Genomic DNA, 144,179 nt, shown 5'->3' on the forward strand with positions numbered 1-144,179 from the left:
GTCAGCATCTCTGCTTTACTGGAACAGCAGGAAAGTTAAGAACATAATAACACAAAGACATGTTGTCAGGTGTGGTGCAGAAATTTCTTGAACTGGAAACTTTTGTCTCATCCTCATGTGTCATGCTGATGTCACTGTGAGACATTTCATTGACACAATCTATCTTGGATATCAAACAAAGCAGAGATATGATCAGTTTAGACACAATTCAGAGGATGTTATGTGCAATCAATTTGAGGAGCAGTAGAAGGCCAGCTTTTGGTCCAGATTACGCACAAAGCCCCCCCCCCCCCCCCCCCCCCCCCCATTATGTGCTATTAAGGACATGACAATGTGATATTCTTCTTCTTCTCATCATTATTTATGGTACTACATTCATAAGCTCATATCAAAGATAATCTGACATGGATACATGGTTTCCTTCCATGTATGGTTTTCATGGGTTAAACAGATCATAAATAAACCCTCCCAGATAATGTTACACTGGCTGTTGCACAGTTAACAGACAGGTTTTTCCTCTTTTCTCAATTCTGAGAACAACCCAAACAATTCAGCTTTCCTAGAACCAAAAATAAACCCCACTAGTTGAATAGTAGCTCACCAATTCAACTTGCTCTATCGTTCACAGGCTCTCTGCCTGCTTTCTACTTCCTTTACTTTTGAAGGTAAGAGAAAATATATTACATTTAACACTATTAATTACTCATGACAAGCTTTATAGAACCTCTTAAAAAACCTTATTCAGATGTTGTTAAATATATACATTTAAAAAACATGTTAGCATTATAGTGTGACTCAATTGTGTCTCTCTGATTTTTTTTTTCTTTAGCATTCTCTTGTGTTCTGTACATAGATTTTTTTTAGTGATGAATAAGTTAGTTGTTTATTTTCTTTGTAAATAATGCATCTGGGAGGCCAGCAGAATAAAGTATACACACTGAACGTTTCCTGACGATGCCTGCATTTTTTCGGGCGAAGTCTAGGAGAGGACCCCACGAAACAAATAATTACAACTTTTAATTTTAATAATAGGGTACTTATTTAGAGTCCTCTTTATATTTATGAGACTTATATTTCTGGAGTCACTGTTGACTGTCTACTAAACCGCTGAATCACTCACACACTGAAATATGCATATTGTATGCTTTAGTCAGTAGTTAATAGCTATTATTGTGCAAGAAAAATTGCCTTAAACCGAAAAACCTTGTAACTAGCTGTTGGATCTGCACCTCAGCAGGCCCTTTAGTTCAGACTTTATTCCCGTGAAGAAAGCAAATGTTACGAAATCAGTTTCACCCTGGTTCTTTTTATTCCTCGGGCATCCAGGGACGTTTGGGGTGATCGTGGCTCAAGAGTTGGGAGTTTGCCTTGTAATCGGAAGGTTGCCAGTTCGAGCCCCAGCTTGGACAGTCTCGGTCGTTGTGTCCTTGGGCAAGACACTTCACCCATTGCCTACTGGTGGTGGTCAGAGGGCCCGGTGGCACCAGTGTCCGGCAGCCTCGCCTCTGTCAGTGCGCCCCAGGGTGGCTGTGGCTACAATATAGCTTGCCATCACCAGTGTGTGAATGTGTGCGTGAATGGGTGGATGACTGGTTGTGTAAAGCGCTTTGGGGTCCTTAGGGACTAAGTGAAGCGCTATACAAATACAGGCCATTTACCATTTACCATCCAGGGACGGCACCGGACTCAGGAGTCATTTTCACAAAACCTTTATTCATCTTTATTCATCTTCATTTAAGCATGCATCTTCTAGAAGAGGACACATGCAAGGCCGGTGTCCCTCTGCAAATCTTCCACTCCTTTGTTTGTTACAGTCAGCTTTATAGAAGCGACCCCATCAGAAAACCCCCATGGTGTGCTGCAAACTCTGTGTTTGTGTGTGTATGCGCGAGAACGTGAGTGCCTGTATGTGTGCGTACCCATATGCCTATGTGAGTGCACGTGAGTGACTGTATGCGCGTACCTGTGTGTATGTGTGAGTGCACGTGAGTGAGTGTTATTAAATCCCAGTTCTTTTGTATTCTTTACGGCCAAAAAAGACATGGCTCATAGTGGTCTTTTACTTTAAAAATGGAGACTGGGCACACACAGAAACACCTGCTCACATCAGCCAGTCTCAAGCAGAAAACAGGAAGCCAGGTTATTTATGTACTTCTCGACGTCACATACACTTTAAGTTTCGATCAAACACTCTGCTTAGTTTCTGCCTGCAAAAAGCATGTAATTTCCTGTCAGTCCCCTTTGGCACAGACTGTACTCAGAGTTAGGCCTCTCGTATCTAAAACAATATAATCAGCAAATATGCATTCAGATTATATATTCAAACCCCAACAGTTTCCCCTTTTCGTCTTCTTTAAAAGACGACATAAACCCTAATTTATTCCATTAAGTTTACTTCCATGTGAGAATAATAGCTAAAATATATCAAAAGAAATCATATCAAAAATGAAACCTTTCAATTTCATTTTTGAATCACCCAATCACCCAACCCTTTAGGTCCTCCGTCCCCTCAACGAGTTGTACACTTTCAATGTTCCCTTATTACTATAGCATAATTACTTGTATTCACAACAAATAAACCAAACAAATAAATCAAGCCCTTATACAGCACCTCGCGTTTATGCTGGGCTGTGAGCTATCATTGCTTCTCTTCCTACCATCCCCTTTTGACCCCAGAGTCACAATTTAACCCCACTTCTGACTTCCCTCACTGCTCCAATCCAATCATCTATAATTAACTTTATCCCCTAAAAGGCCCATATTACTCTTCATTACTTTTACGGCCACATTTAACTTTAACACGCCTTTAATCTCCTAAACAACAAATTTCCTTGAACTTTCGTGCTCTGTGCTTCTTTTGTGGTCCCGTTTGGTCCAGTGCTTCCAGGATTCTCGCCAACCTGCTCCTTCTCCTGTAATGGACAGAAAAGGAAAACGCCTCTCTCTGCTATGCCTCCATAACCTATTATGTTCATCAATTGTTCTCTTAATTCTTCAAACTTGGTTCAACCTATCATGTTCTAGGGTCTATCATTTATACATATATAATCTTAAATTTTATTCATTTGGGTTAGCTACACTATTAACAACCTTTGACACCCTTTTATAAAAAAAACTCTCTTCTTCTCTTATCTGATCATCTCAAGCACGTCCTGTACTCAACTTACCTCCTGTTTTTAGTCACACATACATTTACAAGCTCTACCACATTTGCCCTATATGGTTGTCTCAGTCTCCAGATGGTTCCAGTCGACCTATTCAGAGCAGGCCTATTTTCACACCTTCTGCATTACTTCTTGCTAAACAAAGACAAAGCAAACAGTTTTTCACCTCTACCCCAGAAACTAATCAAATGTCTGTGTCAGTAAGCGTGCAAACTGTAAAAAAAACTGTTGGTACAAGTGAACCTTCATGTTATCTGTGTCTAGAAGCATTTTGTTTTTACATTGACCCTTTACTTATTCTGCTAAAAAAATCAAAGAGAAAACAAAACAAGCATTTTCAATCAATTAAGTTTAAGCATAAAAGCAATTACTTATGAGTAAGTTTTATTATAGCTAAATTATCAAACACCCAGAAAATCATAACATGATCACAAAACCCCTTATTTCAAATTAAACCCAAAATCACCCCTTCTTGGCACACTTCGTGTGTCACTAAAGACCAGCTACTGAAACTCAAAATACTGAAAACACTTCACCACCTCTTATAAAATGAATAGAAAAAGCTTAGTCAAATTATTTCTCTAAAACCCTCAGCAATTCTCCCCTCGGGTACATTTGCTCTGGGCCTCCAAACCTGTGTTTAGGAATAAAATCAGTTTAATCATCATGTTAAATCTTTTAAACCCCTGGCTCCATTCAGAGCTGCCTAGAAACAACACATGTGTGTTAACACTAACTTCATTTTTTTTTAAACCCACATTTCCCACTTGTAATACCTGTGTTATAACAAAACTTAAGACAGAACAGTTTATCAGTCATGTTCTTCGTACAGCATATTTTGATTTCATTTTGCTCCTCTTAATGTAACGGTACATTTTAATTTTACTTTATCAGACTTAACCAAAATATATGTGCTTTCCTTACTTTGCTCCTGTTTTAAAGGAAAAAACCTTGGTCACTTGGTTGAATCACAGATTCTCCACCCTCAGCAACATGAGCTCATTCATTTGTTTTATTTTTTAGAAAAAAGTTCTTTATAATCTTTGACTGGATTGACTCGGTGCAATCATTTTAAACAGGAACCAGGTTCCCACAGATGGCTTCTCCTCAGCCCATTGTAATCTGGAAAAGCTCACCTTATATTGCTCTCCCAAAATTTTTTACAACGCTGTTAATTCAATTGTGCAGGCCTGCTTAGAACAAAAATGAGAAAAAGAGAGCTGATTATTAGCTGATCAAAGCACAAAACATAACCACCTGACAGGATTTCTCTAAGTGCACTGTTACAATTTAAAAGGGCCCAATTCTAGACATGTCCATGTTTAATAAAACTCCCACTATTAAAATAAGAAAACAACCCAAACCTAACTGACAGAATCCACCCATCACTAAAACAACAACCCCAAGAATCTTAAACACAGAAACGTTTTGCTTATTAATCTATCAATATGTTATGGGGATTAGAACTTCAGGGCCACAAAAGTTTTGCCCTACTCTCGGTTTAACTAATACTTACATAGTCTGAAATCAGACTTAAAGGTTTAAGTGTGTTAAATTCACACTATGTTAACACAGACTCTCATGCTCAAGATGCTGTCTAATCTTCATGAGCTCTCTTGTATTTATAAGGTTAATGCCTTTTCTGTGTGTGTTCGATTTTGTTGATTTTGTTTCTTTTTGCAGTGTTTCAGACTCCTTCACAATTTTCCCACTTAAGCAGTCAGTTTTCTCTTTCCCAAGTTTGCTAACCAAAGTTTTGATTTCCCACCTTAAATAACAGCATCCCTTGTCTTCAACCAGGAGTTAGAGCTCGCCTGTCAGGTTTAGTGACGCATGTCACTAGTCTGTTTGGCGCCCTGGGCGAACACACCCTCTGGCGCCCCCCCTCCCCCACCACACACACACACACACACACACGCACACACACACACACGCACACACACACACACACACACACACACACACACACACACACACACATATTAAGGATTGTCCATTGACATAAAACTGTTGTCGGAACCATACTGAATTTCACCAGAGAAACACACACACATGAAGAGAGAGAGAGTATGCATAGTATGCAAATGGCTACCAAACAGCCATCATAATTCATCATACAATGAGAACAGGACAAATCAACAATTGATAATGACTAATTAATATTAAAATCTGTAACATAATGTATTGTTTGGAGTTTATTCTGTTACTATTTTTACCATTTCTTCTTGGAGCAACTGTAATCCACGTTATTTCCTTAGGGATTAATAAAGTATTCTGATTCTGATTGTTTCAGGATACATGACCTGCCAATGACACATCTGCTTACCTGTATCTTTTGCTCGTTTCTCCTCCTCTTCTTTTCTCTTTTTTCTAAACTGAGCACCTGATGGCTTTGAACTTTTCTTGTCCATCTTCCATTGGTTTTAATTTTGCACTCCAGTATGAACAAAAATCCCCCAACCCGAGGATGACCACAACATAACCTAATAGACCTACACCTTAGTTCACAGATTCACTTTGTCTAAGGTGTATTTCTGGGATTTCACACAACCCAGGATTCAAATCATGAATACACAATGGGCTTGGATTTACAACATTATGAATGAAATGTGCTCTATTTGGAAGCAGCAGGACCCCCTCCCCTTTTGACGGGTTGTGTGTGAGACTTTAAATCATCAAACTGTAAAATATAAATTTTAAATTGTTATTGATCCCTTTTCCCCTGGTCCTAAAGTGTATATTTATTTTCTTACTCTTCTTATATATATTGTTTGTTTACTTGAACTGCTGTAACTGGAGCCTCATCGTCTCGTCTCTCTATATTCTGTACTGTATGTAGCAGAGATGACAATAAAGTTTTATTTTGACTTCAGCAGCAAGCAGGCGCACCGAGGGCTCTCGCGCTCACTTTTCGCGTACAGAATTTCAAAAAAACATTGGTGCAAATTATAAGTCTGTATCATAATGTCTGGTGTTTTCGTGTTTGTTGGTTTGTTTTTATTTTGCGAGTTGGTTAATTGATGCTGCTCCAGCCAGCCAGAGAATCCGCCACCGCCCTGCCCTCTCCTCCCTGTGCCGCAAGCAGCAGGCGCACCTCACAAACGGAGGGCGCCCTTACTCCTAGCAAATGGGCGATAGAAAACCGATCGGTGCCTATGCCATTCCCAGTATGCGCTGGCATGACGTCGGGGCAGCATGAATACGAGCAATTTTTTTTTCTTTGCCGATGCCCGTGATGCCGCCCACACCACGATGCCGCCCCGGGCAACCGCCTCCAAGCATGGCAAATATGAACTCAGTGTTCAGTGCTTTCACACAGTTATTTATCCCACTGTTCTCCACAGCCTGTAATTCACAGGGCATGTTCCATCACATGCTTTCTTACATGCTACTGCTGGAGTCTTCAGTGTTATAGTTTAGTTGCACTGTCTTTTGCTTGCTGTTAATTCTTCAAGTACATGGTGTTCTGTCTGTCTTCTGTCTTCATCAGGAGATTGACTGTCCTTTAAGCTTCTTCTCAGGATAAGGAGACAATGAGAGGTGAAGCTGTCAAATTTTAAGCCAAAGCCTGGCCTGTTTTCATCCCAATTCTGTTAATCTATGCTTTTGCCGCTGCACTCACGTTTTCAGGTTGAGAAGAGTGCACCTAAGTCTCTCTCTGGACCCACACTACGCGCATCAGCCAGTGTCCTTTTATGTGCATGCAAAGTTGTCACACACGCAGCCACAGAGACTCATGTTTTTCTGTTTCTCTCCTTCCTGTTTCTACAGGCTAATCGAACTCTTGTTTGTTTTTTGTTTTTGTTTTTTCGGGGGGGGGGGGGGGGGGGGGGGGTTGTATTTACAGTCTATAAACCCTCTGTAATTCTGCTAAGTCTTGATCTAAAAACAATGCACCCTTATTACATTGCCAGCATTCACATCAAAATCTTCAGCGTGCTCAGCAAAGCTCTTTCAGACATCAGGACAATTAACAATTTTCCACACATGTCACCATTCTTTCAGCTCAGTTTCGTAGCATCATCCACGCAATACTTTCATCATCGTCTCACACACACACACCGCCTTTTCTCTCAAAACAATGTGCACCTTTAATCATTCATCCAAATAACAATTTTACACTTCACTTATACATTCACACATTTATATATAACAAAAGACTGCCACTGACTGCCAAGATAAATTATTTCCATTACCATATCACATCTTCACTTCATCTTCAAAACCTTAGTACCGGTACACCTAACTTTTCGACTATTTTAAAAGCCTCTAAGCCCAGGTTCGCCCACCTTGCTGGTCAATTACAGCTGTTATCTGTCTGGGACAGCGGCCCGATTTCTAAGCCCTATATTAATTTATAAGCGCTTCCCGCAGCTCGTCAGGAAGCTCCACTTATCGGCGTATAAACTTACGCCTTAAAGCTTTACTTAAGGCTCACCTGTCAGCCACGTTGAAATGGTCACGCCCGAGGCCCCGCCCCTGTCGGTCATAAAGCGCAGTACGGAAGTGGTCAATGACCACTTGGTTTTTAACGGGTGCCCGAAGTTCCGCGGTTACCAACCGGGCTAACTGGATTCCGCCAGGGATGACCATGCGTCCACGATCAGCAGTCGCTGCCACACGCTGAGCAACCACACTCCTAGGAATCGCCGTTCCCGTCCTAAGTAATTTAAACCATTTTAAAAGCATCACTGTGGACTCTAACCGCCAGTTTATTATCTGATGCCCGAGTCCAACTCTGCTAATCAATACAGGGATAAATCCATCCCTTAACCAAATATCCTAACCTAAACTCTTTTTCTTGGTTGACGTAACAAACACACATATCCCACCAACTTCAAACATGCGTCACAACAATTAAAAATCGACCCCAATATTAACAACAATGTGCTTTCATCAAATAGCCCCCCTCACCATTCAACAAGCTGGGGAGGACAATATAATCTTGTCCAGGGTAACACCAAATTACCCTGGACTTTTTTTAGGACAATTAACAATTTTCCACGTATAAATATATAGATTATATATTTATACGTATGTATGTATATTTGCGTGTGTATGTTTTGTGGGTTTACATAAAACATTTAAATTCTGTGCAACAGTTGTGTGGCAATTCACAAGTCAGACACAACCCCAATAACTGTTTGCACATAGTCCATAACCCCTCCCTCCCCCCCCTTTTGAAAAGTTCCTCTTTTGTTGATAGCTACATAGATAGCTTGATAGATGTATCATACAGGTTCTTCTTGACTTAGGCTATGTCCACACGTACACGGGTATTTTTGAAAACTGAGATTTTCCGTTTTTGTTTTAAAAAATAATCCCGTCCACACGTAAAGGCGGAAATGAAGGAAAACGCTGCTAGGAACATGCCAAAGCAGCAGGTGGCGCTATATTCCTAACCGTGTAGAAATGTTGGCCAATCAGAAGTCTAGAAGCCTCGGTGGGAAATAGTAAACAAGGATGGGGCATAGAAGCAGAACCGAGTCCTATGTGTGGAGGGACAGTAACTGTGTGTGCATATGTAAGCATTTAAACACTGCAGAGAGTACAATTAACAGTAACAGAATTGTAGAAATTCTGTTTCCCAAATGTATTCTTCTCTCACTATATGTGTGTGTGTGTGTGTGTATATATGTGTATATATATATATACATATATGTGCTGAGTATAACCTGGAAATCCCGGGGTCAAAATGGGAGATGCCCCCAAGGGTGATGGAGAATGACCGAGCTAAGATCCCTAAGATCCTGTGGGACTTCCAGATACAGACGGACAAAATGGTGGTGGCCAACCAACCGGACATGGTGGTGGTAGACAAACATTAGAAGACGGCCGTAGTGATCGATGTAGCGGTTCCGAATGACAGCAACATCAGGAAGAAGGAACACAAGAAGCTCAAGAAATACCAAGGGCTCAGAGAAGAGCTCGAGAAGATGTGGAGGGTGAAGGTGACAGTGGTCCCCGTGGTAATCGGAGCACTAGGTGCAGTGACTCCCAAGCTAGGCGAGTGGCTCCAGCAGATCCCGGGAACAACATCAGAGATCTCTGTCCAGAAGAGCGCAGTCCTAGGAACAGCTAAGATACTGCGCAGGACCCTCAAGCTCCCAGGTCTCTGGTAGAGGACCCGAGCTTGAAGGATTGACCGCCCACAGGGGCGAGTGGGGAATTTTTAAAAATTATATATATATATATTAGACATGATATTTTAGGTTATTCATCAGCAATAGAGATAGGCTAATACAACAATGGCATAAGTAATTCATGCAAATACACCAACCGACAGACTCTGAAAGTATTTTAAGTTCTGTGTGTCCTTTCCGTTGGCTGTCATGCTATTTAATTCAACGTGATGTGCTCATAATGTAGCAGCTGGTTTATGCTGGTAAATGCTATCTGTGAAAATACCATAAATACAAGAGGACATTAAACCTTCTATGTTTATCTGATTTTTCTGCCTTCCAGTGCAGTGCTCTTAATATGTTGCAAACTATAAATAATTTTAATTAAAGAGTTATCATTTCTGTTACTGTTTTCTTAAAGGCTTAGTGCTAATTTTCACATTCACTCACATTGTATTTGTTCACAGATTGGAACTCCATCAAGATGTATTTCAAAAGGGGAAAATGCAGAGTGCACATTTCCTCACTACTGAATATCACAGCAATTGTTTTGGTCTCCATCCTTTTATGGAATTTATCTGGATATACCTTCTGTCATCAGGAGTCAAGACTTTGTGCCTGTCACAAATGTCTAACAGACAGTGATCCTTGGTTTAATTACATCATTAGTGAATCTCCTAAACCTTTTATGTCACAGAAACATAAACCCTCAGAGGAAGATTTCGACTGGTGGAAGGTAAATAATGAAAACATATTACAATAAACCTTTGTCCCACTGTGGCCATGTTAAAGTTATTTTAACTGCTCATCCCTTGTTTATTTTATGACACCTGTGTTTACTGGTACAGCAAAAGTAGTATATTCAAGTCTGTGCAACCACCACCCAAAAAACCAACACAAATATTCCTCCGTAGTTTAGCTACACTAATTAGATATGTTTAAAAAACCTTGTTTTACACTTATCTTTTTTTCTTTTATGTATACTCAACTCTTTATCCTTGCAACCCGTATTTCTAACTGGCTGAAGAATTGTAAAATACAATTACTTATATAGATATCTTTAAAATGACAAAAGAAAAAAAAAGAAGTTTCACCACTCATCTGAGAAGCTTCTTCAGTTCTAAGAGCAACTGGTGGAGAGTCCCAGATTTTAATCCTATTGGAAGTATCCAATTGGAGGGATAATAGGTACTTTGTATCAAACTAGTTATTTATGACCTGCCGTCAAATGATGTATGACAGAAGAAGTAATAAAGGAAGTAATAAAGGTTTACAACAGTCATAATTTTTATGAATATCATAAAATTATATAATAAACAATATAAATAATCACCACACTTCCATATAATCATGGAAGTATGGTGGAAGTATGGTGATGTAATAGGATGATGAATAGGATGTTTGGATGTTAAAGCCAAAAGGTTTACTTTTTTAACAAAAAAATTACATCCTTTTTAGACAACTGTTTTTGGGGACCTGTGCGTGTGTGTGTGCATGTGTGTATGTGTGTGTGTGTGTGTGTGTGTGTGTGTGTGTGTGTGTGTGCGCATGCGTGTGTGTGTGTAAAAAAGTGTTAAAAGGATCTCTTCACAGCCCCCCTCACCCTGTTTTCAATTGAGAAGAAATGTTACATGGAGATGCTCCATGTTTCAGCCATAACTGAAGAGTCCATTCCTGGAAATGGCTTGCATTACCTGGATTTAATTGACACACAACTGAGTTTAAGATTGAAAATAATGAACAGTGATGGCTCTGATCTGGCCCCTGATGCCCTGGTTGTTGTTATCAATTATCCTTTAAATACCATTTTCGCACAGTGTGAGGTTACTCTGGGTGACAGGTTGATATCCCAAGCCAGTTCAACTCATCCCTACAGGCAGTGGCGGTCCTAGCCTGTTTGGCGACTGGGTGAACACTCCCTATGGAGACTCCCCCCCCCTCCCGCGCTCTCACGGTTCGGATCACGGTTTTAAGTCACTGATCAGATCAATTTTCAGATCAGCAAAAAAGAAAAAAGACAAAAATTGAACATTTACTTATTTACTTATTGAAGTATTTTTTGCCTGTTAAAAACATTCAATTCAAGACTCATTCCACGCAATTATTAAAAAAAAAAAAAGATACAGTATAGGGCAGTATAGGGCTTTGTTTCTACCACTCAATTCAATTCAATTCTATTTTATTTATAAAGCGTCAAATCACAACAACAGTCGCCTCAATGCGCTTTATATTGTAAGGTAGACCCTACAATATTACACGCCACTCATTATATTGCACTCCGCTGTGATATAATGAGCTGTCACGGTCACGTAGCTTTCCGTTGCCCTGGAGGTCCACCCATTTGTAGTAGTTAGAGCAACAAAAGATGCCTGGGACAGTTCAGCCATAACTTAAATCTTTTCCTGCTCATACATGCTTGGAACGATCTTGCCACTAAAGTGGACGTGCAACGGGATATCACTGCGTGGCTCAAGCACGTTCATCATAGTTTAGACCCCTTGTTTTGCACAACGTCTGCAGCTATACACCCCAATAGCTTCTGTAATAGCTTTAGCCCGGTCGGACTGGGCAGATAAGGGTTGCTTAAATACCGCAAACTCCTCTGCTAGCACTGGCCATAACTATCGCTTGACAGACCCCCCACGCGCACCATACATTTTTTTTCTTCTTTTTCGAATCTTCGGATCGTGCGTACCGAACCGTGGAGTGGGATCAGTTCGGATTACGGATCAACCGTGATCCGTTGCACAACTAATGAACGCCCATTTCCCAACCAGAGAATCACTACAATACCACCTAATAAACCAGGCATGTCCAAAGTCCGTCAGATTTCAAGTGGCCCACAGTTTCAGTCTAATTATGTATAATTTATGGCTCACTTTCTGAATAAATAAAGTCTGAATAAATAAATCCTGACTTTAAAGGTGTAATTCCTTTTTTCACCACATGGTGGCAGCACATTTTTTTCCCCGCTACTTGCACCTGTGCTGCGAGCCCTTCTCTGCTCTTTACTGCCATGGCGACTGTACAAAAAAAGAGAAAAGTTGATGGTGAGAGCCGCCGCTTTCAGGAGTAGTGGGAATTGCAGGGTTTTTTTTACTGAAATTCGAGGCAATTGTGTAAACAGAAAAATTGTCCTTTTTACTCACCAAAGCCGGCTGATCTAAAATCCCGGGGTCCGACTGTGGTGAGGGGCATCAATGGTGTGAGCACCACTTCCCATTTGAAGGCTGGACTGATGGGCCGAGCAGCAAAGCGGTAGTGGCTGGGTGAGTGGTAGTGCCCGGGGAGCGAAGGTGAAGCTCATTCAGAATAAAATCCTGTGTGAGCGGATGAAGTGAGCTGAGCAATCAGGGGAGACCGGAAACTAATCGCTGTAGCCGATTAGCTATAGCTGATTAGCTATAGCTGTCCCCTTGTGCTAAAGGGACAGATTGATTAGCCGCTCCACGGAGTAGATGACGTCCCTCTGGAGCTCCTCGGATGGATTAAATGCAGCGGGGTCCACGGTGGCTGGTTCGTACTGTCATGGCAAGCCATGTGGATTTTAATGAAGGGCCCTAGATGCAGACAGCTTTCAGATGCAAGGGAGTTTCATTAGGGAAGTGAAATAAACAGAAATACAGTGCGCATGAAACAGAACCTGAGGATAACCTAAACTGGAGACAACTAATAACAACAGACCTAAAGGTGGTACCTAAAGTGTGTGAATGTGTGTGTGAATGGGTGGATGACTGGATGTATAAAGCACTTTGGGGTCCTTAGGGACTAGTAAAGCGCTATACAAATACAGGCCATTTAAAGGGGAGATGCAGGGAGACTTGAGAAAACCACACAGGAAAACTATGTCTACTATGAGCGACCATCTTTGAACAGAGGCGGTGGCTCACGACACCAACTGTCTACCATCTATAATCAAGTTTTGAGATCCCTTCCCAGACACCTTAACGCCCACTCAGGAATGCACATGATAGGGTGGGGTTAGGCTTCACAATGAGCTCTTGGCTGATTGTGACCTACACCCGTTTTCACACCTTGGCTCGTGTGATTAGGTAGAGGATCAATAGGGGGTCCATGTCCCTCTTGGGGGACACTCCAACGGGGCTTAAATCTGGGACTCTCCACCATTTGACCCTAGAAATGAAGAAGCTTCTCGGATGAGAAGTGAAATGTTTTCAAGCAACTCAAAGAAATCAAAGACGCTTTCCCCCCCCAAGCTCCTTAGACTACGATGACCTGGATGATTGAGAAACTTCACAGACATATCTTAATAATTAATAACACAAATGTGCATACGTTTGATCCTTGAAGACACTTAGAAATAGATGCTGGTGTTATCCATCAAATAACTGAAATTGAATCAAACTGAATTGATTTTATGATTTTTAGAATATTGTGTTTCTGTGACAAAAGTCAGAAAGTTTGTTTTTTAACAATATTGTATGATTGGAATACTTAGAATCAGAACACTTTATTAATCCCTAAGGGAATTACACTATTGCACACAGTTGCTCCAAGACAATGCAGATATTTTGTCATTAGCAGGGATAATGTTAAAGATGAAATGTGTTTTGAACAAGAGATGTGATCTGAGGTTGCTTTATTCTTTTTTCTCAGCCCTTACAGAGGGAAAAACAAAACTTCACTGTCTACAATAAAACACTAGAACGTGTGTTTCAGACAATAACACCCTTTGCAGATGTTGAAGAACCTCGCCCTGATCGCTGCAGGAGTTGTGCAGTGGTGGGGAATTCTGGAAATTTGAGAGGATCTCAGTATGGACCCCTGATTGATTTCCATGATATTGTGATAAGGTAATAATAACGAAGTGGGATGGACTCAAGCGCAGACAAGGCAGCTAGAATACAGTTTTGTTTATTACTATACAACACCAGGTGCAAATATATACAAGTGAGGGGGCGGGGGGAATCCAGGTCACAGGGAAATCTGGGAAAGGAGCTCTTCACACACAAGGGACTTCACAAAAAACACAGCACACCAGCAGCCTGCACACCAAGGGTTCCAGGGAAACGGAATTCCTGTTTACAGACAACAAGTGATTAATCCAAAGGGTCAGCGATACGAAAAGGCAACACGAGACTAGTACTCTGGAGCTTACTACCGAGGTTACTCAATAGTCCAGCAACGAGATGTTTCCAGCCACTGCCTTAAGTACTGGATGAGTTTAGGCGACGAGCCACAGGTGTGTGATTAACTTCAGGTGCGAGGGCGGGAGCTCGCATTGAGCTCCGCTCCGGCGAGACACAGCAAGCGTGAGAGAGGTAGATGTAAACAAGAAACATATGTAGCCCACCTGAGTCAGCCGGGCAGACACGGGGACCATGACACCTTCTCACGTTAGACAAAACATCACATGTATAGGTTATCATTAACGACAGTTCAACAAGTTTCCGTGTTTAACAGCATTTTTCCCTATATGGTTGTCTGGCTCCTCCAGATGCTTCCTGTAGATCCCGGACCACTAGTTGCCAAGCAGAGACAAAGCAAGATGTCTTTCACCTTTACCCTAAAAATTATACTTCATGTCTATGTGTATGTAAGCATGTTAGGCATTCATTCACAGCATTCAAGTCATTTCATCAATATATCAGTTCAGACATAACGCTGAACGACGCTTTTAACCTTCATTAGACTGTATGCTTAACTCTATCATGAGCACAAATGCAATGTGTGTTAATAACATGATTGAAACTGTATATTTAATACATGGAATAAATGTTTAATCAAATGTCATTGCTCAAAGCTTAATAAAAGATAGAAAAGAATCAACATGATATAAAATGATATAATCCCCACACATTATAACCATCATTACACAAAAACAAAACACTAAAGCTAATTTCAACAGCACTGTTCACTGACAAAACCTGAAAAGCCTAGATTCATGTCACAAAAAAATCTAAGTTTTGTTATGTTTTGTTATACATATAATGTGATGTAAATTACAATGTGTCTAAAATGCTAAATATGTAAACTTATATATCCTTCTGTACTATTTAGAGTCAACCGTGGGAGGACCAAAGGTTTTGAAAGAGATGTTGGAACTAAAACAACTTATCATGTCATGTATCCAGAAAGTTCTACTAGATTGGACAACACCACTCATCTTTTGTTTTTTCCATTCAAAACACCTGACTTTTTGTGGCTTCTGAAGTCATTAATTCCAGGGTAGGCCAAACATGGTTTCTGTCTTCACTTTAATTATATTTCAACTTCTTTTAAAACTTATGTTGCTAGAAACTGTACTGCAACTGTACTGGAATGGCATTATGAAATTTCAGATTTTAATAGCTTTGCAACGCAGTCTTAGCTAACTATAAGTAAAGGTGCAATCCAGGTTCGTCTGTTTGAACAAGCAAATTAAACAAGGTTCAAAATTTAGTTAAACCTTAAAGGTCTCAGATCGATGGTGTATATTTTGTTTGGCATTCAAATGACATATTTTAATGTTCTTTCCTGGCCCTTAAACTCATTTATACAGTGGCCCCGACAGGCCAAACGGACTGCAACTTAAGAAAACACCAGCAATGAGAAAAACACTGCAAAAGCAAACAAAACACAACGGAAACAGAAAAAACAAAAACAGAAATAGGAAAAAACAGATTTCCAAAAACACCAGGGAAGTGTTTCTGGGGAGACAATTTGCAGTAACCAAAATATGCTAAGTATTGCGCTGGGAGATACTTAAAAGAAGTGGAGGATCTATCGGTTTTGTGAGGAAAGAAAAGATGAAAGGCAAGTGTGTTAGCCTAACTATTAGCCTAAAAATCCATCATCAGTATTATATGAATCATGTTTTTTCCTATTTCTGTTTTTGTTTTTCGTATTTGTGATTTCTTTTTTCCTATTTCTGTTTTGTTTTTCCTATTTCCGTTGTGTTCTGTGTGCTTTTCCAGTGTTTTTATTGCTGGTGTTTCCTTAAGTTGCAGTCCGTTTGGACTCTCAGGGCCACCATACATTTAGCTGTAAAATGTATAGAATGTTATAAATCTTAAATGCTTCAAATAACTTAACTAAATGTTTAAAAAATGTCATTGTTTTGTTGGCTGACATAAAGGGGCAAAAGATTATTTGGGGTAGTATCTATCCACCTAATGCTGATGATCAGACTTTTAAGTGCTCTAAACCACAATATTGCCCTGGTGGTGATTTTACGGTGTCAGTGGATCCAGTTCTAGATCATAGTGCCACTGTAATTTGTAGGCTTGAAAACAAATGTACGCTGGAGAAGACATTTGAAGGTGGTAAACACACTGGACACAGTGAAATCATCTCCTACACAAATCCTTTGTTTACTCCAACACAGATGACTCAAGTTTATGAGCAATGCTGCAGCTATTAGGAGATATCAATATCAGGCCTATATCTCATTTCCCAGCCTAATGTATGGGTAACTGAACCCACAAAAAAGAAACCATATGTGGTTCTGTGTCTTTCCTGGGGTGTTCCCACAACTGTTTCATGGGGAAACTTGCTTTAAAGAGTGGAAACACAAACATGTTCTTCATCGATTCTTCTACCAGGCTCATCTTACTTCATTTTTTCTGCATACAAAAATGCCTTGATTTCCTGAGGGTCATGAATTGAACATCTTGCATTGTCCCATTGTATGTGTGGTCAAGCCTTTGACAGAATGTTAGCTTCAAACCATGTTTCCCTAAAACAGGCACTGCATCTCCCCATTAAATCTGCTCTCTAGTTGCCGTTGGGACCATTGGGAGTAATTTAACTTACAGCTGAAGCAGTAATACTATTACTTTAGCTGCATATCCACTTTCTTTAACAATTTTCACATTTTTTAGTGGGCTAATAAACAGGAAATATTAAAACACAATTTTGAGACACCCCACTCCCCAAGAGCTGTTTGATATTAAAATATATTCCTATGATATATTCTGGTTTTTCACATAGCTAGCAGCAACTCTTTTTACATGGAAAAAAGTTAAATAAATTGTTTTATGAACAACTGAACATCTTATTGTGATTCTTAAGTCTTAGATAATTATTAGCATTTGTTTGTTAAACAATTTCTTTAACAAATTCAACAATATATTTTCTTTTCAACAGGAAAAAAGGTGCTCCAAACTCTAAAGAGATAGCTAACAAAGATTTGGTGAGTATTTTAGGTTTACCTTAACAAAACTGGCAAATGTTGATACCCAAGAAGTCCAATAATAACTTTATGCTACCATTAATTCAGGCATGCATGCTTACATAGACACACGTAGTCACTGTCCCCCATTTAGAAAGACAGAGGCGTCAGACGGTCTCACAAACCAATCCCGACATCAACGTCGTCATGTTGAATAAATTTAATTTTTTAAAATAAGAATTATGTATGCTCCCACTAAAAATCAAGAATGCTGAATACTGTTTGTCGCCAATTTGGACAGCCCAGCGGGTGCTCCCAATGCCTTTGGAGTAGGTGAAGCCAAAGGCAAGATATGCTTCATCACATTTTCCAGTAATGCCCCCCTCCCTCGCAATGGCTCTCCCCACCCTCAGCCTTTACTTTGTTGCAGTATTTGTTGTTTACTCTGTTCTGCATCGGGTATTGTTATTGTTTTCCACAGTCGCTCATACTTGACAATTATGTGCTCAGAAGGTCATGCATGTCACTGAACAAAGCCATGCCACTAATAATGGCTTCTTTTAGCCACAGTGGTGCTCATTTAAAGTATTTTGTATATTAGTATATTGTGCATATACTTCATTAAAGAACAATTAATAAAACTCAGATTTAAAGATTTGTCTGATTCATAACAGGTGTCGATCCTTCATCCAGCTTTCATGAAATATGTTCATGATGTCTGGCTGAGAAAGAAGGCTGCTTATCCATCCACTGGCTTTCTTGCTGTGGTTCTCAGCTTTTTAATGTGTGATGAGGTATGTTCACCTTACACAATCTACTTCTACATCATGCATCTGACTGACACTCATGTAATGTAAATTATGAAAGTATATTTATGGTTAGTACTTTAAGTGCACCTTTGATTGTGTAGTTTTTAACACTTTAGACTGGCAAGTGAAAAGTTGCTGGTTTGATTCCAACTGGAGAAACATATTGTCGTTTGGGGTTGTGTCTGAAAGGGCATCCAACATAAGTTCTTCCCATTCAAACATACAGAACTACCCACTTGTGTCAAATAGGCAGCCAAAAATAATTTTATGCAACTCTCAGATAGCACAGTATACAAATGCCAAACTTACAAACTGATCTAATACCAAGTAAAGACAGGACCAATGTTGGAGTCAAGGAGACTCAACTGATACATTGCACTTATGAATGCAGTGTATTCATGGCCATGTAGGGCAGAATAGTGTCACGTGACCATTTGAACAGAACGTATCATAAACATATTACATTTGAACACATTCTAACGACACTTTATTTTGCTTTCTTCCCTGGAATATTTACCTATCTAGTTGGAACCCTAGCTTAAACCCTAGGTCAAAATAAGGCTGTAAATGTGAGAATCAGATGCTCTTGTAAAATAGAATTTATATTTTATCTTAGGTAATACAATTATTATTTGATTATAACTTTCCTTCCAATTTTATGTTATCCCTTCGCCTGTGTTTTCATGTTAACAGACTCACAGTACCTGTACTGCAGCAAGCCACTAGAGGGCAATTGTGGTATTTTAGGCTTCATATTTGTGAGGCTGTTAAACTATCCAGCACTGTCACATGCAGTGTTGTAGTTTATGGAGTACACTTGCAAGAGAAAGGACTTCTGAATATATTTCAAGCATGAAAAATAATACTCTTGAAGCTCCTTAAGTGGAAGGTTGATGCAGCTTTAATGAAGAATGCTCTTGTAAATATGTATTCATATTGCCAACTTATAGAAATACTGTTTCTATACTGCTGTAACTGCTATGAAGCTGTAACTTTCACGAAATAATATATTCTGATGTGCCAGCAAAGCATGCCGTCATATGTATTAATTTCTTTATATTTTGTAGAGTTCAAGTTCAACTTGTGATAGGAATACTGCCCACAGTATACTGGTGCATTTACAATCTGAGTCGATTAGAGATGATGCCAGTGGCAGTGATAAAACAAAAAGGAGGATGGGGATTATTTAATACTAACAGTTTTGTCAGTGGATCTCAGGATGTTAAAGGAGATGTGGATGTCAGCTAATTTTTCATGGAGTTACAAACATGTTCACTTGGCTGGTTAACCTAAGAAATATTCAATTCAATTCAATGTTATTTACATAGCGCCAAATCACAACAAAAGTCGCCTCAAGGCTCTTCATAGATAGAGAGAAAAACCCAACAATCATATGACCCCCTATGAGCAAGCACTTTGGCGACAGTGGGAAGGAAAAACTCCCTTTTAACAGGAAGAAACCTCCGGCAAAACCAGGTTCAGGGAGGGGCGGCCATCTGCTGCGAACGGTTGGGGTGAGAGAAGGAAGACATTATGTATTTAACAAACCAATAAGTAAAAAATGAGTTATCATTTATATAATATTTTAACATATTCTAATACTTTTCAAAGCAATTCAAAAATGTTGCATCTAGCTTTTGCCTGATTAATTCAGGGCTTGCTAGAAAAAAAAACCTCATAAAACTTAAATTTGACTGCAAGGAATTTTGGAAGAACGTCTAGGGAACAAACCAAAAATAATCTTTTCATTAGCTAGCAGGTGCTATGCATAGTCTTGCCATCAGATAACACGATGCTGCACGCATGCATACGAAAAACAACATATGTCTGCAGCCTGTGTCTGGATGTTTGTTAATCAGTTACTTGAAAAAAGTAATTAGTGACTAATTACTGATTATGTCTCCAAAAAGTAATCCAATTACTTTACTGATTACTTATTTTCAAAAGTAATTAGTTACTTACTTACTTTTTGAAAACATGATACACAACATGAATACATATTAAAGCAATAGCCCTTTCAGCCCAATTCAATTTTTTATGCATAATCCATCATATAAAATTGAATCAAATGGAAAGCCTCTTTTTAAGAATTGTTTTATTAGTTTTAATCTTTTAATTTTATGTACACTGCATTAAGCAAAAGTGAACTTATATACAACTGTCTTTGACTTAAAGAAATTGTTTAACATTTAAACCTACTTTCTGCATATTACAACATATAAAATAAAATAATGTTTTGTGTTTACATACTTTCAAATGGATGCAAGTAAAACACAGCAAAATATAAATAAAATCAAAGATTCAGCAGCACTGAGTCCTGACGCTCTTAAATCTATTGTCACTTGTTTAGCAGGAGTGGGGCGGGTGGAGGTTTGCCCGGTGCCGCAGCGGTCATGTCAGTGGGAGGATCCGGGGGTTTCTCTGTGAATTTAACATTCCTGTGGCAGCGTGCTAGGTGCTTTCTAAGATTCGAGGTTTAATTTTTCGCTGAAGAAAGAAGTTTTCTTCCCACGCAGAGTGTACAGCGGACACTAATGTTTTTGTCACTTTTTACAGAATAAAACTTAAAGTAATGTAAGTATGTCCACACCACACTGCAAGGTCATAGTCTCTCCCACACTCCATATGATCTATTGTTGATCTACACACGTCTATTGCTGCCACGTGCGTCGCACATGCTTACGTCATTGTCATGAGACACTTTCACAAACAAAATCATGACAGTTTAGTAACGCAGTAACGCAGCGTGCTTACAGGAAAGTAACAGTAATTTAATAACACTTTTGTAATAGTAATCCCTTACGTTACTCATTACTTGAAAAAAGTAGTCGGATAACGCGTTACTGCCCATCTCTGTTGTTAATGCAACATAGATTGGAAGTGGAGATAAGGGGTGTGATGATGTGAGAGGATGATAGCAAATCAGAGGGGTTAAAGAACATTTGTAACCTTCCTCTTCTTTATGTCAGACTAAAGACATAGGTCAACAAAAAAAATTTTTGTAATCATCAGAAAGCACAAAACACTTTTCTAAACCAGTTTTTCATGCTGATTTCAGTCACATGAACTTTTTGAATTATTAGTAATATTCATTTGCAATAGACTTGCATGCAGTTTTTTATTAAACGGCGGGCACCAATCAAGTAAATTTTCAGCGCAAAGTCAGATAGTCAAACACTGTGTCATAGATATAATGACCAGTGTCAGTCAGCTACCACTGTACTTCAAAAACGCTTTTAACTACAGACCGGCCCACCAGGTATTAAAGCCATAAAGCCTTTGAATGAAAACAAACACTGTTGTGACAGTGATATACACTGTCCTGTTGGTATATGTATGATTTCTATACATTTTACATCAGATAAAAACTTTGGTTGTAAGATTCAGATAATTATTTAATAAAAGCTAGACATTTTAAATGAGAATACGAAAGAAAAGTATTTCTTTGTGCCCCCCCCCCCCCCACCCCTTCTCTCGGTTCATGCGGTTCAACCAGAGGCAGAAACTTGACATAGGCATCTAGTGGCTGCCAGTTAGGCTCGATATAATGCTCCACAGTAGATTGACTGTCCACAGGCCCCGGAAACCGCAGTATTTGGTGAATCGCATTCCCAAAAGCTTGCATTCCCATCAACATACCAGTCACCTACAGATCACTACTGGTGAGTTTTATATGCAATTGACTCAAGCAGTGTCTTCATGTTGTCATAGGACTCCTTTAGATGAACAGAATGGGCAATCGGCACACTTGGTCTGGCATTTCCATTATAGAGTAGGACTGCCTTCAAGCTTTTTTGTGAAGAATCATTGCAGAGATGATTCAGCTCTTGTGTCTTGGAACATGCTCTTGTGACAAACTGCTGAAGAGTCTGTTGACGTCATGACAAAACCACACTGAGTCATCAGCGGTGAAGAATGCTGTCAAGTTATGACTTTGACCTCTTTACAGTAACATCCTTGGCAAGCAAATGCTTCAGCTTAAGCCTCAAAGGCAAGAAGTTCTGCTATGTCTTTCGACAGATTTAGATTATGAACGAGATTGTACAGCTCTGCTTGTGCAAAAGTCTCTGGTTCTAAATAGTCATCATAAAGATCTGATGACTCTGGATTGACCTGGAATACCGCTCCCTGGCTGAAGAAGCAGATTGCATCCTGCTGGCTTCCTGCACGTTCGGAGTGCATGGCCTGGCTGCGAACCCACCAGCAACAGCCCCACCTGTCTTCTCTGGAGCGGACGGGCTGGCACTGACGGCTACACAGCGGCACCGTGGGGAAAGACTTTGTTTCTACCGTCAGCGTTTTTGGCGTCATGCTTCTCTGTTGTATGTTAATTGCCCCTTCGGGATAAATAAAGTCTTTCTGATTCTGATTCTGAGAGCGCGTCGCTGCCTGCCACCCTGCACTTTTTACGGCTCAAGGAAACGGGACTGCCACGGTGCCATAGCAGCCGCGGTCACTGATGATATTGAAAGGCTGCTCTTCATTGAAGACTCATGCTACGGGCGCTGTTTTCTGGTGGAATCTGACTCCCAGAAGAACGTAATCCCGCCCACCACCGCGGACAGTTTAGCGGCAGGACACGGACCGCAGCTGATTGCGGATAATGGTTCTCCTATTGCAACTTATGGGGAAAGGTTAGTGACTGCTAGTTTCCACGGTCGGGAATTCGAGTGGAACTTTGTTGTTGATGCCAGCTCTGTGCCTATCTTAGGCACTGATTTTCTTGCTCACGGGCTGTTAGTCGATTTTGCTCACAGACGTTTGATTGACGCTCTGTCGTTCTTTTCGCTGCCCTGTTTTACCCGGGCCGCTAACCCCCTCATCTGGGCCAATTTGGTAGCCCCCGGGGACGTGTTTCAGCGTTTGCTGTGTTTCGGTCACTGTCAACTCCTAATTTCTGCAGCGCGGCAGCGAAACAAGGGGTTGAGCATTATATCCCATGGTCGGTCCCGGTGTTTGCGCACGTGCGTCGCCTCAACCCTGCGAAGCTGTTTGTTGCCCGGGAGGAGTTTGCGGCCATGGAGTGCCTGGGCATTGTGCAGCACTCGAACAGTGCCTGGGCCTCTCCCCTTCACATGGTGCCCAAGTCGGACAGGCAGTGGGGATTTTCGACGTTTAAATAACGTTACGGAGAACGACCGTTACCCGATTCCCCACATCCAGGATTTTTCCACCCATCTCGCTGGGACCTCAATTTTTTCCAAAATCGATTTGGTGCAGGGGTCAGTAATACCAAGTGCTGGTACGCGCTGAGGATGTTCCTAAAACCGCCGTTATCACTCCCTTTGGCTTGTTGGAGTTCCTGCGCATGCCATTTGGGTTGAGGTGCCGCTCAGACGTTTCAGTGCCTGATTGACTCTGTTTTGTGGGGCTGCCTTTTGTTTTCGTCTACCTGGATGATATATTGGTGGCCAGCAGGTCAGTGGGCCAGCACAAGGTTTTCCAGCATTTGGTGGCACATGGCCTGATCATCAACCCGTCCAAGTGCCGGTTTGGTTTGCCGGTCCTGGATTTCCTGGGGCACCGCATCTCCGCTGACGGTGTGGTCTCATTGCCGGACAAGGTTCAGGCTGTCACAGCTGTTCTGCGTCCCGCCTCAGTTAAGGTGTTGCAGGAGTTCCTGGGTATGGTCAATTTTTATAATCATTTCGTTCCCCGGGCCGCTCACCTGTTACAACCGCTCTACGCTGTTTTAAAAGGTAAAACGGCTAAAGACCCTGTTGACTGGTCTCCAGACCGCATCTGTGTGTTTTCTGTGGGGAAGTCAGCACTGGCCAATGCTGCTCTGCTGGCCCACCCGTCCCCATCAGCGGAGATCGCATTGACCATCAACCCGTCGGATGTAGCGTTGGGCGCTGTGTTGGAACAGCGGGTCTCTGGCATCTGGCAGCCCCTCGCCTTTTTCAGTCACACGCTCCGAGACGCTGAGCGCAAGTACAGTGTTTTCCTCAAGGGTTGCAGTTTTACCACGTACATTGACCATAAGCCTCTGACCTTCACCATGTCCAAGGTTTCCAGCAGTGTCAGTTGGCGGCCATATTGGAGTTTACTACGGACAATCAGAACGTGGCTGGCAAGTCCAACCTGGTCGCTGACTGTCTGTCCCGCGCGCTGGCCTCTGCAATTTATGTCGGTGACGACTACTCCGCCATGGCAACTGCTTAAGCCCTGGGTCCTGGACTAGTGGAATTTTTCTTTGGGATTTTGCAGTGGTGGGGGGTGGGGGGGGGCGGGGGGACGACATGTGTGGCGACCCACTAGAGGGCTTGACTCCCACCCAAGCTTGGAGGAGATGTTCTGTTGTGTTTGGGTGCGATATCCTCAGTTGATGTGGGGAGGTGAATAAAGTTGTAGTGGAAAACTAGAGCTCCTGTGTTGTGTGTCCCATGCCTCCATTATGCCTTTGTTTTGTTTGTTTTTTTAAAAAATATGTAGAAAATAGTAGTTTACTGTTCCAGAACTAGGTTCAACATTTTCGTCAGTGCTTTGACATACATATTTACATGTTTCTTTGAATTGTAACTCCATGAAAAAAATGGTTCATAAAGAAAATTTCAATTACATTGGGGGTTTTTTATGCCTAAAGAGGAATAAAAAAAAAAACTCTGGAAAGTTTTTTTTCCATGACTGAGGTTTTTATAATTCATGCATGAAAGGGCTAAGAGTGCAATTTGTGGCAACATTTATTTAAGTTCAATACTAAAGACTTAATGACTGTAAAAACTTTGTTTCTTTAGGTTAATGTCTTTGGGTTTGGAGCAGACAGCGAGGGAAACTGGAGCCATTACTTTGAAATCCTTAAAAACAAACGGATAAAAACAGGAGGCCACCCAGGAGAAGAAGAATATAAAATGCTTGTTAAATTACACATGAAGAAGAAAATAGTTTTTTTTAAAGGATGGTAATTTCCTTTACTTTTTCATTTGTCTCCTCATCATTTTCAAGTCATCGTCAGTGATAACCATAACTCCTTAAGAATATATAAATTTAGTTCTAAAAAAAAATCTGTGACCAGCAAAACCAAACAGCATAAAACACTATTACTGAAACTGACATGCATGGTTTGGGATTGTTAGTAATGAAGACTCAGACCTCAGGAGATAAACATCTGTTAATAGAATCATCTGTTAATCCAGTGGTTCCCAAACTTTTATTGGCAGATATAGACAAAATACTGTTACTGTTAATCTTACTATGTTGAGTTTTTATACGCTTACATATACACACCCTTTCTAAATGGAGTTACTGTCCCTCCATTTAGAAAGGCAGAGGCGTCATGGTGTAATTATTTCACGTGTAGTTGTTTTTTTTTCCTGTGTAATAATATTCAGCATTGCTATCAATAGATTTTTCAAAAAATGCCTCTCTGTGCAAAATGGGTTCAAGAACATAAACAGCTGTGGGATACTGTTTGTCCGTAATTTGAACCGTGGGAACAAATTGTGGTTCAGACTGATATTATTTGTATCCCACTGTAACTTTACTGTATAAAGAGCTAACATCTGGGCCCCACACTTTGGGAACCTCTGTGTTAATCTATGACAATTATTAAGCACTATGTAGCAGAGATGGCGACTTGCAATCGCAAGTTATACCTGACCAAAACAAAAACCAAACCAAAGTTTTGGGATTCGAGTCTTGAGACCTTGTCATGAATTGTTGTGTGAGGCAGGTAGGATGGGACCCAAAATTCTGTTTATTGCAACAACCCTGAGTGAGTATGCACTTATCATTTTAAATGCTGTTGTACATCAATAAAGCAAAGGCCATATGAGATAATTCATAACATTTTACAAGTGTTAGAGAGACTAGTTGGTTTTATCTAACAATAGAATATCAGTTTCCTCCATTAGACTCTTGAGACTTGACTTGGACTTGAAAAAAAATTGCTGGTGAATATTTCTGCTATGTAGTATGTCTACATTTTGTCTCCAAAATAAAATGAATACAAAATGCAATGCTGCTTTCAGTTTGTCACTTTTCACTCCATTACCTGATTAGACGTTGAAGACTTGATGAATGGATACAGTGCCATTTAGTATCAATCATGAATTCATGCCATTCACATTAAACTCCTGTAACTTGTCAAGAAACTATGTATAGATGTTTGTTGCTAAAAGGTTATTGAATATATTCTACACTCATACTGGATGGTCCCATCCAAATAGAAGGTTTGGAGATTTTCTACAACACTTCACAATCAGATTTATAATAATGAATGGATTATGTCATGGTGGCTATGTCCAACCTTTGCATGTATAAATATCTGCAGAAAACATGGTGCGGCGATGGTAGGAAGCTGAAGTACTTTGATACAGTCCAGATCAAAAGTGTAAGACTACTTGAAAAATGGTAAAAATGAATAAATAAATAAATCCTATTTTGCATGGTTGTATCTTAACAAGGTTCCAAGTAGAGCTTCAACATGCAACAAGAAGAAATGGGAGAGGGACTAAACACTTTTTTGAGATGCAATTTATTGAAAGCAATGCTTAAACTATGGTAGCAAATGGTCGCAAGCTTGGCTACCATTTGGGCCAGCGTCTCCTCTGGCTGGCTCACTCGTGTTTCCGCCATGCCCCAATCCTGATTTTCGGCACCACTGTCAACTGCATGATGGACCCGACCACGTTTCAACACTTTTCAGGATTTTCCTTTCTTCCCGGTTGTCATCTTCACTGACACCAATGGACGCAGATTTTCGGTGGGGTCCTGGACACAACAACAACGACAATTCAGAACCCAGTTAATTCTTCTCAAGCAGGTGAGGCACAATTGCTGATGCAGCTCCAGCGTGTCAGCCTCCCTGCAGCGTCCCCATGGATCATGCCCTTATATAAGACAGTCACTTGGAATTTTTTAAATGATCCCGGGTATTATGGAACAAAAAAGTCAAGTGGAAGACCCCAATTACACCAGCGCTGAGGCAGAAGATCCAATTGGCTGTCTGTCATGACACTGGGCAATCCTAGACGACACAAAACCGACTGTTTGGACTTTGCAAGAGAGCTTGGGGTAGTGAAAGGTGGAATAAAGTTTCCAACATTACTGGCATGACAAGAAAATCCCACCCAAGATGTTTTCTACGTGGACTGGTTAGACAATGAGTAATAGCAGTCACCTATTGAGGTGACTGCTATCACCTGCTGAAAGGACTTGTTAAAAAATTTGGAAAGGACTTGTTAAAAAATCACTACCATTCAGCAAATAACACTGTGCTTTGAGTTAACGTTATTGTGCTCCCAACTCAAAAAAGAAAGCTAACAAGGATTTGGTGAGTATTTTAGTTTTACCTTAACAAACAGGCATATTGATGTCAAAGAAATCCAGTAATAACTTTAATCTACCATTAATTCAGGCAGGCCACAAAGTCAGCTGATTTTACTCATTGAACTGGCAAATCTCATATACAGTTGGTTTTACTATTAACCTGCTTTAGCCGAACTACCGTTGCTATAAATGTGCAAGCCGTTTCACAAGCCACCTGCACCTAAACTTTTACTTTGGGCGTTGTCGGGTATTGTTATGGTTTTTCCCAGTCGCTCACACTTGACAGTTATGTGCTTGGAAGGTCGTGCAGGTCACTGAACAAAGCCATGCGACCAAAAATAGATAGTGGCTTCCTTTAGCCACCGTGGTGCTGATTTAAAGTATTTTATTGTGCATTCACTTCAAAAAAGATAAGAGAGGTTGTTGGTTTCCTATTGGCCAGTGGTGGGAAGTTGGGTGAGCGCCAAAAGTTCTTCTTATCTCCTATTCCTAACCTATTTTTCTTGACCTCAATGACATTTTCATTGAGTAGAAGATGGACTGCAAAACACCCATTAAGACTTAAGTAAGTCTGTCCAATAGCATATAACATTTCATAAATTGTATTTATTATATTTAGCTGCTGTATAACTCCTTCCCTACTCCCTGTTTTGGATTTTTGTGACTGCAGTAAAATACCCTCCATCCATTACTTATTCAAGCAGAACTTTACTGAAGTAAAAATTAATCCTAAGACTGCAATACAGCAAAGGACTTTACTAATGAACACTGATTATAAAGAAAGTTAATCACACTTTTATCAGTTAATAGAGATCATAATCTTGAGCTTATCTAGCATTCTGTTCCAGTGGTGTAATGCTCAAAATTCAGCTGTGAGTTTAGAAAACCGTTAAGAGCTATAACTATATCAGGAAGTTATGGCATGGAATGGAAAACACAGTTATAGTTAACATTTATAGATCTGCACAACTTTGTCTATTGTTTTAATCAATGGTCGCATGGTCCGGCACAAAGAATTGGGCGACAGCATTTTCTACTTTCTTTTCATAAAAGATGGTGCAAATTATCCTATGCTAATTTAGTTACATGTCCAGCAAAGTGGACGCCATGCACTGAGTATATTACTACTGCATTTCATACCACTACTGTAACTTTGTTGTTCTGGATAAACCTGAGCTGCAGTTACATTTTTAGTGTAAATAAATTGATATTAATTGATATTTGTTATTAGAATTAATTTTTCTGATGAGAGCGGGCTTGTTCAGGGTGGTATGCATGTACGCTTCTGTAGTGCCTATGTGGATCAGCAGGGGAGCTGGCTCCAGGGAGGTGTACTTGTCTTCACCCCAGAGGAAAGGGGACAATCTCATGGGTCTGGGGGGTGGATTGCCTATTAACTAACAGGATTAGTTAATAATAGCAGTAGTGTCAGTGGATCTCAGGATGTTAAAGGAGCTGTGGATGTCATATGTATTCGAATACTTTGCAAAGTAATGCAATCTAGTTCCTGCCCGATTAACTACAGGCTTTCTACAGGGGGGAAAAAAGGAACATATACTCTTCAATATTACTGAAATTTACAGCACTTAGGTATGGAGGTCCAGGAGTGATAAAATTAATTAAATAAACATGCCATGAAATAATCAAACGTTTTATTAATTAATTAAAATGCGAATCATCTAAATAATATTTGAATAATTAAATAAATGGCCACTCTAAAAACATTTAATAAATTATTCATATCAAATTTTATTTAATTATTAGCATATTTTAATTAATTATATATTATTATTATTTGGCCACAATTAATTATTTAATGACATGTTATTTAATTAGTTTTTGGCATTCAATGACAGCTCGACAGACCCTCAGTTTACCTGCATATATCCTGTTCATGATTTTATAATTAATTACATATATAATGTAATTATAATATATAATATAAATACAATCGGAAATAAATCATGTATTAGATGTGTTTTACATCAAATTAATGGCATTTAATTAATCAATTCCAATTTCAGGTTAATCTGTTTCTTATATTTTACTGGTTTAGAGTTATTCCAGATTCTGACTGATACTGCTGTCTGATATGACACGTTTTTCATCCTGTGACAAACCACTCATATACTCTAGCTTACAATGAGGGTCAAAGGTCAGACTGCCGTAAACAACCTTGTACATAAACAGTGGCATGAAAGATTATCTTTCTTCTTTTTGCATTTGTTACATGCTATATGTTTCAGATTGTGAAACTAATTTCAGTATTAGACAGTAAAGTAAATGCAAAATACAAATTTTGTGTATGATGATTTCATTTGGTAAGGAAGCAAAAAACAAATTATCTAACCCTGACCCTATGAAAAATTAATAGTCCAGCCAATACAGAGTTTGAGTTGAATGTAATAATGTGACAAAAAAAAAGCAAATGTTCGGCATTTGTTACCATCTTTAAACCAGATGCTTAACAAAAACCCATATTTACAGATATATACGGATGGCACATGATATTGCACAAATTATGTTTTATAACCATTTCGTTAATTTTATTAAATAATAGATCATTCATCAGTCAAAAATAATGGATTGCATTTATATAGCGCTTTTCGAGACCCTCAACGCTCTTTACAATTCCACTATTCATTCACTCTCACATTCACACACTGGTGGAGGCAAGCTGCAGTTGTAGCCATAGCTGCCCTGGGGCAGACTGACAGAAGCTGCCATATCATGCCATCGGCCTCTAATGGCCAACACCAGTAGGTGGTAGGTGAAGTATCTTGCCCAAGGACACAACGTCCAAGACAGACAGAGCAGGGGATCAAACCGGCAACCCCCTGAACCATGGTCCCCACAAAAAAGTACATATTTCACACCTTTGATTAAATACTGTCAAGGGCTGAGTGAGCGGCTGGTGTTTTTCCATTCCTGGGTGGGATCCTGGACACTCACCTCTTCCTCATTCAGTGACAATCAGCATGGCTGCATTTAAGCTCGGCGTGGTCATCTCTCCTTCGTTAGTCCATCAGGTACCTATGGTAACAACACGGCCACAATTCCTTGTTATTTAGCTATTGCTTGTTGCATTCTTACCTCGTCTCCTTGTGTCTAAAGCTTGCCTTGCATCCACTCTCAACCTGACTCTGTCTGCAGCCTCATGCCAGCCTCACTTGCCTGTCCTCCTGCCCGCCCTACTCAGAAACCTGAGTTTGCATCGCCTGCAAGAAAGCACTTATCTCCAGTTTTATGTTACAGAGACCCCTGTCCCGTGCACTCCAGTCCCAAGCCCACTTTGCGTCACTCACGTCCAGTTAGAAATAAGGTGCTGTTTTCCCTCGCATAATTTCCCTGCCTGTTTCATTCAGTTAATCAGTTAAATAAGTCTTTACACCTATTTAATAGTTCAATAAACTGATCTCTGTCTGTTTTGGCTTCTGCACTTTGGTCCATCTTTTGTGCTGGCCTCCTAGCCCTGTGTCAACTACTGGAACTTAAATGAGAGTCTGATCTCTACAGTCTGATATATTCTTCTCAAAGTGTGTGTGTCTCTACAATCTAACTAGATCCTTGGCTCTACGTTTTGATGCCTGTAATTCTGGTAAGGAAAAATCAACTGCAAGTGTCACAGATTTAAAAATGCTACCAGACTGTCCAGTAATGACTACTGTACTTTGTCACAATATTATATTAATAATAATAATGGATTGGATTTATATAGCACTTTTCAAGGCACCCAAAGCGCTTTACAATGCCACTATTCATTCACTCTCGCATTCATACACTGGTGGAGGCAAGCTACAGTTGTAGCCACAGCTGCCCTGGGGCAGACTGGCAGAAGCGAGGCTGCCATATTGCGTCATCGGCCCCTCTGGCCAACACCAGTAGGCACAGTAGTGGTTTTTGATATGGGCGACACGGGCGGTTGCCCGGGGCGGCATCGTGGTGGGGGGCGGCATCACGGGCATCAACAAAAAAAATTAAAAATAAAATAATTGCTCGTACTCATGCTGCCCCGACATCAGCCAGCGCATATTGGGAATGGCATAGGCACCGATCGGCTTTCTATTGCGGCTAGCTTGACTTGACCTCATAAGTGAGGGCTCACTTGACCGCGGTCCCATTTGCTGGGAGTAGGGGCGCCTTCCGTTTGCGAGGTGCGCCTGCTGCTTGTGGCACAGGAAGGAGAGGGCGGGGCGGCGGGGGATTTTCTGGCTGGCTGGAGCTCGCAAAATAAAAGAAAGTAAAAGCAAAACAACAAACACGAAGACACCATCCATCCATCCATCCATCTTCATCCGCTTTATCCGGGGCCGGGTCGCGGGGGCAGCAGCCTAAGCAAAGACGCTTAAACACAAAGACACCAGACATTATAATACAGACTTATGATTTGCACCGATGTTTTTTCGAAATTCTATACGTAAAAAGTGAGTGCGAGAGCCCTCGGTGCACCTGCTCGCTGCTGAAGTCAAAGTAAACTTTATTGTCATCTCCGCTACATACAGTCATAGAGAGACGAGACGACGGGGCTCCAGTTTCAGCAGTGCAAGAAAACAAACAATAAATATAAGAAGAGTAAGGAAATAAATATAACTTTAGGACTAGGGGTAAAGGGATCAATAACAATTTAAAATTTATAATTTACAGTTTGATGATTTAAAGTCTCACACACAACTCGTCGAAAGGGGAGGGGGGTGGCTGCTTCCAAATAGAGAACATTTCATTCATAATGTTGTAAATCCAAGCTCATTATGTATTCATGATTTGAATCCTGGGTTGTGCGAAATCCCAGAAATACACCTAAGACAAAGCGAATCTGTGAACTAAGGTGTAGGTCAATCCGGTCGTTAAGTCTGACGTCACTAGCCGTGTCTGGGCTTACACTCCGCTGCAGGTCCATATATCAAACGATAACTATGGCATTACTGAGAGTTGAAAAACTGTCTAAATTCTTTCATCTTTAATAAAATGATGAGCGTTCTGCTCTACCAGGTGTAACAATTGAGTTTAACATCCAGACATCCATGATAACGGAGTTAGAAGTTAGCAGGAAGTTAGCTCGCTAGCTTCTATCTAAATACAATATAGCATGTCCTGACTGCGGGGTTTTGGAAACACATTAAAACGTACAGCTCTGTTGTCAAGAGATTTATTCTATAAGACACTTCTTCAGCTGGGAGTCAGAGAGTGGAGACACACACGCTGCAGATTTTACTTGCAAGGGTGGTCACAGAGCGCTCACATCAGAGTGGGGGCCCTGTGAAGTGCACTCTGTTACCGCTCTGGTCTTTATTTATATACAAAAGTAATACAATAGTGAATACATCTGTTCATAGACAGAGGAATGTTAGTGCGTATGCAGGTGTGTGTGTGTGTGTGTGTTGTGGGATTCAGGTGTATGTGTGTGTGTTAAAAGATTTTGAATTTTATTAATATTCAACAGTGATAAATGTGTATGTTTAGCTTATTTGAATTGCACAGAAATGCCTGTACATAGCGTGTCAGCAAATTCTTTAGCTGGAACAAAGTGATCACATGAGGAAGTTGCTCAAGTTTAGACAACACCCACATGTATTGTTTTAACCCACTACAAGATCGTTAATCAACTTGTCCATCTTTGTCTTGCAAGGCTGCATCCTGTGCAGCCTCATATGCAATCACCAGATAAGAAGTTGTTTTTTCCTAACTTGTACTCCACCCATGAGTGTTACGTGAGTAGGACAGTATATAATAAAGTCTGACCAGATGCCTGGCGCGCATTTCTGCACTGACTCTGTAGTTGACAGATCGTGCACAGAAATCGTCCATGTACATGAATTAACTCTGGGCCCGTGATTCTTTGCTTTCCTGAGGTTTTTCTCCTAACATTTCTTGGTTCTAGGCAGCACGGTGGCACGGTGGTTAGCACTGTTGCCGCACAGCAAGAAGGTCCTGAGTTCAATTCCAACATAACAACATCAGGCCGGGGTCTTTCTGTGTGGAGTTTGCATGTTCTCCCCGTGTTTGCGTGGGTTCCCTCCGGGTACTCCGGCTTCCTCCCACCGTCCAAAGACATGCAGCTTGTGGGGATAGGTTAATTGGATCATCCAAATTGTCACTAGGTGTGAATGTGCGAATGAATGTGAGTGCGAATGATTGTCTGTCCCTGTGTGTTGGCCCTGCGACAGACTGGCGACCTGTCCAGGGTGTACCCCGCCTCTCGCCCTATGACAGCTGGGATAGGCTCCAGTGCCCCCCGCGACCCTGAAAAGGATAAGCGGAAGCGAATGGATGGAACATTTCTTGGTCCTCCGAGTCAGAGTTGGAAAAAGCAACTCGATTGTTGTGACTCCAAACCAGAGATCTACGCTGTATCCTGTCGTCGTGGGGACCCCGCACGTTTGTTGACAGCCTCCTCCATGGAAGGAGTGGCCGGTGTTCTTATCAGTGGTCCACGACGCTGGGATCCAGTGAAAGACCTCAAACATAGACGGAGAGATCTTGGAAAGGTAAAGAATCCACTCAATCACACTCGCGTAAAACGAAAGGGTTTGACAGTCTAATCCAATATACGGATTTCTAAAAATACGTGTAATAAGGTTAACCCACTGTAAGAGCTCATAGGACTAATCCGCCGAAAGGATTGTAAAGTAAAACACGTTAAAGGTCTCACCCGCCGTAAGGGTTTAGGAGTGATCCGCCGTAAGGATCTGTGCGACTGTGTGTAAATGTCTGTGTTTTCTGTGTGTTGGAAGTAAGTGATTTTGACAGCACAATAAGTTGCTGAACTACTTCCATTGTTACTGTCTTTTTATTTACTGTAAGGAGCTCAAGTACTGGTGACAAAGGGGAAAGGTTGGGTTTCATCCCATAAAACTGGCACCGCTTCATGAGTAGTATGAAGTAGAAGGGCGTGTCAGCAACCACCCCCGCGTCTCGTGCCAGAGACGGCTCTGCAGTTGTGTGATAATGGGTAATCAGCCCACCAAACTCACTGCTGACGAGCAGTGGCTAGAGAAAAATGTCCAGGCGCCGGACAAATTAGTGTTTATACATGGAGATCAAAGTAGTTTAAAGTAGTTTAAAAAGGGTTGGAAACAGACCCGATTGAATAATGAAAAATAAACGAACGGCAAAATTAAATTACAACTTATCTTTAATGTATTCATACTAATAATAGCAAGGATAACAACCTGTAAACTGGTGTTAATGATGAAATAATATTAATATGAGGAGGCACCTCAGTCAGTCATGATGTGAGGTGGATAATTGTTGAAAGTAATCTGCATTAAGCTTAGGGTTGCTCAAATTCAGTACAATGACATATGAAGTAAAATAGGTAAATATTTTAACTAATTAAGTGCATAGAGGCACTTGACCTGCTTGAAAACCTGTCATCCTGGATGAGACTATAGAGCAAACCTATAATAACAACTAATATGCTGAACCCTGTATGAAACAGCTGAAAACTACATGACGGAGAAGCTGAATTGAATATGAAAGTGCAAGTCTTTGCCACTGTGGGGCAAAGCACGCAACCACTGTGTGAGGTTGCGTTGTGGTCTTTTCTTTTTTTTTTTAAATGTTTATTTATAAGATTTCAAGTTCAAAGTTACATAACGGCACACCAGACAAAGGACATAAGATTCAAAAACAATAACATTTAAGCACAGAAAAAAAAAAAAGAAAAAACAGAAACCAAACAACAAAAAAAACCCAAACAAGAAAACAGAAAAGAAAAGGAAAAAAAAAAAAACTAAATAAATAAATAAAAATACACCAGTTAGCCAGTACAAATCAAAAGTTCAAAAGAAACACCATTGTCCAAAGAAGATGATCTTCTGTGTGAGGTTAGACAGGGCAACAGAGAGTTCACCAAGACCAGAAGATGTGGGAAACATGTCCAGGAAGGAACCAGGGTCCGGCAGAGGTGCAGTTTCACACAGACACAAAGTGCAGTCAAATGGGTTAAAGTTCATGTTAAATTCCCATTAATATGATTGAGAAAAGGGCCCCAGATTTCGACAAACTTAAAATGGGTGTCAGCCAAACGATAACGAACCTCTTCAATATACAAACAAGCAATCATCTCACGTAGCCAAACCCTGAACAATGGAGGAGATGGTGATTTCCAGGCTCTAAGAATAAGTCTTTTAGCTACAATCATGCCAAACATTAAGGCTTTCTGAAGAGGACGTCTGAGTGCCAATGAGGTTAGGGAGCAGCCCAGCACTGCAAGTACACCATCCGGCTCTAATTTTAAGTCATAAATTCGGTTATATATATTAAATATCTCTGCCCAGAAACTCCTGAGTGTGGGGCAAGACCAGAAAAGGTGACCAAGGGTTCCATCCATTGCTTTGCATCTGTCACACAAAGACGAAATAGACGGAAAAATGCTGCATAGCTTTGTTTTAGAAAAATGCAAACGATGAAGGACCTTGAACTGTATAAGTTGTAGTCTGGCATTAACAGAGCATTCTTTAATCTTCTTCAACCCATTGGCCCACAAAGCATCCGATATGTCTACTTCCAAGTCCTTAACCCAAGCATCCTTGATGTGATTAGTAGGTGGTATAAGTGTAAAAAGTGTAGTAAATTGGCTGATTAGGTGTTTGGAAGTGGGATTTTTAATCAAATAATCATAAAAGTCACTATGAGCAGGGGGCTTATCCAGATGGGTAAAAGAGTGTTTAACAAAATTCCTAATTTGTAAGTATCTAAATAAATGAGCAGAGGGGAGCATAAATTTTGATTGCAGCTGAGCAAATGAAGCAAAACAATTGTCGATGTAGAGATCCTTAATAGTGTGAAGACCTAATGCTGACCAATGCTTAAACACAGGGTCCATCAAGCCAGGTGAAAAAGAAAGGTTTTCAGTTATGGGAGCAAAAATGGATAGGTCTGGAAGGCACAAAGCACCCCTAACTTGCTTTAAGATCCTAAGAGAATGACCTAGGACAAAATCATTACTTAAAAGTTTGGTATGTATGTTGGGCTTAGAAAACAGAATACCATCAAGTGATGTACCAAAAATTGATTTAGCATTGTGTGCCTCTATCAAAGGCCAAAAAGGACCGCCACCCTTCTGAACAGCAGAAACAGCTGAAACACTGTTCCAGAAAACCCACGTTCTGGCATTGCAAGCCCAATAGTAGTGCCTGAAAACTGGAAGGCCTAATCCGCCCTCAGAGGAGGGTTTCTGCAAGTGTGCCTTTGAAATTCTATGGGGTTTATTTGCCCAGATGAAAGACAAAATGATAGAGTCGATAGTTTTAAAAAAGGATGAGGTGAGAAAAATGGGTATGTTTTGGAAAAGATGAATAAATTTAGGAAGTACTACCATTTTAATAATATTGACACGTCCAATTAAAGAAAGTGGGAGAAGAGTCCATTTATCTATCTTAGCTTTAATACTATCAATAAGTACCTGAAAGTTCAATTTAAATAGCAGCTTACGGTTTCTGGGAATGTTAATACCTAGGTATTTAAAGTGACTGCTGGTGGTTTTAAAAGGTAAGCTAGAGATGAAGCTAGAGTCGAGCCCATCTGCCAATGGCATAAAAATGGACTTGTCCCAATTAATTGTGAAACCAGAAAGTTGTCCAAATTTGTTAATGAGATGAAGCAGGGGAGGCAAAGAGAGCCTAGCATCAGACACTGTTAGAGCCACATCATCTGCATATAGAGTTATAGTGGATTTGACAGGACCACAAGATATACCTACAATATCAGAGCTGCTTCTTACTGTAATGGCCAGAGGCTCCATAGCTAGAGCAAAGAGCAGTGGAGATAAACAGCAACCCTGCCTAGTCCCCCGGTGGAGTAGAAACGGATGTGATCTATCAAAATTTGTCAGTACCGATGATCTTGGCCGTGCATAAAGCATACGTACCAAAGTTGTAAAATTACTACCAAAGCCAAATTTCTCAAGTGTAGCAAACAGGTATTTCCACTCAATTTGATCGAAAGCTTGTTGTGCATCTAATGAAATAACAGCTGAATTTGGAGGATTTGTTCCATATAGTACATTCAATAGACGACGGGTATTAGAGAAAGCAAATCTGTCTGGGATAAACCCAGTTTGATCGTGTTGAATTAAAGTGCCCAAAACTTTATTAAGGCGTGAAGACAAGACTTTTGCAATGATTTTTTGATCACAGTTTAATAAACTAAGTGGGCGATATGAAGTCACATTGGTGGGGTCTCTGTCCTTCTTAGGGAGTAGACAAACGTGGGCATCATATATGCTATCAGGGAAAGAGCCCCGTGCAATAGAGCAGTTCACCATTCTGAGTAAAAGTGGAGCGATTATATCATTATGGGCTTTATAAAATTCTATGTTGAACCCATCTGGTCCACAGGCTTTACCGCTAGGGAAAGAAAGGATAGCAGCTTTGACTTCTGTGATGCTGAAGTCAGCTTCAAGTGCTTGGGTGGCAGATTCTGTAAGGGTTGGAATACTCAGAGAGTTAAGAAAGCTAAAAAGCTCAGAGTCAGTGGCGTTCGATTTAGAAGAGTACAGTGTGCTGAAAAACTCAACAAATCTGTCATTAATCAGCTTAGGATCAGTAATTAATTCACCGGTAGAGGAGGCAATTTTGTGTATGGTGCGATGGGCTTGCACATCTTTTAATTGCCTGGCAAGTAATTTATGGGGTTTATCTCCCAACTCAAAGTGTCTTTGTTTCAATTTAATAATATCGCTACCGACTTGGGTTCCCAAAATATGATTGTATTCGAGTTTCAGTTTTAGAATAGCATTAGATATGTCCTCAGTATCAGATTGGCGAAGTGCCTCCTCTAATGTTGATAATTCAGACTCAATATGGGACAGACGATTTAATCTAGTTCTCTTCGAAAATGTTTGAAAGGAGATGATCTTGCCACGCAATACTGCCTTAAAAGATTCCCAAAGAGTGGAATCAGAGACCTCACCGTTGTCGTTATGTTTTAAGAAATCTGAAATCTCAGTGGAAACATAAGTGGAGAAAGTTTTGTCTGACAGAAGGGTAGAATTGAATTTCCAATTGAAAATTCGAGGTTGTAAATTAAAATCTATTTTCATGGTAAGTGGGGCATGATCAGAAATCAAGATTTGATGATAAGCAGAGCTGATAATACTGGGTAATAGTCTAGAATCTGTAACAAAGTAATCTATTCTGGTAAAGCTACGATGTACAGGTGAAAAAAAGGAATATTGCCTGTCATTTGGATGCTGAAGCCTCCAAACGTTTACCATGTTGTGTGATTTTACCAGATTGTTCAAAACTGCCGTGGATCTAGTAGTGGGGGCTGTTTTTGTAGACGATCTGTCCAAAACAGGATCAAAATAGCAGTTAAAATCACCACCAATTATTATATTAGACATATTATATTCAGAAATTAGGTCAAATATTTTGGAAAAGAAGTCAGGACAGTCAAAATTAGGGGCATAGATATTTAGCAAGACCAGTGGAAAAGAGTTAATGGACCCAGAGACCAAAACAAATCTGTGACATAACCTTCCAACGTTTCAAAGCTCTGCCTAGGCCCTTGCAATTCCAAGATGTAAACGTCAAAGGACATGTTCCTAAACCAGTAGCATTGTTACCCCGCATCTAAATGAGAGGTGGTATGACATATGGACTGGTGAAAAATAATAAAGGACTGGCATAAAAAAGGTTAAAACAAAATTAACAACAAGAACACTGAACCCCACCCCCCAAAAAGAAAAAGGCCGCAAAAAAGAACAAGAACCACTGTGGCCCATCCCAGCGTGCATTAAGGGGACTGCCGGGAAGAGGAGCACAAAAACACAAAAAGAAAAAGAGAAAAAAAATATCCTCCGTATACGGCAGCTCCGCACCAGACTCCATTAATCAAAACAATAGTTACACCCATAAATCGACTGATTGGGTAAAAAAAGAAAAAAAAAGACGCAAACATAGAAAATGACTTGTGTATAACCAAAGTTATAATATAAACGTTCTCAGTACTTCACGACAGAGAAAAGTTTTAAGACATCGTAGCAAAAAAACAAAGCACAAACAATGATAGAAAGCTATCACCACAGAAGCATTCAAAAAATGATTGAACGAATCGCGACTCTCACTATAGGAAGAGAAGAGTGAGAATGTTCAAAAATACAGCCGCATCAACAACATGAACAAATATATTACCAGGTCACGATTACAGTGAGTCCGCAAAACGTTCAGCTTCAGCAGGAGACTTGAACGTGTTAGTGATGTTGTTGTGAACTACCCGAAGCTGGGCCGGGTAGCGCAGACTGCACGTCGCTCCGGAGGCGCTAAGCTTTTTCCTGACCGCATTGAAGGCCATCCGCTGCGCAAGGACCTCCGCAGTGTAGTCGGGGAAGATGGACAGATTCTCTCCATCGCAGCTCAACGGAGCATGTTGGCGTGCCAGACGCAGGACATGCCACACGTCTTTCTCATGATGCAACTTGGCTATAATAGCCCTCGGTCGCTGGCCAGCCGTTGGTTTTGGTCTAAGGGTGCGGTGTGCCCTCTCCACTTTTATCGGCTTAATAAAGTTGTCTTTCCCCAACACATCCAGCAGCAGGGATGAAACAAAGTCCGCAGGCTTACCGCCCTCAGCACCTTCCTTCACTCCAACAATCCTAATGTTGGCCCGACGCGAGCGCGCCTCCATCTGGCCTAGCTTGCCACGCAGGTTATCGGTGGCCGCCATTAGTTCCTTGCATGTAGCTTCAAGCATACAAACACGGCCGTCCATTGTAGTAAGCGACTCATCAATAACATCTAGACGCTGTTCGGATGACCGGATATCTGCCTGGAGCTTAGACAGAGTAGACTCAATTGTGTCAAGGCGGGTCTCCATAGAAGTTTTTAGGCTAGCGATAGCTGCTAGTATGGCGTTGGTGCTCGCAGAATTTTCAGCTACTGCTTTCTGGCAGTGTGTTGCGTCTTTTTTAGGTGGCATGTCGTCCAGTATTTATTGTAGTCGATGCAAAGCAGTAGTGCTGTTGACCAGTTAAGTAAAGAGTCAGGGTGTCGCGTCAAATTGTTGGAAAAAAAGAAGAAAAGTGCGGAGCTGAGAAGAGTGCATCCTACTCCATCAGTGTACACGAGCGCCCCCTCCGCGTTGTGGTCTTTTCTAAGCTGATGAGCAAGCTACACATTATCAGATCAGAAGCTGGCTGAGAACTCTTCAAAGAGAGGGAAATAGGACTGTGATAACTGGAATGTGCAGAATTTCCGTGAGCAGTTTTCCTGCATCTTGACTCATGTGTGTAGAGTGTTCATAGCATCAGCATCATGTTTTAGTTTATTTGTTTTGGTGGGTTGAAAAATAGTTAAATAAACTTGTGATCATATTTATGGATCACGATAGCACATGCCATTGGCCAAATGATTTATTTACGGAGATGAAAAAAGTGAGTGTGAATGTGTCTGACGTCACAGTGTTTTCGTGCGCTGTGTAAAAGTAATTGCCTCTGATTGTGAGAGCGGTGATTCTGCAGGTCACCAGCTATTGTAAAAAAAAAAAAGAGTGAAAAAGAGACAAAATTTACATTGTAGATGAAAAATAATCATAGGAAAAAGGTTTTGTGTTGATCAGCCAAGAGCAACTACAATCTCATTTTCTGCTTTTAAGAAAGGACAGTTCACAAAAACAGCGAGAGAGAGAATTGTGTGTGTTGGTTAAGCAGTGATAATAATAATGAACATGTTTTAAGTTTGTCACTTTCAGGTGACAAGCAGACCTGAATCAATTTTCCACATGCAGCGGTCGGAAGAAAGTTATAGTTTAACATCATTAGAAACATTCAGGCCAAGTTTCTGGCTAACTTATTTACAGCACCATGTGTCTCTTAAACTCACAAGTGAGCTCTCACTCCTCCCTGAAGACAAGGAATGCAGCTCCAAAGAGCAATAACATGGCAGATAAAGAGACAGCAGCAAAGTCCTGGGCAAAGAGTCCCAGCAAGCAGCAGCAGTGTGGACAAACAGCATCAGAGAAGAAGAGCAAACCCATCATCCTGCCTGATTGGATGAATGGCACTGTGTTCCCAACAAGCTGCAAATTCACTGTGCATGTGAAAAGAACGTTTGAGGAGAACTGAGGAGACTGTTGGAGTTTGACATTTGCCACCTTTGGAGAAAATGGCAAGAAGAGACAGTGAAACACAGGACAAAGCTGAAAGGGAACTGCCTGCTATTGGACTGTTGAAGTGGGAGAGGACAACAGTGAGAGTAAGTGAGAATGCTGGTGTTCAAAGTGGGAAATCAAAATTTGGGTTAGCAAACCTGGGAAAAACAAAACTGACTGCTTAAGTGGGAAAATTGTGAAGGAGTCTGAAACACTGCAAAAAGAAACATACAAAATCACACACACACAAGCAGAACATGCATTAACCCTACTAACACTTCCAAACACAAGAGAACTCATGAAGATTAGACAACATCTTAAGCATGTGAGTCTGTTTACCATCTTGTCCAAGTCACTTAGTGTGATGCAAAGATCAATGGACTTATAGCACATTAGTTACAAAATGATTAAATAATAGCAGAGAAATGTGTAGGAAAGGCAGCTTTAAGAACATGCTCTGCTGGATATGCAGCTCCACAGACATGCATTAAACCTGCCTAATTACACAAACACCCATGTAATGAAAATTAGCTTGTTATCTCTCATCAGTGTTAAAATAGTGTGAATTTAACAGACACTTGTTATCAAATGCTGAATTTATCCAATGAAAAAAAAATTGACTCTCTAGGTTGCAGGACAACAGTTTAACTTTTGTGGGGAAAAAAGATTCTGGTTTGACCAACCAGTGATCAGACAATAAATTTAGTTGTTAATACAGTAAATTGGGAGATACTTTCTGCTTGATTGATGCAGCACAAGTAATTTACTGTATGAGGGAAATTCTATTTTTGTGATAACATTTTGAATATGCATTTCTGTTGTCCTGTCATCTTAGTGGGTTAATAGCTGATATGCAAATTAGTTGATCGTTCTTAGATTCAGGAAAGGTGACTGAATCTTAGCACGAGTGAATGAGATGTGTTGGAGTTTGTTAGAGTGGAGACTCTAAAACACTGAGTTTCCTGTTTTGATGTGCGAATGAATCCTGTACCTAGATACACAACTCTGAATACGTCAGAACAAACTTCTTTTGTGAAGTGCATGACAACATGTCACATGTTTTATGATGACGGAAAAAAAGGAAAACTGAATAAAATGGGTGTGTGTGGCCTAAATGAGTGAGAAGCACAGATCTGGGGATTAAACTCATAGCTAATAATATATTAGGCTTATGTTGTGTGCTGTGCAGCTGATGGTTGGTTCGGAGTGAATCTAGCTGAAGATTTTTGTTTTGTTGTGAAGTTGAGCCTGCCAATTAGTATGATAGTATGATAAACCATGCTAATGGTATGATTTACCCTCCTGAGATGAGGAGCTTGTGTCATGACGTAACAAGGCCTTTTTATTTTGATACTTTCACAGTGCACTGAAAGTTTTGTTCGATAATCTCTGTTTGAGCAGATCTGCACGATTAGAAGCGCTATACGATACGTCGTCAAGAAAATTGTTACAAGTGAGTTTCTCCACATTAAAATGGGCTCAGGAGAAAGCCACTTATTTGGGACAATTAGAAAATGAGAGTCCCTGCCTAAAAAGGATTCAGCGAGGTAATCTGATCTAAAATTCTTCTTTTTTCTTTTGAAATGACGTCATTTTGCTGAGGGTGGAAATCAAATGCGGCGATAGTTTCCACTATCAGCAAAGAAAGAATGGATGAATGAATGAATGAATAAATGGAAATAAAAACAAACTGACTGACTGGTAAAAGCTGACAAGACTTGACCACGACTCAAAGTTAACCTCCACCTAGACAGGCCAAAAGGGTGGATGAATTTATGTGTTTCTTTTACAGGAGCAGAAAGATGCCAGCAACATTCGAGGTTGCATACCGATTTAACTTTTAAATGCCACTTTCTGTGTTTGTGAATCTACCAGGGGTGTGTTATTCATGGGTTTGTGTTGTTCATAGAGATTACTGTGAGAAAGAGTGTATACACCCGCGCAGCGCTAACATTTACATTACTTTTCTACAGCATTACAATTCTTCTTGTGATTTGATCATGTGATTTATACCAGAACAACTAGTTAATGTTTTTTTACTACAGGATTTCTGTGTTTATGTGTGAAGAAACTGTGTTTACAGGTTTTGAGTGGTGATGCTGTTACACTGTGTTTTGGGGAAAATGTGAAGGTTATTTTGATTTCACTTCCAGATCTTGTTTTTCAGGCCATGATGGTGTGTATGCAGGCTCCTGGCGGAGCCAGTTTTTAAGCAAACTTAATATGCAAATCACACTAACATCTTTTACTGCAGGATTATAGGTCCGAGGTGGTGCTGCTCCAGAGGGGGAGATGCCCTGATGTTGCCTGGGACATGATCTAGCTAACCTTTTTCTTTAAGACAGGAATCTGGTTTTGATGAGTTGACTCATGGGCGTGTCCATGCGTCAAGAGGAGGGGCCCAGGATTAACATGAAACAATGAATTAACATTAAACTATGTTTTATATGATTTTTGCAGCGATTTGTGTGATTAACAGTTCATTCAACGGGTATCAAACCTATGCAAGTGGTGCATCCATGTTCAGATGAGGCTTTGATGGCCTATAAGTGAAGTTCACTGAACTAAAGAATGTGGTTTGATGATTGTTGACATGCTCTCCAAATAGAAGTTTTTCCTCCTAGCAAGGAAATACAGGTGCAGCAGTCATCTCCTGAGAAATCTTCAGAGGCCCGGTGAGAAGCAAGAACCATTCCAGGCATAGCTGACAGCCCAGGCAGTGGTTGAGGTCAAAAGTCGAGCTGGTTGGGGCCCATCATGAGATTAGACTTTGGAGCCGCAGCAAGGACCACGAAGCTGCGTTGGAATGAGAACTGTGCCGAGGGGGATTTCCAGAGGCCAACAAAGGAGATTTTGGACAACAGACGGGCACCTGAAGGATGAGGGGAGCGTGCCAAGCTCCATCGACAGCGCAGGGGGAGTCCGAGGATGACATCATGATTCTGTGAAAAGCACAGGAACCAGAAGCTATGGTGGTGATGACAGCAGTTTCCTATGAACATCACCTAATGCTGTGTCACTGTACTGTGCATACAATGACACTCTGAAGACTGCTGGGATCATAACAGCAGTAAGATAACTGGACCCACCACCCTTTCCATAGAGGGTTTTTTCTGCAGTAGAAGAGTCATAAGTATTCCTATCACAGGACAGAAAGTTCTCCACGCCCTATTCCCATGGGTAGGGACTGGAAAACATGCTGGAAAAAGATTCGGCTTGTTCCTCAATGCATCCTGCAAGGTCAACGAGGGACATAACCAAGAAATGGATGCTCTCTGAATTGCTGTAATGCGATATCGTGTAGCACTGGACATGATCCTGGCTGAGAAAGGAGGATTGTGTGTCTTATTCAACACCATGTGCTGCACCTACATACCAGATAATGTACATTCTTTAAACATGGCTTCAGATTCTAAAGAGACTGTTGATCGGCGTTGGAGTTTTCCTGGTTTTATTTTACTTTATTATATTTTATTTTATTTTGCTTTTCTTTACTTGTGTTATACCTTGTTTAAAGGCTGTAATTTCACAGATGATGAGTTTATCACTCACACAGATATACCACAAACTGATGAAGATTATGAAGACTTCTTTCCCTATTTGTTAAATGAAGATGAAGTGCAACTAATTATGTAGTAACTGAAAATGTGAAAGACAAGTAGTTACTTACTGATGACTATGATGTAGACTCTGATACAAGTGTCTAAGTTGCCCATAAAAACCAGCAAATGCATTTTATGACGAACTAATTGAAAATACATGTTGTAAGGAGTTATGTTCTGATAAATGATATGTATTTTGCTGCACAATTCAAATTGGCTAAAAACAGAAGGGAATGTTGAAAGATTTTGAATTATATTACTTTATTATCTTTATTCAACTGTGATAATTGTTTATGTTTAAGCTTTATTTGAATTGCGTAGTGACGCCTGTATATAGCGTGTCAGCAAAAACAAAGTGTCTGCTCAAGTTTAGACAAACATCCACATGTATTGTTTTAACCCACTACAAGATCGTTAAACAACTTGTTCCTCTTCGTCTTGCAAGCTTGCATCCTGTGCAGCCTCGTATGCAAGCAGCAGATAAGAAGTTGTTTTTTCCTAACTTGTACTCCACCCATGAGTGTTACGTGAGAGGGCAGCATATAATAAACTCTGAGTGAATGCCTGGCGCGCTTTTCCTACACAGGATTCGCCCATGTACATGAATTAACTCTGGGCCCGTGATTCTTTGCTTTCCTGAGGTTTTTCTCCTTTCAGGGAGTTTTTCCTTCCCACTGTCGCCAAAGTGCTTGCTCATAGGGGGTCATATGATTGTTGGGTTTTTCTCTGTATCTATGAAGCGCCTTGAGGCGACTTTTGTTGTGATTTGGCGCTATATAAATAAAATTGAATTGAATTGAAATGTAACCCTTCTCTCTGGGGTGGAGGCAAGCAGACCACCTCCTTATCTGCAGTAGCAGGGAGGCCCCGCATCCCAGACCCCATTCTGATGGCCAGCACCTCCTCCCAGCCCCCCAGCCCTGACGGCTAACAGAACCGGGATGAGTGAAGACCCCAAACCTCCCTACGCCCGCTCATATGTAGTGTTGTTGTGTGCTGTTCTAAAGTGCATTTAAAACACAGGAGAGCATGGTTCCTGCTTCCTCTCAGAGAGCAGCACAGCTCCTCCCGAAAACCCTTAGTGTCTACATGCATTTAAAATTGAGGGTAGGGCACCAGCGCCAGATGTGGGTTGGAATACACCGACCATCCTCTGGATGCTGTAAAACGTGCCCACCCCCAAGGCCCTATATGTATGTGTTATGTGAGAGTGTGAGTAATGTGGATGTCTAGGTTGCAGAATAAAATTGAGGCACAGGCGACCAGAAGGGGACAGAGGGGGAGTGCCTCCCCTGCACCCTGGTGACATACCTGCACCCAAAGCCCTGCGTGTGTGGGTGGGTGTGGTAGAGCGGGAATAGGGAGGCAGCTGAGGATGGGGAGGGAAGAAAGGGAGGGGCAAGCGGCCCCTCCCTGGGGCCAGCTCCCCCGCTGATGCCAGTAGGCACCCCCACACTCTGCAACCCACCAGGGCAAGGGGGCCCAGGCCCATCCAGACCGGGGCCCGCAGCAGCAGCACCGCCCAGCCCCACAGAGTCCGGGGCAGCCCACCCGACTCCACCCCAGAGAAAACTGCACCCACCCCATCATCCAATCATCTCCCAAACTACACAAGACAATAGACACCCAGGTTGAGTTCATTCTCTACCTCTCCTATATCTCTCCCCCACCTGCAGAGTGAGCTCCTGTAGAGAGGAGACCACCTGCTTTTTTCCTTTCTATTGGTAGGTGGCACAGTGCACTTGTGGCAATTAAGCAAGCTAGAAGACTGGCAATCTTGCTGGGTATCCAGTTACGGAAGCAACACATTAACAAGAGAATTCTGAGTAAAACCAAAGTTACTGTCCCTAGTAACTAGTTACTTTGAAAGTAATGACTAACTTGAAGTAACTGAGTTACTTTTGATAGAAGTAACTAGTAATATAACTAAGTTACTAATTTAAAGTATGTCAATAGAAAATTGTACTTAGTAGTCAGTATAATCTTTTAATAATATAAGTTTGCATATGGCAGTGATAGGATGTGCGATCCTTAATAGTCTGCAAAGGCTTTGTGTGCATTCCAGAGTGCGCTGGCATTCACACCCACACCCTGGGAGCATGGGAGAGGTCGTACCTTGTCTTATTGTTTTATGGTAGGATAAAAGTAGTTATGTCAAGCTTTAGTCTAAGTGCTTAGATGAACTGTTGGACTTCCAGACCAGCAGATTTAGGGTCTGACTCCACACCTACACTCACACACACACACACACACACACACACACACACACACACACACACACACACACACACACACATATATAGACATCCACATTCCAATGTAAGGAAAAAACACCCACTGATGTATAAAATAAAGACCAGGGAAGTCTCAGAGCTGCGAGTCTCTGAGCCCTCACTCTCGTGCGAGCGCTCTGGTGGCTGCCCTTGCTAGCAAGAAAACCTGTGTGTTTCTCCTCTCTGATTCTCTGCTGAAGAAGTGTTTTAGAATACATCTATTGACAAAGTAACTTGCCCAACACTGCTAACAACACATTAAAACATTAACTTCAAGTATAAAGGTTTTGTAAAACTATTTACAGCATCTCAAATATCAAATGTACCCAAAGTTCCAGCTCGCAGAGGGCACGAAATCAGCATGCGCCTCATCGGATGAACAGAAGGCTGTGGTGTGTTCAATGACTACCAAATCATCAGAAATCCCACACTCAAAAAATACCTGGGTTGCACTGGCAGCACAGATTTCACAACAGCTGGTCTCAGTGAGAGTGACAGCAAACACCTTGTCTGATCACGTGGTCTCTCTAGCTGTGCCACGGAACCAGCGGGGTTCCAGCACCAGTTTTGCGATGCAAGCTGTGAGGACACAGCGGTAAGGCCCAAATCAACAGAATCCAGAGCATCACAAAAGAAAAGGCCAGGCTGCAGTGGCTGTGAGTGCATGTTTCCAACTACATCCGGAAGGGTAACTGGCAGCAATATTCAGGACACCTCCAGTCCACTCATAGAATCTCTGATCTGGAGGCTCATCTAATATGTACCTGGATGCCAACCCTACAGCCTCTTTTCCTCGATTTCTTCTTGGGATTTCCTGAGGCACTTTTTGTAATTAGCTCCTTTTCCTATCAGGAAAAGCACACAAATAGTAGGGGGAAAGTTTCCTTGAACCAGGCACGTGCAGAGGGGGGGGGTGCTAGAGGGGCTTTGGCACCCGCCCCTTTCCCGATGAGTGCCCAAAGTGCCCTTTTGTTGAGGCAACTTTTTTTAAAAATCTTTTTTATTTTTTTATTTTTTTATGTGTGTGGGCGTGCGGAGTCCTGTCTGTGCCCCTCAACAATAATATATACTATTAATCACAGTTTTGCTAAATAAAAGGATCTGGCTTGCATCAGTCACATGATCACATTTAACCAATTTAACCCTTGACGGCAGAACGCGCTGGTTACGAGCCGGGAACGAGCTCACAAAGAGCACGCACATTTTTTGCGGTCTGGAGCTGTAGGAGAAACACAAATTAACTCAGAGACACAGACTTACTATATTTCTTCCATACAGACCGATGCGACACAACCAGTAAGTAGGTGTACAGCGTACACTGTAGTGTATAGCACCCAGGAGTATTAGCTTATTACGTAAGCCAATATTACGTAAGCTGTTGGTAAGCTGTTTTGTGGCAATTTGACGAACTGAAACAAATGAGCGTGCTGTGTTTGCAACAGCGTGACAAACATTACCTGTCCTTTTATTAACTGCACAAGTAGTGCTGGTCATAGCTGCAAGCTCACTGGGTAAGGCTGTCATGGGTCTGTAGCTCTGTCACCGTTTTAGGGAACATATTTAGTTTTAAAGTAAGTTACAGAGCTTTTCCTGCCTTTCTGGAGGGATTATATTTCACTAAAAAATGATCTAATATGCATGTCCACATAATTATGCATTATTATAATTATAATGTATTAAAAAAACACACGCTGTATTTTAAAGAACATACATAAAGAAGCAGATTATATTAGATGTATATTTTAAATAAGACAGAATTTGGATTTTACAGCAGTAAAATTATTGTATCTCTACAGTTTAAAAATGTAATAAGCTTTGCACCTGCACAGAGTGGATAGTGAAACAAAGAGTGATTCACAGGCAGAGCCTAAATTATTTCTCACAGTTTTTTGTTGCCTTATGGTTCCAAGCGCTGTCACCAGTCTTTGCATTTTGTTATTATCTCATGATACTTGTTTAATCAGCTACCATCTCTCCTATGGACTTTTTAATGTCTACAGTCTCAGATCAACACAGCCCTGCCCTCAAGCACTATCAGCAGCAGGAGCAGCAGAAACCCCTCAACAGCAACATTGTACCCATCAGGTAAAACATCGGCTAAGTTTGCTTTGCCTTGTTGCCTATATTAGATTCTTGATGAATGTGTGTTGTTGTTATTCAGCCTGGTTCAATGTGTCCCTTTTTAACTTTGAGCACTCGCCCCTTTAAATGTCTCTGCACGGCCCTGCCTTGAACTATCCCAATCATCATAAAGGCGTTCCATAGACTTTTTGATGTGGAGCAGGGAAGAACAGTCATAAGTCACAGCGGCAGAGGTGCATTTATTAAATGTCAGGGTTGATATAATAGCATAAAATGTAATAGGAGATTGCAGACAGGTAGAAGCCAAGCACAGGCGTCATCTTGCTTGTCATCAGAAGCTACAATGATTTTAATCATTTGACATCTCACCAAGAGATGTAAGAGATACTGTGTGTGTGTGTGTGTGTGTGTGAGTGAGTGTGTGTGTGTGTGTTTGTGTCTGTGTGATTAATATATCAGTGGAACAGCTCAGATAGGGTAGCTAGAGAGACAAGACTAAAATGGTTTCAACATTTGCAGAGGACAGATAGTGGATATACTGGACAAAATATGCTGAAGAATAAGTTGCAGAAGGGGAGGAAAACTGTTTTATGAACAAAATGGACAACATATTTTGTATGGTGGTATACTGAAGGGACTTTATTGTATGTTAACACTTCCAAAAATAAGTAATCTCTGATAACCAACACACAACTAATGAACAAAACTACACATTTTTTTTTCTTTTTAGATCTACTATTCTTAAGTATTTTAATTCTACAGTTCTGGGGGCTGCTTATCTTAATGCCCCTGAGAGACACCAAAAGCCAGATTACCATCCTCTGAAAAAATGAATTTTCCGTTGCTTATGAAGTTTCTCGATATATTGATATTCCACCCTTCCAGGATGTTGTCCAGTTTTCAGACGTGTGTTTCTGATTTGCTCATAGTAATGATTCCAGTTTCCATTCTTGTCTGCTCCAAATCCAAACACACTAACCTGAAGACACAAAAATGTGGATTATTAATCACAAATGAAATTAACATAAAATAATTATAGATTATAGACGCTACAGATTTCATTAACATGCTTTAGCTCAGGGGTGTTGAACTCCAGGCCTCGAGGGCCGGTGTTCTGCAGGTTTTAGATATCACCCTGGGTCAACACACCCTATTCAAATGATTAATTCATTAACAGGCTTCTGGAGAACCCCAAGACATGTTAAGGAGGTAATTTAGCCATTTAAATCAGCTGTGTTGGATTAAGGACACATCCAAAACCTGCAGGACACCGGCCCTCGAGGCCTTGAGTTTGACACCTGTGCTTTAGCTTAATGCAGTGTAGGCGATTTGCCATTCCATTTTTCTTTTTTTCTTTTTTAAGTATATTTTATTAAAACCAAAAATAAAAATACAGTCTGTGTAAGTTAGGATTGTCAGTACTTGTCATAAATTCTACTACTAGCACCCTCACCATCCCCTGGAATTTTCTTATACCAAGGGCCTTATCAAGGCAATAGGAAAGGCCAAGAAACAAACACTTCAACATGCAAATACAGTAACAGTATAAAACTATAATAAATAACTGATTTATGCATCAGTGTAAAGAGTGAGCTTATCCCCCCACTAATGTGTTCTGCATTGCTCTTAAAAAAGGTATTATTAGGGGACCAAGGATAAGGGAGGCAAGTCCCTTGGTCCCCTAATTTCCTTGGAGGAAAGGACTCTAAAAGTAAAAGCCTCAAAAACTTATGTCTTGATGCATCCTCAATCATCTGTGTATGGAAATCTTGGTAAGTTAACTCTATTCATCTGGACATAGCATTTTCATTGGTAAAAATGTCCTACAGGTTTCCCAAGCCTTAACAGTACATTTGCATAATGACTGAAGATAGCATCACTCGCTTTGAGGTCAGTTTTATGATTATTAATACACACATTTGTATGATCATAGATCAATTCTCCAGGAGTACCATTCACAGACAGTTGGGGAACGGCTGCAATGTAAAATTTGGTTCTCATTTTAATGCTCCAACCTCCACACCTTTTTAATTCATTCACTTCTCATTAGTACATGGGTCATCCAGCCTAGGGGCAACTGCCAGTTCCTGATGAGACCTTCCAAATTCAATTCCCTATGAGGCCTTCCAAATACAATCACAGATTGTCTATCTGTGATTGTCAAATCTAAATAAGGGATATTGTCCCAGCTAGTTTAATGGTATTTAGGTAATTCTGCTCTAGAAATAACCAGATGGTAAAGATCCCTCGTGGTAATGCTTAAGCTGGAAATTATATCTATGCTCTCATGTACAACCAATGGGCCAATAATGAATGGTGTAGCAATGAATTATCATATCTGTTTCTTGAACCTACCTCATCACACAAGTACAAGCTGAGAACCAAAGCCAGAAAGCCAGTGGATGGATACCTCCCATGCTGTTTTAGCCAAACATAATGGACATATTTTATGAAAGCTGGGCTGAGGATCATCACCTATTAAAGATTACAATTAGACTTCAATGACAGTTTAGTAAATAATAGAATTACCTTTCTTATGACATATATTCTGGATGTTTGAAGAATAAGTCATTCTACTCACCAAATTCGTGTTAGTTTTCAAACCTGATTTAGCAGTTTCTTTTTGCCTGTTGGATATAACAATAACATGAAATAAGTCCAAGCTCAAAAATGCAACTGCATTTTAAAATATGGTGCACTTTACCTTTGTGCTTTTGTAATGGTTTGTTTTTTTTTTTTTTTAGTTCTACACTGCCAGGGAGGCACCGAGACCATGACACAACTGTGTGTCTCTGTCATGCCACATGTTTTTGTCATGGTCTGTGGCCCTATATCTGAGGAGTGTGTGGGCTGCCCTGGTGGCCACACCCCCCGGCTGGGCCATCACCTGCACACCTGCTTTCCATTCTGGGCAATTACCTGGAGGACTATTTAACCCACGCTGACGGATGCTCCACGCCAGTCTTTTAATCACCCCTCAGGGGTAACTAGGCTTCCCGCAAAAGCTTTGTACATATGTGTCATTTGAACTGCGTTAATTCTGCCTTCATGTGCTCCTGCTTGTGAGCAGTGCATCATCTGTCCTCATCCTTGCCTCCTCGGATTCGCTTCCCACGGACACACTTCCCCCCCCCCCCCCCCCCCCCCCCCTTCCAAGTCCCACTGTCCCGCTCTGATCGTAAGCCAATTATTAAAGCCCTGTCTTGTTGTGTCTCCCTATTTCCCAGCTCACTAGTAATTTTCTCCCCTTTCTGTTGCAGCCTCCCATGGTCCTGATTATGGCTTCCCTGTGTCATTTATCTTCCCGTTTTTTCTTCAGTTCCTCGTTTTGTTTCTTTGGTTGTTCCGGGTCACCTTTTGTTAAAGCAATAAACTGTTTTCTTGCTCGCATTTGACTTATTGAGTCTACTTTTGGATCCCGTTTGTGTGCGCACACTGTGGTGCATGACAGTTTTATTGTTGTTGTGCGCTCTCTCTCCCCCTCTCCTCTGTCTGGGTGGAGCTCATCTTAGGCTCCCGCCTCTGACCCACGCACCTGATTACAAAAACTCCCGCTGATCTACCTGATTTCATGAACACTACTTAAGATGGCAGTTCAATACTTCTCATCGGGCTTAAGCCGCTTTGAAAACTAACCCTGAGATATGTTTTTGTGAATCTCTATCCAAATTTAAGACTGTTTGGTAAAGGCATCAGCGCAGTGCTGAAACATTTCTGACAAAGATATAAAAAAATAGGAAACACTTTTTTTTTTTATTGTTTCCGGATGGAAACACTTTTTCATACAACTGTGTAGGGTTAAAAATATAGCTTACATACCCCCATTAGTATTATATTATAGCCAGTTTTTTGCTTGATTACATACTTTTGGAAGCTGTAAACAAGCTCCTGATATCAATCTGATGAGATATTTGACCACTCTTCTTGGTGGTAGTATAGGTAATTTTAATTAGCTGGCTTCCTGGCACAGAACTGTCAACAGATTTTCAATCTGTTGGGGCTGCGGGAAGGAACTTTATTTGTCTCAATATGTCACAACTTTGCTAAGATCTGAATGATGTCAGAGGATATTGGTTAGGATGTTCAGTTAAAAAAAACCCACAACCACCAAGGTTCAAGTCTGTCATGAACTGGAAACTGCTGGGACACAAAGCACCATTGTCTACAGTGAACTACAATTTTACATTTAGTTTAAAATACACACTTTCATGCTTGACTAAAATTTGCAGCTGGGCACATGAACAAAAAACTCCTGGAAAAAATTTCATGGTCAGACAAAATAAAGATTGAGCTATTAGGCCATAAAGATAAGTGATGTGTTTAGAAAAGCCGTGGTGAGACTTTTAAATCTAAGAACACTGTGCCAACTGACAAGCATGGTGGTAATAAAATTATGCTCTGGTGCTGTTTTGCAACCGGCGGTAATGGTTGAAAAACGTCAATTCAGAGCTATAATTGAATTGAATATTGAGACTGACATGTTGAGCTCCAGAGGAATTTGCAAACATTTTTACACATCATAACTAATATAAGTCAGGGTAATATTTTTCTGGGCCAACAGACTCTGAACAGAATGTCCCAGACTTCGGTTATAAGTAGAAAACAACTGGCTAGGAATTGCTGGATAATGTTAATACAGCAAGGTTAGGGACGGAGGTTTTTTTTTTTCAGGAAAGGAGCAGGAAATGCAAGATGAGATCAGACGTGGATGCAGTGCAGAAGTTCCACTTGGGAGAAAGCAGGACTGGCCACATCATTTCCCATAACAGGATAGTCATAATAATAATACTTGTTTTTGTTGTGGTATAAAACCACTTACAGGATATTACCCGCTTAAGGGGTCCTTTTCGTAAAGCAGACCGCTGGTTCACATCGAGGTGCAGCGCCGTAACTTGTAATTTCAACTTCTAAAATGAATTAAATATTTTAAAAGGTAGTCAGGGGCGCCCATTTAGCTCAGTGGAATGTGTACCATATCGCATGGCATTTAGTGCTCAGAGCTTGTTTCTCTGCTGCCATTATTAATTTCTCCGTGCTGTCTTTCAGTTCAGCTTTGTCTAGCCCCTGGTAGGATTTCTGGATATCAGCCACTTCTTTTACCTGACGGTGCTATATACTATGCAGGGGCCTGTTGTCCCATGATATTTCCTCTTCTTGCTCCTCTTCTTTCTTGGATTTCTGCTGCCTGAGGTATTTACTAACCAAACTAAGTTTGGTCTTGGCCATCTTGCTAATGTTCTCATGGATGTTTGTTGTTTCATCCTGGACAGTGGTTTTGACACCCACTAGTCCTCAGCCTTCTTCCTTTTGCTTACAGCGTACAGTCTCAGGGAGCTGGATATATGCAAGGTGATGAGCTTCCTTTTTTTTTATATCAGTGGCTTCTATATCTTCCTTTGGCCATCTTATTATCCCATCGGGTCTCTCTTCACCAGCAGGGCATGGGTGTTGATTGCCTGGATTAGTGATGTGCGGATCGATACTGAAATATAAATTCCTCCAATACCAGTCATTTATGTTCTAGAATCGATTCTCATATTAAAATATCAATATTTTAGTAATTTAGGGTAAATTTGTCGTTTATCATTAACAGGAACAGAGTGGAAAGAAACCACATCATTCGGATTGTCTACATTGGAAGGAACTACTTCCTCTTCCGCCTTTCATACTCATGTGCACTCACAACAATGGCTGGGCGTAAATGGAGTCATGTGCAGATGTATTTTACCTCCACAAACAGCCAAGACACGGTTTGCGATACATGTGGCAAGACAGTGAAGTGTTGTGGCAAGACCACAAACCTCGTCAAATACCTCACTGTAAATCATATCTCAGAATATGACGAACGTATGTTGAGGTGAACTGAAGAAGAGGAGAGGGGTAGGTGCTGCTAGGGCGAGACAGACGTCTGTGGCGGAGTCCTTTAGTGCTGCAGCAAGGCAACGTGCTCAAATGGCACACAACTTCAGTTTTTTTATTTCTATATGATAATTCTGCATTATTAAGTGATAAGAACAAGTAATCTGATGTCCTGTAATAATTATGAAGCTATAATTTGAGATACAATAAAAGATACAGTAAAAAAATAAGTTTTTGTACAAAGTATCGGTATCGGAACAGTATCGTCGATATCACCTTGAATTTTACTTTTTATCGGATCGGAAAGGAAATCAGTGGTATTGCACATCACTAGCCCACATCTTGTTTTTCCCATTCTGCTGCCTTCTCAGGCTTGCCTTAATCTCTGCAGGTATTTGGCTCTCGGATAAGGCAGATGCATCTTTTGCCCTCTCCCTCCCTTATCTTCCCTGCTGCTGCTTCTATGTCTTTGTCTAGTCTCGTCTAACTCTAACCCTTAAAGAGTCTCTCAGTCTTGTTCATAAACTTAAAGAATTACAGATTTGATCAACTGCTCCCGTAACAAAATTAACACCTTCCTGGGCTTGGGAGAGCCCGATTGTCCTTCGGAGACGTTTGCTGCCAGATACTCGATGGTTGGTTGCGTCGTGTGACAGTCTCGATGGAGGACATTGAACAAGATCTACCAATTCGGAACCACGATAACCGAGTTCTCGCTGATTGGAGCTGGCTCGGACCTGGCTTACTGAAGAACAAGAAGCAGCTACAGCTGTTCAAAATCCCACAAGGTTGGCTGACATGATAGATGATGGGCAGGGCTGTGAATAAGACTGTGTTATTGAATGCAATATGGATAACATCTCGGAGAAGGAGGAGAACGGGAATTGAGAGAATTGAGAGAATTGGTGACCAGTGATGGACATCAGACCAACTGTAAAAACTGGATGCAGTTGTTTGCACTAAACCCAAACATTCACCATCTTCACTCCTGCGGCTATCCCACTGGCGCCAGCTGAAGGCCTGCCAAGGTCAAAGCTGACTGGAACAACAAAAATTCTTCCATGAAAAATAGGACTGTTGTGAGAACTCTTTGTCCCTCCTTCAAGGCCACCTGGGTCCAATGGAGACTGTTGACCTTCGCTTAACCGGGCATGGTGACACTTTCTCTCAACTGAACACGGGATACACACACGCACAAAACATGTACACTGATACTGATACACACTATCACACTCCCTCCCCCAAATCCAACGCCTACTCCCATGCTTGCCTCCAGTGTAGCTTGCCGTCACCAGTGTGTGAATGGGTGGATGACTGAATGTAGTGTAATGCGCTTTGGGGTCCATAGGGACTAAGTAAAGCGCTATACAAATACAGGCAATTTACCATTTACATATCTGTGCATTCCAGATTATCCTTTTGTATTACACATTTCGATGTTTTTTTTTCCACTTTCCACCTAGCCTGACCTGTCTCCCCAATGTGATGTTTGTGTATTGTATGTACGGTCGGCAAGGTCTGTCATCTCAGTTGCGGGCAACTGCAACTGACAAAGGCCATCTCATCTCTCATCATCTTGTTTCTATTTCTCTTTTTTTCTATTTCTCCCATATGCTCTTCCAGTACTGCTCCGTCTCCAGCCTTGGTGAAGATGTTTTCTTATCACTCTCTCACCAGTGAGCGTATATGTTGGTTCTGTGGAGTACAGATGGCTGATTCTCCTGCTTTCTATATGTCTGGTATACCTTTTCGGCTGGCCGGGGCTGTGAGTCTTTACCTGGCATTTTCCAAGGCCTCAGTTATGGGCAGCTTGCTAACTTCTTAGACATCCCTTTCTACAACATCCCTTTCTGGAGCTTCAATAGATGGCTTTCCTCTGTGCTACCTTGATCTTAGTCTCTAGTGTCTTTCTCCATGGAGGCCATTGCTCCTTTGGCTGTTTATTTTGTAGCAGCGCATTCTCCGTGTTCGCTGTTGCTGTGGTAGAGATCAGTGAGTTGGTTTCGGTTATGGTTGCAGCCATTCTCATAGACCTTCAGAGGGTACTTCACGTAACCTTGGTAACCGGCTACATAGGGTCCAGGTTTCTATCTTCACAATGATCCCATCTTTCAGGTCAGCTGCTCTCGGACTCAACACCTTCACTGCAACAGTTGTACTTTGGCAAGATACTCAACCCCGTCTGTCGGCATAATAGCAGTGTTGGAACACACTGTGGTACTATACTCTTGTGAGCATCAGTTGAACAGTATTGTATTGGGGGCGATCGTGGCTCAAGAGTTGGGAGTTCGCCTTGTAATCGGAAGGTTGCCGGTTCGAGCCCCGGCTTGGACAGTCTCGGTCATTGTGTCCTTGGGCAAGACACTTCACCCGTTGCCTACTGGTGGTGGTCAGAGGGCCCGGTGGCGCCAGTGTCCGGCAGCCTCGCCTCTGTCAGTGCGCCCCAGGGTGGCTGTGGCTACAATGTAGCTTGCCATCACCAGTGTGTGAATGTGTGCGTGAATGGGTGGATGACTGGATATGTAAAGCGCTTTGGGGTCCTTAGGGACTAGTAAAGCGCTATATAAATACAGGCCATTTACCATATTGCAGAAAGTAGTGTGTTGATACAAAAATGGTAAGAAAAAGGAAATTAACAATGGAAGAAAGACAGACCCTCATTACACTTAAAAATGTAGGTCTTTCCTACAGAGAAATTGCAAAGAAAGTCAAGGTGTAAGTGAGTACAGTTTGCTTCACTATTAACAAACTGGGGCAAACTGTGACAGGAAGAATTCTGGTAGGCCCAAAGCAACAACTTAATCAGAGGACAGGTTTCTGAGAGTTAACAGCTTGCAGGTAGTTCACAGGACAACAGCTTCAAGCACAGCTTAATAGTGTTCATAGTAAGCAAGTCTCAGTTTCAACTGTAAAGAGAAGACTTCAAGCTGCAGGTTTGACAGAACGAGTTGCAGCAAGAAAGCCATTGCCAAGATGTCAGAATAATATAAAGAGTGCTTGCCTGGGCCATGAAACACCGCCACTGGACTACTGAAGACTAGAAGAAGGAATTATGGACTAATTCATCAAAATAAATCAAAATATGCATGAGCTAGTGTTTATGCATGTTTGTAAGTGTAACTTATAAATATTTACTAACCAAACTTAGTTTGTTATACCTCAGGCAGCAGAAACCCAAGAAAGAAGAGGAGCAGGAGGAGGAAATATCATGGGACAACAGGTCCCCGGCATAGTATGTACCACCGTCAGGTAAAAGAAGTGGCTGGTATTCAGAATTCCTACCAGGGCCTGAACAAATGTGGATGAATGGCACAACAATGGGCCTCAGGATCTCGTCGAGGTATCTCTGTGCATTCAAAATGCCAGCAATAAAATGCACCTGTGTTCGTTGCCCATAACATACGCCTGCCCGTACTAGAACCCTACAGTCACCATGGGACACTCGATCCACAATGTTGACGTCAGCAAACCACTCACCCACATGTCACCACACACGCTGTCTGCCATCTGCCCTGAACAGTGAAAACTGGGACTCATCTGTGAACAGAACACCTCTCCAATGTGCCAGACACCATCAAATTTGAGCAGTTGCCTACACAAGTTGGTTACAATGGCGAACTGCAGTCAGGTCCAGACCCTGATGAGGACGACAAGCATGCAGATGAGCTTCCCTGAGATGGTTTTGACAGTTTGTGCAGAAATTCTTCGGTCATGCAAACTGATTGTTGCTGCAGCTGTGTGGGTAGCTGGTCTCAAAGAATCCTGTGGGCTGGTGTGGTTACATGTGGTCTGCTGTTGTGAGGCTGGTTGAATGTACTAGAGTTTGATGTTTCGAGACCGGTCTTGGTCCACTTTTACGTGGTCTTGGTCTTGTCTTGGTCTCAACGGACTTTGGTCTTGGTCTTGTCTTGGTCTCTGACCCCTCGGTCTTGTCTTGGTCTCGCTGTCTTGGTCTCACTGTCTCAGATCGACATAGTGGTCGGGAGATTTGGAGTCAACCATCGGCGGAGCGGGGGAGTGGCTTACTGGGCTTAAGTCATTTTTTCAGAAGCCCGGAGTGGAGTGGAGTGTAATTTGTTTCATAGTTAGAGGCCTGACTGACAACTGTATAAAACAAAAACTACACACAATATTTGAAGCACATAGGGGGAATTTACGACTGTGCGCTAATTTTGGTATCATCTGAGCTCAGGTGCTCAGTCGTACTAGGCAACTGAGCACAGCACTTACTCATGTGAACGAGGGGGGAGAAGCTGCTGCCCGGAGTTTGCTGTAGGAGAAGCGCAAACAGGCAGACAGAGGAGAGCTTAAGTTTGACCAGGTACCAAAGCAAATCATTCATACTGTACAAATAATGTAAATATGTGTTACCCTCCACTTGGTTTCAGTTATGTACTGATGAACACAATGGTAAATGGCCTGGATTTGTATAGCACTTTTACTAGTCCCGCCTAGGGACCCCAAAGCGTTTTACACACCCAGTCATTCACCCATTAACACACACAATTTTCTCAGTCGAAGTCAGCCGCACTCCACCCGCACTATACACAGTGCAGGTAGATCACCACTTTCCCCTCCCGAGTCGCCTGACGGTTTGCCAGAATCTCTTCGAGGCAGTCCAAAAGTCTTTTTCCATGGCCTCTCCAAATTGCTCCCACACCTTCAGCCACCGCCCACGTTGCGTTCCGCTTGGCCTGCCAGTACCTATCAGCTGCCTCCAGAGTCCCACAGGCTAACCAAGGGACTCCTTTTGCAGCTTTGTGGCTCCCCTCACCTCTGGTGTCCACCATTTGGTTCAGAGATTACCACCACAACAGGCACCAACTACCTTGTTCAGCATCTCCATTGCAGAAGCCGCTGCACTGAGCTGTGGCCGCATGGTCCATTTGGACTCAATGCTGTTGAGGATCTCACAGACCTCTGCTAGGCGTTCCCAGCACACCCCCACTGTGCGTTTAGGTGCACCAGGTCTGTCCATTGTCCTCCCTCTCCACCTGATCCAACCAACCACCAGGTGGTGATCAATTGACAGCTCAGCCCCTCTCTTTACTTTTAGTGTCCAAACATGTGGCCTCAGGTCTGGTGATACAAACACAAAATCGATCATCGATCGTTTAGTGTGTCCTGGTGCCATGTGCACTTATGGACATGGTGTTCATTATCGCCAAACTGTGGTTTGCACAGAAGTCCAATAACAAAACACCGCTCAGGCTCAGATCCAGGAGGCCGTTCCACCCAATCACGCCCCTCTGGGTCTTGCTGTCATGGCCCACATGAGCATTGAAATCTCCCAGTAGGACAACAGAGTCCTCAGGGGGAGCACCCTCCAGTACCCCACCCAGGGACTCCAAGAAGGCTGAGTACTCTGAACTGCCACTCAGCGCATAAGCACAGACTACGGTCAGGATCCATTCCCCGACCCGGAGGCGAAGGGAACAAACCCTTCATGAGACAATATTGCACTAATTGCCACTTTTAGTCTTGTATGGCTCAAATTTGTACTGCTGCTCACTCCTGCCACTTTATCTCATGTGAAATTACATTGTCCCCCCTCCGACCTACCTCAATACATGTCACTTGTCTATTTCTCTCTTTTATGTCTTTCTGTAAGTATCGACAGGAAGTTGGGCCGCTGGTACTCTGGTGCAGTCAGAACAATCTGGAGCTGAACATGCTTAAGACTGTAGAGATAATAGTGGACTTCAGGAGACATCCCTCAACACTGCTCCATCTCACCATATCAGACCACGCGGTGTCTACTGTGAAAATCTTCAGGTTCCTGGGTATTACTATCTCCCAGGACCTGAAGTGAGAGACTAACATCTCCTCCATCCTCAAAAAGACCCAGCAGAAGATACACTTCCAGAGACAACTGGGGAAGTGTAGTCTTCCACAGGAGTTGCTGATCCAGTTCTACACTGCAGTCACTGAGTCTGTCCTGTGCTCCTCCATCACAGTCTGGTATGGAGCAGCCACTAAAAAGGACAGGTGCAGACTGCAGTGGACTTTACGGGCAGCAAAAAAGGTCATTGGAGCCCCCCTGCCCTCCATCCAGGATTGGTACCTCTCAAGAACCAGAAAACAGGCAGGGGGAATCATCACAGATTTCTCACACCCTGGACACAGACCTTTTGACCTGCTGCCTTCTGGCAGATGGTATAGAAGCCTGCAGACCAGGACCACCCAACACAGAAACAGTTTCTTTCCCCTTGCCATTTCCCTCCTAAACTGTTGAACTGTCACATTGCTTCACACTGCCAGATTGCAACTGCAGTTTATGTACACTCTGTGGTATTCATTTCTGTAATCTTGTATTTTCTGTATATAAGGATTTAGACGTTTTTATATTGTGGTTTATGTATATTGTTCATTGTGTTGCTCATATATTGTGTATTTTACATTGTTGTGCTTGAGAGACACCAGCGACCGGAACCATATTCCTTGTATGTGTTTGTGCATGCATACTTGGCTAATAAATGCAATTCGGATTCTGATCATTTTTTTCCCATTACTTTTATTTCTTGTGGGCTCTCCTTTCTTCATTCATTTTTTTCCTTTTAGAAAATATAATACAAAATATACAAAAGTGTATATTCAAAGGGTTTTGTCTTGCAGTTATGTATTCAGACTACACTTTCAAATCATAAATGTTAAATCACCAAGATACAGGACCAAATAAAAATATTACCTTTGTAATACACACATACCTTTGAGCAAAAGACCGGATAAGCCACTGTAGATCGAAAATTTTGAATGGAAAAAACACAAGATGTGTGGTGTTGTCCAAATTTTTGAAACTCCTTGGATACATCACATGGTATGTTGTTTTGTTTCCAACATCTCTTTCAAAGCCTTTTGTGGGCCCACGGTTTATTCTAAAAAGCACAGAAGATATATTGTTCATATTATCATCTATTGGATGATATATGTAGAATGAACGTCCATACTGGGGAAAGAAAATATCTTATTCAATTGAGTTTTAAAGGTTTTAGCAATGCTTACAGATATTTAAAGATAACACATGCATGAAGATTTCAAAATAGTATGTTCTACTCTTACCTTATAACAATATCATGAAAGTCTATCAGTGGTCCATAATGCGATCCATTGAGATTACCAGAATTCCCAACCACAGCACAAGTTCTACAAAGGTCAGGGCTGGATCTTGTGAAATTGACTTTGGTTGGGAAGATCTGAAAAACCTTGTCCACTGTTTTATTGTAGACAGCAAAGTTGCGTCTGTCTGTCTGTATGCGCTGACATAACAAAAGTAATTAATTAATTTGTTGAGTTCACTAGCTTTTTTGTACTGATTATTCTGAGAGTATATTTATTAAAAAACATCCCTATTAGCACTGGAAATTTGGTTAAAAAGATGATAATGACTTGTCTTTGAAATCAGTAAAAAAAAGTATACATACCTACATACATACGTTTAAAATACAGAAGTTAACATTTACCTTCCACCAGTTAAATGTATCCTCTGAGATATTGTTTGTGGGTGATAGAAAGGGCTCAGGAGATTCTTTCATAAGTTCACAAACCATGGGTCATATTCCATTAAACATTTGTTGCAGGCACAAACACTTTCATTCTGAGGGAGGAAGAAATCCTGGTACACATTTAAAATCCATGAAGCTCTTGAAATGACTCCAATGGCAAGGACACACAGCAAGACAAAGAAAACTAATGGTTTCCTCTGAAGCATCTTCACACCTTGATATTCTTGAAAGAGGATCTGATCCGTTCTGTAGATACATTATAAAACACAGGATTTAACAATGGGATAACACATGACCATACAGAATCACGTCATCACGCCGCAAACAAGACCAAACTGTTTATTACCACAATGATACTCAAAACAAGACCTTAGCCAATATTAAAATCAATTTGTTACATCCTAAATGATAGGATGCAACTAATGTCTACAAACATGCTTGGACTAATTGTTACTTCCACATCTCCAAAAGTTAATTCTGTTCATCTGGACATAGCGTTTTCAGTGGGAGAAACATTTCGTCACTCATCCAAGTGACTTCTTCAGACTCAGCTGACTGCAGGTTTCCCCACTCTTATAAGAAGTGCATTTGCACCATGACTGAAACCGGCCCACTGAAGGAGCAATGGGCTGGGAGGTCAGTTCCTTCATCATAATTACGCAAATTCTCATGACCATTGATCAACAACCACTGATCAAAGCCCACTGATCAATGGCCATGAGTACCATTCACAGAGAGTTGGGGAATTGGCTGCAATCACAGCATTGTATGATGGCAAAATATGTACCCTTAGGCCCCCTCCACAATTCAGAGATGGTCTTTCCCTTTTTACATAAATGGCGTCCTTGAATCCCCGCTCAAACCAGCATTCCTCCCTGTCCAGGATGTGTACATCCTCATCAGTGAAAGAGTGTCCACTGGCCTGTAGGTGTAAATAGAATGAGGAGTCCTGGCCTGACAAGGTAGCTCTTCTGTGTTATGGCATCCACTTTGCCAGAGGTTGTTTGGTTTCCCCGATATATAAATCCTGGAAATCCTCCTGGCACTTAACAGGGTACACTATGTGTTGGAGTCAAATTGTTAAATGTTGTCATTGTGTTTCTTAAATTTGTAAAGTCTTAGTTCAAGCAGCATGATCAAAGACATTCCTTTGTCTCTGACCAACTCTCCAGCTACTCTGGTGCTGGGGGAGGCTTTATTATAGGCACATCCTATCTGAAAGATCTGTTTCTTGTGTGGTAAGCTCCCTGCTTTTATGACCCTTTTGGTGAGCAGGAGATCACACAAACACACCCCCAAACACATTCTCACATATACACACACATACACACACACACACTCTTGCACATGCATACAGGTGCTTATACGTACACACACATACACACATAGTGCCTTGTCTTTTAGAACCATAGGGGGGGTTTATGAGGGGAGGTGCTTGTGTAAAAAGTAGCTGTCAAGGAAATAAATAGCTGCAAGAAGGGCTGCTTGTTGAAGAAGTTGGGTTGGAGACAGGTGAGGAGCGTTGAGCTTCAAGAGCTTGGTTCCAACCAACCTTCCCTTGCTAGCAAGTAAAAGCCGGTTGAAGATGTTCGTCTTTTTTTTGTCGTTAACGAGAATAAATTTCTAAACTAGCGGGGCCTGTGGAAGCGCAGACCCAACACTTTGTTACTCTGTGTGTCGGGGGACCCAATCCTTGGGGCGGACCAATTTTTGGTGCAGCGTGTTTTGGGGTTTAAAAGCCACACAGACACAATGTTTAGAAAAAATGCGTCTCAACTGCTCCGATACTCCTTACACATAGAGGATCACCACAGGTCTCTTGGATCGGCTGGAACTTTCTTTTGGTGCCTTCCCAGCTTTGACAAAAGTCCAGCTGGGATAACCACATTTACTCAGGGCCTTCTTAATGTGATGTTCTTCTGCTTCCCTGGTCGCTGTGTCTGTGGGGATGGTGTTCGCTCTGTGTTGTAGTGTCCTGATGATAACCAGTTTTTGCTTCAGTGGATGATCGGTATGCGTAGGTTTATGGTACTGTTACGGCTGTGGCCATAAGAACACTGTGTGGGCTGTTTTGTTCTGTGTCTCTTTACTGCGCAGGAGGTTTGTGCGAGTCTTTCCATTGCTGACAGTCTGGATTATGAGATTGTCAAATCCACTATTTTGTGGGCTTATGAATTAGTCCTGGAGGCGTATTGGCAGAAGTTTCGTGCCTGTAGCAAGTCCGACAGTCAAACGTTTGTGGAGTTTGCACGTGAGAGAGCTGTCTTATTTGACAAGTGGTTGGCTGCCAGTAAAGCAGAGAACTTTACTCAGCTGAAAGAGTTGATCCTGCTGGAGGAGTTTAAGACATGTCTCCCTGAAAATATTGTGGTGTACCTTAACGAACAGAAGGTGGGGTCATTGTCTAAAGCTGCTGTCCTTGCCGATGAATTTGTGTTAACTCATCGTGCCGCACTTTCAACGGCGCGCCGTGAGTACACTTCCACAACTCATCCTGCCAAAAGTTATAGGGTTTCCCCTAAGCACCAGACACGTTCTGCTGCTATTCCTGTGTCAGATCGCAAATGTTTCTATTGTCATGAAATTGGGCACCTCGTCGCTGTTTGCCCATCACTACAGCGCAGGGAGCAGGCCCACACGGTAAGGAAGCCGAAAAGTGTGGGTTTCGTTCGTTCTATGTCTGCTTCCACTTCACCTAGCAATGAAGTGGGAAGTGAAAGCTTTGATGACAGCTACCGTCCCTTTGTGTCGGAAGGATTTGTTTCTTTGAACGGAAAAGAGGAGGATTGGGTGCCGATCACGATTTTGCGTGACACTGGATCCGCGCAGACACTCATTTTGAGGGTATTCTACCTTTTTCTGATGACTCTTTTTGTGGTTCGGTTGCTCTTGTCTGGGGAGTAAAAATGGATGTGCTGCGAGTACCACTACACAATGTGTTTCTTCAATCGCCGCTCGTTTCGGGTTCGGTACCGGTTGGAGTGCGCGATCAGTTGCCAGTACCCGGAGTTGCGATGATTCTGGGGAATGATTTAGCGAACGGGAAAGTGTTTTCTACCCCGAGAGTGGTTGAGAATCCTGTGCCTGATACTTTGTTATCTGACCCTGCTGCTGAGCGCTCCCCCTCTGTTTTTCCTGCCTGCGCTGTAACTCGCGCGCACAGGCGCAGGTATGGTGATGTTGATTTGTCTGATTCTTTTCTCTGCGCTGGTGGTGAGCCGGAGCCTGAATCTAAAACCTGTGACCCGCTGAAGGGCTCAGTGTTGAGGATGATGTGTTGATGCGTACCTGGTATCCGCCTACAGCTGGTGATCTGGGCTGGAATGTGTTTAAGCAGGTTCTGGTGCCTCAACAGTACCGACACAAAGTTCTTAGTCTTGCCCATGACAGCTTTTCTGGACATTTAGGTATTAGAAAAACCTACCACCGCATTCTGCGTCATTTCTTTTGGCCAGGATTGAAGAATGACGTTGCTAAGTATTGTCGTTCTTGTCACACCTGTCAGATTAGCGGTAAGCCTAACCAAGTCATTCCACCCGCTCCATTACACCCTATTCCAGTTTTAGGGGCACCTTTTGAACACATACTCATCGATGCGGAAATTTTGCCTTGAGTCTGAAAAGGAGTGGGATGAGGGGTTGCCGCTGCTCCTTTTAGCAGTGAGGGAAAGTGTGCAGGAGTCGCTAGGATTTAGCCCTGCTGAGCTGGTGTTCGGTCACACAGTGCGTGGCCCGATGCGACTGCTCAAGGAGAACTTCCTGTCCGACACAGATGCTCCTAAGGAAAATGTGTTGGATTATGTGAGTAACCGGTCCCTGGATCTTCTCTCCAGGCAAAGTTCAGTGGTCCGTATACAGTGCAGGCGAAATTGAGTGACACGGATTATGTCATCGACACCCCAGAGCGAAGGAAAAAGTGTCGTGTGTGTCATATTAATATGATGAAGCCCTACTTTGCTGGTGGTGTGTCAACAGTTGCGACTGTGGGGGTGCCAGGTTCCGAAACCCGGTATGACCCAGTAGGTGACGATTTGGTTTTCGGTTGTGCTGTGGGCTGTGCACGATTTAGGAATTCTGAAATCCTACGTGATTTAAGGTCACATTTAACTGAGGTAGATGATGATGTTCAAAACGACGTGTGTCGGTTGATTGAGAATCATCCTAATCTTTTCTCGGACACTCCATCCTGTACCACCGTGCTTGAGCATGATATCGATGTGGGGGACCATCCTCCAATCAAACAGCATGCCTACTGGGTGAATCCCACTAAACGTGCACTTTTCCAGACAGAAGTCTCTTATCTGTTGGAAAATTGTCTTGCTGTTCCTAGCTCTAGTGCGTGGAGTTCCCCGTGTCTCCTAGTGCCTAAAGCGGATAAGACCCCACGGTTTTGTACAGATTTTCGGAAGGTGAACAGCATGACCAAACCTGACTCCTATCCTCTTCCCAGAATGGAAGATTGTGTCGATAGGGTCGGTTCTGCGAAGTTTGTTACTAAGCTGGACTTGTTAAAGGGCTATTGGCAAGTTCCTCTAACATCACGCGCGGCCGAAATCTCTGCCTTTGTTACTCCTGACCATTTTCTTCAGTACACTGTCATGCCTTTTGGGTTGCGCAACGCTCCCGCCACATTCCAACGGCTCATAAATATCGTGCTGGGAGGCATCTGCAAGTGTGAAGTATATTTAGATGATATTGTTGTCTATTCAGACACCTGGTCAGAGCATATGGAGACACTCACTGATGTGTTCCATTGCCTGGAAAAGGCATCCCTCACCCTCAACCTCGCCAAGTGTGATTTTGGTAAAGCCATGGTGATGTACTTAGGAAAACAGGTGGGTCAGGGACAAGTGTGCCCTATCTTGGCCAAAATCCAGGCCATACTGGACTTTCCTGCCCCTCGGACTAGGCGTGAGCTCCGCCGTTTTCTCGGGATGGTGGGCTACTACCGGGGTTTCTGTCAAAATTTTGCGGAAGTGGTCGCACCCCTCACTAGCCTCACTAGTGTGTTGAAACCTTTTGTGTGGTCCTCTGCGTGTCAGAGTGCATTCCTGGCTGTTAAGACTCTCCTGTGCAGTGCGCCAGTGCTGGCTGCCCCTGATTTTGCACGCCCTTTTAAATTAGAGGTAGATGCTAGTGCAAACGGAGCAGGTGCCGTATTGCTACAGGAAGACCATTATGGTGTGGATCACCCAATCGGCTATTTCTCAAAGAAATTCAATGTCCATCAGCGAGGGTACAGCATGATTGAGAAGGCGGCCCTCTCTCTGCTGTTCGCATTGCAGCATTTTGAGGTGTACGTCGGTTCCAGCCCCTCGCCTGTGATCGTTTATACCGACCACAATCCCCTGGTATTCCTAATGCGAATGCAGAACTCGAACCAAAGGCTGATGAGATGGTCTCTCCTGGTGCAGGATTTCAACTTGGAAATCCGCCATAAAAAGGGCACAGAGAATGTGTTAGCGGATGCCCTATCCCGTGTCTTCCTTTAAACATAACTGTCCAAAACATCTACAAAGGAGATGTCTTTGATTTTGGGAAGGGGGGTGTTACGGCTGTGGCCATAAGAACACTGTGTGGGCTGTTTTGTTCTGTGTCTCTTTACTGTGCTTAAGACTCTTTGCAGGTCCCTCCCCTAATGAAGAGTAGTGAGCAGCTGATTGGACCGTGGAACACGTGACCGCGTTCAAAAAGCCACTCTGACAGCTCCCGCCGGAGAGAGAGAGAGTGGAGCGAGCGAGTAGCTTGACAGCCAACGCGGTCCTGACCCTGGTTTCCAACCTATACTTTTGCTGTGTATTTGTGTGAGCGTGATCTGTGAGAGCCGCTCCTGCTGTGTTAACTGTGGGGTGGCTGTAGCTCAGGAGGTAGAGCAGGTCACCTACTGATCGGAAGGTTGGTGGTTCGATCCTTGGCTCCTCCAGTCTGCATGTCAAGTATCCTTGGGCAAGATACTAACCCCAAGTTGCTCTCCGATGCATCCATCGGAGTATGAATGTGTGTGAATGTAGTTAAATAGCACTAAGTATAGATAAAGTGCTTGTGAGAATGGGTGTGATTGGGTGAATGTGGCATGTTGTATAGAGCGCTTTGAGTGCTCCGAGAGAGTAGAAAAGCGCTATATAAGAATCAGTCCATTTACCATTTACCATAACTTAGTGCTTAGGCACCCTTAGGCTGAAGTGGAAGGGGTGAGCCGCCTTTTTCTTTGGGAACAGTTTTCTCCTATTTTCCGGGTTAGGGAGCGAGGGTTAGTATTGTCATTTGTTTGTTATGGGTTTTTTTTCGTAGGGTTTAGTTAGTTTTCTCTGGTGGGACTTAGTTGGTTTTGTTTATTATTTTGGCCTGGGTTCACCCTGGAGCTATGCTTCATTACCTTCAATAAAATCAGCTTTTTTTTACTCACAACTGGTTTTGGATGTTTGGCTTGGGAACCAGGGCGGGTATTTGTCTCTCTCTCCTCCAACCTTATGTGTGTCTCTAAACGCCTAGACTAGGGGTGTAACAGTTACACATCAGCTTTTAGATGGGCCCCATTACTGATGGAAATCTCACAGTCTAAGAAGGCTAATCTCCCACTTTTCATATCCTCCCTGGTGAATTTGATGTGTTGGTTGACCGGGTTAATGTGATCCGTGAATTGTGGTACGTCCTGAGATTTGATTTTCACCTAGGTGTCATCCACATATCTAAACCAATGGCTTGGTGGTGTTCCAGGGTAGGATAGCAAAGCTCTCTTTTCCACTTCTTCCATGTACAAATTGGCCACGATGAGTGAAACTGGGGAACCCATGGCACACCCATGTTTCTTTCTGTAGAACTGGCCCTTGTTTGTGAAGTAGGTGGAATGAAGACACAGTTCCAAAAACAAACAATGCTGAGAGCAGTCCTGTTGCTGGATCTCTTAAGAACTACCGCCAACACTTGACTGGGATGCAAGTGAAGAGAGATCTAACATTGTACAAGACCATGGTTTCACCATAATGACATCTCTCACCTTCTCAACAAAATCCGAAGTGTTGTGGATGTGATGTTCATGCATAATGAGTGAAACCAGCCTGAAACCATAATAACAATTATGCAAAAGTATTTGAGAACCATGGCAGTTAGGCTGAGCGCGGTAGATGCTGTTATTCGGAGCAAACCTCGGCTAACTAGGTTTTCTTCGGACACTGGGCTGGGCAGCTCTGTAGCTTTCTGGATGGTGCAAGTCAGGGCTGGTGAGCTTGCTCTCTCCATCTCTTCACCACTGCCGGAGCAGATGAAGCTTACCACGGCACTGCCGCAGCAGCTGCAGTCACAGCATCAGAATCCCTCTTCCTTCACGTCCTGTTCTGACAACCCCTCACCTGCCTCATGCTTGGCAGGAATGGGGTCAGAGGATGAGGAGCCGGTCACTGCTGCTCCGAGACTCTCAGTTTCCTTCGCCTCTCCCGCTTTCAGGAAGAAGCACTGTCTGCGCCACCGGCTCTCTTCACCATGCTCAGAACCCTGGACTTCCTCGAATATATCATATCATATGTTTGGCTCTCAGTGAAGGTGGTCGCACTTTCTCCTCTCCTGCCCTTATCTTCCCTGCTTAGCTTCTTATGTCCTTGTCTTGTCTTGTGTTTTTACTTACTTTTCCCTGGAACACTCTCTCACAGTCTGTTCTCTAAAACCTAAAAGAGGAATTATGGATTTGATCAACTGGTCTCTGAATGCAATTGACACCCCTTCTCAACGAGAAGTCTGGGCTCGGGTGAGCCTGACTGCTGAAGATATCTACCTATTCAGAACAATGATAAGAGGGTTCTTGCTGATCGGAGCTGGCTTGGCCCTGGCTTATCAAAGAATTAAGGAAGCGAAACCGGCTGTTCAAACCCCCACAAGGCTGCCCGCTGGGATTGAAATGATGGGACGAGGCGTGAGTTTCTCAAAATGGGCTCATTGAGTGCAGCACGGAGAAGATCTTCGAGAACGCACGGCTGCCGTGAATACTCAGAACAAGACCTCTGAGTGAAAAACTGGATTACATCTGGAGGGGCTAGCTCAAATAACACCTTTGAGCGCAAATTCGATCACATCTTGGGGAAGTGCACTGCGATCGTGAGTTCTCAGAACCTGCTCTTTGAGCAAAAAGAATGACAACATCACAGAATGTAAGTTTGGATAACATCATAGAAAGTTCACGGCTCTCCAACGGGAGATTGAGAGAACAGCTTTGAAATTCATATGAGTTGCTCGCACTAAAGTAAAAACCATCATCACTTGATGCGGAGACCCTCTCCGCATCAAGAGCGGAGTTTTGTTCAGGGTGCCGAACAAAAACACCCTGATAACGACTGTGTTTAGACTGTTCCCCCCATTCTATGCAAGGCCACCTGGGTTGGCTGGAAGACTGTTTACTTAGCCTAGCAGGGCGAAGGACACTGTCTCAGCTGAACTCTGGACACACACACACACATATGCACACACTGATCCCCCCTCCCTTTCCAAACGCCTTCGATGCTTGTGCCCTACCGGGGAAGATGGCAGTCAACTGGACCAGTGCAGACATGCTGCAGGACCTGATGCGCTGTCTACACCGGCTCTCTCTTACCCTTTACCTGCCCCTGTTGCTTGTCTTGTGTTTCTATGGTGTATTGATAGTCATGTGCTTTTTGTGCTAAGGTGTTTTTTCTGTTATCAAACTGTTCTCCCACTAGGAGCTCAGTCTGAGTGGAGTTTTTTTTCTCCTCCTCTTACCTCATGTTATGTATTTTCGTTGTTTTTTTCCTATCAGCCTACCTTTCTGACATGTCTCCCCAATGTAATGTTTGTGTAAAGTTGGTCAGAAGGTTCCTTTGTAAGTGCGCATGCGCCATTAGCGTGCTGCCTGCTGTAACCCTAATTTCCTTCGGGATTAATAAAGTATTCTGATTCTGATTCTGAAGCAGCTGCCCAAGTCTGTTAATGAAGATTCGCCAACCGCTGAAGAAATCCCAGTGCCAGGATGTACGGTTCCACTCTAGATTCTTCCATCTCGGTGAGTGAGATTGACTCTTTGTCACGAGCTCTTGCTAAGTCTGGAACTACAAGAACAGACTCTGCCGTTTCCAGTTCAGAATTGAAAACAGTTTCTCATGTTTTTAAAGCTACTGAATGTAGCTACTGAACCAGTGCCCTACCAAGGCTGTGGTTTGTAGTTCCGCCACTTTCCTCACAGCTGGCCTCCAGAACTGCTTTGTCGCTGCTGCTGGCTCTGCGGTCGACCTCAAGAGCTACTCCATCTTGGCTGCTAGCTCCGCAGTCGGCTTCCAGAAGTGTTCCGTTGCCACCGCTGGCTCCGCGGTCGGCTTCCAGAACTTTCTGAAATTTGGTACCGTCAACCTATGGGTTAACTTCCTGAACTGTTTTGGTATGTCTGTTATGACTGTTGTGCCGTCAACCTCCGGGCCGGCCCCCTGAACTGTTTATAAATTTGAGTTTGAGTATGAGTTTCCTCAGCTCCAGTGCCTTTCGTGGACATTTTGCTTTGGACTTGGACACAAAAATACAAGAAAACACAAAATGCTTATCATGACAGTTTACCTTTTTTCTTAGTTTGTTTTTCCTTCTGATTAATCCTTTAAAGCCGGTCGGAGCGGGCACGCTCCGTTTTGCGTAACTATTTTTAAATCCCGGTAGCACTGCAACCACATAAGCTAGCGCAATCATTTTTTTTGCATATGAAACCGGAGAAGTTGTACTTAAATCTTATGCCATCAGCTTGTCCTAAGTCACAGTTTCCTTCCACATATAGCTTTGCAAAAACTGCATAAAAAGCGCTTGCAGCAACAAAAACATAATATTCCAGAAACACGCTTTGCCGATCCGATCAGCTGTTTGTAACACTTCCTACATCCATCAGCACGAAATATCGCATGTCCGCCATGACCTGCCCAAAACCGGAAGTGATGTCATTTTGCGGAAATGTATTTTTTTACTATCAGGGCCTTATGAGCCTATACTGGTGTTTTTAAAAGTTGTGTTTGACTTTATGACTTTTTGTGTCGTTTCTGGGATGCTTAGGACTCATATTACACTGCTGGAAATAGTTTATTTTGATGCATATGCTGTTTTTTTTGCAAATTTGCATTATAATATTTATTTTCGTTTTTCCTGCAGTATATAAAAATTGATGTATTTCAACTAAAACTATGAACACACTCAAAATAAATTTCCTGTGGTGGGAAACTATCTTGTATTTACAGTTTTGTGGGATAAGCCTCTTAAATTTCTCTAACTAGAAATATATGTTAAAAAAACAAAAACAATTTTAATTTTTTTTGTAGGTTATTGCACTTTTTTGCAATTTATGTAATTACTATGCACTTAATGCAGACATTAAGAAAAAAAAAAGTGTGTGCGTATGTATGTATATGTGTGTGTAGATATATATGTATGTATGTATATGTATGTGTGTTTGTCACTATGTAATTATTATTGCCTGTTACCTGTGGTAACGCAATTTATAATTATTATATATTCTGTATTTAGTTATGATGGTTCTAATTGTTGTTGCGAGCTGCCGTTGAGATGCTTGCATGTGCCCGAGGCTGGTGATGGTTTGTTTGGTTGTAACGATGGGCGTAGCTGTGGGAAGCTTATTGTTTTTTGTTGATGAGTGAGTATAGGGGTGGGATTTAATAAGTTTCCTTCTTCTTTTTGTTTTTTGTTTTGTGCACTTTATGTTCAATGTATGTATTTTGTTGTGCCTGAAATGAATAAATAAATGAAAATGAATGAATGAAAATGACATATTATTATTTTTTTTTTTTTTCCTTCTTTTTTTTTTTTTTTTTTTCTTTTTCCTTCTCTTTTCTCTCTCCTCTTTTCTCTTTCTTCTCTTTTCTCTTTTTCCTTTTCTGTTCTCCTGTATGCACTGCTGCGGTTTCATCAAAGAGGCAACCTGACTGTCTGTGTAAATGCTGCTGTTTTCAGGTGTCACAGAGCAGCCACAGTTTGCTTCTCTTCTCTTGTGTTTTATTTTTACTGTCACCTGACTCAGCAGTGCCAGGCAAACAAGTAAGCAAATGTGCTCAGCTAACCAGGACTGTCCAGCAACCCAGTAAGTAAAGAATATCCAGGCAGATAACTGTGGTAATAGTGATAATTCAGTTATATTACTTTAATTTATAGTGGAAATGGCTAATTCTTACTTTAGCCAACTCCTAAAGTCTCAATTATGCTAAAACCTTGATATAATACATTTATCTAACTGAAACATTTAAATGAAAACAATTACAGGAATTGAAACAAATATACCAAACATATTATGGCTCAGATTTGATTCAATATAATTACCGTGTTATGCTAAATGTGAAAAGGATACTGTGTGATTACTGTAGTTAAAATACTATTAGATGTGCTAGATTATTGTTTTTATTTTAACTAATTAATAATCCAAAGAAAAAAAGAAAACACTTAAAGGTCATAAAAATTCATTCAGTCAGAATTAGCAATCTGATGATGGAGCTTAATTATTAAAAAAGTATTGGTACTGGTATCAGTCGTGTATTTTACTTGATATCAGATTAATATCAAATCTTGCATTATTGCACACGTCTAGAAATAGTGAAATATTAAATTTATTAAACTGTTAAAATTTCAGCACCATGGACAGTGCACAAGGTTCTCACTGGATGAGCTGTGCTCTCTAACACGTTTGTAGTGGTGGACCTGCACAAATTTAGCTGCATGCACATATAAATCTCTCTTTCACATTTATGGGCATAGGTTAATAATTTTCGTTAAAAAGAAAAATGAAATAATTTACTGTTGTACTGTTTCTAGGGTCCCTGTCCCTGGTTATATGTGTATTCTCTGGATTACATCCATGTTACATGTCACTTCAAAAGTGTATGTATATTTGATTTAAGAAATCTCAAGAGAATCTGTCACTCTCTCTACCCACAAAACCAGATATAACTATATTTTTCTTTGTGTAACTTCAGACAGTCAGATCCTTGTCATTCTCCACCTTTCTTATACAAAAACACCTCTCAAATATAAACGCTGGGTTGTGTTTAGAGCTGGTAATCAACAGAGGGTGCAATTTAGTTATTTATTGCAATGAATTAGTCTGCTTGGCTGAGCCTTAAATATTTCCCAGAGCTGTGATGATAAAGAAAAAAGACTTTGACTTCAGAGTCTATTTTTTACATCACAGCACGTTGAAGAAGAAAAATAAATCCATGTGTGTTGTAAATGTCTGCCTGCTGAATGGCCTCCACAACCCTGTGGAACAATTGCGACTTAGACAGGGGTCTGCCCAGAATTCCAGAGTAGAACCTCACAAAAAGCTGGTCTGTCGTCCTAATCGACCAGATATGCAAGACATGCTGTGACAAAACACAGAGATGGCACAGAGCAACCTGGCTCGCAGCTGCCTCCTTCTCTAGGTCCCCAGGGGGAGATGTTCGTAACTCAACTGACTTCAACAGCTGGACTTCCGATGGGGCCATCAGTAGGAATGCAGGGTTGGGCCAGAGGATCACCCCTTTCCCCATGGTTCTAATTGTTGTTGCGAGCTGCCGTTGAGATGCTTGCATGTGCCCGAGGCTGGTGATGGTTTGTTTGGTTGTAATGATGGGCGTAGCTGTGGGAAGCTTATTGTTTTTTGTTGATGAGTGAGTATAGGGGTGGGATTTAATAAGTTTTCTTCGTCCCACTCCTTTTCAGGTAATTTTTGTTTTTTGTTTTGTGCACTTTATGTTCAATGTATGTATTTTGTTGTGCCTGAAATGAATAAATAAATGAAAATGAATGAATGAAAATGACATATTATTAAAATTTGGGCTATAATGTTTGTATTGATGTATATCAACTTGAAATGCTCCCAAAAATGGCACTACAACATGTAAAAATATAATATAAGCTCTGGCGGACTTGGTTCTATGGTAGGTCTTAAAGGGTTAAAGTACACGAAGTTTGGCCCTGTGATTTTAAGAGAAAAATTGTGTTTTCTTCTGAATGTTAACAGATATTTGATAAAGTTTTCTGCTTTTATTGTAACTACCATGGTTGATTGCTTTCTGCAAACTGAGAAACCCATCGCTGAGAGGTGAGATATGATGGAACAGAAACTTTCTACACCCAATGATACAAATGGACAAATTCAGCAGAGTGAGAAAGAGAAGCAGAAAAATAAAAAGTTCAAATTGCTGCAAAAAGTTATACATTTAGAAAGTGTGTAGAAAGTATTTTCATAGTATGTCATGTCTCTATATCATCTCTCTCCTGTTAGAGCCTCTCACACAAAAAACATCAGCCTGTTTAATACTCTGATATCTTTAACATGTTAAGAAAATTATATTGCAAAATCTTCTTATGCAATAAAAGAATACGCATTTAATCTCCTAAGACCGGAACTCTTTCATGGCATTCATTTTTAATTTCTCTTTGCTATTTGGGCGGATTGGGAACTGATTGATGTAAAAACAAAGAATTCGTTTTTCTTCGGTGTTTTTTTGAGAAAAATTAGATCCACATATGATGACATTCATTTTAAATTTACATAGAACACTGGTGTTATAATGTCCTTGTAAGTTATATCAAGCCCTTGTAGAGCAAAATTTAGTATTTTGGTCAGTAGTTCCCAAACTAGCACACGCATACCCTTGGAGGTACGCAAGTGGCTGTAGGGGGTACGCGGGTTGGGGTTGGAGTGGGGATCAAAAATTTTAAAAGCCGAAGTTTTATGTGGCTATCAAATACATGACTATATACCACCCTCTGGTGTTCAGCAAAACAATAGCTCTGACAAAATACATGGGTGTGACTTGCCCAAATGACTGACACCTAACCGTTGAAGTTGCCTCCAAGCATTCAGTGCAGCGCGAAAATGGACAAGTGGTTAACAAGAAAAAAAAAGGCCCTACCACAGAGACACCGGCCACAACAACCAATCAGCTCATATCTGACGATGCATTTTCCAGTGACAGCCCAGGTGATCAACAATGTGTTCGTCAGATTTGGATGCTAGCACGGATTTATCTGTGGTTACTAGCCAAGTGGCTAGCATAGCTGGAGCCAGTCATGTGGAAAGTGATGAAGTGTCTGATGCTGAGCGTCAAAGTGGGAGAAAGCATGACAGCTCGGACTGTAACACAACCTCATCAAAGAAGCGCAAATATGATGACAACTATATTTCCTGGGGTTCACATGTATAAATATTGGTGTATTTTCCCGGCCACAATGTGTTATTTGTGCAAAAGTATTTTCTCAGAACTCAATGAAACCTTCACTTTTGCGCAGACATTTAGAGACAAATCATCCCCATTTGAAAAATAAACCAAGAGAATATTTTGAGCGACAGCTAAAATCACTTTCAACAAGTAAAACCTGCATTCAAGTGCCAGATCTTATGAATAAAAACAGACTACAAGCATCTTACATGGTCAGTTACAGAGTGGCGAAAAAAAACAAGAAACCCTACACTATTGTGGAGGACCTCATTCTCCCTGCTGCTTTAGATATGGTAGGGACAATTTTGGGGGAAAAGGCAAAAAAGACGATACAGTCCATTCCATTAGTGGTGGGCGGATCGATCCAAATATCAATAGTATCGATCCCAATTCGGCATCGGATCGATACTAGCCTGGTGAGATTGATTCTTTACTTTGTTTGTTATGATGTGCTTTCGGTAAAAACGAAACAACCAGGTCGCTGGACTCACCACTCCTGTGTCAGCGGAGAGCACTTTGCTCCCTCTCCCCCACTTTTATGTTTTGGTGTTGCACTGACACATCAGGTGACTTAGACACTTTGGGGGTTGTTAAGTTGTTTACATATTAATTATATATATTTTTTGTTTTTGTTGTTGAGAATTTTAATTGTGATTTTTTTGTATTATAGTTTATCAACAGTATTTGTTTTTGTTTGTTCACTGGTTTGCGTGCACTTAAGATTTAAAAAAAAAAAAAAAAAAAAAAAAAGATCGCCACCACGGCAGACCCGATGGCATTTTCATGCTTCGCAGCATCATTTATTCTTACAATAATCACACGGTTGCTGTAACAGTACATTCAACGGCTTCAGCTCTCCCGCTGGCAGCCGTACACATCACCACCACCAAACCTGCAGCGTCATCGCAGAACACGCTCTGCCACATACCCCCCTCGCCCGTTTCACCTCACCCAGGGAGCAGGCGAGGGAATCGGCGCCCCATGCCCCAGCCCAGCGATAGGGAAGTGTCCACTCTGGCGGTTGCCCGCGCCTCCAGCGGAAGCCCCGGGGCTAGCCTGATGGCCACCCACATAGCTGGACTGGCCATCGGGCATACCGGGCATTTGCCCGGTGGGCCGCTGGCGATTTTTTGTTTTTATGGGCCGATCGATTTTTTTTTTTTTTTTTTGGAAGGGTTTAAATAATGAAAGGTGTTGGATTGGCCAATTGGTCATGATCGACTCTGGGCTGGACCAATTAGAGCCGAGGAGGTCGGATGCACCCTCCCCCTTGTTTAGCAATCTTATAGGCCATCCATAGGCTCTTTGTTACTTCGGAAACATGTCTTAAACAATTTCCACGACGTAATCCGATAACAACCGATCTCTTTACCCGTCGGCTTCCCGTGGCTGTCATGCAACAGGTGTTGTGCCAAAAAGTGATTGCCTGCCAAAAACTGATTTCCAATGTTTGCGTGTATTTTTTATGTGTAATATCTATGTTGGTAAATAGACTTCGGTGAACAGCGTTTACAAAGGGGCTATATATGGAATTAAAAAATTATCTGTTTTTTCAAGTATCTTTACAACTCTGTGTTATTGTACTTACATTATAACCGGTCCTTTATCCCCACTTTAAATATTTTTACAGAACTATTGTAATATTTGAGCCATTTCTGCTGTCCAACTACTTCTTACAAAAGACATTTTTAATGTTAATTAGACTTTTTTTTAACGGCATAAATAAAGGTTATATAAAAGTCACTGCCAAAGACTGATTGCGGCTTCTACCTTGTTACACTAATGTTGTTTGTAGCTCAATATGACTTTATGTCATCCATGAGGGATGCATTTGCCATTTTTTGTTTCTTTTTATCGCTGTGTAACTGAGTTCAATTGAAAGCCTGCATGCGCTAGTACCGCTTGCTACAAGTTCCCAGAATCCTTTGCGGTTTTACCCCTGAATGACGTCACATTTTTGGTGGGCCGGTCTCTAGTCAAAATGCCCGGGCCGATTTTTTTGTCCCAGTCCAGCCCTGTCCACCCATATGGCAAGCAGCGGCGGCGCAGCAGCCGTGGAAGTGAGCTGGGGCTCACAGGCAGCTGGGCAGACGGCCCAGGACCATGCAGTCTGCGTGCCGAAGTGGACAGCATGCCGCCTTCAGGCGTGGCAGGACCCCCACGCACCTCGACCTCCGTCTCCAGCTTGGCAGGTCCCGCTGGCGCGCCAGCCTCCGGCTCACCCAGAGCCGCGCACTGTCCACCCTTACAGTGATCATACAGTTGCTGTAACAGTAGCCTACATTGCCAGCAGTACACATAAACACCAAAAACAACAACAGCACAAGCAGCGCACAGGTTTTAAGCCGGCAAGGCATCATTGTGGATGCAGTGAAGGTGAGTCCATCTCACCTGCAGCGGCATCGCAGACCACGAGCCGCCACAATAACAAAACTGTGATATTCTGTATTAGGCTCTTGGAAGGATCAGGACAGAAAGACGTGGATAGGTGCTTTATTGAACAGCGGGACATCACACACTAACTTGTTGGTTTCTTAGCGGTGCACAAAACTATCCTTTTGTTGTTATATATTGGTCAACCAAGAACTAGCCCTGAAACAGGCACTTCTGTATTTTACCACTGGGGGCAACAAATTCACTCTATTACATTCCTCCCCTTTTAGATTTGTAATTGAAATAAGCAACCCTTTAAAGAAATATTCTGTGGCCCTTACGAACAATGAACAAATGTAGCCATTACTTTCATTATTAAACTGTTCACTTCTAAAATAACTGGCAGTAAATAACTAAAACATAACTCTACATTTTCAAAGATTCAGCCTCTTTGGGGGAACTCTGCATCTCTCTGGGTATCTGCGTTCCACAGATGGGCTTTGGGTGGTTTCTGGGGTGGATACTGGTGGTTCATCAGTTGTCTCTTTAGGTGGTTCAGGAGGTAAGGGGTGTGATGTTAAAATCCCAGGTGGACTTGGTGGTATCTCCGGAACAACACCGTCCATAATCACTTCTGGCCGTCCCTCTGAAACCGGTGAAAATATAACTGGGGGTTTCTCCACAGTCTGTCTCCATGGTAACAAGTGGTCCACATGTATTGTGCGTGTTCTCTGTCCCTCTTATATCAGGTAAGTAACACTTCCCATTTTCTTCAGAACTGTTCCCTGAGTCCATTTTGTTTCCCCCCTCCTGAAGTTTCGGATACGCACAGCGTCTCCCACCGAAAAAACACGAACAGGTTGGGTTTTGTAATCATGGTGTCGCTTCTGCTCAGACTGTTTCTGTTCAATGTGTCTGCTTAGTTCAGGTTTCAGCAGGCTGAAGCGAGTCCGGATCTGACGTTTCAGGAACAACTCTGCTGGTGTACGACCTGTCACAGTGTGCGGTGTACTGCGATACATGATAAGGAAGTTTGCCAAACGATGACTGAGTGGCAATGTGGCCTTACCATCTGCTTCCAGCACATTTTTCATCAGGGATCGTTTCAGGATTTGTACTGACCTCTCTGCGGCCCCGTTTGATGCAGGATGATAGGCAGGAACAGCCGTGTGTCTGATCCCATTTAACTCCAGAAACTGATTGAATTCCTTTGACACAAGTTGAGGTCCATTGTCTGAAACGAGCTCTTCTGGAAGTCCATATGAAGCAAATAACCCTCTCAAAACCTCAATGGTGTTGTGTGAGGTAATGGATGTCATAGGGAACACTTCCAACCATTTTGAATGACTGTCAATGACAACTAAAAAATACTGCTTGCCTTTTTCAGCAAAATCAATGTGAATCCGTTGCCAAACTCTCTCAGGCCACTTCCACGGATGGAGTGGTGCAACGGGTGGTGACTTCTGTACAGCCTGACAGACTGAGCAGCTTTGAACCAGTTCTTGTATATCACCATCACAGCCTGGCCACCACAGGTAACTGCGAGCGAGTGCTTTCATACGACAGATACCTGGATGTTCATGATGCAGGTCTTCCAGCACTTTCTGTTGGTAAACTGGTGGAATGATGACCCGTTGTCCCCAAAGAACACATCCTTGTTCTGCTGACAGCTCGTGTCTGCGTGTAAAGTAAGGCTTAAGTGATTCGTCTTGCATATAACTCGGCCACCCATTCATGGTGTAACTCCAGACCTTGCTGAGGATTGGATCCTTCATGGTTGCTCTCTCATTGTCTTTAGCTACTATTGGTAGCTCTTCCACATGTGAGAAATAGAAGATACTTCCCTCCTCTGCAATGTTGTCTGGCGTATTCCGAGGTAGACGTGACAATGCATCTGCATTGGCATGTTCAGCTGATCTTCTATATTCAATGTCATAGTTGTATGCCATTAGAATAAGAGCCCAGCGTTGCATTCTTAGTGCAGCGAGTGTTGGGACAGCTGACTTTGGCCCTAGTATAGCCAGCAGTGGCTTATGATCTGTTATGAGGGTGAATTTCCTTCCATACAGATATTTATGGAATTTCTTTACTCCAAAAATTATGGCAAGGGCCTCTTTTTCTATCTGGGCATACTTTCGCTCAGCTTCAGTTAATGTTCTTGATGCGAAAGCCACGGGCCTTTCCTCTCCATTTTCCATGACATGAGAGATGACTGCGCCCAATCCATAAGGTGACGCATCACAGGCTAACTTCAATGGCAGAGTTGTGCTGTAGTGCACCAACACTTTGTTCTGCAGCAGTAGACTTTTTGCATCCCTGAATGCTTTTGCACATTCCATGGTCCAAATCCATTTAGCATCTTTTCTCAACAGGTTATGCAAAGGCTGAAGAATGGTGGATGGATTTTCCAAAAATCGACTGTAGTAATTTAGAAGACCAAGAAAAGACAGTTCAGTGACATTTGTTGGTTCTGGTGCATTTGTTATGGCTGCTACCTTTTCCTCTAAAGGATGCAGTCCATCCCTGTCAATACGATGTCCCAGGTACTCCACACTGCTCTGAAGAAAGTTGCACTTGGAAAGCTTCACTCTGACACCATGCTTCTCCAGACGTGTGAGTACTTCCTCCAACCTCTTCAAATGATCCCTTTCAGATGAAGCCGTGATGAGGATGTCATCCAAAAAGCAGGTCACATGCTCCATCCCCTGAAGGATTTGATCCATCACGGACTGGAAAAGAGCCGGAGCACTGGAAACACCATAGCTGAGGCGATTGTACTTATAGAGACCTTTGTGTGTGTTGATGACCAGATACTTCTCTGATTCTTCATCTAACTGTAGCTGCTGATAGGCATGAGAAAGGTCAAGTTTGCTGAAGGATGTTCCTCCAGCTAAAGTAGCAAACAAATCTTCAGTATTAGGAAGTGGATATCTTTCCTCTTCAACACACTGGTTGACACTGACTTTGTAGTCACCACATATCCTAATTGTTTTGTCTGCTTTTGGCACAGTAACAATAGGGGATGCCCACTCACTTTTCTCAACCTTTGAAATAACCTTCACCTTTTCCAATCTGTCCAGCTCCTTTTCCACAGCTTCTTTTAGTGCATAAGGAACTGGGCGAGCTTTACAGAAAATTGGTGTAGTGTTTGGTTTAGTGTGGATTCTAGCTTTAAATCCCTTTATGCAGCCTTGGTCATCCGAAAACACTGCCTGATGGCGCTGAATCACTTCTAGTACTCCTGGCTTTGCTTCTTTCTGCACCAGTACCTTGTGTACTGTGAAAATCTGTTTCCAGTTCAGCTGTAGTTTCTTTAACCAGTTTCGTCCAATCAGAGCTGGTCTGTCTCCCTGAACAACGATCAGTGGTAGGGTGATGTTTTGAGTCCCATACTGTACTGGTAACATAATATATCCACGCACAGCAATGTGTTGGCCTGAGTAGGACTTGAGCTTTAGCCCACTGGCTGGTTTTATAGGGAAATGAGTGAGATGCATCTGATAATATTTGTCTGATACTACAGACACTGCTGATCCTGTATCCAGCAGCATGGTGGTGTTCTTGTTCCCAAGCACAACATCCACTGTGTATCCCTTCTCACTGGAGGTGATGGAGTACATTGAATAAACTCCAAAAAGTTCAGCTTCATCATTCCTACTTGAGCATTCATCCTCAGTTTCCAAATACTGAGTTTGCTGACTGAATTTTTTATTCCTGCAAGCACGTGCAATGTGTCCTATTTTTGCACAAACATGACACTTTTCACTCTTAAATTTGCACTCACGTGCTGAATGCTTTCCACCACAACGATAACATGGTTGCTTCACTCCTGTGTCTTTTTTAGGTCCCTTCCAGTTCTTTGGCTTGTTATTGCCCTCTTGCCTGTTCTGTCCTTTCCATCCTTTGTTGAAAAAATTTGGAGCATTTGTCAAGGCATTTACGTGGTGAGGGTCCTGGCGTCCTGAAAACTCCATCGTATTTTTCGAAGCGAGTTCCATGGATATAGCAATCTCACATGCACGTGGAAATGTAAGATCTTTTTCCGATAGTAGCTTGCGCTGCACAGCATCAGAACGCAGCCCACTAACAAAACGATCCCTCAAGGCCTCATCCAAATATTGTCCAAAATCACATGTGGCTGACAACTGCCTCAGGGCGACAACATAGTCTGAAACTGCCTCCCCTTCTTTCTGGTTACGTTTTTGAAAACGAAAACGCTCAGCTATCACCACTGGAGTCGGCTTATAATGCGCACTTAACGCTGCAGTCAGCGCTGCATATCCCATGGTACTCGGTACCCTCGGAGACACAAGATTCTTTAGCAGCCTGTATGTATCTGCTCCGATCACAGAGAGAAACGTGCACACTTTCTTCTCATCGGAAACATCATTTGCCAACATCCATTGCTCCAACCGCTCCAAATATGACTCAAAATCTTCCTTCGATTCATTATACTCTTCAACACGACCCACATGCATCGCCATGTTAGCTCACCAAAAGCTGTTCCGCTTCAGCCGTGAAGAAAACGTCTTGTTTTGTCTTTTTCTTTACATGTGAGCTCAGCCCTTTTACAGCCTCTGTCACGCTGTGGAAATCTTTAGAATCCTCGTCGCCAGTTGTGATATTCTGTATTAGGCTCTTGGAAGGATCAGGACAGAAAGACGTGGATAGGTGCTTTATTGAACAGCAGGACATCACACACTAACTTGTTGGTTTCTTAGCGGTGCACAAAACTATCCTTTTGTTGTTATATATTGGTCAACCAAGAACTAGCCCTGTAACAGGCACTTCTGTATTTTACCACTGGGGGCAACAAATTCACTCTATTACAAAAACATTTTTTATTTAATTATAAATAAATTATACCTGTCCGTTTGAAACATGTTTTGGACACCAGTGTAAAAATGGTTAACTTTGTGAAAGCCAGGCCGCTGAACTCCCGCTTATTTGCTGCGTTGTGCAATGAGATGGGCAGCGAGCATGAGACATTATTACTCCACACAGAGGTTCGCTGGCTATCTAGAGGGAAAGTGCTGACCCGTTTCTTTGAGCTGAGGGATGAACTTAAAGTTTTCTTCAGTAACCATCCCTTTGAGCTGTCTGAACATTTGCATGATGAAGAGTACGTTACGTGCCTGGCTTATCTGTGTGATATATTTTCTCGTCTGAACGAGCTCAATCTCGGATTACAAGGCGTTTCTGCAACTATATTCAATGTTCAAGATAAAGTTGAGGCCATGATAAAGACGTTAAACCTTTGGAAGAACTGCATGGATACAAACAACACTGAAGTCTTTCCCGTGCTGCATGATTTTCTGCGCTCTAAAGATCTCACACTATTAAAAAGTGTAAAGCGCGAATGTAACGTGCACCTTGAGGAGCTGGCGGTGCAGTTACGCCGATACTTCCCAGAGACGGATGGCTCAAATGATTGGATACGTCACCCGTTCACCGCCGTGCCTACTTCGTTATCACCGTCTGATCAGGAGAGCCTAATTGAGATCGCCACAGATGGATCTCTAAAAGTTGAACACGCTCAAAAGACCCTGGCGGATTTCTGGATAGGACTGCGCACTGAACAGCCCGCGCTGGCTAAGCGCTCTGTCAAGACTCCGATGCCTTTCGCCACCACATACTTATGCGAAAGGGAATTTTCTGCTTTAACAAACATGAAAACAAAATACAGAGCAAGACTTTGTGGAAAACGATATAAGACTCAGCCTTTCCCAAATTGAGCCAAACATTGAAGAGCTGTGTGCCTCTGCTCAAGCACATCCATCACATTAAATAAAGTTCTGTTTAATGAAAGTTCATATATGGCCTTTATGCTCTCGACAAAACGGTGAATTCTAATAAATCTTTTGATACACTGCTAGTATTAAGTAGTAAAGTTCGTTATAAAAGTAAAGTTCTGTTTTAACTAAAATATATTAATAAATTCATTTGTTGGTGAGAAATAATAGACTGTGCAGTATTTATTTTTATGCATGCGGTATTGCAATGTATTTATAGACACTAATTAAGAGTCGTTCGTAGCAAGGGGTATGCGGCTGAGGGTGACATGTCTCAAGGGGTACGTGGCTGGAAAAAGATTGGTACAAAAAGCACTGGTCTAGACAACCCAAAATGTGATGTCCACATATGTGGACGCCAGGTCCTAGGAGGTTAACGTTATCTGTCTGATTTCAAAGTATCTGTCGCATCTGAAACATGCTACAACTTGCAGCTGAACTCTGCACTGGGCCATCTTAACCAATATATCTGTGCAGCAACGCTAACACTGGGATTACCTAATTTGTAATCTTTTTAAAACCATCTGTTTAATCTTATTATATGTAAAAAGAACTAACAGAAATAAATAAACAAAAACACATTGAGCCATCTCCCAAAATAAAAGTACACGCCACCCTATTTATAGTAGTGAATCATATGAGTGATCATTCTATCATATGGAAATTAGATCTGTCAATCTACTCAAGACTTTTGATACAAATTAGGACAGAAAAAGTGTGTATAGGAGCTACATTTGAGAAAAAATAAAATAGAAATAATGATAAAAATGAAAACTTCATTATAACAACATAGAAAAGAGTTGTGTCGTTATAAATGTGTTGAGATCAGAAAACACACTAACCTGTTTTATACAAAGAAAGTGGAGAGAGTAGTTGTGAGATGTGATCAGTCTCTTTCTTGTCTGAAAAACTTTACCTTGTGGTAAAGACTTGCAGTATCCTGCCATACTCAGAACTGCTTCTTCCTTGTGGTGAAGCCCTGTAATTATCTACAGTTTATAGATAAGTTTATATTTCTTATACACCTCCAACCATACCATTTTCGAAAATTTCAAAATAGGGTTTTGCGTCTTACCATGATTATTCACTTTTTGTGATAAAATATCAATTGGTGTGAATGGAGATGCATGCTCTTGTTCTATTAAAATCCAATCTATATTGTTTTTCCCTGCCCAATGTTTGCCTAATCTAGCCATTTCAAAAGAGATGCTATAATACTCTATATTGGGCAGGGCTAGCCCCCCTTCTTTCTTAGGTTGGGACAGTCGATTTATGTTAATACAGGGTTTACCACCCTTCCAAAGAAAATCTTTTATCATATTATTGTAGCTTTGCAACATCCATCGCGGGATACACATAGGCAGCATTCCTGTATGGTTGTGGCACCACTCATCAGCTATTAAGTTGATGAGTGGTGCCACAACCATTTTAACTGTGTTCACTTTTCCCCACAATGTCAAATTTAGTTTACTCCATTTACCCAAGTTTTTATTGATCTTTTTTAATAATTTTCCCATACTGTTAGCCATAATATACTCAATATTGGGGTTCAACTCAATTCCAAGATATTTCATTCCATTGTCCACCCACTTAAAGTTAAAGCCCGATATTAAGTTATGACTGCAGGCCCGGGAAACTAGCATCGCCTCTGATTTATGCCAATTAATTTTGTACCCCAAAAACAATGAATATGTATTAATCACCTCTAATAGTTTTGTGATAGAATTAGTTGGGTCTTGGTTTAATACCAGCACATCATCTGCATACAGGAATAATTTGTGTTCTCTGCCTCCCCCAAATACACCTTTAACCTCTGCATTTTCTCTGATTTGAATAGCTAATGGCTCTAAAAAATATTATAAATAGCAATGGGCTTAAATTGCATCCTTGACGTGTTGATCTGGAAATACTAAAAAAAGGAGAAAGTACCCCATTTGTAAATACAGCTGCTTCTGGACCAGAGTACATGGTTCTAATCCATCTGCAAAAGTTGTCACTTATTCCAAACTTTTCCAGGGCTGTGAACAGAAAGCTCCACTCCACCCTACCAAAAGTTTTCTGTGCATCTAAAGATATAGCCAATACAGGATTTGTGTTATTTCTATTCAGCCACAGCAGGTGTAGTAATCTCCTCATAATATCAGAAGCAGATCTATTCTTGATAAACCCTACTTGATCTTGATGAATAATTTGTGGTATTACAACCTCCAACCTTGTTGCTAAAACTTTGGATAGAATTTTGCAATCCACATTGATTAAACTTATCGGTCTGTAATTACCTGGATCAGTTAAATCCTTGTCACCTTTTGGAATTAGTGATATTACTGCCTGATTAAAACTTGCAGGGAGTCGTCCAAGTTCAAAGGCTTCATGTAATACTTCAGTTAGAAAAGGACATAGCAAATCTATAAATTTATGGTAAAATTCAACTGGGAATCCATCCATTCCTGGTGACTTCCCAGCTCTCATTGCACGGATAGCTTCTTTTACTTCTACCTCAGTTAGTGGAGTTTCCAATTTGTCCCTACCCTCTTGTGAGATTTTTGGTATTTTCATTTTATCAAAGTATGTACTCAGCAGATCCATACTTACTTTGTTATCGGACGTGTATAAATCTTGATAAAATATTAAAAAAAATGTGTTGATCTCTGAAGAGGAATTAACTAATTTATCATCCTTTTTAACTGTCGTAATAACATTCTGATTGTCCATTTGCTTAAGTTGTCTGGCTAATAGCCTGCCTGTCTTCTCACCATTCTCATAGAAATTAGTTTTAAGACGAAAGAGGGCATATTCTGCTTTTTTGTTATAAATTTCATGAAGATCATATTTAAGCTGACAAATCTCTTTAAATTTATTATCATCAAATTTTCCTGCTAATTGTTTTTCCAATTTACTTATATTTTCCTCCAAAGTTTTTATCTTTTCCTTATTTTCTCTATTTTTCTTAGAACTATAGCTTATGCACTTTCCACGAATAAATGCCTTCAAAGCATCCCATACAACGGCCAACATTCACCTCTAAAAACTATCTTATATCCTCTTTTAGGGTTGATACAAATTTTTTGTCCTGCAATATGCTTGAGTTTAGTCTCCACCTACCCGTTCTGTTCTTTTCGACATTTAGATTTATGTGCAATTCTACTGGTGCGTGATCTGTTAAAGCAATCACACCTATGTCACAGTTTACTACTAAATGGACACATGATTTAGAAATCAAAAAATGATCTATTCAGGAACATGTCTTATGCGAATGAGAGTAAAAGGTGTATTCTCTTTCCATAGGGTGAAACAGCCTCCAAATATCTACCACACTGAGATCTTCTTTTAAAGCATTTATTGCTGTCCCAGTTCTAGTACTTGAAGTTGCATTAATGGCACTTCTATCAATATATTCGTCCATCACATTATTAAAGTCTCCACCTAACAAGATCTGGCCCTTCATGTTCCCTAGCATCTTGTTAACCTCATCCATAAAATTAGGTTCATCCCTGTTTGGGGCGTAAATATTGCACAGAACGACCTGAACTCCATTAATGAGAGCCTGCAGAGCCAACACTCGCCCGTCTTCATCCCGGCTTTCCTTCAATAATACAAAGTTTAGTCTTTTATTAATAAGTATCATGACACCACAACTCTTGCTTGATCTTGAGTTATGAAATACTTTCCCAACCCAATCCCTTTTTAATTTCAATGCTTCATTTTCAGTCGCAAAATGCGTCTCCTGGATGTATGCATTATGAGACTTGAGGTAGCTAAGCACTTTTTTCCTTTTGACTGGTGTGCCACAGCCATTTATATTCCATGACACAATATTAACGTCCACATTCCCCATGACTATGCCATGTTAAGGTATCTATAAGCCTTATATCTTCCAACCCATAACCATTTAACCTGTGCTGATAAGCCTGCTTGAACCAGAACATAAGTTTAAACAAGAACAGTACCTCACCTATAGAATCTCTACCAAAAAAATGAAAAATAAAAAACAACAGCCCCGTGGGCAAAACCGTCTCTGGTCCGTGATTGTCCCGTGGACAGTGAACTGCTGTCCTCCTGCTGTCCCGTCGACACCCCAGGGAGGCCGCCCCCGTCTTATGAAATTATTAACAATGCGCTCCCATGCACGTAATTTAGCTTACTAACCCCTTACTCCACCACTTCCTGAAAGTTCTCACGCATGAATTTCTCTGCCTCCTCAACGCTGTCAAAGCCCTTCTGCTGGCCTTTCCATGTTAATCGAAGTTTTGCTGGATGTGCCAGGGTGTGCTTTATCTGATGCTGCCATAGCTTCTTCATTACTGGGGAGAAAAGCTTCCTCTGCGCTGCTCGCTCCGCGGTCATATCTTCATAAAATGACAAGCGGCAGTTCTCCCACAGTATTCCTTTCTTCTGCTTAGCGGTCATGAGAACTTTTTGTCGTGCAGTGTAATGGAGAAATGTCACCAGCACGATTCGAGGTGGCTGACCAGGTCCCGGGCGTGGTCTCGTACTTCTGTGGCATCTTTCCAGCTCATATTCCTCCCCTCGTAGACCTAGGCCATCCGCGAGTATCTTAATCACATAGTCATTTATGCTGCCACCACTTTCCAGACCCTCTTCCAGACCGATAAGCCGAACATTCTTTCTGCGGTTTCTGTTTTCCTGGTCGTCTACTCGGGCCCAAAGTTGTTCAAGCTTTTTAGCGTTTTTACCATTATCTTCTGTTATGCTCCTCATTTTGTCTTCCACATCTGAAATGCGGCCCTCAGCTTCGGTCATCCGTATTTGGATTGCACTTATAGCGTTTTTAAATTCCACCATGTCTGACTTGATGTGAGATACATCGGCCGCAACACTAGTTAGGATAGTTCCAAGCTTAGTCATTTCGGCAAACAGGCCGCTTATATCCATCTTTGGCCCTTCTTCTTGGCTAGCAGGGCCAACCTTGGCACTGCTAGCATTACTTTCCCCTGCCACCACCGTGGAGATTCGGGTTTGCACGCTCTTCTTTTTAGTTCCTGTGGCCATGTCTCTCAATAAATCCGAGGACACTGATCTAGCAAGTCACCGCAGTGAGGAAATATATTATTTGGGAGCGTTTACCTTGTTTTAAAACGAATGTAGGGTCGACGGGGGTCAGAGACTCTCTATGGCGCGGCCATTCCCAAACGCTCCATCACGTGACTCCTCCCAGTCTAATTCTTGTCAGGGTTCCTGGGTTGCTTACCCAGTATTTTCAGTTCATTCATGTTCACTGTATTTTTCACTTGTTCCTGTGCCATCCCGTTCCATGTGTCATTAGCCAGATTATGTTCAGCTGTGCACTCACGGGTCTCTCATTATCATCCTCATCAGTCTGTGTATTTAAGTCTTCTGTTTCCACTTGTTCACCGTCGTGTCATTGATGTTGTCATTCCCGTGTCTTCTGTATACTCAGTCAGCCAGTCAGTCAGTCTTTCAGTTGGCCAGTCAGTCGGCCATCTCATGTTCTGTTCATTCCTCCGTTCTCTACAATAAAACACCAGTCCTCACTTACCTGCAAGTCCTGCGTTTCGGTTCTTTCTTCCTCGCCTCCACACACAACCCCTGACAATTCTTCATTCAGAAATGAAATTCCAAAAGTCTCTGAAGTGAGTTTATAATCAGGGGGGGGGCCTCCCCGAGCCAAACAACACCCGTAGAAGGCTGACTCGAGCTCCTGCGCATGCTTAGCCTCCTGCCTCACCCTCTCCTTGGGGAAGGCACAAACTGCGAACTGCTGATACCAAGCCGAGTCTGCTGGGTCCGTGTTCTGTACTTCTGTCATGTGATGTGTGCAGCAGGAGAGAAGGACCCATGTGCGGACTCCAGGAGGCAAAAAGTGTATTCCAAAAACAGCTTTATTGCTGAAGATAAAATAACTAATCTGAAAATACCAGTAAACTAAACAGGCAGGCTGGCAAATGGACCACACAGTGTGGGATGAGGGAGATCGCGACACAGACCGAAGAAAACACAGGGCTTAAATACCAGTGTTGGTCAAGTTACTTGAAAAAAGTAATCAGTAACTAATTACTGATTACTTCACCAAAAAAGTAATCCCGTTACTTTACTGATTACTTATTTTCAAAAGTAATCAATTACTCAGTTACTTAGTTACTTTTTAAAAACACGATTTACAACCTGAATAGGTGGTAAAGCGATAGATCTTTCAGCCCAATTCTACTTTTTCTGCATAACCCATCATACAAAATGTAATCAAATGGAAAAGTCTATTTTTAAAACGTGTTTTATTAGTTTTAATCTTTTAACTTGATGCATCAAGCAAAAATTGTATTATATGCAACATTCTCTGACTGGAAGAAATTTGTTTAATATTTAAACCTATTTTCTGCACATTCCAGCACATAAAATTGTTTTTTTTGTTTTTGTGTTTACACTCACTCTTTCAAATAGATGCAAGTAAAACACTAAAAACAATAAAATCAAAGACTAGCGGTCCTTTTGCTCTATTTTCACCTGTAAAGCAAGAGTAGGGTAGGCGAGGTTTACCCTGGTTTACCCAGGTGTGCTGCAGCGGTCAGTGGAAGAATCCGCGAATTTCTCTGTGAATTTCCCATTAAGTCGTAGCACACTTGGTGCTTGCTTGGAAGTGTAGGGGGTTTTTTTGCTGTAAAAAGAAGTTTTCTTCTCACGCACAATGGACGTTAATGTTTTTGTCACTTTTTATGGAATCAAACTCAAAGTAAGGTCAGTACTCGCTTTAAACGCTGCATGCTCATACTCTCTCCCGCACTCGATATATTATCCATTGTTGATCTGCACACAGCTGTTGTCACCAACGTCGCACTCGCTTACGTCACTATCATGAGACATTCTCGCAAAAAAAATCACGGTTTTAGTAACGCAGTAATGCAGCGTTCCTATGGGAAAGTAACGGTAATCTAATTACTGTTTTTGCAATAGTAGTCCCTTACTTTACTCGTTACTTGAAAAAAGTAATCGGATTACAGTAACGCGTTACTGCCCATCAAATACACAGAGTGAGTGAGGGAATGGGAGACAGGTGGGAAACACAGCTGGGACAAATCAGGGCTAACGAGACAAGGGAAGAGAAACCAGATTAACATGAGACACGGACGTTCAAAGTAAAACAGGAAACATAACACAGAGACGTGGACTTGACAAGGGGGTACAGCTGACAGGGGAGACAGCAACTATGGAACACAGAGACATAAACCATAGGACAGAGAACTTTAAGGAACCAAAAGACTAGAAATTATAAATAATATCAAAGTTCAATAATAATGTAAAACTGAAAACGATGGAGTTCCACAGGGTTCAGTGCTAGGACCAATTCTGTTTACATTATACATGCTTCCCCTAGGCAGCATCATTAGAAGACATAGCATACATTTTCACTGCTATGCAGATGACACCCAGCTCTATCTGTCCATGAAGCCAGATAACACACACCAATTAGTTAAACTGCAGGAATGTCTTAAAGACATAAAGACTTGGATGGCCACTAACTTTCTGCTTCTTAACTCAGATAAAACTGAGGTCATTGTACTCGGTGCTGAAAAGCTTAGAAATATGGTATCTAACCAGATTCTTACTCTGGATGGCATTACCTTGGCCTCCAGTAACACTGTGAGGAACCTTGGAGTCATTTTTGACCAGGATATGTCCTTCAACGCACATATTAAACAAATATGTAAGACTGCGTTCTTCCATTTGCGCAACATCTCTAAAATTAGAAATATCCTGTCTCAGAGTGACGCTGAAAAACTAGTTCATGCATTTATTACTTCCAGGCTGGACGACTGCAATTCATTATTATCAGGATGTCCAAAAAACTCACTGAAAAGCCTTCAGTTAATCCAAAATGCTGCAGCAAGAGTACTGACAGGGACTAGAAAGAGAGAGCATATTTCTCCTGTTTTGGCTTCCCTTCATTGGCTTCCTGTTAAATCCAGAATTGAATTCAAAATCCTGCTCCTCACATACAAGGTCTTAAATAATCAGGCCCCATCTGTACACATGTGTGTCCTGGGCTGTTCCTGTCGGTGGCGCTGTCACTTGGTGTTCGCTCGCTCTGTGGTATAGTATCACTTCCTGTTCCTGCTCAAACACAGTGGTGTTTCTGAGTAGCTTATTTGCTTAGCAGTTTAATTAACAACTTCTAAATACATTCTTTTTTTCACAGTATAATCTTCACGTGCTTCATCCGAAGCACACTTTCTGTGTACTCACTACCTAATTTATAGCCAAAGTATTCACTCACTGTCACTCACTGTCTCTGTACTGTTTCGCTAGCTTAGCTCGTAGCCGACCCGTTAGCACCATGGCTACTTCACCTGTCCCTTCTGCACTTTCTTGCTCATTGTGTCAGATGTTTAGTTACTCCTCGGCCTCCTTTAGCGGTAATGATATCTGTAACAAATGTAGCATATTTGCAGCTCTGGAGGCCAGGATTACTGATCTGGAGACTCGGCTTCGCACCTTGCACTCACCCTTAGCTAGCCAGGCCCCTGTAGCTGGTGCAGCCGAAGATAGCGTAGGCCCCGCTAGCTGTTCCCCGGCAGACCCCAAGCAGCTGGGGAAAGGCTGGGTAACGGTGAGGAGGAAGCGTAGTCCTAAACAGAAGCCCCAGGTACACCACCAACCCGTTCATGTGTCTAACCGTTTTTCCCCACTCGGTGACACACCCGCTGGGGGTCAAACTCTGGTAATTGGTGATTCTGTTCTCAGACATGTGAAGCTAGAGACACCGGCAACCATAGTCAATTGTCTTCCAGGGGCCAGAGCAGGCGACATTGAAGGAAATTTAAAACTGCTGGCTAAGGGTAAACGTAAATTCAATAAAATCATAATTCACGTCGGCAGTAATGACACCCGGTTACGCCAATCGGAGGTCACTAAAATCAATATTGAATCGGTGTGCAACTTTGCCAAAACAATGTCGGACTCTGTAGTTTTCTCTGGTCCCCTCCCCAATCAGACCAGGAGTGACATGTTTAGCCGCATGTTCTCCTTAAATTGCTGGCTGTCTGAGTGGTGTCCCAGAAACGATGTGGGCTTCATAGATAATTGGCAAACCTTCTGGAGGAAACCTGGTCTTGTTAGGAGAGATGGCATCCATCCCACTTTGGATGGAGCAGCTCTCATTTCTAGAAATATGGACAAATTTATTAAACCCCTCAAAACATGACTATCCAGAGTTGGGACCAGGAAGCAGAGTTGCAGTCTTACACGCCTCTCTGCAGCTTCTCTCCTCCTGCTACCCCCCCAAAAACCCATCTCCATAGAGACTGTGTCTGCTTCCAAAAAGACAAAAAACAAACTAAAAACCAGCAACAAACAACTTAAACATTTACAAAGAAAGAACAATACAGTATCCACATCTGAACCAAAGAGTAAAACAGTGAAATGTGGATTATTAAATATTAGGTCTCTCTCTTCCAAGTCTCTGTTAGTACATGACTTAATAAATGATCAACAAATTGATTTACTCTGCCTTACAGAAACCTGGTTGCAGCAGGATGATTATGTTAGCTTAAATGAATCAACACCCCCGAGTCATTCTAACTACCAGAAATCTCGAAGCACAGGTCGAGGGGGCGGTGTGGCAGCAATTTTTCACACCAGTCTATTAATTAATGAAAGACCAAGACAGACTTTTAATTCATTTGAAAGCCTGATGCTTAACATTATCCACCCCAGCTGTGAAACTCAGAAACCAGTCTTACTTGTTATCATCTATCGTCCACCTGGGCCTTACACAGAGTTTCTGTCTGATTTCTCAGACTTTATATCTGATTTAGTTCTGAGCTCAGATAAAATAATTATTGTGGGTGATTTTAACATCCATGTAGATGCTAAAAATGACAGCCTCAACATGGCATTTAATCTGTTGTTAGACTCAATTGGTTTCTCTCAAAATGTAAAAGAACCCACCCACCACTTTAATCACACTCTAGATCTGGTTTTAACATATGGCATAGAAACTGAACATTTAACAGTGTTTCCTGAAAACCCTCTCCTGTCTGATCATTTCTTGATAAAATTTACATTTACAATAATTGATTACGCAGCAGTGGAGAGTGGACTTTATCAAAGTAGATGTCTTTCTGAAAGCGCTGTAACTAAGTTTAAGAATATAATCCAGCCACTGTTATCATCGTCAATGCCCTGTACCAACACAGAGCAGAGCAGCTATCTGAACGCTACCCCAACAGAGGTCGATTATCTTGTTAATAATTTCACCTCCTCACTACGTACGACTCTGGATACTGTAGCTCCAGTGAAAACTAAGGTCTCTAATCAGAAGTACATGACCCCGTGGTATAATTCTCAAACACGTACCCTCAAGCAGACAACTCGTAATCTGGAGAGGAAATGGCGTGTCACAAATTTAGAGGATCATCATTTAGCCTGGAGAAATAGTTTGTTGCTTTATAAGAAAGCCCTCCGCAAAGCCAGAACAGCTTACTATTCGTCACTGATTGAAGAAAATAAGAACAACCCCAGGTTTCTCTTCAGCACTGTAGCCAGGCTGACAAAAAGCCAGAGCTCTTTTGAGCCAACCATCCCTTTAACGTTAACTAGTGATGACTTCATGAACTTCTTCACAAATAAAATTTTTATCATTAGAGAAAAAATTACCAATAATCATCCCACAGATGTAATATTATCTACAGCTACTTGTAGTTCCATTGATGTTAAGTTAGACTCTTTTTTTCCAATCGATCTTTCTGAGTTAACGTCAATAATTACTTCCTCCAAACCATCAACGTGTCTTTTAGACCCCATTCCTACAAAACTGCTCAAAGAAGTTCTGCCATTGATTAATTCTTCGATCTTATATATGATCAACCTATCTCTAATAATCGGCTATGTACCACAGGCCTTCAAGGTGGCTGCAGTTAAACCTTTGCTCAAAAAGCCATCTCTAGACCCAGCAGTCTTAGCTAATTATAGGCCAATCTCCAACCTTCCTTTCATATCAAAAATCCTTGAAAGAGTAGTTGTCAAACAGCTAACAGATCATCTGCAGAGGAATGGTTTATTTGAAGAGTTTCAGTCAGGTTTCAGAGCTCATCACAGCACAGAAACAGCTTTAGTGAAGGTTACAAATGATCTTCTTATGGCCTCTGACAGTGGACTCATCTCTGTGCTTGTCCTTCTTGACCTTAGTGCAGCATTCGATACTGTTGACCATAATATTCTATTAGAGCGATTAGAACATGCTGTAGGTATTACAGGTATTGCACTGCAGTGGTTTGTATCATATCTATCTAATAGACTCCAATTTGTGCATGTAAATGGAGAGTCCTCTTCACACACTGAGGTTAATTATGGAGTTCCACAGGGTTCAGTGCTAGGACCAATTCTGTTTACATTATACATGCTTCCCCTAGGCAGCATCATTAGAAGACATAGCATACATTTTCACTGCTATGCAGATGACACCCAGCTCTATCTGTCCATGAAGCCAGATAACACACACCAATTAGTTAAACTGCAGGAATGTCTTAAAGACATAAAGACTTGGATGGCCACTAACTTTCTGCTTCTCAACTCAGATAAAACTGAGGTCATTGTACTCGGCGCTGAAAAGCTTAGAAATTTGGTATCTAACCAGATTCTTACTCTGGATGGCATTACCTTGGCCTCCAGTAACACTGTGAGGAACCTTGGAGTCATTTTTGACCAGGATATGTCCTTCAACGCACATATTAAACAAATATGTAAGACTGCGTTCTTCCATTTGCGCAACATCTCTAAAATTAGAAATATCCTGTCTCAGAGTGACGCTGAAAAACTAGTTCATGCATTTATTACTTCCAGGCTGGACTACTGCAATTCATTATTATCAGGATGTCCAAAAAACTCACTGAAAAGCCTTCAGTTAATCCAAAATGCTGCAGCAAGAGTACTGACAGGGACTAGAAAGAGAGAGCATATTTCTCCTGTTTTGGCTTCCCTTCATTGGCTTCCTGTTAAATCCAGAATTGAATTCAAAATCCTGCTCCTCACATACAAGGTCTTAAATAATCAGGCCCCATCTTATCTTAATGACCTTGTAGTACCATATCACCCTATTAGAGCACTTCGCTCTCGCTCTGCAGGCCTACTTGTTGTTCCTAGAGTATTTAAAAGTAGAATGGGAGGGAGAGCCTTCAGTTTTCAGGCCCCTCTTCTGTGGAACCAGCTTCCAGTTTGGATTCGGGAGACAGACACTATCTCTACTTTTAAGATTAGGCTTAAAACTTTCCTTTTTGCTAAAGCATATAGTTAGGGCTGGACCAGGTGACCCTGAATCCTCCCTTAGTTATGCTGCAATAGATGTAGGCTGCCGGGGGATTCCCATGATGCATTGAGTTTTTCCTTTCCAGTCACCTTTCTCACTCACTATGTATTAACAGACCTCTCTGTATTGAATCGTATCTGTTATTAATCTCTGTCTCTCTTCCACAGCATGTCTTTATCCTGTCTTCCTTCTCTCACCCCAACCGGTCGCAGCAGATGGCCGCCCCTCCCTGAGCCTGGTTCTGCCGGAGGTTTCTTCCTGTTAAAAGGGAGTTTTTCCTTCCCACTGTCGCCAAAGTGCTTGCTCATAGGGGGTCATATGATTGTTGGGCTTTTCTCTGTATCTATGAAGCGCCTTGAGGCGACATTTGTTGTGATTTGGCGCTATATAAATAAAATTGAATTGAATTGAATTGAAAAACTCTGGGTCGACAACCCAGGCACCCCAACAGTAAAAGCTCTGCGTTTCACTTAAATTTTTTTGTTTGACTTGTACCATCCAAACTGTAAAGGAAAAGATTTGTTTATGGTCCAGTGTTGAATACCTATAAAGGCTACAACATAGTGTATATACACTATCCTCCTAAGACCCAAAGTCTTTCATGGTATGCATTTTTAATTTCTCTTTGCTATTTATAAAAACCAAGAATTACCAGATTTTTTTTTACCTGATTTTTGTTTCAGAGAAAAAATTAATACTACATAAGAGGAAATTCATTTTAAATTTCGATAGAACAGTGGCAGTGTAATGTCCTCGTAAGTGGATATCAGGTCCTTGTAGAGCGAAATTTAGTATTTTGGTCTCCAAATCACTTAATGATTTGATTCCTTATCAGTTCTCTTACTGATTCTCATTGGGTTGGCTCCACTAAGTGACATGTTATAGTACTTTCACTTGACCTGGAATGCACTGTCTCTTAATTACCATTTAACAATAAATATAAAGCTAATGACTACAGTTATACACACCAACCCAAGATGAAAACCAGTACAAAGAAAAATAAAAGCTCTGCTTTTGGTGACAGATGTTACAAAGAGCTCCCACAGTCTCAATCAAAAGTTTAAAACCACTTGAAAAATGGCAAAGAAAATTACATTTTGCATGGTTGGATCTTAACAAGGTTCCAAGTAGAGTCTCAAGATGCAACCAGAAGAAATGAGAGGGAGACAAAACATTTCTTTGAGCATGCAATTTATTGAAAACAACGCTTAAACTGAAACAAGCTGTTTTTAGCTGATCAAAAGTTTAGGACCACATGCCTTTAAAACAGTGGTCCCCAACCCCCGGGCCTCAGATCGGTACCGGTCCGCGAGAGTTGAGGCTCAGGTGTGAAATCTATGGTTTTCAGGGTTTTTATCGGTTTTCAGCGTTATTTTGTTACCGTTTTTATCATTAACTCGGCTTTCCTTGGTCTTTTCACGTGTGTTATGAATAAATCTTCTTTTTTTCTGTACCGGTACTAGTTTTAATTTGTTGTATTTATCCGCGACACCTTAAAGGCTGGTCCGTGAAAATATTGTGGGGCATAAACCGGTCCGTGGCGCAAAAAGGGTTGGAGACCCCTGCTTTAAAAGACCAAATCTGTGCAAAAATGTGGATTCATTGGCATTTTCTGTCAGGTAGTCACACTGTCATGATGTTCTGATGGCTAAGGCAAAAAACATACTCTTTTTAAACGTGGTTGGGCTGTTGAACTACATAAGCAGTGTCTCTCACGGCATGCCATCGATGCTGAGGTGGGACGCATTTTCAAGTAGTCTTTTAAAAAAAGATAGGGGTACAGGCCTCACAGTGACAAAAGGCTGCTTCTGCCACCACCACCTGTGGAGATATAAGGATGAGGTGGAGGAAGATGAAGTAAACATGGTAAAAAATAGATTAAGAAGGGAGAGATTCAAGGATTCAAGTAAAATGAATGGCTACTTAGGGCACGAGGCACTGCTAATAGCTAAAGCATAGCTTTTAATTTTCGTCATATGCTTCACTGCAACTAAGAAATAACATTTGTACCAGTCTGATTAAAACCTGTTTCAATATCTATAATCAAACAAAATTAAATATATGCATAATGTTAATGCATGAGATATATAGCAAGATCATGGTGCAAAAATGCCAGAGATGATTCTGAATTCAGTAGCATTTCATTCAGATCATAAAATACTAGGCATCAACTCATTCAGTGACCACTTGTTCTTCAGTGATAGAGGTTTTGGCGAATGGAGAGGACCATACCTATCATTACAAAATTTCTCTTCTCTCTTCCAAGTGGATAATTGGGGATAATATAAAAATATAAAAAAGTAATTTATTTTTCTTATATTTTCTGCTAAAGTTAGAAGTTAACATTTTGTCTGGAATACATTCCTTTTCTGTTTAAAATAGATTAATTTCACTGTCTGTGTTTCAATTTTGTAATACATGCGGTGCTATGAAAAAGTGTTTGCCCTCTTTCTGGTTTTTGTTTTCTGCATATTCGTCACCCTTACTTCAGACAACAGAACACATTTTAATGTCAGACAAAGATATTAACAGAGTAAATTAACAAAAGATAAATACAAACATTTCATTAAAGGGAAAAAATATCATATCATATTAATTTATTGGAATTTACCCACAGAAATGCACTTTAGGATAACAGTGACTTGAGATGAGTAATAATAATCAAATCAACTTTTCTCCAGATGGTTTAGTTTGCGTGTATAGTGAACTATTACTGCTGGGTCATTTTTTTGCAATGATAACACCACAAAAGGAGTTGTAAAAACAAACCAAAAAGCTACCATCATGAGTAAAACTGAGCATCACACATTGTCTCACATACACTGAACAAAAATACAAATGCATTGTTTTTGCTCCCATTTTTCATGAGCTGAACTCAAAGATCTGAAACATTTTCTACATACTCAAAAGACCAATCATTCTCAAATATTGTCCACAAACCTTGGATATCTGCCACTGTGATGGTTACTGGACCCTGTTCAGGGAGGTCGCTATGGTCTGCCCTCAGATCCACTAGCCACTGAGCATTGCCGTTATGGGTTGCGTCCTTCTCCCATATGCTCTTCCAGTATTGCTCCGTCTCCAGCTTTGGTGGTGCTGTTCTCTTATTATTGTTCCCTTGCCACTGAGAGTACACCTTTGCTGGTTCTGTGGAGAACAGCTGGTTTATTCTCCTGCCTTCCTTGCCTGCCTATTCTCCTGTACCTCCTCAAGCAGCTGGCCAATGCTGTGAGTCTTTGCTTGGCAGTTTCCAAGGCCTCAGGTATGTATTTCTTATGCACCTTCTTTGTCGCACCTTTCTGCAACTCCGTTAGTTGGCTAACCTCCCTCCGTGCTACTTTGATCTTGCCCTCTAGCCTCCTTCTCCATGGAGGGTACTGCCCCTTGTGGCTGTTCAACTTGTAGCCAAGCATCTCACTGATCACTGCTGCCGTATTGTAGATCAGCTTGTTAGTGTTGGTAATCGTGGCTGTAGGTATCGTCCGTAGTGCTGTATTAACATCCTCTAGCAGACCTTCTGAGGGTACTTCACGTAATCTTGGTAACCGGCTTCGGGGGATCCAGGTTTCAAGCTTGGCCATGATCCTATATTTCAGGTCAGTTCCTCTCGCACTCAACGATCCTTCTCCTGTCGCACTTGGGGCTATGTACCCAATCTCGGGTGAGGGTGATGATATCTCCCCCCTGACCTGGCGTCCTGACTCCTCCTTGCCGTAGCATTTATGTTGTACCTCGTCAATCTCTAGCTGTGAAAACAGTCCCTTCTTTCGAATGTTGGAACACTGAGCTACTAGTTGTTTCGCCGTCATTGTGGATGTTGGGTATCGAAGAATCCATAGGTCCCTCATCCTATTCATGTAGCCCCTTCAGGAGTAGTTATATATATAGTTATATGCTTCCATGTTAAATTTGTAGCTGTAAATGAAAACACTGCAACCAGTCATGTGTACTGAAAGGACATTTTCTATTGTGGCAACACCATCAACTTGTATAAAGATATGAATTTATGAAAAAGGGGGAAGAGGGGAGGAAGGAAATCTGTCAGACAGACACAAATGGCCAAGACAGAGCTCAGAGAGGGACTCAAGTCTCTCAGTTCTTTCAGAGATGAGAATATTAAATATGTAGCTCACGTAGGGATGAACGTAATTTTTCAGTCTTGACCCATGTTCGGTTCTTCAGTATTACTCAATGTTAGTGTTATTGTTGCTACTTTAGCAGACTGACCACATAAAAACTATATTCAGGTCTTCAAATAATATATTCAGCCCACTGAATTCTGTTAAATAAATGAATTTATTATTTTATTGGAGATGAAAATATATATACCTCAAGCATGAACATGAACAGAAGTGGTTCCAAAGTGCTATAAAGGCACATTTATATTACAGGTCTTCAAAAAAGACAGTTATAAAATGCAAGATAGCTGACATGTGTGTTTTATGGTGTTAACTAATTATCCTGGAAAGTCAAAATCAAAACGATTTAGGTGTCATTAAATTGTGTTCAGATTTGGCAAAGTGACACATCGATCTCTCCTACACAAGGTGCCTTTATAAGTTGAAAGTATCAGTATTTGTACTGGTATTGGTATCAGTAATACTATTCCTGTATTTACTTGGTACTGGATAAATTGCTGTATCACACACAACTAGTCTTAATCACACACAAACACACTCATTACCTTGTTTGCTTATTGTGGCACAGTGGTATGTTATGATTTGCCTTTTCTTTCAGGTAAAGGGAAACTGGATGGTGGCAACAATAATACTAACCGCTCAGTATTTCACTTCAGAACACATTTTGATTATTGTTTTAGTTTTTAATCTCCAGTTTGATTTGATTGGCTCTGTATTTTGAAAGCATGCTGTTAGAAGTCAAAATGGATCTGTCCACCTACTGTTCTCCAGAGGACAGTGACCATCTCTACTGAAAAAACAAAAAAACAGAAATCTAACAAACAAACAAGATATCTAGATATCTATCTATCTATCTAGATATCGATATCGATATATATATCTATCTATCTATCTATATCTATATCTATCTATATATCTATCTATATATATATATATATATATATATATATATATATATATATATAGAGATATAGATATATATATAGATATCTATATATAGATATATATAGATATCTATATCTCAGTAAAATCTGCTGATGAATTGGGTACAGTGATTTGTAAAACATGAGTTAGTGTTGCTCTGTCACACCATCCTTGTGTTGGACAATATTTTAGTACTGTATATGTGCTTTTGTGGCAAAACTTCATTATCTGTCATGTTAAAGAGCAGTAAAACATTTAAGACTTGAGCATGCATCAAGACATTTAAGACTCCCTTTTTTTTCCTCACATAAAAATTTACTTTGCTGTTTTTAAAAAAAATCAAAATAAAGAATTACTTTTGAGACCACTGCTGCAGCATTTCATACGTGTACAAGAGAATAAAAATGATCAGCGTGTTTGTAAGAAAAACAACATGAGGAATCTAATGACGATTGACCTTTTAGTACATGGTGTCATGCACTGTAACTGTGTTCACCACTAGATGTCAGGTTTGTGCTTCTATTCAATCAGCAGTCTAATTCTACAACTCACTGGTGACAATAATGATAACTTGGCTGTTTCATTTTCCTGGTTACCACAGTATATTAAATATGTTGCTATATGAGTAGTTTTAAACGATGGGGCGACCATGGCTCAGGGGGTTGGGAAGCGTATCGGAAGGTCGCTGGTTCGATCCCCGGGCTCTTTGTCCTGGTCGTTGTGTCCTTGGGCAAGACACTTTACCCTACCGCCTACTGGTGTTGGCCAGAGGGGCCGATGGCGCGATATGGCAGCCTCGCCTCTGTCAGTCTGCCCCTACAACCGTAGCTTGCCTCCACCAGTGTGTGAATGTGAGAGTGAATGAATAGTGGCATTGTAAAGCGCTTTGGGTGCCTTGAAAAGCGCTATATAAAATCCAATCCATTATTATTATTATTATTAAACACAACATGTTCAAATAGTGCAAGCTATAATGAAAATATTGGCAGATTTCAAACATAATGACAACAGATCAACAGAAATTGACATCCAAAGGCTGAGGATAGAAAGTGAGTCGAAATCTTAATTTTAGACCTGTTACAGCTAGACTTAAAGTCTAGCTAAAGAGCAAACTTAATTTGATGGACCAAGAATGTATCATACTTGGTTTGCAGCTCTTTTACACCACTGTTGTACTTTGACAACCTATAGGTATAGTGAAGGCCTGTTGAGGTAGTATTTCTTTTTTCCCTGTAAAAACCTGACTTGTCAACCACTTTTTCTAGTGAATATACTTTTAAATACAATTACAATGTAAATTCGATATAAATGACATTGAAAATACACTTAGTTACAGCTGTGTTATAATGTATTACCTAATATTCTCATCACACTACAGGACACCAACAGAATCCCCCAAGTAACCTAGAAGATAATATAATAGGGTCAATATCCATGGGTACATTTACATGTGTATAATCTCCTTAAAAATGCCCTGCCAAGTTAGCTCGGTAGCTGGCATGGAGTTTAGCTGCAAACAAATGTCCTTGCATGATTCACCTGTGTGCTCCATCCCCCACAAAGAAGTAGCACACCTTTTTTGGCTGTGTGTTGACAGCCATCATCTCAGAAGTCCTCGGTTTAAACAAGGACACGTATTGATTCAAGATCACACACCGAAAGAGGATTTTTAAGGTTGTAGTTAAGGGCAGGATTCAGCAGTCTTTGTGAGAACATGCACATGGAAAAAAGAGAGAGAGAGAGAGAGAGAGAGAGAGAGAGAGAGAGAGAGAGAGAGAACAAAAAAAACAAAAACAGGAAAGACCAGAAAATGCACGGATGGGTATTTGTACTATAGTCACTCTTGTTATTACATTTAGCAAATTAGAACACTGTGTTCTAACGTCTCTCTTCCACAGCATGTCTTTTATCCTGTCTCCTTCTCTCACCCCAACCGGTCGCAGCAGATGGCCGCCCCTCCCTGAGCCTGGTTCTGCCGGAGGTTTCTTCCTGAGTTTTTCCTTCCCATTGTCGCCAAAGTGCTTGCTCATAGGGGGTCATATGATTGTTGGGTTTTTCTCTGTATCTATGAAGCGCCTTGAGGCAACTTTTGTTGTGATTTGGTGCTATATAAATAAAATTTAATTGAATTGAATTAACTTTGACATTTACAGTTTAAACTCTGATGAAAGGCATTTTTTAAAGAGTTGCCAAAATATTTCAATAATGACTTTATATTCTACTTGCAGCGATGCAAATTAATGGTTCGAAATCAGTCAGCTTGATGAGGGAGTTCCTACTAAATGGTAAATGGCCTGTATTTATATAGCGCTTTACATATCCAGTCATCCACCCATTCACATACACATTCACACACTGGTGATGGCAGCTACATTGTAGCCACAGCCACCCTGGGGCGCACTGACAGAGGCGAGGCTGCCGGACACAGGCGCCACCGGGCCCTCTGACCACCACCAGTAGGCAATGGGTGAAGTGTCTTGCCCAAGGACACAACGACCGAGACTGTCCAAGCCGGGGCTCAAACCGGCAACCTTCCGATTACAAGGCGAACTCCCAACTCTTGAGCCACGATCGCCCAACCTACTATCAAAGGAACACATCTAAAAATGTTTGAGAGGCTGACATGCATCAGTACATTTTGGGAGTGAAAACTACTGTAAAAAACCAAACAAAACTAAAACTGATAAAGAATGTGTTAGGGCTTGTTGAGCATGCAGGTTTCATCCAGAGAAGAACTGGTTTATACATTTTTTAAAACTACAGTTACATTATTTCCTGTGTTGCTTTGTTGAAAGATCTTAAATGGATTCACACCTTTTTACCTCTTACCTCTGTGCTTACTTCTTCTACAAGAATGACATATTTTTGATCTGTTGAATGGTATGTTTAATGACGTCAAAAGGTTTAAGTAATGAGAAGCACTGACTCAGAATGATAAAACATTGAAACATACTTTGAATGAAACAGCATTTCATGCTGCTGCTGAAATGCAGAAATGAGTAGGTGTAACAAAGCAAGACAAACATGCCCAAACTGGAAAGACTGGGAAAATTACACAGTAGGTATTTGCAATTATCACATTTGGACATGGACATGACTATGCTCTCAAAACGACTATGACTATGCTCTCAAAACACTTCATTACAGTTGGAGTGAGTCCGATGGGGTAATAGTCATTCAAACCGGTTAGCTTTGGGAGGTGCACTATGGTGGTGGACCTGAAGCATATAAGTACAGCTGACTGGTCCTCCTCAGTACCTTGACAACCTGTAGGCATAGTGAAAGCCTGGTGAGGTAGTATTTCTAACTCACCAGAGAGACAACAACAAAAAACAAACAAACAGCAAAGACCAGAAAAATGTACGGATAGGCATTTGTACTATAGTTACTCATCTTATTACATTTGACAAACTAGAACACTGTGTTCTAGCTGTGTTCCTGAGACCAACACTAGCACTGTCAGCAGATGAAAATTAGGGTGGGACATCACAGCAACAGGCTTTGCATTTTCATTTTTTTAAGAGTTGCTAATACACTGAAAAGAAGAACCTAAACTTTTAAATGATCTCTTACTGTAGTCAAAATATGACACCAAAATGATCACTAGTGATACAAGTTAAGTTGCAAGTCAGTTAACTAATTTAAAAAGTTCTCTCCTCTGAGGTGTTGCTGTAAGCACGCAGACTCAAACGCAACAGAAAACCATGCTAAGCCTTTGGGCATCTTGCTTTCATACAGAACTTTCTACATAACATTCTACTACACCACTAGCATGTCACTGTGACTGTGATGTGATACTACACTATCATGCTTTATGCTATCAAGCTAGAACAGTGTGGGTATAAAACAATATCTTTAGTGATGTGGATTTTTAAAGTCAAATTATAGTACAAATATATGTAATCTATTGGTATCACTTGACTGGTTTTCAACAGTAATACATTGGAATAGTTTTAGGGTGATTGTTTTATACTTTCTGTTCTACACTACAGGATACTCTAGTGCACACACAACTGAAGTCACACAATTTTTTTTTCATATTTTTCATGCATGGAGCCAGACTTTCTTGCAATTCTTAATCTGGAATCTGGTTTTGTGTGACCCTAGCTTCATTGGTGGCGTGCAATTTAGCTTGAACCATGTTTTTTTGTTGTTTTATTTTATCTTTGTGCCTAGTTCTCCTACAACAAAGTATGATAAATCTTTTCATTTTAGCTGCTCTAAATGCCTTTTTTAAGGTGTGGCCAGAGTTACCCCCATTGTCTTTCATGAGTTGCACTCAAGCCCTTAGTTCCAGTGAATTAACTCTTAATGCTTTGGCAAACCAAGAGATTTTGGACCATTTCATGCTTTTTGTGGAAACAAATTGGGAATGGCCCCTTCCTGTTCCAACACAGCAGTGCACTAATGCACAAAATAAGGTCTATAAAAACATTGATGAGACAGTTTAGTGTGGAAAAACCTGACCTCTACCCAACAGAATGACATAACATATGAAAACCTCACCTCTCCACATGCACCTGCTTTTTTTTCTTGATCTTAGTTCTACTCCTCCCTCTATACATGTGCAATGTTTTTGTTGTTGTTTCTTTTACAAAGGAGTAAAAGCATTGCAGACACAATGCAGAGGCATGCCAAGAGGTGTGGTGAATAGCACAGACAGAAATATTCTTCCAGTAAACACATACCCTGTCATCAAATGCATTATGAGATTATAAATCTTTTGGTGTCCCGATGTGTCATACTGATGTTATTTTTGACACAATCATTCTTTGCAACAGTTCACAGGATGGTCTTCATTGTCTGCAAGAAAAAGCAGCACCTGTGCTAAAGTTAGGTTTAAAATCCGCCCCAGTTATGCAACAATGGTTCGCAGTTTTTTTAGTGAGTGAGAATGTGTTCAAAGGTTTGAAAAAAAAAAAGTTTACTTCCCGTCCCTTACTTTAGTGTTCCCTGTCAAAATTGACTGGTCCTCTTAAATTAGCACGAAAACGATTTTTCACGACCAAATTTTTATATTATTTAATATTCAGCATTCTTTAACTGTGAACAATGTCTCAAAGTAGTGTTTAACATGAATTTATAGAATTAGAAATGAAATAACTGCAATGAAAAAACACGAATATGCACTGAAAATAAATGGAAAACCAAAGACCAAACTCAGCATGAAGTGCTATGATTCACATAAATAAAAATAAAATAAAATGGATAAAACTTTGCATTACCTTATCAAGGCAGTCAATGCCTCCTTTGTTCTTGTTGTAGTCCTGGATCATAAGGGGCTTCCTGTCCTCTGTGGTGCTGATAGGGACATCTTTGTGTAGCGTGCTCAGTAGGATGACATTTCTATTCTTCTTTGGAACATTTGACACAAGAGTTTGTGTGTCAGTGAAAGCAAATTTTGATGAGAGTGCCTCTCTTCCTCTGGCTGATACCAGTGCAGGGGGAAGTTCAGGCTTGTTCTTTCTCACTGTCCCTACCATGGTGATCTTTCTTTTTAGCAGCTTCTGACCAAGAGCATATGATGTGAAGAAGTTGTCACATGTGATATTACGCCCTTGGAGACCGGTTGTCACGTCCAGCACAACACAACAACCTGGTTTCCTTCTGCCCTTCCAGTACTGGGTTTCCCTGTGTAGACCTGCATATTCCAGGCATAGCTGCTTCTGGCATCACACGCTCACCAGATCTTTATACCACATTTCCCTGGTTCTCTTGGAATGTACACCTTGAAGGAACAGCAACTGCTGAAAGGAACCAGGCAATCATCAACTGTCACCTCAGGGCCTGGATTGTACATAAGTGGTGGGCGCTCCACCCACCTATCCTAAATGTTTATGACTGAAGGGAAAACTGTGTCTAATTAGTGTCTAATTAAACACTGTCTAATTAGGTGTCTAATTAGACACTGTCTAATTAGATGAAAATTGTTTAAGGTTTTACCAAAATAGTACCTGTTTGTCATTTCACCAGTGGACGGGTCATGCATCTCTGTTATCAAATCGAATAATTCTTGAAAGGACATGAAACTGTTGTAAGGAAATAGTTGCCTGGAATATAGGCCTGCCAAACTCTGCATCCCAGAGACTTTTTAGAGGCTCATTGTTTAAGCGATATACTCCTGCTAAAATCAGACCTATGTAGGCTTGGAGGTCTACCAAGTCGATTTCTCTCCGGGTGTCCCCAAACACACGCTTCCCTTCCAGGTGTGTCATCTCCAGTATAATTCCCTCAATTGACTCTGGTAAAAAAAGAGTTGGGAGCCGGACTTGAAGTCATCCACACGACATATCGCATGCTGTGTTGGTTCTGGCGTCATCTTTATGATGTTTTCAATTCAATTCAATTCAATTTTATTTATATAGCGCCAAATCACAACAAATGTCGCCTCAAGGCGCTTCATAGATACAGAGAAAAGCCCAACAATCATATGACCCCCTATGAGCAAGCACTTTGGCGACAGTGGGAAGGAAAAACTCCCTTTTAACAGGAAGAAACCTCCGGCAGAACCAGGCTCAGGGAGGGGCGGCCATCTGCTGCGACCGGTTGGGGTGAGAGAAGGAAGACAGGATAAAAGACATGCTGTGGAAGAGAGACAGAGATTAATAACAGATATGATTCAATGCAGAGAGGTCTATTAACACATAGTGAGTGAGAAAGGTGACTGGAAAGGAAAAACTCAATGCATCATGGGAATCCCCCGGCAGCCTACATCTATTGCAGCATAACTAAGGGAGGATTCAGGGTCACCTGGTCCAGCCCTAACTATATGCTTTAGAAAAAAGGAAAGTTTTAAGCCTAATCTTAAAAGTAGAGATAGTGTCTGTCTCCCGAATCCAAACTGGAAGCTGGTTCCACAGAAGAGGGGCCTGAAAACTGAAGGCTCTCCCTCCCATTCTACTTTTAAATACTCTAGGAACAACAAGTAGGCCTGCAGAGCGAGAGCGAAGTGCTCTAATAGGGTAATATGGTACTACAAGGTCATTAAGATAAGATGGGGCCTGATTATTTAAGACCTTGTATGTGAGGAGCAGGATTTTGAATTCAATTCTGGATTTAACAGGAAGCCAATGAAGGGAAGCCAAAACAGGAGAAATATGCTCTCTCTTTCTAGTCCCTGTCAGTACTCTTGCTGCAGCATTTTGGATTAACTGAAGGCTTTTCAGTGAGTTTTTTGGACATCCTGATAATAATGAATTACAGTAGTCCAGCCTGGAAGTAATAAATGCATGAACTAGTTTTTCAGCGTCACTCTGAGACAGGATATTTCTAATTTTAGAGATGTTGCACAAATGGAAGAACGCAGTCTTACATATTTGTTTAATATGTGCGTTGAAGGACATATCCTGGTCAAAAATGACTCCAAGGTTCCTCACAGTGTTACTGGAGGCCAAGGTAATGCCATCCAGAGTAAGAATCTGGTTAGATACCATATTTCTAAGCTTTTCAGCGCCGAGTACAATGACCTCAGTTTTATCTGAGTTAAGAAGCAGAAAGTTAGTGGCCATCCAAGTCTTTATGTCTTTAAGACATTCCTGCAGTTTAACTAATTGGCGTGTGTTATCTGGCTTCATGGACAGATAGAGCTGGGTGTCATCTGCATAGCAGTGAAAATGTATGCTATGTCTTCTAATGATGCTGCCTAGGGGAAGCATGTATAATGTAAACAGAATTGGTCCTAGCACTGAACCCTGTGGAACTCCATAATTAACCTCAGTGTGTGAAGAGGACTCTCCATTTACATGCACAAATTGGAGTCTATTAGATAGATATGATACAAACCACTGCAGTGCAATACCTGTAATACCTACAGCATGTTCTAATCGCTCTAATAGGATATTATGGTCAACAGTATCGAATGCTGCACTAAGGTCAAGAAGGACAAGCACAGAGATGAGACCACTGTCAGAGGCCATAAGAAGATCATTTGTAACCTTCACTAAAGCTGTTTCTGTGCTGTGATGAGCTCTGAAACCTGACTGAAACTCTTCAAATAAACCATTCCTCTGCAGATGATCTGTTTTCCATTCCCGCTCTACTTCCTTTGTCCTGGGGGGATGAAGACCAGAGCAAGTGTCCACTCTTGGACTGGAATGTCTCCTCAGGTGCCTGTTCTTCAGGTGCCTCTCCCTCCCCATCTCTTGATTGGTCAGAGTCCTCAAAGTCTGGATCAAAATCTGTGTTTTCTTCCATTCTGCTCTATCTCTGTTTCAATTTCATTACCCTCTTCATCATGTCCAAAACCCAGACCAGAACCTCTTCAACAGTCAGTCGCCTACTCATTGTGCTCAGAGTAAAAGGAGTGCAAGGCAAACATCAACTTCAACTATATATATGGTCTGTGTGAAGATGATACATTGATTAGTCTGGATGGTGTGATTCACGTGGGGGGATAGGCATAAAAGCGTGGGAAAAAGATGGGTTCACATAACAGACACCTGTCTAGTCTGTGTGAAGATATGATACATTGTTTCATCAGGAACTTGATGTCATGGCATACTGTATAGGCAGGCAGGATTGGACCCAAATGCAGGACTCATAAATGCACAGGGGTTAGTGTTCTCTTGTATTATGATACTTGAACTGAAAAACTTGAAAAACTGCTCTTCAGTTAAACTTTCACTGTGATGCTGGTGTTAGGTAACCAAAAACTAAGTAACATAACAAGAAAAACAGGATGATTTTTTTTTTTACAAAATGAAAAAAAAAAACAACAAAAAAAACCTCAAAATGACATATATTGAAATTCCACAAAGGACTGTCTACTTGAGGCAGAATAAAACAAATTGTTAAGTTAATAAATGAATAAAAAAGATTAAATACATGCAAATACTCTTGCTTAAGAAATTCAAAAGCATGTAAATTCAATGTGCATTATCAGTAAAATGATTAAATTAACTGGGTGTGGGTCCCACCCAGTTCCACACCCAGTTCCACACCTTGGCTCAGGCGATTAGAGGATCATCAGGGGGTCCTTTTGTCCCTCTGTGGGGACACTCCCACTAGGTTTATATCTGGGACTCTCCACCATTTGACCTTAGAACTGAAGAAGCTTCTCTGATGAGAGGTGAAATGTCTTCAAGTAACTTAAAGAAGTCCAGACGCTTTTCTTTGCAAGCTCCTTTGACTACGATGACCTGGATGACTGAGAACCTTCACAGACATACAGTGGGGCAAAAAAGTATTTAGTCAGCCACCGATTGTGCAAGTTCCCCCACTTAAAATGATGACAGAGGTCAGTAATTTGCACCAGAGGTACACTTCAACTGTGAGAGACAGAATGTGAAAAAAAAATCCATGAATTCACATGGTAGGATTTGTAAAGAATTTATTCGTAAATCAGGGTGGAAAATAAGTATTTGGTCACCTCAAACAAGGAAAATCCCTGGCTCTCACAGACCTGTAACGTCTTCTGTAAGAAGCTTTTCTGTCCCCCACTCGTTACCTGTATGAATGGCACCTGTTTGACCTCATCATCTGTATAAAAGACACCTGTCCACAGCCTCAACCAGTCAGACTCCAAACTCCGCCATGGCCAAGACCAAAGAGCTTTCGAAGGACACCAGGAAAAGAATTGTAGACCTGCACCAGACTGGGAAGAGTGAATCTACAATAGGCAAGCAGCTTGGTGTGAAAAAATCAACTGTGGGAGCAATCATCAGAAAATGGAAGACATACAAGACCACTGATAATCTCCCTCGATCTGGGGCTCCACGCAAGATCTCATCCCGTGGGGTCAAAATGATCATGAGAACGGTGAGCAAAGATCCCAGAACCACACGGGGGGACCTGGTGAATGACCTGCAGAGAGCTGGGACCAAAGTAACAAAGGTCACCATCAGTAACACACTACAACGGCAGGGAATCAAATCCCGCAGTGCCAGACGTGTTCCGCTGCTGAAGCCAGTGCATGTCCAGGCCCGTCTGAAGTTTGCCAGAGAGCACATGGATGATACAGCAGAGGATTGGGAGAATGTCATGTGGTCAGATGAAACCAAAGTATAACTTTTTGGTATAAACTCAACTCGTCGTGTTTGGAGGAAGAAGAATACTGAGTTGCATCCCAAGAACACCATACCTACTGTGAAGCATGGGGGTGGAAACATCATGCTATGGGGCTGTTTTACTGCCAAGGGGACAGGACGACTGATCCGTGTTAAGGACAGAATGAATGGGGTCAAGTATCGTGAGATTTTGAGCCAAAACCTCCTTCCATCGGTGAGAACTTTGAAGATGAAACGAGGCTGGGTCTTCCAACATGACAATGATCCAAAACACACCGCCCGGGCAACAAAGGAGTGGCTCCGTAAGAAGCATTTGAAAGTCCTGGAGTGGCCTAGCCAGTCTCCAGACCTCAACCCCATAGAAAATCTGTGGCGGGAGTTGAAAGTCCGTGTTGCTCGGCGACAGCCCCAAAACATCACTGCTCTTGAGAAGATCTGCATGGAGGAATGGGCCAAAATACCAGCTACTGTGTGTGCAAACCTGGTAAAGACCTATAGTAAACGTTTGACCTCTGTTATTGCCAACAAAGGTTATGTTACAAAGTATTGAGTTGTATTTTTGTTATTGACCAAATACTTATTTTCCACCCTGATTTACGAATAAATTCTTTACAAATCCTACCATGTGAATTCATGGATTTTTTTTTCACATTCTGTCTCTCACAGTTGAAGTGTACCTCTGGTGCAAATTACTGACCTCTGTCATCATTTTAAGTGGGGGAACTTGCACAATCGGTGGCTGACTAAATACTTTTTTGCCCCACTGTAAGAGGGAATTATATGATTGTCTTTTGTCAGCTCAGAAGGAGCGAAATGAAAACAGTTCTCCCAGTCTAATTCTTGTCATGGTTCCTGGGTTGCTTACCCATTATTTTCAGTTCATTCATGTTAACTGTATTTTTCATTTGTTCTCATTTCCTGTTTTTCCTGTGCCATCTCGTCCCATGTGTCATTAGCCAGATTATGTTCTGCTGTGTACTCACCGGTCTCTCATTATCATCCTCATCAGTCTGTGTATTTAAGTCTTCTGTTTCCACTTGTTCACCGTCGTGTCATTGATGTTGTCATTCCCGTGTGTTCCGTATACTCAGTCAGCCAGTCAGCCATCTCATGTTCTGTTCATTCCTTCGTTCTCTACAATAAAACACCAGTCCTCACCTACCTGCAAGTCCTGCGTTTGGGTTCTTTCTTCCTCGCCTCCACACACAACCCCTGACAATTCTTCATTCAGAAATGAAATTCCAAAAGTCTCTGAGGTGAGTTTATAATCGGGGGGGGCCCTCCCCGAGCCAAACAACACCCGTAGAAGGCTGACTCGAGCTCCTGCCCATGCTTAGCCTCCTGCCTCACCCTCTCCTTGGGGAAGGCACAAACTGCGAACTGCTGATACCAAGCCGAGTCTGCTGGGTCCATGTTCTGTACTTCTGTCATGTGATGTGTGCAGCAGGAGAGAAGGACCCAATGTGCGGACTCCAGGAGGCAAAAAGTGTATTCCAAAAACAGCTTTATTGCTGAAGATAAAATAACTAATCTGAAAATACCAGTAAACTAAACAGGCAGGCTGGCAAATGGACCACACAGTGTGGGATGAGGGAGATCGCGACACAGACCGAAGAAAACACAGGGCTTAAATACACAGAGTGAGCAATCAGGGAATGGGAGACAGGTGGGAAACACAGCTGGGACAAATCAGGGCTAACAAGACAAGGGAAGCAAAACCAGATTAACATGAGACACGGACGTTCAAAGTAAAATAGGAAACATAACACAGAGACGTGGACTTCACAGGGGCATACAGCTGACAGGGGAGACAGCAACTATGGAACACAGAGACATAAACCATAGGACAGAGAACTCTAAGGAACCAAAAGACTAGAAATTATAAATAATATCAAAGTTCAATAATAATGTAAAACTGAAAACTCTGGGTCGACAACCCAGGCACCCCAACAGTAAAAGCTCTGCATTTCACTTAAATTTTTTTGTTTGACTTGTACCATCCAAACTGTAAAGGAAAAGATTTGTTTATGGTCCAGTGTTGAATACCTATAAAGGCTACAACATAGTGTATATACACTATCCTCCTAAGACCCAAAGTCTTTCATGGCATGCATTTTTAATTTCTCTTTGCTATTTGGGCTGATTGCGACCTGAATGTAAAATCCAAGAATTACCAGATTTTTTTTACCTGATTTTTGTTTCAGAGAAAAAATAATACCACATAAGAGGAAATTCACTTCGATAGAACAGTGGCAGTGTAATGTCCTCGTAAGTGGATATCAGGTCCTTGTAGAGCGAAATTTAGTATTTTGGTCTACACCAGGGGTGTCCAAACTTTTTTCACTGAGGGCCACATACATAAAAATATAGGAGGGGCTGGGCCTTCCACTCTTAGTGAAACTGTGGTCTCCATCGGTCATCCATTGCTCCCATGCCGCTCGCAGCCTTACTTTGAACGGCCGGTTCACACCGATGTCCAGCCGTTGGAGTTCCTTTGTCAGGCCTCCCGGAATGACAGCAAGCTCAGAGTTAATTTGCTTCACTTGTTTTTTCACATCAGCTGTGATATGGGCACGCATAGAGTCACAGATCAACAGCGATGGTGATGCTTGGAAAAAACCACCTGGTCTCCTTACATACACCTCCCTCAGCCACTCTTTCATAATTTCCTCATTTATCCAGCCCTTTTCATCTGCCTTAATGATGACTCCTGCTGGAAACTTCTCTTTAGGCAAAGTCTTTCTCTTAAAAATCACCATAGGCGGCAGTTTCTGTCCATTAGCATGGCAGCCAAGCCCAACAGTAAAGAAGACTTTTTGTGCCCCGTTGTGCGTATCGCTATCGTGCTGGTCCCCTTCTTCTCCACAGTGTGACTCACCGGGATGTCGAAAGTGAGCGGCACCTCGTCCATGTTAGTGATGTGGCTGGGCTGGATGTGTTTGTCGGCGATGTGTTTGCTGCAGTAGGAGCGGAAGATGGCCAACTTTTCATTATAATCCGCTGCGCTACCATAGTCCTGGTCCGGATGGAAAAATCGCACCGTTTCATGAAACGAAAGCACCAAGACGGACCTCCTTGGAAATGTTCAATTTTCATTTCTTCTGCTAGCGTTACTGCTTTTAGTCGAATGGTGACCGTCGAAACGCTTCTCCCACTCGTTCTTTGCTCGATGATCCACTGCTCGAGTCTTTCCCCCAACTCGGGCCACCTCGCCTTATGTCCGCGGAAACTCAGCTGCGTCTTCTTGACCTGTCGGAGCTCGTTTTCCAGCTTCCTCCACTTGCGAACAATCGATTCATTAATCTTAAATTCTCTTGCAGTTGCTCAATTTCCATGTTCCTCCGCATAGCTGATGGCCTTCAGTTTAAACTGTGCTTCATAAGCGTGTCTCTTTGCCATTTTCAGGGTTGTTAAAACAACGATGTTCTGCATAACGCACATACCTGTTCTTTTATATACAATCAACGCCCACACTTCCCCCTTTAGCATTCTCATGGTGTTCTCTACTACGTCTTATAACAACAACACACACAGGGTGCACTGCACTATAGGGTGCACCACATTTTTTGAAGAAAATCTAAGACTTTTATGTGCGCCTTATAGTCGCGAAAATACAGTATATTGCTTTTCATTGTTCAGGTGTACATTTTAGGCTGTACAGTGTAACCATATGTTGAAAAGCGTTATAAAAATAAACATTTTTAGTGTTGTACCCTACTGAAGGCATTATGTTAATACTTCCCAGATTCATCTTTGGAAGTAAGGTCCATATGCTTCCCCCACATTTATCATTATCGGTAGGTGAAATGAGAACATGTTCCTTCTATTGTTAACTTGTTATGAGGCAATGACTATGTTATCTTACAAGCTGAGCAATAACAAATAATCACACATACATAAAAGCAACAAACACAATTTTCTTATACAAAATAACTAAAATAACTAATAATTTAAGTGACTTAAATATATAAAGTACATTCCAGGGTACATCTATGTCAGAAACGATTAAGATGGGTGGCTAATATGTATTCCATCATCCAGCTGGGGCTTTTCGTGCATGTTTTTGCCTGGGTTCTCTTTGGGTATTCTGGCTTCCTCCCACAGCCCAAAGATATACATAGTGGGGTTAGGTTAACTGGTGATTCTAATTTGCCCATAGGTGTGAAAGTGAGTGCAAACTGTTATCTGTTCCTCTTTGATAGCCCTGTGACAGACTGGCAATCTGTCCAGGGTTAACCCAGCTTCTTGTCCTATGATAACTGGCATATGCTCCAACTCCCCCACAACCCTGATAAGGATAAGTGAGAATGGATCGACGGAAAATTAGCATTCCCAAAAAGAACACAAATCAAACACACTGCTCTCAAGCACATCTGTTTATTTAAAGACTTGTTCAATCTTTATCATGGAAAGGTATGACTTGTCTTGAAAGGTATACTTGAAAGGTATCCAGTATGACTACCAAATGTATTCAATAACCCTTTAGCAACAAACAGCTATACTTTTCTTTTTTTTTTTTTCATGAACAAGTTACAGGGGATTATGACTGCACTTTGGATTTTGCATTGTAGTTTCTATTATTTTGGAGGCAAAATGTATATATATATATATATATATATATATATATATATATATAAGCAGGGCTGGACTGGGACAAAAAATCAGCCCAGGCATTTTGAGTAGAGACCGGCCCACCAGGTATTATAGGAAAAACCCTAAAGCCTTTGAATGAAAACAAACGTCGTTGTGACAGTGATGTACACTGTCTTGTTGGTACATATGTATCAATCTAATAAACTTAAACCTACACCATCCTCCCTATTCTGGTATTCTAAACAGTACTTGGCCGAAACCCAAAGGCTGCTTGGTTGAGTTAACTTCCTGAACTATCTACAACATATGGTGAAAACCTGACATTAAGACAGAGAAGACTAGAGGTGAGACATGATCATTACTGAATATCAAAAATAATAAATGACAGATTTAGTGATATTTTCATAAACCATTCATTTGCCACATCAATAAACAGCATGGCAGGGCAAAATATTTTTTCTAACATGGCAACCTTTTAAAAGTGAAAGGAGACAGAAAGACAGGTGAGAAAGAATAAAACTTAACTGACTTTTTGATGGCATTTTACAGAAAGTACTAGTACAGTATCTAGAAAATGTGGGAAAATACTGGCATCATGTACAGTACTTTCTTCTGAAGAAAGTATGTTGGGACCCTGAAAAAAACTTACTATGTACAATAATGGATTTCTATAAATTTGACATCAGATGAAGACTTTGGTTGTAAGATTCGGATAACTATTTGTTAAAAGCTAGAAATTTTAAATGAGAATAAGAAAGAAAAGTATTTCTTTGTGCCCCCCTCCGGTTAATGCTCTACCTGGCCCCATGGCAAAACTTTGCTAGACCCGGCCCTGCACAGTTACCAGCTGTCAGCTACATAGAAAAGGATCCTGGTGTAAGTTGTCTCTCAGAAACAGTTCATGGCTTTCCTTCAACCCATTCATGTCACCTAAAAGGTAAACCAGTTTCTCCATCACCTGTTCAGCTCTGATGATTCAGTAAGGACATCTCCTGGTTTCATCTTCATGTTTCCCTCTCACCAGATAACCAAACCGATATCATGACCAGCAGCTTTTATGGCTCCAACAAACATCAGCTGATACTAGAAAGTAATATTAAATAAATTCTATTCATCATTGATCAGTTTCATGATTGAAGTAGCAGCAGGAGAGGGAGGGGGGAGAATGAGAGAAGAAGAGGCAGCTGACAGCGTAAAGACACAGAATAACTCCAGCTTTTTGTCTTTTTCTTTATTGTAGCTGAAGTACGGGACAAATCGCATTTATTTTCAGCTCAATACGAACCGCGTAATATTAACTCTGAATACCAGAGGATTCCGTTTTTTACAGGATGGTAGGCAACTCTACTAATTAACCATATGAATAAAATAAAGTTCACCAGTAACATATAGCACCCACCCAACTGTATAGAAACTCTGTCATGCTAGCTAGTACACAGTACGAGTTATTGTAACTGACTGTAAAAAGTTAGCACAACGAAAATAAACTACACCTAAACTTGGTTTATATCTGACCCAGATAGACTGCAGGTCATAACTTCTAACCTGAAGCTCATTTCACCTGACAGTCGGACCGGCGGCTGCCATGGGTCTCTCCACCTCCGCCTCCCCTTTCCCCCATCCACCTGCTGGCCTCCACCACTTGCTAATTTTACTGAATCTGTGAAAGCTCCACCATAGCCACTACCAAACAATTGAGTTATTTTTACACGTCTGCCAGCATCTGTCCAATCCGCCACCTTTCACTGTTTACACCGTAAAGAAAAAAAGACAACAACAACAACAAAACATCGGCCCATTTAAAACAAAAAATTACCATCGGCCCATGTATATAAGATTACTAGTGATAAAGTCAAATATAGATAAAGTTAGTATATAGTGGTATTTATTTTGAAGGGGGAGGGCCATTACCATCACTTATTCATTTTTATAACACAGGTCTTTGGTTAGATGATTTGCAACTGATAAAGACAGAAATGAAAACATGAAAAAGAAATTACCATCCTTTAAAAAAAACAACTGTCTTCTTTTTGTGTAATTTCTCTATCATTTTATATTCGATTGCTCCTGGATGGCCTCCTGTTTTAAATTTTTTGTTTCTGAAGATTTCAAAGTAATGGCTCCAGCTTCCCCCGCTGTCTGCTCCAAACCCAAAGATAGTGACCTGGGGAAAAAAATTGAAGTAAAGATTTAATGTATTGTTTCCACTAGGAGCATTGTATTTATTTATTTATTCATTCATTCAGTTAATTTATTCATTAACTAATAGCATTCTTAAAAGAAATCGTTATCTCCATGTCCTATTGAGGACCATAGAGTGCCCATAGAGCACTTTATGCATAAATGCTGTGATGACAGGGATTCTGCAAAAGGAATAGGGATGGGTAGTATCTTCACTGACAGTTTTAGCATTAATGAGAGCACTCACTGGAGTGAAGGTTCTTCTAACAGTACAACAACCCTAAGCATGCAACCAAGATAACAAAAAAGTGACTTCTTGACCACTTTGTAAATGTCCTTGAGTGGTACAGCCAGATTCCACACTGGAACATGACTGATAATCATTGATAATCACTTCTCAGTTCTGGGATCCCCCAAGTGTCATGTTTCTGGGTCCTTTTGACCCAGTTTTTTTGTTTGTTTGTTTTTTTGTTTGTTTGTTGTTTTTTTTTTTGGGGGGGGGGGGGGGGGGGGGGCGTTGTGCATTTTTGGTCATTCTGTATTATTTTTGAGTTCACTTGTATTCTATGGTTCCTAGCTTATTCTGTTTAGTATGGTTTATTAGATCTCCCCTTGTGTCTTTGTCCTCTGTCTCACCTGAGTGTGTGTGTTTATACAGTGTGAGTCCTTGTGTCTTGTTTCCCCTCCTTGTGTTTTATTCCTTCATATTTCCCTAGTCCATCATTTTTGCTCTCTCTCTCCCTCGCTCCCTCTCGGTTGCCTCTCCTCCATACTTTGATAGTCTCCCGTCAGTGTGCGTTATGTTGTGTTTGCTCTTCCCCTGTCTCTTTATGGTCATTCATGTCAGCTGTGCTTCCCATGTGTTCTCACTTCCCTCATGATCCGTCTGTGTATTTATGTCCGCGTCTCCCTCAGTTCCGTGTCCTCATAGCTTTGTGACTCTCCCTGTGTTTCCCTGTGTGAATGATTATTAGAATTCCCCAGTTTAGTTCTGTACGATTTTTCCTTTTTCCAGCAATAAATCCGTGTTTTTGGGGTTCACTTCCTGCTTCTGGGAGTCTGCTTTTGGGTCCTATTCCTGCCTGCACACAGCGAGTTCATGACACTGAGGCCACTTGCCCACTTTGGGGGTCAATGTTCCAATTACCACTGAATCACTGTTGTGTTGCCTTAAATTACCAGATCTTCTCAAGGTCCTTTCTCAGCCCTAGGTATATCTCAAGCTTCTCGTGTTCCCTTTTCCTGAGGTTGCTATCACTTGGTATAACTAACCAATATGTTGTTTCTATCTTGCTGATGTACTCATGGATCTTTTGTTTCATCCTAGTCAGTGGTTCTGACACTCACTAGACCTTGGTCACCTTCCCTTCTTAGGACAATGTCTCAGGTGGCTGAGTTGCAGCTTTTCCAGTGGCCTCTTCATGGTTCCTATTTGCCTGTTGAAGTCCCTGGTACTTGTGGCTATCCTCAGTGTCTACAATGTTCTGGTAGTGCAATTCCCTCGGTTCTGAGTAGTTTCCCTCTCTTTATTACCATCTGACAACAGTTCTTCAGTCTGAATGACATTCCAATGTCATTGTTGTACATCCAAGAGAATTGATGTCACTCCTGGCATACATGTAACACCTGTCTCATGTAGCTGTGAGTGGGGCCTGGGTCTCAAAGGTGTAATTTGCTTTTGATATTCTCTTGTTCATGCTTGTAACCCAAAATATGAATCAACAAGCTACAAGACAAGCATATAATTTGAAATGCACTTCAATTTAGTGAGTGATTCCCAGTAAAAAGAAAAAACGAAATAAAGTAAAAACTTTTGAGTTTAGTGGTAAATTAATATGTAGAACTGATAAAGTGGTGTTCACTACATTTCATTCACTATGATCCGGGGTGCACATAAGTGGTCCGCAGGTGCGCATGCGCTGTCAAAATAAAAGACGTGCACCAAATAAGAAGTTGCAACGCGCGTTTGCGTACATATAAAAGGCACTGTTTTTGTCCGCTAGAGTGGGATTTTCACGGCATATTCTGCACCACTTCTCTGTGCGTTCATCATTTGTTTGAAGCCAGCTCACCTCCTGCAACCACTTTTCCGAGAATATGCGCTTCTTTTGCGGGTTCGGACTCCTTCTGACATTTCTTTGGAAGTGGAGGAACACCAAAGTAATTGCTTAAAGGAGCTTGCTTCTTCAACATCTTTAAGAGGTCTAAGCAAATGTCTGTCCTCCTCCAGAAAATCTTAGGGGGAGGGTAGCCCACGCACACTCAGTCCCAGACGTTCTTAAAAATAAAACCCTTGTTGCAGGCCTAAATCATGGCTGGGGTGCATTGTGGCCGCTTCACTTGTAAACAACCAATAAAATAAAAGGCACATGCCAACATCGATATTCAGAGCTTCTGACAATTCAAAGAGACAGGTGGGAAAAAGGGCATCAAGGCTGCCAGCAGGGTTCAGCCACGACACACAAAATCCACAGTCACACTAAATCCACAACTCAAATCAGCAGAAGAGACCATACGAGCTTTGCTTCCATCACACTGGTAAAACGTCTGTCTCCTCCTCCTCTTGGTAGGTTACAACAGCTCCACATATGAGGTACTTTCAACCATGAAAGTAACAGCATGTTGCTAGTTTACAGACACAAATGTCCACTCGATAGTAGAGCTTATCTCTCCTCCTTCTCACACACACAGTAGACCCCACAGCCCCCGCCAAATCCCACCCCTTTACCTAAAACTCTTATGGATTGGCTGGGGGCACACGAGCTTTATTACATGCCTATAAATGCTTTTTTTTTTTTTTTTTCCCTTTCCCGTTTGGTTCTTTTGCCATCAGAATTATTGTCTAAAGGTTAAGAAAGAAACGGATTTACTTTACCAAATTGACCATCCCAGTCTTGCCGTAATGGTCTATTTGATTCACCTTTTATTGTTTATTTTATTTATTTTTTATTTTCACTTGCTAGATACGGGACAGACTTGAATGAGGAAAAGAAAAGGGAGAAAGGAAGAGGGGGAAAAAACAGCAGAGAAGAGGGACGGGGATAAAGGGCAAAAAAACAAAAAACAACTAAATAAGCAGACAAAGAAAATACATATATCAATCACCTGGATCAACTGTTGAGAAAGAAAAGAAAACAAGCCGAAGAAAACGAGAGCAATACAATAAACAACATCACGATGATATATGGGAATATAACAGTAAATACTAAATATTAAACATTATTGTGCAGCACGTAATATCGACAGCGCACAGTGCGCTTTGAGGTAGCAGCCAAAAAGGGTGTAGTTTGTGTGTGTGAGCACCCGTGTGTACACCTGTGAGCATAGACGCTCTTGTTTTTAAAAGGTTCCTTCATGTAATGATCTGCTAGAGGGTGTGTGCCTATAAAATTAAACAATATAATAAAGGACACTTCAAAATGTAAATAAGAAGGCAGTGAGTCTAAAGAACACACATCACATACATTAAACACATGCATTCCAAACTTTTCCACTTAAAGGGTAAATTATATAACTTATTTTAACACATTTTAAATAGTTTCTCTCTGCATTTCTATTAATATGCTTTTGAACATTTAAGAACATAATGACCTGAGATCGCTTTTTCAGTAATCAAAATAAACAATTTGGTTTGGCAAAGGCTACATACAGCTTGATGTCATCCAGATTGAGTTGTTGAATAACAGTTGCACTATTCTGTAGTTGGTTTCCATAGCCAGGCTTGTTAATGAACTGGCTAAGGGGGTTGGAGCTTATGCAGAACAGCAGCGGGGACAGAGCATCTCATTGGTAAATGGCACATTTGATAAAACTTGTGCAACTGGCTTGAAGTTTGCCTGTATTGTTGTTCACTACATCTCTATTGAATACACTAAGTACAGCTTTCACAATTTCTGTTGCTGGGATCTTAGCTCCACTAGCCACTGAACATTGTTGTTGTAGGTTGCATCCTTCTCTCATATGCACTTCCACTTTTGTTAAATCTTCAGCCTTCGGGGAAACCAAGATGGCGGCTTGAAGTAAGGTTGCACCTGAGAGTGCTAGCACGCCAGTTCATTGATTTTACACTGATAACCTGCAGTTAAACTTAAAATACAGATATTGACTATTTGTAAGTCTGGGATGAGCATCAGCGACTACTTTTTGAAACAGTCCGACAACATGCCACGAAGGAAAGTTGTAGTGTCTGACACTGCGACGGGCAGTGAAAGGGATGAAATACATAAGGTAAAGACCCTCATTACCTTATGTAGGGAATTGGATTATGTTGACGTATGGAGGGCACAGCATTCTGCACATAAGGAATTTACCTTTTTCTCTAAAGTACATACTTGTTATACAAGAATTGACTACTTCTTTGTCCCAAACCTTATTTTGCCATCAGTTACGTTTAGCTCGATTGGTAACATAGTTATATCAGACCATGCAGCAGTTTTCCTTCATTGTAACGTCAGGAATCCGGCCCCCCAGGATAGACATTGGCACTTTGACCCCTCTATCCTGTACGATCTAGGATTGACAGGCTACCTCACAGAGGAACTTGGACAGTTCTTGTTAATTAATACACCCTCCACGGATAACTCGTCGTTACTCTGGGAGACATTAAAGGCCTACTCAAGAGGTCTCATTATTTCATATACTAAAGGTAGAAAGCGTAGACAAGCAGAGCAAAGGAAGGTTTTAGAATCCAAGCTAAAACACGCAGAAGGAGATTATCTTAAAAAACCTTCTACGGGTAAACTCAAAGAGATTTATGCTCTACGTTCAGCATTAGACTGTCTACTGACAAAAGATGCAGAGACTAAAATTAGATTTGCTAGGCAAAGGTTATATGAACATGGTGACAAACCTGGGAAGTACTTAGCCTACCTGACTAAGAAGAAATCAGACTCTCAGAACATCACTTCAATCCAAGATGTAAATGGTAAACAGTTTTTTGACAACACCAGTATTAATAATATATTTAGAAATTTCTACGAAGACCTTTATAAACCGCAAATTCAGACAAATACAGCAGACCTATTGGATGTATTTTTTGCCCCTCTTAACCTTCCCAGGGTGTCTGAAGACCAGAACCTCAAATTGGACTTTCCCATATCAAAACAGGAGGTATTAGACGTCATTAAAGAGCTGAAGGCTGGCAAAGTAACGGGACCAGACGGACTATGTGCCGAGTTTTATAAAGAATTCAGAGAAATTTTAGCTGGCCCGCTGCTGAACATGTACAATGACTCCTTTAAAAAGGGTCTCTTGCCCAATTCTTTAAGGGAAGCCAATATATCCCTTATACTTAAAAAGGGCAAGCCACCTGAAGATTGTGCCTCCTATAGGCCAATCTCTTTGTTGAATGTGGATCTAAAAATCCTTTCCAAGATATTAGTAAAACGTCTGGAGTTTTCACTCCCCTCGCTTATTAATGAGGACCAAACGGGTTTTATTAAAGGGCACAATTCATATAATAACATGCGTAGGTTGTTGAATATGATGAAGATGGCTGACTTCTAAATGGCCACCATGGTCACCACCCATCTTGAGGAGTTTGCCCCCTCACATATACTAATGTGCCACAAACAGGACTTTAATATCACCAACCATTCCCATTTTATTATGGTGTATCCATATAAATGGCCCACACTGTACATCAAACATAAACTAAGGAAATTTCTCAATGTAGTAACCCTTGATTTTTAAATGTCAACTTAATTTTATTTATATAATACATTTAAATGGTAAATGGCCTGTATTTGCATAGCGCTTTACTAGTCCCTAAGGGCCCCAAAGCGCTTCACACATTCAGTCATCCACCCATTCACACACACATTCACACACTGGTGATGGCAGCTACATTGTAGCCACAGCCACCCTGGGGCACACTGACAGAGGCGAGGCTGCCGGACACTGGCGCCACCAGGCCCTTTGACCACCACCAGTAGGCAACGGGTGAAGTGTCTTCCCCAAGGACACAACGACCAAATTCGCCCATTTAAACAGAAGCTGACACAAAAATTGCTTTTCAGGCAAACAAACACATTCAGCTCAAAAATCATGTTACACTGTTCTTGCCAAGTTAAAACTAATTGTTGAATCTGTTTGACTCCAACACTGGCCCTGTACTTGGCATTGAATCAATACCAAGTATGGAATTTTTACACATTGCTAGCCAAGAGTTATGTAAAACTACTTTCAGCTGCTCTTTTGACACAAGCGGGTAGGCTCTACATGTTTGGTTTGGCAAAACTTTTAACACTTGATATCCTTCATGGTAGCACCTTTAAACACAACCCTAAAAGAGGATGTGTCTTTAGCTAGAGTAGTTGCTGCCTTTGGTTTGGAGGTAAATGTGTCAACCATCAGATGTCCACTCTTCTTGACTCTTCTTGAAATAACCATAGATACATTTCTGTTTTAGTCATGTAGTCATCTAAGGCAGACTTTTCTCAACTTTGCTGGTAAATCAGTGTTTCTCAGTGTTTAACTACCACCACTGTCAGTCAGATGCATAATGTACAAATTGTTTAAAGTGAACATACCTCATCACACATCACTAGGCTGAGAACCACAGCAAGAAAGCCAGTGGATGGATAAGCACCCTTCTTTCCCAGCCATTCTTGATGAACATATTTCATGAAAGCCGGATGGAGGATCCAGATCTATTATGAATCAGACATAGCCTTAAATCTGAGTTCTATGAACTATTAATTTCTGCAATGAATTCACAAAATACTTTAAATTAGCACCACTGTAGCTAAGAGAAGCCAGTATTTGTTTTTGGTGGTATGGCTTTGACTATTGACCTGCATGACCTTCCAGGCACATAAATGCCAAGTATGAGAGATTGGGAAAACCATAACAATACCCAATACAGAGCAGAGTAAACAGTAAATACTGCAACAAAGAAAAAGCTGAGGTGCTTGTGAAATGGCTTGCACATCTGTAGCAATAGTGGATATGCTAAATCAGGTTAATAGTAAAACCTACTGTATATGAGATTATCCAGTTCAGTGTGTAAAATCAGCTGACTTTGTCGCCTGCCTGAATTAATGGTAGCTTAAATTTATTACTTATTATTATACTTCTTAGATATCATTATATGCCAGTTTTGTTCATGTAAACCTAAAATACTCACCAAATCTTTGTTAGTTATCTTCTTTAATTTTGTAGCACCATTTTTCCTGTTGAAAAGATGAAATGAACTGATTACATAAATAAATGCTAATAATTACCTAAGACTAGCACATCACAACAAAAGATTAAGTTGTTCTTATAACAATTCATATAACTTTCTGCACTTTTTGCTGTTTAAAAAAGAATGGCTGACATCTGATGGGTTGTCTCAAAAACTGTTTTGTTTAATTTGGTTGTTCTAACAACAAAACAAAAAAAAACTAGACTGCATTTTTCCTTACAATTAGCTGAAACTATATTGCAAAGCAGTTAAAATCTGCTATTCAGAACAAAACAGTTATACAATTTCTAGCAACATAGGTTTTAAGACAGTAGCCCTTTTAGCCTACCCTTGATTTAAGTCCTTCATGAGCCACAAAAAGTCACTTGTTTTGAAAGGAAAAAACAAGAGATGAGTGGTATTGTCCAGTCTAATAGAACTCTCTGGATACATGACATGATGAGTTGTTTTGGTTCCAACATCTGTTTCATAGCCTTTGGTACGCCCCCGATTCATTCTAAATTATACAGAAGGATACATATTTAGCACATACTTTAGATACATAAATATACATAGACTTATATTATATTATACTATATTATATTATATTTTTTGTCTCGCAAGAACATTGTTTACATTAGATTTTATGTTTGTGTTAAATGATTATTACCTTATTACGATATCATGGGAATCAATCAGAGGTCCATAATGCGATCTTCTCAAATTTCCAGAATTCCCCACCACGGCGCAACTCCTGCAGTGATCAGGACGAGGTTCTCCAATATCTGCAACTGGTGTTATTGTCTGAAATAGCCTCTCTAGAGTTTCATTGTAGAAAGTCAAGTTTTGAAGTCTTCTCCCCTGTAAGTTCTGACAAAGAGGAGAAAGTTATTGAAAAAAAATCAAACTTCCCCACAGAACAAAAATATTATAGAATTTCCCAATGATTACAAGTTCATGAGTCACCAGTAAGTCTGGGAAAGATCCTTTCAAACATACACTCCTCTTGATTAAGCTCACAGCTCACAGTTAGATCTTGTCTAAATGCCCACCCCTTTGACTTTTTCCATATCAGCATCAATATTATGATGCGCCATTTACAACAACTGTGAAAGATCACTGAAGCTCAAGAGTAAAAAATGTAGACTGATTTAGGCAAAAATCTTATTAGGCCTGAAGTTTATTTCAGTACTTTCATTTGATATTTAGAATTAGGGCTGTTCGATATAACGATATATATCGGATGACGATATAAAAACGTCTATTGTTTCATTTTACGCTATCGTTTGTTTCGTGGTGTCGCAAAATGAACTATTTACAGCAATAATTTTTTTCATTGTTTTGATGGTCACTGTAGTGGCTATATTAATTTCTTAAAGATCTCTCTTTCTCTTATATTTAATATAACCACAGTACAGGCGGACAAGCACCTGTTTTTATGCGTTGTGGTTAGCAACAACGACGGTAACACCATCGCGTGTCCGCTTGTTTATGTTCCACATAAACCTTTCACAATAAAACTCAAGATCCTGTTGAGACTTTTCAAAATAAACTGAACCACGTGAAAAAGCAGATTATTTACGCATGAGAAGTAAAAAAGAGCCGCCAGGTGCTAAAAAATAAACCTTAGACTCAAACGGTAGAACAGGCTTTTTACCCGCAGCACGCCGTGTAATAAATACTCACAAAGAAAACGGCGGCCGTTACAACTTATGTCTAAAAATGTATAGTTTCGTGCATCGGTTAAAACACTCGACTCCAGCTACATGACGCGCAGCTGGAAACACTTCCCGCAAGTTGAGCTGCCCGAGATTCACAGAAGTTACAGAAAATGTCACATTTTTGTGATTTATATCGTTATCGGGACGATAGAATTCTTATATCGGGATATGAGATTTTGGTCATATCGCACAGCCCTATTTAGAATTGTTCTTAAAAGTTTAAGACTGATCTGCAAGATACAACATCAGCATTAATCTGTAAGTTTCTTCAAGCATATGAGTTGTGCACATTTATGCAATGATAGATTATGAACAGTACTTACACAAACATATACTGTAGATTCAAATAATATTTTTTGTCTTTCAATTCAGATAGAGTCACAGTTTTACCTCAGAGCTCTAAGTTATCATTAGTGAGAACCTCAACCCCTGGGCCTGAACGCTACCCCTTTCTTGAGAGAAACAAAAAAATTCTCATTGCCATATTAAGCCATTTCTTTTGACAGAAGTTATATCCAGAAAAACTCCATAAAAGGTTGCAGACCAAAACAATTGCCTTACTGATTGTCTTACTGATGAGTGGGAATTCGCTCACATGCTTTTTTGCCCCATTTAGTAAATCTGGCCCTTTAAAAAAAATGCAAATGATCCAGTTTTATGCGTAGGGAGGCGCTTTCATATTGTGATATTGCGACTTTCACTAAAGGAACTAAAAAAGTTTTCCAGAACTTGTCATTGCCAGTAAATGGTAAGGATTTTACCATTCTTCAGGTAGAAATACAGTAGGGTGAAGAGTGCAGTATATTTAAAAGAATAAAAGATGGATAGTACAAGGTGCTTTAAACTTGTGTAGTTTGTTTACTTACACAATAGAGAAATATTTGTGCTTGTTTTTTGGATGGCGGTAGACCGTGTCATTTAACAGCAGCAATATGTTGTTAAATGTCATGACATACTTGAATATACTGCTCTTTAATAATAATAATAATACCTTTAACATCACCACAGAAGCCAAAAAAGTGATATGTTGATTTTTTTTGTTATTTACCTTCCACCAGAGGAAATCTTCCTCTGAAGGTATATGTTTCTTTGACATAAAGGGTTCAGGAGCTTCACTGATGATGTCATTAAACCAAGGATCACTGTCTCTTAGACATTTCTGACAGCCACAAAGACTCGGCTCGTGATGACAGAAGGTATATCCAGAAAAACTCCATAAAAGATTGGAGACCAAAACAATTGCTGTGATACTCAGTAGCGGGAAAATGCTAACTCTGGATCTTCGCCATTTGAAATACATCTTGGCAGATTTCCAATCTGAGAACAAATACATGTGTGAATGTGAAAAATAGGACTAAGCCTTTAGAATACAGTAACAGAAACAATAGCTCTTTACTTATAAATATTTATAGTTTGCAGCATATTAACAGCATTGCACTGGAATGCACAAAATCGGATAAGCATAAGTTGGTTAGTGTCCACTTATATTCATGGCATTTGAACAGATAGCATTTACCAGCATAAATCACCTCCCACATTATTAGTTCATGTAAGTAACAACATCTGTTGTTTGAAGTTGAATAAAACAGTATGACACCCAACAGAACGGAAAACACACAGTACAAAATATTTCCAGATCTTGGTCAGATTCTGCATTTGCATGAACTGTTTATCTCATTGTTTTCTCTGCTTACCTCTGTTGCTGTTGAAAAACTCCTGTTCAGTTAAACTTTCATTGTGGTTCTGGTGCTGATTAACCTAAAATGAAGTAACATAGCAACAAAAACAACACATTGATTAAAAAGCAAAACAACTCAAAATGGCACTCATTAAAATTATCCCATTTGCTTCTGAAGAATTTGACTACACAATATTAGGCCACTCTTTGAGGCAGAACAAGATCAATTGCTAAACTGTTAGAAAAAAAATAGGAAAAAAGAAATCTGGGAAATACATACTAAATAAATGCAAACACACTTCAGAGGTGCGCTACAGATTAGTGTGAGATAACACAGAGTGTAAATTTAATGCATCTTACCAAAAACACATTAAAAAACCAGGAATATGAGTCAAGAAGAACTTGTAGGATATATCTATTAAGCTATCCATGTAGCTCTCAAAGTAATGAGCAACTGTTCAGTGGGAGAGGGAGGGAGGGAGGGAGTGGTTGTTGACTATGTGCAAATAACTATAGAGGTTGTGTCTGACTTGTGCATTGCCACACAGAGAAGTCGTGGCACTAAATTTTATTTTATTATGACAACCCACAAAACCGACACACATGCAAACACACATAGATATACATAAATACCTTTAAATATATATTCTATTAGCCTCTTACTCAGCACAATACAGCTGATATTTGAGTCCATGTTTTACACCATAACATTTAACGCATAACTCTTACTAGAGGTTCTTTATTATTAGCTGAAAACTTAAGATTCCACCCTCATATATGGTCATATGGTAAATGGCCTGTATTTGTATAGCGCTTTTACTAGTCCCTAAGGACCCCAAAGCGCTTTACACAACCAGTCATCCACCCATTCACGCACACATTCACACACTGGTGATGGCAAGCTACATTGTAGCCACAGCCACTCTGGGGCGCACTGACAGAGGCGAGGCTGCCGGACACTGGTGCCACCGGGCCCTCTGACCACCACCAGTAGGCAACAGGCTAAGTGTCTTGCCCAAGGACACAACGACCGAGACTGTCCAAGCTGGGGCTCGAACTGGCAACCTTCCGATTACAAGGCATTCCCAACTCTTGAGCCACAATCGCCTATCTTTAAAACCTCTAACTCTAAAACACTATGCAACATGGGAGCTACAAATACTAACACTGACCATTCATTGAGGCTACTAAGAACACAAATGAAAAAGTAACAAAGTAATAGAAAACCCAACATAAGTTGTCTAAATAATGCTGCCAAAACAGCCTCAAGAGGATAGTGTCATTGATATTTGGGCAGGACCCCTTCACATGTCATTGTCTGATGTCATTTTTTGTGTCCTTTGTGCTAGTATTACCATGCAAAGGACATACTAACTGTAATAAAAAATAAATGGAGAACCTTTATCGTTGTGTAATATCCAGTGCATAATGTGAAAAAGTGTTTCAATAATAATAATAATAATAATAATAATAATAAGAGTTCTTATTGTTGTTGTAATTGTTATTGTTATTATTGTTATGATTACTTGATAGGACTAAATGTTACAATCCCTAAAATAATTGGCACCATTCTTGAGTGGGCTTGATGACCGGGTCTGTTTTCATACATAAGGTGCACCGGATAATAAGGCAAATTAAGCTTAAAAAAAAAACAGGTCAGATAAGTCAAATTTTACTCAACTCATTCTTCTTGCTTCCTCCACTTCCATACCATTGATTGATTAATGTTGAATTCTCTCGTAGCTGCTCTATTCCCATGTTGTTGCAGTATATTAATGACTAACCTTGAATTGTGGCTGGATTATCTCAGTTGTTCTCCTCTCTGAAGTTTGGTCTGCTTACAGCATCCTGCCATGCGATTATATTTGTCGCTAACCATCGGGAACCCTCACATTAACTTTTATCAAGTGGAAAAAAGTTAGCGTTCATCCTCCAGCTTCACTGTGTTTATGTTATGCTAACATAGCTGTGTCGCTAGCGATCACACAGCACATCATTATATACCAGCTAGCCCAACTTCAGTAACCCTACAAACGTCATTGCTGCTTTGATGCAATTATTTCTGACCTCTGCCACTGTTCTTACTGTGATGGGTTTTTTTTTCTTTTCACACTGATGTCTTCAGGTGAAACTTTGGGTATTTATTTCAACCAATTGTGTGTTTTTGTCCTCATCCAGCATTAAGCCATTCTTTATGGATGTCTCTCTGCCCAGAGTGTGTCACATTTTGTTTTTTAGTTTGCAAAAAAAATATCTTCTTTTTCATTGATATGCTTTATAAGTGGCTTCTATCATCCAGAAAAATAGATTTAATAAAATTATTAAAAAATAAAATAGTTGTTTGGGGTTTTTTTTCAAGTAAAATTTAAAAGAACTATTTGTTATACTAACTAATTTGTCTTAAACACTGGAAATCAGTTTATTTAATATTTACAAAACAGTAGTGTTATATGATATTTTTGAATTAAGATACAGATTATTATCTTTGCTTATAATGTGTTAGCTGATTTGGATCAGTAGAGAATCATGTGAGTGCAGCTGGCTTGCAAAAGACACATGATGCTTAATATTTATTTATTTTTCTCTCAACTGAAACATTACAAATAACATCACTTAGAAATGCTTGCTTACCTATCCCATTTACGTTTATTCTTAAATGGGACTAATGGCAATATTTTTCTCTCTTGCAAAATTTAGATTTTCATTTTTAAATTTAGGTGAAAGGAAGGTGTAGGGAATTTTAGGGGTTTATCTCTGCCATTTCCACTATGTGGAAACCATTGGATGTAAACTTCTTAGACAAATCACTGTTTTTACACTGTGACTTGTCACTGTTTTGCCCTGAGGCATCTGGTTTGTTGATACTGAAAATAATGTTGAAAGAGAAGGCGTGGACACAACCTAAGGTTGTCAACACAAGAAAGGACTGGTAATAATGCGCTAAATTTGCTTTCTAAAGTTCTAAACTTTTACTTTATTTTGTGACCAGTATGACTGCTGACATGTTAAAAGGTTTGTCAGCTGCTTGCAATAACAATAGCTGTTAACTACTGACTAACGAATACAATATGTATATTTCATGGTGTGTGAGTTATTCAGGGGTTTAGTAGACAAAGAAGTCAGCAGTGACTGTGATATACACATATCATCACTATAAAGAGGTCTCCAAATAAGTAACAGTACTCTATTATTAAAACTGATGATGATTTGTATGCTATTTATGACACTGACAAATGTTCAAATCCGTCACAATATTGGAGTAAAAGAAACACTTCCAAAAAAGGATACTAGCATACATTTTAATACTTCCTAGACACTGAATTTTTGAATTAAAAATGAATAACACTGATATTAAGCCATTTATTAGTTGTGTAGCAATGTATATACAACTCCAATTACACTATGGATTACATTTTTTAAGGTACTTATCTACCTATTTATTATATCCTGGAAGATGATAACTTTGTCACAGACGGCACAGAAATTGATCCAAAAGCAGACACAATGCACAGAAGCGATCGAGTTTACAATCAGTTTATTTACAATAACATAATCAAAGTTTACAGTGAGAGTCCTGTCCGGGACAGAACGTCTGAAACAGGAGCGAGAGCGGAATTGATACACAGCGAGGTTAGTGACAGAGAGAGGTTAAACAGTGAGAATTGAGCTTTCCTTACTTTTTTGTGCAGAGGCGTATTAAATCCCAGTTCTTTGTATTCTTTACGGCCAAAAAAGACACAAGGCTCAAAGTGGTCAAACTCTAAAAATGATCTTTAATTTTATATATTACAGAATATGGAGACTCAGCAGACACACAGACACGTCAGCCAAAGTCTGAAGCAAAACAGGCGGCTTAGTCATTTATATACTTCCTCTAGACGTCACACACACTTTAAGTTTTGATCAAAGACTCTGCTTAGTTTCACTTTCTGGCTGCAGGTCCTATTTTGGCAAAAGCATAGTTTCCTGTCAGTACTTTTAACTCAAACTCAAAGCTGGCCCTCTCTTATACATAAAACAATATAATCAGCAGATAAGCATTCAGATTATATATTTAAATCCCAACAGTTTCCCCTTTTTGTCTTTTTTAAAAGACGACATAAACCCTAATTTATCCCATTAAGTTTACTTCCATGTGAGAATAATAGCTAAAATATAACAAAAGAAATAATATCAAAAATGTAACCTTTCAATTGCCCAACCCTTTAGGTCCTCCGTCCCCCTCAACGAGTTATACATTTTCAATGTTCCCTTATTACTATGGCATAATTACTTAATTAATTACACAACAAATAAATCAAACAAATAAATCAAGCCCTTATACAGCACCTTGCGTTTATGCTGGGCAGTGAGCTACCATTGCTTTTCTTCCTACGATGCTGTAAAGTTAACTTTGTCAGTTCAGAGGCTAGAGAGGACTGCGCTACCGTTCATTGTTTGGGCAGACAAAAGAAACCTGTTCAACCTGCAAAAAAACAGTTGAACTCCCGTCAAGTCAGATGGCAGCTACTTTTTGGTCGATTCAATTTCACTTTAAGCTATGGTGCTTAAAGTGAAACCTGATGCCTTGTCTTAATTTGCTGAAGTAGAAAGTATCTTGTAACATGGAAAATCAAAGACTAGATATGTCATGGCTGTGTGCAGGCAGGCAGGGAAAAGGACCCAAAATGCAGGACTCACAGAGGCAAGATGAACTCAAAATGGACAGCTTTATTGCGAGTTGCAGACTGGAAAGAAAACTAGCTATACTGGAGAGAAATATGACACGTAAACTTGAAAGAGACTAGGGAGACCGAACATAGAGACCTGAAATGTGGGACAGAAACCAAAACACAAACAGTCATAATCCATGATAAAATCAAAAGTAAAAGTACGAAACTCAAAACACTGGGTCACCGACCCAGGACCGTGACATCCTATCCAGCAAATTTATCCAGATACCACTACATGACCCCACTGGCAGTCTGTATCTCCCCTGTATTGTATACTTATATAAATAATTGGTTGACATCAGGGGTAAACTTTAAATCCTATTTCCATTTCTGTGATGGAATACAGATTCTTGTATTGATCAAAGAGAAAATTTCACATATATATGTATAACTTCTGCTCTAATGTTTTTGTTGGTCTTCTCTTCCAATTTCATCTTGTATCTGTTCTGGGTTCTGGGAACCACTGTTCTGGGTTTTGGACCAAGGATTTTGTATTTTTGGACTCCCAATTTCTGTTTATGCTGAATTATGTTCAGTTTGAGTCTAACTTAGTTTAGCTCTAGTTTTCTCTTTTGTCTTTTCCATTGTATTTATCCTGTGTGGTTGACTTTACAGCTGCTTGCAGTTGTTTAGTTTGTCTTACCTTTAATTTGTAATTAATTTGAGTTCTTAGTTCCTGGTTTTGTCTTTAAAGCAAAAGTGTTGGGAAAGCGCTGCAAAAACCACCCTTCAGTCTTGCATGCTGTGGCCGTTAGATCTTTTGTGTGGTACTTGCTTTTCGTGCCAAAACACAGGAAGGTGTAATAGATTTTTTCCATTGTTTGCTTCTTGTTTTGATCATTTTCTGTTCTAAACTGGAAAGAAATTAGATGGTAGTTTTCAGGTAAATGATCATGATACTCCCGTTACCTGTTTCTGCAGGTTTTCTGCTTAAAAAAAGAAGTTAAGAACTGTCAGTCTCAAGACTGACTCAACATAGACCAATGGCAAGAAGGTTATAAGAAATTTAATAAGCAGAAACTAAATCAGTGTTCTGTGGCCTGATATTTGAGGCCACAGAACACACTTTATTTTAGATCTTTGCAAATTCTAAGATGGATTCTCTAAAAAGAAGCAATTTCCCAGTGTGTTCATCTGACCTGCTAAACAACTGTCATATAATTCCAATGTTGTATACCAAGGTACAACATTTTACTCTGGTCATACAAACAAACAAATTATTTTGGTCATATGCCCTTTTTTTGTCTCTTTATTTGAGCATGGAAAACTGAATATTTTGTCAGCTTTTGTGTTAGAATGCCAGGTAGTACATGTAAAGTACAAATAAGCTTTTAATTTTTTCAAATTTCTTACAACTGATGATCTATTTGTAACTGGGTGGATTCTAGGTGAAGTGTTATTTTAAATTGGCTGCAGGCCCTTTGATTACCAGGCAACTGGCTTTCCAGGTTTTCATTGTTTGTCTTTTGCATTCTTGTCATTGCTGTCATGGTCCTGGCTGTGACCCAGTGTTTTGTGTTTGATTTATACTTCTTGGTTATTCTTAAAGAAGCTTGGAGTTTCTGTACCTTACCTGTGTTGTGGTTACCCTTTTTCTCTGTGCTTCATGTTCCCTCTGTCTCTCCGGTCAGTCATGACTCTGTCTCAGTGTCAGGTCTCTGTGTTATATTTCCTGTTTTACTTTGAAGGTCTGTGTCTCATGTCAGTGTGATAAATGTCAGTGATAACCATTTTATTCTCAAACTAGGCTTGATTCACATCAGGGAAACTGAACCACCCGCTTTATATATAAAATGATTTCTTTTTTCTTGTTCTCATTTACAATATTTTAAATATTAATAAATAATAATTGATTTACAGAACTAAAATTAAGCCATGACTTTGGAAAAATAACCCTATGTGTTATGTTTAACAGGGTTAGGGTGTCAAGTTTCTTCTGCTCTATTAAGTAGTAAAAGAGCGCCCTCTATGTATCATCATATATAATGACATCTAACTTTAACCTTTTGTGATTCATCAGTCTAAAAGTCCAATTTTGGGGATTCTAATTTAAATTTTGTAATTGCAAAACACTTCAGCACTTCCATGTGAGCCATGTTTAATAAGCCCCTTTGTTTTCTTTTATCTCCCTTTTATTTCATTTGAGTAATTTTGAACAAGTGTTTCTTTTCACTCTGATTGGTGATAATGATTTTCTGGAGGTCATTAAATCATTAATCCTCTATTGCCTATATTGCTGGGTATATATTTAATTTGGAAAGTACTGTGGACCATAATTTGGTCGGCAGTCCAAGGGTCCACCTCTTGAAAAGCAGCATACCATACATTGTCAAAGCTGGGTGATCCACATCAACCTTTATCGTGTGTGTGTGTGTGTGTGTATACTGCTGACAGTTTTTCTTGCTCTCCACCTTAGCTCTCTTGCTTCCCTGTCTCTGACTGTTTGTGCGTGTAAGAGTTCTGCCTGCTCTCAGGGTATGACAACTCTCCACTCTCCACAGATATTAACAATAACACTAATTTTAGGAGATCAACCTTGTAAAATTCTAAATATTTGGTGACTATATTAGACAATATGGCATTGGCATTTTTTCTCCACTTGAAAAAATAAATCAGCTGGGCTCTTTCCTCGCCTTCAGACATTTTACGAAATTTTACGTAGCAGCTGCACTATATATCAGGATGGTGTTAAGACTTCTAAAGCTGCTTTTTTGTCCAACATCATCGCGACTAATAGCCATAACCCCCGGCCCTGTCTAAAATTTTCAATTCTGCCATCAATCCTTGCCCTGATAAACTAGACTTTGGCTCCCCAGCTCTCTGTGAGCAATTTTTTAATTATTTTACACGGAAGATTTCACTTCTAAAAACCTCACTCCCACATCTTCCTGTAGTGAATTCTCTTCCTCCTGGTGAATCTCTGTCCAACTTCTACCACTTTGAGTCAATTTCACTTTTTACTTTTAAAAGTATGAATGATCAATTGAGAAGTTCGAACTCGGCTCATCATTTCCTCCCATCCCGGATTTTAAAGGATGGGTTCAATGTAATTGGGCCTCATTTCTTATCATTGATTAACTTATCATTACTCACGGGCCGTGTCCCATCTGCATTTAAACATGCAGTGGGGCAACCTGCCCTAAAGGCACTCTTTCAGGGGTCTAGTGGAGTCCATGCTTCGACAAGTAAGGGCTGTTTTCCCATATCAGTATCACTTAGCAATTTAATACCTTATTGATTCTCTTATCGATTCTTATTGGGTTTTCATTGGCTTACCATCACTAAGCAGCATATCAAAGACATTGCTAACATGCAAATTAATTGCATGCTGTGTGTTCAAATGTTTGTACATGTTGGAGGGATTTCCCCCTTTGTTAAAAGGTGAACAAACAAAACATTGTTCATATCCCTGCCGTAGAATGCACCACTGTTTTCCTCCTCTGGCACACAACTGAAATCTGTTAATTGTATAAGTGTGATAGTAACCGATAAGCACAATCCAAAGAACTGAACTACTGAGAACCAGTTCTCTGAAAAAAGTCCTCCCTACATGCAGAGAAATAAATGGACTTTTACGGTATCGTACGGTTACAGTGTAACCTTGGTTCTCTTAGTGAGAGACTATCTCTCCACACCGTTACATATTCCATATGTACGGGGTAACTCTGTAAGACACCCCGCAAGGAGACAATGCACCGCCGAGAGTGAAGGTGCCGGGAGTCAGTGACCACGCACCAATAGAGACATCACCCTGATCAGGGCTTCGCAATGCGAAGGCTGAGCCAGGGGGTGGAGGCAGCAGTCTGCAGATGCCAGACTGGCCTGAACCGGTCATGCAGGATGCAGGACCGCAAGTGATCGGCCGCTCAAGGTCAGCCCGGGAACCGTGAGGCAGATAGCCAGGAAACGCAGCACACCAAGCCGCCAAGTAACAGCCCACTGGTCGCATAGGGCTACGACATGCGGGCAATGCCCGACAGAGAGTCGGTACTACAGCTGGAGAACTCTCACTCGCCACAGCGAGGTCCGACTGGCGCCGGCGAAGCGGGCAACACGCCAGGTGAACACAGCCAGCAACCACAGGTGAAGCTTGGGATGTGACCCGTCCATCCTCAAAGCTGAAGCCACCCCGAGCTGTTGACAGACAGAGAGGGGGGGGGGGGGGGCTGGCAGCCTAGCCTGCGTAAGTGGAGGGCTGAGCAAGGCGACAACCCGACGGTCTACCCCCAGCACCGTCACCACGTGCATGTCCGCAGACAGTGGAGCCTCAAGAGTGAACTCGCAATGAGACACTCGAGGTCAGACACAAAGTCCCAGCTACTGGGCATCCCCATGCTGGCCATGTAAGTCCGTGACACACAGGCAAAGTACCAACCGAGAGTCAGCATCGCAGGCTGGGGACCTCTCACTCACTGGCCAAAATGTCAGACACAGCAAGGTCTGGCAAGCTCAACCCGCGGCATGCGGTTGGAACGACAAAAGGCCAGAAGCACGGGCAGTCGGCTAGGACGAGCCCACGCATACGCTCCCCAAGGATCCTCAGCTGGAGCCTTCGGAGCCCAGGGCCCGAACCTGGAATTCCAGGAGCAGAGAGAGGAGAGGAAGCGTAGCTCATCGAGCCGCTGAGAGGAGACCCTACTGGGTGCGTGCAAGAAGCGGGCAACGCCAGACAGGGAGCCAGCGCCGCAGGCTGGAGAACACTCACCCGCTAGCTGGGGCATTAGACACAGCGAGGACCGACTGGTGGGCAAGTTGGTGAATGCGGCAATGCGCCAGGGGAACACAGCCTGCAGCTGCAGCAGCCTATATGCCAGAAAAAGACTGGCTAAGGAGGCTGGAGAACACACATGCGCTGGCTGACGTATCAGACACAGCGAGGACCGATGGGCGGGCAAGCCAGCGAATGCGGGCAACACACAAGAGAATACAGCCGGCAGCTGCAGTGCAGCCGCTGGAGAGGAGGGCCAAGCCAGGGACCCAACTGGCAGGTCACCCCAGGGCCAAGTGGCTGCTGAGCGCTGTCCGTAGACAGGGGAGCCACAAGAGTGAACTCGAGGACGGGACACTCGAGTACAGCCAGCACTGCAGGCTGGAACACAACACAATCGCTGGCTGGCTTATCAGACACAGCGAGGCCAGGCTAACGTGTAATGGGTGAACCGCCTGCAGAGAGCCTGGCGCTGCAGGCTGGAAAACACTGCTGGCGCGTAAACCGGCGAAGCGTAGGCAATACGCCAGGGAAACACAGCCTGCAGCTGCAGCAGTAGCAGCAGCAGCAGCAGCGGCAGCGGCTTAACCTGCAGTCAGAGCCGAGAAGCCGTCCCAATCGAGGAACGACAGGAACCCTGCTGGCCGCGTGAACCGCGCACTGCGGGCAACACGCCAGACAGAACAGGCTACACTAGGCTGGAGAAGGCACTTGCCGCAGCGAGGTGCGACTGGCGTGTAAGCCGGTGAACGCGGGCAAAACGCCAGGGCAACACAGCCTACCAAGCCACTCGAGCACAGCAGCTGGCTATCGCTATGACAGAAGCCCCGCAATATGCGGATGATGCCCCAGAAGGGAAGGCAGAGCCGCCAGCTGGAGAAGTCAAGTCACAACAGATCCCTGCCTGGCACTAGGCAGTGACACAGAGCCAGGGAGAGAGAGAGCCTGTCGCAGCAGCTCGGCCACTCAGAGGATTGCCGAGGTAGGATGAGGCCCAGGGCCTGTCCCAGGAGTAGAGAAGCTGACCTGGACCATCCACGACAAGGGAGGTGCTGGTGGCTCAGGCCACTGAGGGCCCAAGTGGCAACCCAAGGTTCATCACCAGGGCATAGCAACCACTCCGTGGTGTCTATAGACAGGGGGCCAGCAGAGTGGGCCTGATGAGACACTAACGGACAGACGGGAGGTGTTAGCTCACTGAGCGGGCACCTGCTCTGGCCAGGTGAGCCGCGATGCAGGGGCAACCCACTAGAAAGAGAGCCAGCGCTGGAGAACACCCACTCGCCGGCTGACATATCAGACACAGCGAGGTCCGACTGGCATGTGAGTCGGCGAACCGCGGGCTATACGCCAGAGGAACACAGCAGCAGTACAGCTGCAAAGACGCAGGGCCAAGGCTGGGAAGCAACCTGTAGGGTCCATCCAACCACGGAGCCGCCCAGCCATCCGCAGACCGGGGGCTGGCGGTCTAGCCCACTGAAAGCCAAGTGGGGACTTAACCCTTAGGTCTGCCCCAGGGCTGAGCGGTCGCTAGCGCTGTCCACAGACAGGGGAGCAGCAAGAGTGAACTTCGAAAACGAGACACCCATGCACAGCGTCGCAGGCCGGAGAACACCCACTCGCCGGCCGAATAATCAGACACAGCGAGGCCCGGCTGGCATGTAAACTGGCGAAGTGCAGGCAACACGCCAAGGGAACACAGCCAGGAGCTGCAGCAGCTGACATGCCAGAGAGAATCCGGCTAAAATAGGCTGGAGAACGCACACTCGCTGCAGCGAGGTCCAACTGGCGTGTAAGCCGGCGAATGCAGGCAACATGCCAGGGGAAGACTGTCCGGAGCTGCAGTGCAGCCAGGGACGTGACTCACCGGGGGTGTCAGCTCACTGAGCGAGCCCTGCCGGCCACGTAAACCCGCAACATTTGGGCAATGTGCCAGTCAGAGAGCCAGCGCCGCAGGCCGGAGAACTGTCAACTGCTTGCCAAGCCGTCAGCCGCAGCGAGGTCTGACTGGCGTATGAACCGGCGAAGCGCGGGCAATAGGCCAGGGGAACACAGCCTGCAGCAGAGCTGGCCACTAGACCCAACTCAAAGGATGTCAGGAGGGAGGAGAGCGGCTGGAGGACAGCTGAGCCTAGGCTCAGAGTCCTCCCCACCTCAACTGAACACGGCCGTCTCTGCACGCCTGCAGAGGCCCCTCAGCTTCTTTAAAGAGAGGTGGCCGCAGGCCAGACAGACAGTTCCATCAGGCAACCCTAGTCATCTGACCGGAGCCAAGCGTCATAAACATCAACCTCTGCCTAGGCTGTACTGGCAACAAAGCAGTGCATGCAAGCAGCAGCTACTTCAGCCAGCACAGCATGCTCTAGGCTGCTTTCATAGTAGTTATATATTTGCCCTTTTTCACCCAGGCACAGCCACACTGCTTGTGCATACCATAAAAAGGCAAAAATGCCATACACAGACATGTTTGGGACGTGTGGGCTGCCATACTTCTGCTACCAAGCAAGGGGGCGGGGCCACACGCTAACCAGGAAGTGCTAACAGGTAGCTGGCGCCTTTTTTTTTAAAACTGTATTTAACAAACAATGAGTATACAACATATGAACAGATGAAGTAAACAAAACAACAGAACATGAACACACAAAGCCAGGGGTAAAAGGAAAAAAGTAACAATTATAAGAATACACACAAAAATTCACATATATATATTGTTTTGAGAGCTTTTTCTTGGTGGAGTCTGATATTGATTGTATGTACATTTCCACATCCTTAAAAAAATGACAGAAACATGGTGTTTTGTTAGTAAACTTACATTTATGGATAAAAAATTTAGCTAAAAGTATTAACAAATTTATCATAAAAAAAACATTTATCATTCTTCTTGCGGAACTTAAAGAAACAGAATAAAACCTTTTCCCATTGTAAAGAAAACTCCCTTAAAATATGGACAATGACAAAACTGCTAAATTCCTTCCAGAATCTCTGTGTAAAAGAACAATACCAAAAAAGATGTGTCACAGTTTCTGGATGATCCCCACAGAAAGTACAATTAGTATTTATGTCTCTTTTAAATTTTACCATGTAGTGACTGGCTGGATAACATTTATTTGAATCTTTCATTTGTTTATGTAGTTTGGTTATACTTACCATTGTGTGTTCCTTTGTGCAGGTCCTATATGTGAAACAGGTATATGGGAAAGTACTTCCTGTTCTTTTAGGATATGATGTCAATTCAATTCAATTCAATTTTATTTATATAGCGCCAAATCACAACAAAAGTCGCCTCAAGGCGCTTCATAGATACAGAGAAAAACCCAACAATCATATGACCCCCTATGAGCAAGCACTTTGGCGACAGTGGGAAGGAAAAACTCCCTTTTAACAGGAAGAAACCTCCGGCAGAACCAGGCTCAGGGAGGGGCGGCCATCTGCTGCGACCGGTTGGGGTGAGAGAAGGAAGACAGGATAAAAGACATGCTGTGGAAGAGAGACAGAGGTTAATAACAGATATGATTCAATACAGAGAGGTCTGTTAATACATAGTGAGTGAGAAAGGTGACTGGAAAGGAAAAACTCAATGCATCATGGGAATCCCCCGGCAGCCTACATCTATTGCAGCATAACTAAGGGAAGATTCAGGGTCACCTGGTCCAGCCCTAACTATATGCTTTAGCAAAAAGGAAAGTTTTAAGCCTAATCTTAAAAGTAGAGATAGTGTCTGTCTCCCGAATCCAAACTGGAAGCTGGTTCCACAGAAGAGGGGCCTGAAAACTGAAGGCTCTCCCTCCCATTCTACTTTTAAATACTCTAGGAACAACAAGTAGGCCTGCAGAGCGGGAGCGAAGTGCTCTAATAGGGTGATATGATACTACAAGGTCATTAAGATAAGATGGGGCCTGATTATTTAAGACCTTGTATGTGAGGAGCAGGATTTTGAATTCAATTCTTGATTTAACAGGAAGCCAATGAAGGGAAGCCAAAACAGGAGAAATATGCTCTCTCTTTCTAGTCCCTGTCAGTACTCTTGCTGCAGCATTTTGGATTAACTGAAGGCTTTTCAGTGAGTTTTTTGGACATCCTGATAATAATGAATTGCAGTAGTCCAGCCTGGAAGTAATAAATGCATGAACTAGTTTTTCAGCGTCACTCTGAGACAGGATATTTCTAATTTTAGAGATGTTGCGCAAATGGAAGAACGCAGTCTTACATATTTGTTTAATATGTGCGTTGAAGGACATATCCTGGTCAAAAATGACTCCAAGGTTCCTCACAGTGTTACTGGAGGCCAAGGTAATGCCATCCAGAGTAAGAATCTGGTTAGATACCATATTTCTAAGCTTTTCAGCGCCGAGTACAATGACCTCAGTTTTATCTGAATTAAGAAGCAGAAAGTTAGTGGCCATCCAAGTCTTTATGTCTTTAAGACATTCCTGCAGTTTAACTAATTGGTGTGTGTTATCTGGCTTCATGGACAGATAGAGCTGGGTGTCATCTGCATAGCAGTGAAAATGTATGCTATGTCTTCTAATGATGCTGCCTAGGGGAAGCATGTATAATGTAAACAGAATTGCTCCTAGCACTGAACCCTGTGGAACTCCATAATTAACCTCAGTGTGTGAAGAGGACTCTCCATTTACATGCACAAATTGGAGTCTATTAGATAGATATGATACAAACCACTGCAGTGCAATACCTGTAATACCTACAGCATGTTCTAATCACTCTAATAGGATATTATGGTCAACAGTATCGAATGCTGCACTAAGGTCAAGAAGGACAAGCACAGAGATGAGTCCACTGTCAGAGGCCATAAGAAGATCATTTGTAACCTTCACTA

At 41.4% G+C, this 144,179-nt stretch overlaps 3 protein-coding genes and 1 pseudogene across 5 annotated transcripts; 2 read left to right on the forward strand and 2 right to left on the reverse strand.

Annotated features, from left to right (window-relative positions):
* The first annotated feature begins 599 nt into the window (after positions 1-599).
* Positions 600-26,139, forward strand: LOC148096797 (CMP-N-acetylneuraminate-beta-galactosamide-alpha-2,3-sialyltransferase 1-like). The gene is made up of 7 exons (XM_087834902.1): positions 600-665; positions 9,754-10,022; positions 13,904-14,100; positions 15,308-15,475; positions 17,375-17,420; positions 18,074-18,193; positions 24,946-26,139. The coding sequence occupies exons 2-7, from the start codon at positions 9,771-9,773 to the stop codon at positions 25,111-25,113; spliced, it is 951 nt and encodes a 316-aa protein (XP_087691028.1). The 5' UTR covers positions 600-665; positions 9,754-9,770; the 3' UTR covers positions 25,114-26,139.
* Positions 26,140-50,263: 24,124 nt separating this feature from the next.
* LOC102795167 (CMP-N-acetylneuraminate-beta-galactosamide-alpha-2,3-sialyltransferase 1-like) lies at positions 50,264-63,201 on the reverse strand (annotated as a pseudogene). The gene is made up of 7 exons (XR_015717082.1): positions 63,197-63,201; positions 62,846-63,133; positions 62,445-62,641; positions 62,093-62,260; positions 52,108-52,153; positions 51,882-52,001; positions 50,264-50,505 (listed from the first exon to the last, which is right to left on the reverse strand). The product of XR_015717082.1 is annotated as a CMP-N-acetylneuraminate-beta-galactosamide-alpha-2,3-sialyltransferase 1-like (transcript).
* A 21,151-nt stretch (positions 63,202-84,352) lies between these two features.
* On the forward strand, positions 84,353-85,183 carry LOC148096798 (zinc finger BED domain-containing protein 5-like). The gene has a single exon (XM_087834837.1). It carries the CDS (start codon positions 84,353-84,355, stop codon positions 85,181-85,183), a length of 831 nt encoding a protein of 276 aa, XP_087690963.1.
* Positions 85,184-117,092: 31,909 nt separating this feature from the next.
* Positions 117,093-133,743, reverse strand: LOC118455973 (CMP-N-acetylneuraminate-beta-galactosamide-alpha-2,3-sialyltransferase 1-like). 2 transcript variants are annotated; one of them, XM_087834904.1, is made up of 8 exons: positions 133,600-133,743; positions 129,939-130,002; positions 129,293-129,561; positions 127,194-127,393; positions 126,873-127,040; positions 126,485-126,530; positions 125,889-126,008; positions 117,093-119,341 (listed from the first exon to the last, which is right to left on the reverse strand). In XM_087834904.1, the coding sequence occupies exons 3-8, from the start codon at positions 129,542-129,544 to the stop codon at positions 119,174-119,176; spliced, it is 954 nt and encodes a 317-aa protein (XP_087691030.1). In that variant the 5' UTR covers positions 129,545-129,561; positions 129,939-130,002; positions 133,600-133,743; the 3' UTR covers positions 117,093-119,173. The 2 variants fall into 2 exon arrangements, with proteins under 2 accessions (XP_087691030.1, XP_087691031.1); XM_087834905.1 differs by lacking the exon at positions 133,600-133,743 and adding an exon at positions 130,283-130,340.
* Positions 133,744-144,179: the final 10,436 nt, after the last annotated feature.

Source organism: Neolamprologus brichardi, chromosome 22 (assembly GCF_056152115.1).
Source record: "Neolamprologus brichardi isolate AB-2024 chromosome 22, ASM5615211v1, whole genome shotgun sequence".
NCBI classification, from domain to species: domain Eukaryota; kingdom Metazoa; phylum Chordata; class Actinopteri; order Cichliformes; family Cichlidae; genus Neolamprologus; species Neolamprologus brichardi.

Excerpts from the sequence above, each read along its gene's own strand:
- LOC148096798 (XM_087834837.1), top strand. The coding sequence starts at position 84,353 with ATGGTTAACTTTGTGAAAGCCAGGCCGCTGAACTCCCGCTTATTTGCT.
- LOC148096797 (XM_087834902.1), top strand. The coding sequence starts at position 9,771 with ATGTATTTCAAAAGGGGAAAATGCAGAGTGCACATTTCCTCACTACTG. Across the intron at positions 10,023-13,903 it reads AAGATTTCGACTGGTGGAAG|CCCTTACAGAGGGAAAAACA; the intron begins GTAAATAATGAA and ends CTTTTTTCTCAG. Across the intron at positions 15,476-17,374 it reads CTGAAGTCATTAATTCCAGG|GAAAAAAGGTGCTCCAAACT; the intron begins GTAGGCCAAACA and ends TCTTTTCAACAG.
- LOC118455973 (XM_087834904.1), bottom strand. The coding sequence starts at position 129,544 with ATGTATTTCAAATGGCGAAGATCCAGAGTTAGCATTTTCCCGCTACTG. Across the intron at positions 127,394-129,292 it reads AAGATTTCCTCTGGTGGAAG|AACTTACAGGGGAGAAGACT; the intron begins GTAAATAACAAA and ends CCTCTTTGTCAG. Across the intron at positions 127,041-127,193 it reads TCCCATGATATCGTAATAAG|AATGAATCGGGGGCGTACCA; the intron begins GTAATAATCATT and ends TGTATAATTTAG.